Below are 102,500 nucleotides of genomic sequence, written 5' to 3'. Positions count from 1 at the left end.
ATTGACTGGACCACGATATCATATCAATAATTGAACATAATAACAACAACAATAATAATGGTAACAGTAGTTAATAATAATAATATTATTATTATTACTGTAATAACATAAACAAAAATGTTAAATGGAAAAGTTGCCTAATTTATGACCATTACCTTGTGTAATAACAGAAGAGCTGAGGAACAGCAGTGTCAGCCACACGCCACATCCCCGAAAAGTCATTATACACCCTTCAAGATACAAACACTTTATCAAAACTCCGAGCGTAAATGCATTCATTCGCAGAGTAATGACCTATTGAATATCAAAAAGCGCTATGTTCACAAGCGTTCCCTGCGCACTCCATCTCCACCTTTCACACTCTTTGGAGAGTATAGGCAATGGCAGATGTAGCTCCGAGTACATCAATACAACTTTGTTAGTGTACGAGTGCTTTTTAAGTGCATGAGGATATTATTAGATGGGCTAAAAGTGTGCACTCTGATTTACTCATTACAATTTGCGAAGCGACACTGGTAGTTTGGATTAACTAGATTATTACTGACACAAACGTCCGTGGAAACACTTGGAGACACAACGCAAGATCCGCTCATTATACTCACCTGAGTGAGAGCTGTAGTCCTTTGAAAGTCAAAAATCAGGAATGGCTGAGAATGACTATCTTATTGGGTAGTCGCTCTCCTCATTAATGTATTTTTAATGAGCTACACACAATGCGTAAAAGGCTCGAGCAGTGCGTAAAACAGAAGATAGCCCGGCAGAAAGCAGAGCTGCTTTTTGTGTCCAGAATACACTGGCCTGTTCGCTATATAATGCCGTCAGCAAGGTGAAATGTTAGGTTAGGTCCACATTTGTTGCAAATTGGACCTGTATGCTACGAGCTCCTTGTGGTCCAGGAATGTTCCTAAGATGCGCCGTGTCTGACACTGACATCTAACCCATTCGTCCCCTTTAGAGGAACCCAGCCTTCTTTATCATTACAGTCAGTGCAGCGTATCTGGTTTCAAGGAGGAGTTAGAGAGGGAGAGAGTATTTTTGTGAGTGGATACCGCTGTTTCTTTGTATCATTTCAGTTGTCAGTGCACTTGCAAACAATTGTTTGCCTGAGGCGCTGAGCGGAGGTCGAGATCACGTCACAAAGAAAATGTATGGCTGTCGGTGCCATTTCACAAGTTTAGACCATGTTCACGTTCAGTCTCAAGAACCATTTCACATTCGAGGAGAGTTCCACAGACATTAGGATGTCTGGGAACCTAAAGCAAAACGTCTGCTATACAAGTTTGACATATTTGATGACCGCAGTCCTATCGTTTCGGTCTAACGATTACCCAAACACTATAATTTCAGCATAGCATGCTTAGAATAATGAGATTGATGTGGTTAATGGAACCCAGATTTATGCGCCCCCTGCAGTATCAAAGACGGACGAGTTGACTCTAGACTTTCCTTCACCAAATGGTGTATCTGTGGCACTACAAAGAAATACACTGTATACAAACTCCATTTTGTAACAAATGATCCACACTTTTGGACAACGTTTGTGTATGATATAATGTCGAAGAGAGACATGACATAGGACATTGGGGCATACAGGGTATAATGGAAGGATCTTATCTTATTTTACGAGAACGTAAAATAGGCTATAACAGACTGGGTGGCACATGCAGTGGGCTGCCTAGCATGCATTACTCTGAAGAATTTAGCCTATGGTTGCTGAGTTGCTGGAAACATGCAGAAAAAATCACACAAAACTCCATTTTTTTAATTTAGCAATTCAGAAAATATTCTCACATTAGGTGCTTTCTTTATTTAGATTTGTTTCCAGCCAATTGACTTATCTGGCAGGTGAGACATGTTCTGATCTCTGTATTTCAGGCTTCACATGGTCGAAGCAGGGGATGGGAAGAGTTTTTAAGGAACATACATATTCATTTGTGCTCTCAGGAATCACAACCATTGGCATCAGTCCAGATGGTTGAGTGATGGACATGTGTTAGAGGACCAGTTGATATAATGAAGGCAGTGACTATGCTTTCTCTATGGGGTAACTATCCCAACACCAGGACCTTAATCTACTTGGAGAGCCTCCTGAAATGCCACAAGGATTTGCTCAGGAAAGCGGGTTCCAAGAACCTTCATGGTCTTGCCCATCTTGGATTTATATAATTGTTCTTCATCTGCATGTGCCAGCGTAAGAATCAGTCATGAAACAGTTTGGCTTGTCTGTTAGCGTCGTTCTTCTTCTTCGCTCTCATCTTTTCCTATTCATCCTCCACTTCTTCCTCGTCTTTGTTGTGTTTTGTTCTTGGATAATATCCACTACATGGTAATAAATGAGTAGGATTCCTGGAAGGATTTCAGCTTCTTGGAAAAAATTCTTCAGATTGAATCCCAAGCTACTGGAAATAAAGAAGGAGTATTGCACTGATGGATCAAACAGACCCTCTTATCTGTGGGGGTTTAACAGCAGAGCGCTGAGATACAGGGAGCCCTTGACTTCTGCCTCAACAGACTCGGTATAAAAATGGATACTTTGTCACATTATTTATTTAAAAGTGAACCTTAGGTCAACTAATGGATGATATGATGAAATGGATGTCGGAGATAAGCTTTCCTTGAAAGTAACATTTCAAGCAGTGAAGAGAGAATGTAGCCTTCACATGGCATTGGACCATTTGGTCAGATTTATTTGGTCAGCTTATGTGAGAAAAAAGCAATACTTTGCAATACTGTTCCAAACATTTGATTAAAAGTAATATTCTGCACAGTGAAAACTACTGCTGTAATTATACTGACCTGGCCTTATAGCTCCCAGGTCAGCCATAGCTATCAAACAAATCATCATTCTGATAGGGCTGCATTATATGATGTGTTTTTGCCAAAGGATTTATGAAGGAGTTAGATGTACTGAACAAACGTAAGTTGCCCTTCTTTGATGAATAATTTAAAATGTGTTGAGTTACATAATAGGCTAATACAGCTTCTCTGGACTTTATCCCTTAGCATTCATATCTGCTGTTCAGTTAATGGCTTCCAGACTGGCTCAGAATCAGAGAGAGAGGGAGAGAGGGAGAGGAATAAAAAGAGAAAAATGAAGACTTTTTACCCTTTTCTTTATTAACGAACATTCAACGCCAATGTGTCATTGTCCTTTGATCAATGGTAGATCATTTTATTGTTATAATATCTTTTTGTTTCTCGCACTTTGTTACTAATTTACATTTTTATGTTCTTTCCCCTTGAACCATTTATGCAGTTTCCATTCTAGTAAAGTCACAGAAATTGAACCCAGCCCCGATGCAGTTTCTTTCCCAATGCATAGTGAAAGAAGCACAGCTAGTTTGAGCATTAAAACTCACATTTACTGGCCTGTATGAGTCAATAACAGTTCACAAATACTTATTTAATACTTCTGGCTAGCCCCAACTCCAGGTCCAGCTTTCTAAAAGTTGGCTGTAGAACTCCATATTGCCACTCTGTTTTCCACGTCCTTTGGAGCCAGTGATAAGGTCTTGCAATCAAAGTGATTTGATTTAAAAAACCCAAATGAGTTAAGTCATGATTGTAGAATCAAACAGCAGTCTTAAGGATGAGCACGAATAGCAACAGATATTTACTCTTTGGCCAGACACCTCTATGTCTTTTCCATAACTTTTGATTGTATACAATCTCACACATCGCTGCCAATCCAGCAGTGGTATACTTGTCATTGTGTTATTGCATTTAAATGGATGATCCAAAAGGAGATGGTTCTCAGAGATCAATTCTTTTGAATTTTCAGCTGGCCATCTGCTCGTCAGGTGTATCTATAAGGGAGGTAGAGATGACACTTCCCTGAAGAATGTATTTAGCTTTGCATGTATGTTTACACGCAGTCAAGTGTTTGTTGACAGTTGAAAGAGCATGTCAGTCTAGGAGGTCAGTAAGGAGGAGGGGAGGAGGGATGTGTGTTTCCCTAGTCTCCAGTTGTGGGTTTAAAGAGTTGTATTTGCATATAAGAGATTTTTTGAATATTTTCGATTTTCAAATGACACAGTGATTCCTATATCAATCCAAGATGGAGTTTCTGTGATCACTGTTCACTGTCCTTCCGAAACCAAGTCCCTCAAGACAATCACTTGATGTGTGCTTGCATTCCTGGGCCTGCCCTCGGGCATCTAAAATAGCTCCTTCAAACAGAATTACTCGCTCAAGATATAGCACACCAAAGTCCATATCACGGGCACCCTTGCTTTGCCTTCACTCTCTCTCTCTCTTTGTCTGACCCCTTCCCACCCCCTGGATTCACTAACGGAGGAGAGAAACGCTGTACGCTGACTGAGGAGAACGTTGTGTAAGCCCTTAGCAGACACTAGTGGAAAAGAGACCTCTGGTTGTCTTTACACTAAATCAACTGTCAATGTCAGAACATCACTGAGGGTTCCTCTTTTGGAAACCCTTCATCAGATTTCAAACACTGGGCTTCGTGTGGGTGGATGCCTTTGACTCTGATATCAGGTGTCGTTTTATGATCTCCATCTGTAAACCCAAGGCTTCCTCGTTTACAGGGCAGCCCCTGTGTTGTTGGGTGCACATGTGTTCACCGGAGAGAGCATTTATAGGGCGGGGAGGAATTTGTTTGAACTGTGAAGCCCTGTTCTTTCAGCCTTCGCGGACGCACGTGTGGGTTTCGGCGCCTTAATCCCCAGTTGTTATTACTCTGTATGGAGTCAGTCTGACCCCCCGAATATTTGTGCTTCTTTGTCATTTGTTATTGATTGAATGTCCATGCATCAGGGCACGCAACAACAACAACAAATCCAGATTGTGAACTTGGCCGCAGACGCTGAAGAGCCTGGTGCTCTCGAAGATGTGGCAGCGACTTGTTTGTGATGACCGAAGGCCATGTCAGAATCCCAAGGTCATAACTCTTAGTGACTTAACAACTGGAATGTAAACCTGATGACCTCTGAAGGTCACCTTTGACTCCAAGTGGACACACATGAGCTCACCTGAAACTCACAGACTACCGTTTGTTTGGTAGGATTGGGGGTGGGGGGTGTTTTCTGGAGGCTTCCAAAAAACCCCTCTTGGGCTGTAACTTAACACTTAACAGAGCATTTGTCTATTTGACTTAGTCAATCACTCGTTGAAGTCAGATGTACTGAAGGAACAGCTCTCGGGAATGGTCCTTAGGGGGAAGGTTCCCCCGAGGTACTTTTAGCGAGACGTTCACAAGAAAGGCGAACCTTTTATTGAAGCGACTTTATTCTCTCTCCTGGATGCACCAAACCGTCCACCAATGTCAGTTTCCAATGCTGGATGTTTGAAGAGTTGCTCAGGAGGAGGAGAGAGATGTTTCCCCCCCCCCCCCCGGGCCTTTTCCCCAGGGATCTCAATTTGGGTTAACTGAAACGGACCAAACCCAGATGTGGCTTCTTGCCTCTTAACTGGACTGCAGCATCAAGCACAGGCAAGTTCTCCCAGGCCCTTCATCTCCCCCCCCCTTAGATCTCGTGCCTCCAGGAGTATATCAGATTGGGCCTATGTGTGTCCAGAGTTCACATGCTCGTGCCTCCAGGAGTATATCAGATTGGGCCTATGTGTGTCGAGAGTTCACATGCTCGTGCTTCCAGGAGTTCCCCCCTTCATCCAAACAAACTAGCCATTTATGCTCTACTACCTGGTTCCCATTTGTGGGTGATCTTCATGGCGGTCAGCGGTATGATATGATATATCCTTCATGGCTTTTACAGTCTGCCAAAGAGAGTTGGGGAGGGGAGTGAGAAGATGAGGAAGATGGCATGGAGATGGTCCTGGGCTGGCGGTGGTGTGTGTTGTGGGAAGACAGGCATGCAGCTCTAATCAAGGGGCGAAGCACGCGTTCGTTTTCACTCTATTCCGCTGAGGCCCGTTCGCTCCACGTGCTAGGCGGAGAGAAAACAAGGTGAAAAGTGGCTTCAATTTCCCTGTGAATTAGAGGCGACGTGTGCTAAACGTGTCGCGCGGCAAAATGGTTGAGTGCCGGGATTGGAGCGCCGCCCTGCCGATCCCACGGCCAGATGTGGAGGCTGATTTACAGAGAGCGGCGGAGGGAACATTCCGGCAGCGAGAGTGCTGGAGATGGTGAGTCATAGTCTGACTCGCAAAACACACACACACACTCGCACATATCCATGCACACACAGATACACATACATGCATGCACACACACACCCACGCACGCACGCACGCACGCACGCACGCACGCACGCACGCACGCACGCACGCATGCACACAAACACACACCTACACCCACACACACACACACACCTACACACACGCTAAGAAGAATGATTGATGGACGTAGATCAATGTAGTCAAGGTGAAAAAAATGATTAAAATGTTTATAATGCTTCTCAACTATACATGCATCTCCACTCTTCGCATAACGTTGTGGACAGGACAAAAAAAGCAGTCAGAGAGAAAATATAGACTCTACTTGAGACAAAAGGAGCCAAAAGCACATACACAAACACATAATCACATTCCCTCAAATACCTTAGTAAGAGAGACATGTAGTTAATGTAGCCATTAACTCGGTAATAGCAGCTTTTTAGAGTTACCCAGCTCTATTTGAGTGACAGTTCTCCCTTAACATCTCACAGAAAATCTGTCTCTCATTACTTCAACATTCCCCAATGACCTTCCAGAAGGCTCTTTCCAGCATTCCTCCCTTTGCTCCTCATTTTTAAGAGAAAACAAATATGTCTTAAGTGGTAGATGTATGATGTGAACAAATATTAGTGGCTCCTCTATAACCAGTTCTTTTGTCAGATATAATCATACTTTAAATGTTTCCTAATAGGTCCCATGCCTTGCCTAAAGAGAGAGAGAGATAGAGAGGGAGAGAAAGAGAGAAAGAGAGAGAGAGAGAGAGAGGGGAGAGAGAGAGAGGGAGAGAGAGAGAGGCAACCCATGACAACTAATACCCATAAGTGCCAGGTGCTGATTCTGGTGAAATGGGTCCAAACTAGAAGAAGGGAGGGGTAGAGTGGAGAGGAAGAAGTGGGGAGAAAAGAGGTGAAGAGAGGAGAGGAGAGGAGAGGAGAGGGGAGGGGAGGAGAAAGAGGAGAATAAAGCCAGAGCCAACTATGTGAGGTGAGGAGAGCAGGACTAGGATCAGGTTTTGTGCAGCTGGGCTTTCGTAGCCATCGCCTTAGAGACTCCCCCCAGAGACTGTGGAGAACGGACAGGGGTTTGCGCCTCTCTTCTCACCAGATGTGCTGTCTAGACTCTTCCCTCCAGGATCCTAATTAAAAACAGTGGCAAACTGCGCTGTCATGAGCGTGCACTCTCCACTCTCCGCTCGCCACGGAGAGGCAGCGTGTGTTCCCTCAGCGGCCTCCTGATCTCCTGATCTCCTGCTGTCGCTGGACCGCTGAGATGCTGAGGGTTTCTGTGAATCAGCAGATACCAACGCTGCCAAACGCTCCAACACACTGTTTCCACCAGTGATGAATTGACACACTTGATGATACCAGGATCACCAGTTTGTTTTAGTTTAGCTAGAAGCCCATTTTAGATTTCCTTTCCTGTAAGTGTGTGGACAAAAAATGGTTTGATTTACTGGATCCTGGTGTGTTGAATGCAAAAGAGCAAGTATTACACTTTCAGCAATGACAGGCGAGGACAAAGGGCACTTTATTAGAAATAGCATAGCACTACATTACATAGTGCCATTACTTAGTAAACATAGCATTACATTACATAGTGCCATTACTATTTTCAAACGATTTCCCCCCCAAGATATGCAGATAAAGTAACACCTAACCTAACACTAATCTGTGTTATGTTATTATTATATTCATGTTCAGTAAATGTTTGAATTGTATTTTAGCCTAGCTAACATCACCCTTATTGACTCTGGACAATATGGTGGTGGGAGGTTTTGTGGGGAAAGCTGTGCAATGTGCATGTTGGGGAATGAGTGCTGTGTGCCACGGCTGATGTGCACAACACAACCCAGGCCCTGGCAGAGGCTCTCCTAAATCAGGACTCAGAAGATGGGATCTAATGAGCAGGAGTCAACAGGCTCGTAAACAGAGAAGAGAGGCCATCATGCTGTTGAGGTGCGCTTTATGACTCCGGCGTCCCAGGTCAAGTTCACCGCCTTCTGTGCCTCCACAGGCCTCTCGTCCTGGAAACACAACCAGAGCCACCATGCTGGGAGATGAGGTGAGACAACCAGAGCCACCATGCTGGGAGATGAGGTGAGACAACCAGAGCCACCATGCTGTGAGATGAGGTGAGACAGCCAGAGCCACCATGCTGTGAGATGAGGTGAGACAGCCAGAGCCACCATGCTGTGAGATGAGGTGAGACAACCAGAGCCACCATGCTGGGAGATGAGGTGAGACGACCAGAGCCACCATGCTGTGAGATGAGGTGAGACAGCCAACGACAACTGCAGCAGAGGGAGCTGAAATCACTGCTCGCAGGTCAAGTCAGTCGGCATTCTAAGCCTCCCAAAGTTATAATCACTGACATCATGACCTACTTATCCAATCGAATGCTTTTTGTTCAGTTATTTCATCATTTTTCCGAACTCAGGAACTCAACAGAGATCCACACTTAATCAGAAAGGGCGAAACCCTCACAAAAAACAGCAGTCCTCCTCCACCAGATCTCTCTCTTACTAAACCCTGAAAGAATTTAGTTTTAAACGCACCCTAAACAGCTGGCCGGACACCGAATAGAATGGAAGAGTTTTGTTTTAAAAGCTTTCCAGAAATTCTTTATTTTATGCTCAGAACTCTGTCGTTATTGGGTAAAATTCCTCTTAACACCGTTAACAACGCCTGATAAAGAGGGATAATGAGAGATGATTATTTGATCACGCTCATAAAGCAGTTCAGCTGATTCAGACGGTGCCAAGAGGCACCCCCACGCTCCCTCTCTGTGTTAAAGGCCGGAAATGTCTGCGGGTGTTGGCCACGCATTGATCGATGTTATTGCTTTTAGAAGAAGGATAATATTGGCACAAGGAACTCTGAATCTTTCTACCACAACTCAATCTCCCGTGAAGGAGCAGAGGGCTTCCCCATGAACCATAATGGCTGAGAGAGAGAGAGAGAGAGGCCTGCATGAGCGAGCCACAGCCTCCACTGTCTGTGGAGAGGCGCTTCCCTTCCACAGGGAACCCCCTCCCTACCCCTCAGGCTCACACTCACACATCCCCAGTCTACATAGCTGGCAGCGGAGGGGTTGGTGTTGGAAATGACCCACGGGATGAGACCCAGGCGTGTAATCACCCACCAGCAGAGGAGAGGATCCACACCACTGCCTTATCCAGGCATCTCACACACAGCCTCGGTTTATCTTGGACAAGGAGAGGTTCCCGAGCCTCAGGGCTCCAGGACTCGCTGGCTGTTTTCCCAGCGTTAGGGGATCCGACTACGATACCCAGAACAGCAGCTGAAACCCTCTTCCTTCTCCTGATGACTTTTCAAGACCCTGCTCTTACCTTCGCTCAGCATGAGGTTTCTAACTTGGTGCTCTTTTTTTTTGGACAGACAGAATGGAACTTGTTTTAACTCCTCATCCCCCAGGCCATGCCAAGCACAGGCCAACTAGGCATTCAGTCCTTCCCGGAAACGTTGTTGAGACGAAACTTCAAACGAAATGCAAAGGCCTCAGGTCTGTCTCTTAGTAGGTAAGACCCAGAGGTCTATATTCAGTCAGACAAGTGTAGATTCTCCCTCCAGTATCTATTAAGCAGTGACTAAGACTGTCTCAATAAGCTTAGAGAGACCATCCATGAAACGCGTTCCTTAAATGATTAATCGTTTGTGCCAGTCACAACAACAACAACAACAACAACAACAACAACAACAACAACAGTCCTCTCTCAGTCGGTTGGGGGCTGCCGTGCGTGCAGCAGCAGGCTGGGGGACGGATGTGGAAGTGCATGTGTCCGTCTGTTTATATTTTTGGTCATGGATTCAGTGACTCAGGAGAAGTGGTCCATTGAGAACACCCTCCCCTCCCCTCCCCTCTCCTCTCCTCTCCTCCCCTCCTCCCCTCCCCTCCCCTCCCCTCCCCTCGCCTCCTCTCTCCCAGCTCTTGCAGGGCTGAGGGCTGAGGGCTGAGGTCTGGATGTCATAATGTAATGACTTTGACATTCAGCACAGTCTGCCACCATGACTCAGGAAGCAAGCTATGTGAACTGAGCCCCTTTCTCCCATTTTCCCATTTCTTTCCTAGCATGTGAAGAGTAAGTCATGGAAAACATTTACATTCCGAGAACCACGTAGAGGAGAACATATCCACATACAGAACATATCCACATACAGGTATAAATTTGACTGCAATCTGAAACCTTCCTGTTAAGACGATGCGACATCAATGTCGGTAAATGCATATAAACATGTTTGCTGGTTTGTGAACATCACACAGTTTTTGTGCAGTACTATAATTCCTTTATAATTAACACAAATCAAAATGAGTAAAAAGTGAAGAATGAATGAGTTTAAGTCGGTGTGAGCTGAGAACCAACTCTTTTCCGAGACGCCTGTTTTATGCTTTACAGATGCTCAAAGGACTTTCATCCCAGGAGAATTGCTGAACGCTAGCCCAAAACTGGTTAGAAACGTTTTTTTTTTTTAAATCGTCGTGGACTTTCAGGGAAAATGTCCGCTGTAGTAGTTATTTGGCATACTTCCACATTTGACATTCTCCATATTTCATGGTGATAACATAAATAATCATAAACTGACAACTCAGTTGTGTAACAAATGCTTAAATCATGTGCATCCAGAAGACCATCCATGGTGAATTTATAAGGGTGAACTAAGTGCATTCATGTGTCTGGCTTGATAATCATTTGATTTTGATTTCACTGTTTGGGTTATTTACAACTACACAGATGTCTTTCCTGAAGCTGATTCGTTTTGCAGCTTGATAGTACACACTCTCAGGTTATCAAACATTACAATGATAAGATCCAAGAATTTTAATGACAACTAACTTCCCTTTCAGTAATAAAGGGATGAGGATTGGCAGCTAACAACTGACAATAATGACAAGTAAGTTCCCTTTCAGTACTGGGGATTTTCAGATGGCATTCCATTCAAGTGCCTCCAGTTACTTGTGCTGCACACAAGCTTGCGTGTTGAATTGCTAAATAAATAGGATACGCAAATTAGTAATGACTAACAAATACAAACATTGTGCGTTTTAGGACTTTTACCTTGGATGCTAATGTCCGCGGTGTCGAGTGCCACACATCAGCCAAGGGGGTACCATAGATCTATTTGCCAAGAGAAGAAAGACAGCCGAGGGGGTACCATAGATCTATTTGCCTAGGGGGTACCATAGATCTATTTGCCAAGAGAAGCAAGACAGCCGAGGGGGTACCATAGATCTATTTGCCAAGAAAGCAAGACAGCCAAGGAGCTACCATAGATATATTTGCCAAGAGAAGCAAGACTGCCTAGAGCCACTGCAGCCATTACATTTTTGGGAGGAGGAAGAGGAAGAAGAAGAAGAAGCATGCTAACTTGACATTCCATTTCCTATAAGAATGCACACATCTCAATACTTAGATCCTGTGCTAGTCCTTCACCTTGGAGTGTTTAATACATTTTCTGTGTTTATTTATGGGTCAGGCTGTGGAACACAGGTGTGACGTTGAGCATGGGGAAACTTTTAGTTAGAGTTGACCTTTTTCCACCCTCTCCACTAATAGATACTGACTGGGACAGCACACATCCAGAGCACCAGGGGGGAGACAGAAAAGGAGATGGATTTGGACTTAAGGGACTTGGCCAGGAGGCTCGCTGTCAACTTCAGGAATGCTTGAATGAACAGGACACCGCACTTCAGTGCACTTCATCTCTATGGTGAGGATTAACACTCATGAGGTCACCGGCAAGAACCAGGTTAGTGCCAGAGGCTTTCAGCACCACTGAGGGTGAAACGCCAGGCTGAAGAGGGGACTATCATTACCACTGAGGCAGCAGACAGTAGAGAGAGGAGATGCACTGGGACTGAGGCGTTGGGACGTAGGGAGAGAAATAATCCGAGTGAGGCCTCAGGAGTGTGCAGGTGCTGACTTGGCCGGTCTGACCCCTGCCCTTTGACCTCCTGCTGTAACTTGTTAGTGGTGCTGTCAGAGAGAGTTAGGGTTGGTTCCGTTTACGATTGGGGGTTGATGGATATGTTGAAGTCTTGAGGTGAAAATGTGTAGGATGATGATGATGGCATTCCAAAACTGACCAAAACTGTTGGTCCATGTTGGATTGCTGGAAAATACTTCCTGGATCATATTGTGGCTATGCATGGGTATCTTTGTTGCTTTTGGATAAAGAATCTGGTGACATGCACACTATACATTCAGTTTTGAAAATGTAGGCAAACCTGCTTCAAGCTGAATCCATGGTTTTGGGGGAGAAGGGAAACTTCTGCAGCTTTTCCAGAGGCCACAGAAAACACAACCGAATCAGAGAGTCTGGAGAGAATCCACAGAGCGAGGACTGCAGCTTTGTTACCTTGTGTCTTGGCTCAGGACTGGGAGGAGGTGAAGTCACTGATGTTTTTTCCTGCTTTCTCTGCATCTTCACAGCCTTAGGGTTTGTCACCTGGATGAATTTGATATACCACTTCCAAAACTATTTAGCAAACATGGCTCGACAAAGTGTCAACAAAATCCGGAGCTTGATGTAACTTTAGGAGACCGCTGGGAAAACAGGAGGACCTCTTCCCCTGAGTTCCCATTTCCAGTCTATCCAAGGATGTTCGGGAATACATTTTTTCCAGACGGTTTCAGTCCCCCTCAAACCACATTTCTTCTCCACACAGGCACACACACACACACACACACACACACACCTCACAGGCACACACACACACACACACACACACACACACACACACACACACACACACACACACACACACACACACACACACACTCACACCACTGAGCCATTCCACACTAACCTGAGTGTCCTGAGTTCCAGACATGGTTATGACTCCTCTAAGACCTTTTCATGCATGCCTTTAAAAATATCCCAACCACTAAATAAGAACAGCAATAAGCTCAGGGCATTGTGTCCTCTCATCGGACAAGTCACCTCAGGTTCAATAAAAACTATGGCATGCATGCATACTTACATGTTCCCTCCATCTGCCAGTATGTCTGTGTGTGTGTGTGTGTGTGTGTGTGTGTGTGTGTGTGTGTGTATGTGTGACTGTGTGTGTGAGAGACACATTTTTAGCTTACTCTGGATTGGGTTGGGTGTCATGTGGTTTAACGGGAGTCTTTTCAGAGAGTACACCGTTGGCAGCGTGGTGAAGATCAGGCTGAGACTGAAGCTTCAGATTACACAGTCAACGGGCAATGGGACGCTGAACGACAAAAAATGTTTTTTAAAATGGAAGTAAAGTCTGCAGTCGGACCATAACACCTCAGCATAATTGTGTATTATTATATTATATATGATATTACTGGATGCTTTTTATGGCATCATGGGATTAAACAACCCCGCTCATGTTTAGCTAGCGGCCCACTGGGCTGTCTGAACTGTGGTCTCCGAGGCCTCCTGGGGGGAGAACTCAGCCTGTCATGTTAAGCCTTCTGCTTGTGTCAGCACCTCACACTAGGCTTCTCTTGGCTCCTCGCTGCAACTGAAGGTGGCATTAACGGAATGGTTACCATGAGATGTTGTTGGAGTTCTGCTGTGTGGCCCGCTTGCTCCGTAAGCTAGCAGGAAGATTCATGGATCTATTTGTTTTGTCCAAATTTTTTTGTGGATGAGTACGACTGCATCTCTATCAATCACCACGGCAGAGAGAAGGTCCAGACAAGCCGCACGGCTCATCTCTCACTCAGACAACAGCAAAAAGGAATTTTTTTCCATCTGAGATTGGAACAATTTGGGAGAAAAGAAGTCTAGGAGAGAAGAAGGAGAAGACAAGGGTGAGAGATCACGAGAAAAAGGAAGGGAGACAGCGAAGGCTCTGAAAATGATCTACCATCTGCACTCCAATTCAGATGAAACCAGATGTCCAGAGAGGATAAGCACACGCTGCAGGTGTTTTCCATCCCTGTCTTCTCTGGACGCTGAACATCAGAACATCCACAGTGCCACAACAGCAGATGAGAGCTGACAACTACCACAGTGCTAATAAAGAAGGTTATAAACCACCACCCGCCGAATGCATTTGTGAGCCTCGAAGAAAAAAATGTGATCCTGTTCCTCATTACTTTGCATCAGAAAATAAGTGTTGTCTAATTATTTCTTTTCTATATTCTATTTATTTATGAAGGGGGATCAGAGGGAATTGAAGTCCTGTAGTCAAGGCAGTGTCTCCTAATGAACTGCACAGATATAATCTATTTTCCTATAAAAAAAAATGTGTTTATTTTTTCACTTCCTTGCTTTTTGGTTGGTCATTGTCCCAAACATTTCAGGAGGGGTCCAGGCTGTTCTGGGAAAAATGATGTCAGGGAATGTGGCCGTATGGGGTCTGGCACCGAAAGTCTGCTTGGGCAATCCTGAAACATTTGCACTGGTTTGTAGAGGGGTGGTGGCATGTGTTGAATTCAGGTCATCTAGAAGGAGGATCTCCTGTTATTGTTGATGTTGATTCAGGAGGACTCCCGCTTGGACCCACCGCCGTGTTCCAACACACAGCCAACTCCTTTCCTCTGGCCAACACATGTTTATATTACATATTTCTGTGATACAAAACACAACTTTTATAGCATTTATGTAAAGTGTTTTCAAGTATAAAGCCCCCATGGGAATGGGGACCTCTAATTATATCAGCCCCCCTGTGGTGCAAAGACATAATTTCTTTAAAAATTAAGTTTAAACAGATGTACATAATTATGTGAAATCACAAACATCCTGCTGATCACCCCAGTGCTTTAGTGAGCCAGGGCAATTCAGCCATTATCTGTTGAAAAATGTGCCCTGGCTTCCATCAGTGAAGAACCTCACCCAGAACACATCTGTGGAATGACCAATGGGCCTGCTAGCTCAAAATAGCTTTAATGAACATATGTTTTCATTTTTCAAATTGCAGATCATTTTTACCAATCATGTCAATACAGTGGACTCCTCAGAAAGACGTAAACAATATGACAAGGGCAACTGAATGTGAATATTTGAATATTTTGTATTTTATTCATTATACTCACTAAAGCTAAAAGTGTTAAAGTAAGTGTTTGTCCACAATATTCAGAGCAATCAAGATGATCTATACAGCACATTTCATACACAGGGGCAATTAAATGTGGTTTACATAAATAAAAGCAAAAGACAAAGGGCTTAAGAGTGCAAAACAATAGAAGATAAAAATGTAAAAAAATACAATTACAGGAAAGTACAAAGAAAACTAGAAAATGCATTTCCTGAAGGAAATACCAGTGCATGAAATGCAAAAGTTAAGAAAGGAAGAAGAAAAGAAAGAAGAGTAAAAGAAGGAAAAAAGAGTGGAAGAAGGAAAGAAGAAAGGATCTTCTTTCCTTCTTCCACTCTTCTCTCCTTCTTCCACTCTTTTTTCCTGAAGAGTGAAGAAAGGAAAGAAGAATGGAAGAAGGAAAGAAGAGTGGAAGAAGGAAAGAAGAGTGAACAAGAGTGGCTATGGATAAAGAGATAGAGAGTGAAGAGGGAAAATATTGAAAGGAGAGAAAAATGGAGTGAAGCAGAGAGATGGAGTGTGAGAGAAAGTAGACTGAGAGAGATAAAGAGAAAGATGGAGATATGGAGAGAAAAAGAAGTAGAGTATGGAAGGTGTCTCTGAATATTCCTAGTTATGCAGTTGAATTGAGAGGGACAGAGAGAAGAGGAGCCTTGGAACCTTGGCGCAGGTGTCACTGAAGCACAGGTGCAAGCCAGTTTAATGACCCTATTATGATGTCATAATGGCCCAATGTAAGTCAATGGGAACATTTGTATGAGTTTTTCTTTAATATCTTAAAAAGTATGAAGTTTAGAAAAATGAAAAATACATAGCTGAAGTGTCCTTTACAAGACCTACAAGTTTCTACGTTAAGCGGTTTGAGCTGAATTAAGCGCAGAAAAAGGTAAAAAGAATAAGGAGAACAAGAAAATGCATTTCCGGAAGGAAATACCAGTGCATGAAATGCAAAAGTTAAGAAAGGAAGAAGAATAGAAAGAAGAGTGAAAGAAGGAAAGAAGAGAGGAAGAAGGAAAGAAGAGTGGAAGAAGGAAAGAAGAGTGAAAGAAGGAAAGAAGAAAGGAAAGAAGAGTGAAGAAAGGAAAGAAGAGTGGAAGAAGGAAAGAAGAAAAGAAAGAAGAGTGGAAGAAGGAAAGAAGAGTGAAAGAAGGAAAGAAGAAAGGAAAGAAGAGTGGAAAAAGGAAAGAAGAGTGGAAGAAGGAAAGAAGAGTGGAAGAAAGAAAGAAGAAAGGAACAAAGAGTGAACAAGAGTGCCTCTAGATAAAGAGATAAAGAGAGAGTGAAGAGGGAAAATATTGAAAGAAGGAGAGAAAAATGGAGTGAAGCAGAGAGATGGAGTGTGAGAGAAAGTAGACTTAGAGAGATAAAGAGAGTATGGAAGGTGTCTCTTAATATTCCTAGTTATACAGTTGAATAAAGAAGTACAGAGAGAAGAGGAGCCTTGGAACCTTGGCGCAGGTGTCAGTGAAGCACAGGTGCAAGCCAGTTTAATGACCCTATCATGATGTCATAATGGCCCAATGTAAGTCAATGGGAAAATTTGTATTAGTTTTTCTTTAATATCTTAAAAAGTATTAAGTTCAGACAAATGCATAGCACAAGTTTCCTTTACAAGACCTACGCGACAAAGTTTGAAAGAAGTTTCTACGTTAAGCGAGCAGTAATTAAAAGAGTTGAAAGATTGAAAATCATTAAAAGACGGTACACAGTACATACATAAAAGATAAGTAATGCAATTCAATTCAAAGTAAAGTGCAGTAAGAGTAGTGCAATTTGTACAGCTCAGCAGGGGCGGCTCGTCCATAAGGGTGATTGGGGCGACGCACTGCCTAGGAAAAAAAAAAAAAAAAAAAAAAAAAACCTCCTGATGTATAAACGCAATATCCTTGTAAGTCGCGTAAATGACATGTTCATTTAAATGTAATAATTTTTTTTCTGTCGGATTCTACCACTAGACCGTCTGATCTGCCTCTGTATGTCATTGTCGAATCAGGTAACAGTCGTTCAGTCAGCCTAAAGTCGTGCTTCAAATCAGAGCTCTCAATGCATTCTCTATGGCTTCCGGGAGGGCTCGCCCCTCCATGTCGTGTCATAAGTAGTGGACGTAAAAGCCTATACGAACGTCATACAGCTTCGACGGAGGCATATTCTGTCAAGATGGCTGCCCTGTCCAGTAACTCGATTCGCTCTTTGACAGAAACTCCTTTTTAGTCGGCGTACTAATGAAGATAAATTGACAACAAAACAATTAGGACTTCCTAGACCAAATTTATCCATTCAACAGGTTTCTACAAAGGGAGGGAAATCCTACATCCAATAATTGGAACGAAAGAAAAACGCGGTCTGTATTTCATATACCACTGTCACTTTTCATAGGTTTCACAGTGTGTTTCACAGTTCACTTCTTGCACTAACACTGAATAATTTTTTTATGTGATGACTTATTTTGCTTTTGTAAGCCAATACTTTCAAGATCAGTCAATAAATATTGTTGGTTTTGACTTATGTTACCCCTTCTTTATGATGTTACTGGACATATAATGTGTCCTGTTAAGCTATGTTACATCATACAACATTTGAGACACGTGGATAATGAAAAAGTGGGATCATTTAATGTGGAGCCACATCATGTTTGCTTATGAAGGCTCCTGGATGCAACTTTCTTCCATAGCTTTCCACCTGTAACTTGCTACTCTAGCTATGTAGCAAGAGGGGACATATTACTGTTGTGTGCTGCCAATAGTGGACAAAAAGGTATTGCTGTATGAGTTAATCAGCTAACTTAATGTACCTACTGAATGGGTCGCCTTAATCATTATCAAAAAAATTGCCCCCCCTGAGAATTTTTTCAGGAGCCGCCACTGCAGCTCAGTCATAGGCACATGAAAAGAGCAATGAGGATGTCTATGGCTTTATCCTTTTATGGTCCAAGCAATGGGAAGCGTGAGATAGATGGAACACATAGTCCTGGTGTCTCTCCTGGCTTGAAAAGGGACCAGTAGTCAGACATGCAGGTGTGTGGAATATGATCTTCATGAACGAACCCCTGTAGAGTTGAGCTGTTTTCACTGGCACATTTACGACCAAGGTAATTGATGATGACCTGCTTCTTGACATGCTCCAGTTTCCATTGGCACAATGTTATGACACATCATGTCCACACACACATGAAAGGCTTTTCCTGGATTTAATCTGGTTTCAGTGAACCATCTCGTATTGACCAAGTCTCTCTCTCTCTCTGTCTCTCCTTTTCGCTGTCTTCACTTCTCTTTCTCTCTCTGATAGACACAAATATGTATGAACGCAAGCACAGTCAAACATCGAAGTAAAATAGGTTACAAATGTCTCTGCTCACAGGAAATTAGGGATTTAGTTCAGGGTGTTGACTGTTGAGCCGCACAAGCTGTGCTCTAATTAAAAGTGCTACCACTGACTACCACTGACTCCCAATAGGAGGATCAAACTTCACAGCATTACGTCAATGATGCTTACACTAGAAATGTGTATATTTTTTATTTATACGTTGATTTTACAGGGACAATGCACAGTTTGGGGCCAAGCCCGATTATAGTCCAAGGGCTAATTTACATTGTTTTGATGTTGGTGTTGAGAAGCTATTAAAAAAAGGAAAAAAAAAACACACACACATTTATATTGAACAATGTAGGCTACATACAATAATGGCTAGGAGCCAGAAATGCTTAGAGAACTGATTTGCTTTCAACCACTTCTTAAGGCCTACTTTAAAACCAGTGAGTCTTGTGCTTTTTCTAGTTACATAGTATGGCGTCATTTTAGTGTCAAAACTCACACACGCGAGGAAGCGTGTATTCGAGCAACGTTCAGGTTCTCTCGAGCGTGAATTTCGTCTGCGCACTCAATTTTAGCAGCGGCGAGAGAAAATTGACTGACATACGCTCTCGCGAAAACTGAATCTGCTCGCTCGAATTTATCACACGCTCTCGCGAAAACTTTATCTGCTCGCTTGAATTATGACTTTTGACACTTGACACTGTGTGGGCGGGAACCAAAGCAGGACAGGCTCTTCTCTGATTGGTCCTGATTTGACAGCAGGAGAGTCTCATATTCACGACAACCATTTACCAAACTCTGTTATATGTCTTTGTATGGTGAAGACATATGTAATGATGAACCGAAGTAACGGTACCCATTAAACCTGTTTTGATTAAATACTAGTGGTAATTGTGGCATTTGACCCACGATCACTTTATTCATTCCTGGAAAAAGAGTCAGTTCTCATGACAGTCGCTGTTATCTGCCAGTAGGTAACATAGCTAGCTACTAGCTAGGTTTAAGCTTGCTGCTATTATGAAGTGTTGCGCACCACACAGTAAACAACAGTAATTTCAGTCACAAAGTTTATTTTATTGAATTTGTTCATCATTCTTACAGTTAGCCCTTGTACTTGCGAACGTGGCTTGTCCCCTCATGTTATTACATTTTATTGTTTAGCTGCTAGCTAGTCTACTGCTGATCTAAGATTCCTGCGCTAGCAAGAAGCATTTGCTTGCTCTGTTGTAGCTAGCAGTGTTGAAAGCAGTGAAAACACCCTGATCATGGAATAAATTACGTTAAAACATTGAAGTTAACTTTGAAAACTCAGCAGCAAGAGCTACTTACATCAGTTAGCAAGCAAAGGCTTCTTGCTAGCGCAGGAATCTAAAGCAAGCTAGTAGCTAGATATGTTACCTACTGGCAGATAACAGCGACTATGTCACGAGAACTGACTCTTTTTTATCCTGGAATTAATAAAGTGATCGTGGGTCAAATGCCACAATAGTACCACTAGTATTTAATCAAAACAGGTTTAATAGGTACCGTTACTTCGGTTCGTCATTAAATATCAGTCTTCACCATACAAAGACATATGTAGCTACTTAAAGGAGTTTGGTAAACGGCTGTCAAAACAGGACCAATCAGAGAAGAGCCCGTCCTGCTTTGGTTCCCGTCCACACAGTGTTAAAAGTCATAACTGAGCAGATAAAGTTTTCGCGAGAGATATGATAAATTTGAGCGAGCAGATTCAGTTTTCGCGAGAGCATATGTCAGTCTCTGCGCTCGCAGCTGTTGAATTTCCTCTCGCAGCTGCTAAAATTGAGTGCGCAGAAGAAATTCACGCTCGCGAAAACCTGAAAGTTGCTCGAATACACGCTTCCTCGCGTGTGTGAGTTTTGACACTAAAATGACGCCATAGTATGTTTCAGTCAAAATGCTAGTCCACAGGCTGGAGGTTTTAACTGAAAAGACAGTTTGAGCAAAAGTTGAGTGCTTAAATAAGCTCTGATTGATAGTCTTGTGGTTGTTATGTTGTTTTTATGTTCACTCACAAATAGTTTCAGAGGAGTTGGGGCACGATTGTTGATAGGTTTGAAAAATACGTTTAAAAGGAAAATAAAACTCAAAAGTGAATCATCAGTAAACCATATTTGTGTATAATATTACAGTGGTGATTGGTATATGTTTTGTATCCCTAACTTTCAGGGTTTGTTTATATATTTTATGGCTTACTGAAATTGTTGTTATGTTTGCTGAGACCAAATTGTCAAACAATATGAAAGGGGAGTTAAAATCATAGAAGGAAAATGCAATTTGGCTGCCTCTGCAGTCTGACTTCTAATAAACTGAACAAATCTTATCTGTGGAGAGTTTGCCATTGATTCTGGTACAGTGATTCCTGTTAGACAAATCTGATGCAATGCCTTTGACTGTGCCTGGTAAAAAAGTATGTGTAGATAATTTGGGAACTAAAACATTATGATAAGCTGTGCCAAATGCTTTATTCAAATCTGCGTCAAAACAGTTAGCAGTTTCAGTTGAGTGATCCATTCTGAACCATCTGATGAGGTGGCACAACTTAAGATATACTTCCATGTTGACAAACATGGCACATACACTAGTTACCTTTGTAGAAGCATTTAGTTTCGTCTTAACAGTTAATGTACTGTGTAGTACAATTCATTACTGTCAGCAAGACGCCAAGGTCAACGCTCAGTTCAGGACACTGTGTCCTCCTGTCATTAATGAATTAAACAGAGACCTTTATATCCATCTGTCATGCATAACACAGAGGACTCGTCTGGAGTCACGAGACGCGAGAGGCTGAAGCGCTTTTGATTGGGAAGCAGCTGTTCTTCTTCTTCTTCTTCTCCTCCTCTCCAAGAGAGTGTCATTTTAGACTCGTCACTTTGGCTGTTTCTCATTTCCTTTATTTATTTGTTCCATGTCTGTCTTCTTGTATCCTTGGAGTGAGTACAGACAAAATCGATCCAAGAGCTCGTGACTTATCTGGAAATCATCAGGCGCAGGAAAACAAGAGACTCGTAAAGAAATAACAACTTATAATCCTTAACGTCGCAAGGGACCAGAAGCTCTCTGTATGTGAATGTGTGTGTGTGTGTGTGTGTGTGTGTGTTTGTGCTATTTAAATTGGGAGAGATAGTTTTAACAGTATGTTGTGTTGATTGACCCATAGAGTGCTTTTCCACTGCAGAAACTCAGGGGCCAGCTCCTTTAGGCTTAAAATAAGTACCTACTCTGGGGTACTTCTGTGCGGCCTTGGAACTGCTGGGTGGAGCTTGCAGTGATGGTTGACACTAATTGGTTAAACGTGATTTGAGTGGAGGACAACAACAAGCACCAGCAAGATATACCAGAGGTTACGCTGTGAATGCAGATATACCAGAGGTTAGGCTGTGAACGCAGATATACCAGAGGTTAGGCTGTGAACGCAGATATACCAGAGGGTATGTGGTGAACGCAGATATACCAGAGGTTAGGCTGTGAACGCAGATGTACCAGAGGTTAGGCTGTGAACGCAGCAACATAAATGATAGCTTACATAGTTCGCTTCTTGAGCTTACAGTCACTGAATGAACACAAGCAAAACCCCAGCTGAAATATAGTCTTAAATTAATCATAGCGGTGCTGGTATATTAATTTATCAAGTCATTACTTCAGCTGCCCAGAAGCCATTTCATTGAGTGTTTATGCAACTTTATAGCAAATTTCAACTGTCGGCTTGACCATGACGTAATCCGAACGTTATCTGGAAAATCTCTAGTTTAATGTTGGTGCTGCCACTGCAGAAATATATCATTATTTTGTCATGACTGCGATCGAAAAGCAACATATTAGGCTAGGTCACTTGTCGGTCTATAGTTCCTGCGCCGTAATGGAAACTGTAAGGCTGAAAGGGCAGATCAGGGGGGCGTTCCTGTAAACGTTCTCTCCACCTGGGAGGTGCCCTGAGTTCCTGCAGTGGATAAGCAACCAGTGGCTAATCGCATCACATCTTTGTTTGAAAAACATGATCCATTCACTCTCTCAGAACTCTTTGTTTTGGAATCCCTATATTCTTCCGAGACCAGTCTGATGCCCTGTTTTTCTGTCAACCTCACAGGAAACCTTTTGCACCGATATAGCCTACTACTAATAATGTGAATAACAGTATACGTTTGCAAGAGACCTCTCATTTGGTTTAAACTCAAAACTGATGTGGATGTTGAGGTTGCTTGCCATGGGTGACTAATGCCTGGACTGGTAAGTTTATGGAAACTAGTAAACTTATGTCACCTAATTCAGTTACAAGAGACTAGTTACTATCATGCGGTCAGCGTAGAAAAGCTCATTGCTAAATAAGAGCATGGAGTAATTCTCCTGCATGATTTGTAAGCATCTCTGGAGGTCTTGGAGGGAGAGCAGGCTCATCCGCATCCAAACCCCAAACTGCTGGAGCCAGCACTGGGATGCGTCCACAGAACTGCTTCAGATAACACAAACCATCAAGCGGATTCCCATTTTCAAAACTTCTTCTCTTAAAAATAATATTTCAAGAAAAGCTGTCACTTTCATTTCTCAACATGTCTGTCCAGTAAAGTCTGATGCGTTTGGTGAAAGAGGCGATGATATGCTTTTAATTTTCTCTGTGTACTGCTGTGTCAACATATAAGACAGCTAACAGACCTAACTTTTCACCAAGATAATAAACATCCGAGAAGACAAAAACATCTTAGCCTTACATCTCTTGCCAGACATCCTCCTTTACGGGTCACAAGCGTTTTTTAATCACAATAATGAACTCATTCAATGCTCCACCTATCCTTGTATTTCCAGCACAGCACAATATTGTATTTCTTACAAAGCTATTGAGTGTTGTGTTCAAACCCATCTCTCCCATAAAACCAAATAATTCAGTCGTCAACTTTTTCTGAGACAGATAATCATCAGCAATAGACAACGGGTAATATGTTTCAGGGACAGACAAAAAAAAAGCAAGGATGGCTGGCAGCCCCGGGTTGGAACAGCACCTCACATCACACTCCCCTCACCCAGCCTCAGAGGAGAGGGCCACATTGGGTTCTGTTATTAGGGATCTGCCAGCACGCTGTCCTCTGTGTTTATTTTAGGGCTAAATATAGGTTTTAGCGAGCCTTTCCTTTGGTGGAGAGCGAGAGCAGGGGAGGCCTGACTCACGGGCCCCCACCAGCACAGCAGCTCCTTAACGGTGTACGGCTGGGCGTAATGGCAGGGTGATTCTGGGGTGCTGACCATAGCACCACCGCAGAGGTAGTCATCAGCCCATCCAGCAAAAGGGGAAAAAGCAGAATAACTTTTATTATCTGTAATAAAATACTTTTCATCCGCACTGCCAAGGAGCCCGTTTTTGGGCCAGGAGTACATCATCTGTGTTTCCATGAGCCTGGTGATGAAGCCAACTTCGCCCTCTGGGTAAAGCCCGGCTCCATCGATCAGGGGAGCGAAAACTTGCCTCGCTGATCTCACACGATTCCCAGTGCTCGGAGGAGATGAAAAGAAGAAGGAGGAGAGAAGGGGGAAGCCTCCGGAGGAGGAGGAGGTGAAGTGTGTGGAGCTGCGTTAGTGGAAACTGGAGGAGCTGGGATAGGAGTAGGAATCTGTCAGTGGTCACACGCTGGGGAGGCCATGGCTATGAGGAGACCAGGAAGGAAAAAGACTAAGTGAATTTACATAAAAATCGAAATGGGAGATAGAGAAACACAGCAAGTAAGAAAGAGGGAGTTGGGGAGAGAGAGGGAGAAGGAGAGAGAGTGAAAGGAGTTGATAGAAAGTGAGCGACTGTCATGATAAAGAGATGCATTTCCATAAGAAAATGCAAATGTGACTGCGCTGTGGCAGCAGTCAGACGTTTCTTACAGTAACTAAGGCAATTACATGGACGCTAACACTTGACCCTAAAAAAGAAAGGTTTCACTCTCCTAACACCAATGACCCACTGACATTATAGCACTTGTTGGCAGACAGCTCACGTCACGTCATATCGTCATAACGCAAGCAGCGCATTTGTATTAAACTTGGTAGCCTCGCATCTGGTCACAAGCCACTATTATGGGTAATGTATGGCGATATCCATGTCCCCTGTCAGTGTGACCTGTTAGAAGCCTCCTAATCCTCTGAGCTACACACAGACTGGAGCTAGAGAGCAAACCTTCAGTTTGAAAATGAGGCCTACAAAGAAATCTCGTAACACTGTGTCTGCCACTGTTATTGTCCTTTCCTTACTACCAGCGCACACAGGCTACTTCCCCAGAAGCACACAAAAACAAATATGACTACGAAACACAACCAATCAATTACAATTCAATCACCGACCACTGACACACAGCAGCACAACCCAAGATAGTGCCTTGCCCTACCCTTACACGATCACACAATAAAGATCTGATTTGCCAGTGTAAACAAAAATACATGTGCCTAACAAAAGCGCAATGTGGCCAGGAGGAGTCGACACAAGGGGCTTACCAGGGGAGTAACTATAGGGGGTGCAGCAGGTGGGGTCGCACCTGGGCCCGTGGGTCTTGGGGGCCCGTAGCCGGCGTGCATAGACATATTTATATTTATAATTACACTGCCAAGAATAGCTACATGACAGTTTGACAGTTTCAAGTGTTATAGGCTGAATATGTGCGCGGGGGGAGGGGGCGTGGCGGCGGCGGTAGCTGGAGATTGAATGCCTGAAGGGGTACGGGACTGTAAAATGTTTGGGAACCACTGCCTTACGCCACTGACTAGGGCCCGTTATAATAGCCTGCACCTGGGCCCGTCGTAACTACATCGTGCAAGTCCAAGATGGCTGGTGTGTCAGAACCATAAAGCTAGCTTGCAGCGCTAATGGCTGATGTAACTTTACATCTGTGTACTGTTGCCTGCAGCATGAAGAGGGCGTCTCGGCTATGTACTGTTTTCTCTAAAACTACAGTATGAATTAGTCATGACCGTGGCTTCTTCCTTGAACTTGCAATCATTCGATTGAGTTAAGAAACTCTGTTGTTTGATGGTACACACTCTGCCTACCAATAGGCCTAGTGCGGACTAATATTAATATTGACTACCGTTTAGTTGCCTTGGGCCCAGCATGACTATGATTATTGTTTATAATAACAATCATTATACTGCCCCACATGAAGGGAGCTATGTGCAAAGTGAACCTCATACGCATATATTTAAGCACCTGATTGTTTAACAACTTATAAACAAAACACTAAAGACAAAAATCTTCATCACTTTCAAAGATCTAGTTAAATACATTAACAAACAATATTTGATGAAACATTTATTTTAAGGATCTATGTTTTCAAGTAGGTGGATTTGGGGGGACTTCAAATCTTGCTTTGGGGAATTAGCTAATTATTGAATCCCTTAAGTGAATTTTGATATAAGTTAGTGTCTATAAAGTTTTACAGTTTTACAGCAGAAACTAACGTGCCTTAGGATGTTCACTGGCCTCATTTGTTAATATTAGCGGGAGCATATCTATCTTTACCATTGAATTGGGGAAGTTATGTCTCTAGTGGCACATTTAAGAATCGTTTGCCCAGTGGCAGATGGTTTTGCACAACCAGTAACGATAAATTGAGACTAGAGTTGGATTAAGTTGTTTCCCAGCTATTTGATAGGTTACTTGAAAAGACACAAGCAAAACCTTTAATGAATCCACATGCTGAGATATATATGAGTAGAAACGGAATATAGTGTGTATTCATTAGTGTATAATTAATTACCTGTAACTATGAATCATGTTTTCATGAGCTTAAAAAGAGCCTTTGTATCTACATAGCGAACGGGTCCTCCTCCACGGAGTTTATGTTTCTACAGTAGCCCAGCAAAGACAAACCAAAACACTGGCTCGAGAGAGAGGCCTTTTTGTGTTTTATGGCATTTGATGGCCAGGGTATGGAAGGGTATTCAGCTCATTGCAATTGAGCAGCCTTTCGACTAGAAGCCACTAAAAATTACACACTGGACCTTTCAGCCATTTTGTCGAGTGTCTGCAAATATAACTCGACTCTCCTTGCGAGCTTGGCTGCTGCTGGGAAACACTTGAATCCAACTCTAGTCTCGGGTTGGGATTTAACGTTACTGCTTGTGCTAAACCAGCTGCCACTGGGCAAACGATTCTTAAAATGTGCCACTAGAGACATAACTTCCGCAATTCAATGGCAAATTAAGCAATAAAAAAAAGCCAAAAAAAAAAAACAGTGGACCTATCTATTAGCTGCCTACAAGCACACTACAAAGCACTAGGATGGACCTGTTAGTGCTCCAGTGGAATGGATATCATGGCCTATGGGAAATCATGGCTCTGAAAAACAGAATAATAAAAAAAAGAACATAAGAACTAGCACACTGTGTGTTCCCTACAGCAGGACCAGGTGAGCAGTAGCCCCAGGCTGCTTGGTTCAGCTGAGGACACGACTGCAGTGGTGTGTCCATGTGTAGCAGCCATCCAGGCCATGACGTTGTGTTGGAATTGGCGATGGTTGGTGTTGTAGCAGGGGGATTTGACTAAAGCTAGGCATTTTCTCCCAAATCATTAATCATTGATGACATTACTCTCTCTCTCTCACGTAATCTTTCACTGTCTCTTTCTGTCTCTCTAAAATAGCAACTCATCCCTCAGGGTTAGTTCCGTTTGCATTTCAGCTCCCTTCTGTTTTAAACGGACCACAGCAAAATGGTTGACAATCATTTTGGAATACTGTTGTTTTTCCACCTTGGGTGATTTGCTCCAAGCAGTAAATGATTTCTACAGCTGTGCAGTGGAAATCCGACCAAGATAAGTTGAACTTGAACTTTTGTGTCATACGAAAAAAGAAAACTGTATGTCCTTTGGTATAATCCTACACTCAAATGCACAATAATTTACTTTTATCGACAGAATAAAAAAAAAATGTGCAGAGGAACAACTGTTTTGAATTGAACTGCTTCCGAATTGAAGCACTTTCCAGTCATAACGTCATAATACATAAAGTTTTACTATGAGGACGAAAGGATCAGTGTTTAAACTGAGCAGATTGCTTTGGTTACAGGTGCAATGCCGGGCTAGATGGAGAAAAGGCTTTCAATGAGTCTAGCTGCTGTGAGGTTACCATAGCTGCCATCACACTGCGGGCTGATGGGTTTAATAACTGACAAATGTATTGCTGTAATAACAAATGTTTTTCTTCAAATGAAAGGTCATTTTCATTATTCATGGCTGCAATTATAAGTCATGTGTTGTGTCAGGTCATGTGTTGTATCAATTTAATAATATGGTGCATAAACATTTCAGCTAAAACTATAGCTATAGCATATAATCCAAGGTTTAATTTAATGTGTGTCTACTACAAGCCAAAAGCCATGAAGAGCACACAACAATAAGGGTTATGTCTTCCTAACCAGCAATAGACAGCACTAGTTACACAACTATCTTCACAAAAGTCATATATGGCCGCCGTAATGGCCCCATATCCATACTCATTACACTACAGACCTCTGCGGTTTGAACGATTTTCAGGGCCCCCATACATCACACCGACCATCACCCTCTAATATTTCTTCTGCAAAACCATTGCAGTCATCATCACTCCAGGAAAGGTTTGAAGCCATACTGGATTTAGGGTTCTGTGGAGAGTTGCCCGCTGTTGCGTAACTTTTTCGACGCGGACCCCTGAAACATTGTGACGGCCATGGAAAAACTGAGCTGAACCTGATATGCGTTTTCCACAGCAGTTACAGCCAAAAGCTTCACATTAGCCCACGAGAGAGAACACCTCACCAAGCATCACTATAAACTATCTCCCCTGGCTGCGGTTGATTTATTAGAGCGCAATTTCAAGTTGGAACCTTTTTAAGATCAGACCAAGTGGAATGCCTATGAGAGGCCAGTTACTTATTTGTGTTTATTTGTCAGAAACGACCCCATCAGATGGCTTCACATTTGAAGAGGAGGATGGTAATGACTAACCTAAGGACTATATCAATATCAAGCACCAGGTACCAGGTTCATATGTGCACCATATGAAAGCCCCCTTTTTAGAAAGCTATTATTAGGGTGCTCCAGAAGAAGCCAATAAGGAGCCCCTTTTCAAAAAGCCCAATTGTTAACTCTTCTATTTAATCATTTCAGCCCTACTTCACTCATCTTAAAAGGCATCCATTTTCTTCATTCTAGACCTTACTTTCTCTGTCTTTCTCCACCAAGGTCTGTGCTTTTAAAAGTGTCTGTCTTCTGACTGCAGAGCCGAAGGCTCTCTGGCCAGGCCATGCTCATGGTGAAGTTTAAGTGAAAACAGACAGGCATCAAAATTAGCCCTAAATGTCATGCCGTGGAACCGAGATGCAGCCGGTTAACGCACTGAGTTCCTTTTAATGTGTTTGCATGATTAACAGCCATTATAAACGCTCTGGTCCAACTGAGGCAGTTCCAGTAAAAACTCAGTGGAGACAAGGGCCTGTGCTGCTGGGAAGCTAACCCTCTCCGCCTCTCCTCCGTCTCTCTCTTACTTCTAACACTTATGTCACCCTGCTCTGTGCTCTGTGTTTCATGGGCGTCTGACTCCTCGCAAGCTGAGTCTTAGTGGTTCCGGCCAGGCTTAGGATAGGGGTTAGTGGAGCAGCAAATTGTTATTTTTAATGGCTTGTTGCACATGGAATTATATGTCAGAATTAAAGTATGGTCAAAAGGTGGACATGAGAGTTTTGTGTGAAGTTGAGGTGAATGGGACGTCGAACAAATGACTGAGGTGGTGTAGTCCACTCATGTGGGAGGCGTTAGCGTTCGAGCACTATGGAGAAGCTGGTCTGCATAACCCCCTGAGGGGTTTAAAAGTGATACCCCCAGGTGGAAACAGACACATGACCTAATTCCCATAGGCCTTGCATGGAGGAGTATTTTTAGAGAAGATGAGAGAAGGAAAGCAAACTGAGAGTCAACCTTGTTTTTTTCCATCCAAGCCTAATTTTTGACAGTTTGCTTTGTGGCTCGGTGGACTCAGGAATGCACGGGTTTTTTTCCTAGTGGAAAAGGAGAGTAATGAAAGGCAATACTCTAGAGCAACACATCTCACAAGCCCTGCCACTCCTCTGCAGAGCCATGTGGCACTCTTTCAGATGTCATCGTGCAGAAAAGGGAAAGCACTGACCATCACGCCTTGCTCAAATCACATTGTCAGCGTGTGGACACTCACACTCACACACACACACACACACACACACACACACACACACACACACACACACACACACACACTGTGAGGAAAAGAGTTTATGCATTTGATTACCATCAAGGTTTGTTATGAGGAAGAGCAAGTGCTATTTCAACACAAGACTATATTTTCATCTATATAGTTTTTAGTTTTTATAGTTTTTTCCATTTAGATTAGATTAGATTCAACTTTATTGCAATGGCACAGAGTACAAGTACTGAGACAACAAAATGGAGTTTAGCATCTAACCAGAAGTGCAAAAAAGCAGTAAAAGTGCAGAGTATGTGCATATGTAAAGTGGTAATATGTAAATAAATAAGATATGTACAGTATGAAATACGATATGGAGTATGAACAGTATTGATAGAAGATTAGCAGCAATAGAAGTAGGTAGTGCAGATATGATAAGCATATATAAAGTGCAGGTGTAAGTACAAGTGATGGTAGTAAATTAAATGAAAATGAGAAAAATTAAATGAAATGGTAGTAGTAATGTAATATACAGAGTAAGTTAAGAGGTATGGTATAATATAAGTACGATGAATACACTTTGGACAAGATATGTATATAGATATAAATATGAATACACTATAAGTGGGATAAATACAGTAGTAAAAAAAATGTAAAACCAGTCTAGTTCAGGGTAAATTTTCTTTTCTTTAGGGAATTGATATTCTGGTTATTCATCTTAGGCTAACACATTTGGCAGGTTCATTTTTCAATGCCAATCATCATTATCAATGTCAATGTCAGCCCAACAGAATCCCACAATGAATACAGTGTGACTCCCTCCCAAGCACAGTCAGACAGCAATGGTTTCCTTTTACGGGTTTTAATGAAGTCTCCACATCAAACCGTGAAAACTAAATGATACACGGTATCAAACACATAAGACATAACGTTAGCTGGTTAGCAAACACAGCATCAAATATAACACAAAGTTAAAGTAAATAACAAACAGACAAAAATACCTCGTTGGCTGCATGCTCTGAAGGAAAGTCTTCTGATCTTCTTTTATATCACTTCAAAGTATTTCTTTTCACCTTTTAACGGCATTAATATTTCTCTTAAATTAACGAACTAATTAACGTTTGTGTGCAATGACATCAGTGTTCTTCTCTGGTCTCACGCTCTAACCAGCAGCTCAGCGGAGGCGTCAAAATAAAAGTCTTATCTATTATTATACATTATATAGTGGCAACAGTTACATACAGTATAAATGTATGGGCTGGAAAAGACAACCAGACACTAACTTGGACTCACAAATTTGAACGAATCACTGTCAAGCAAGTAGCAGACACAGACACAGTGGTTACACAATGGCCAAAAAAAGCTAATATTTATTAAAGCAACAATTTGCAATAAATATAATGTGCAGAATGCTGTGTGTGAGCATATACATGTACCGTAATTTCCGGACTACAAGCCGCTACTTTTTTACCATGCTCTGAACCTCGCGGCTTAGACAATGACGCGGCTAATTTATCGATTATGATACCTGTGACTGTTATACGGTTGCTTTGTGTTTACGGTGGCTTTGTGGAGCTAGGATGCTAGCATGGATGCAGCCGCATGGATGCTTAGCTCCACGCGATTTCTCAGTATCTCTCAATAACTTAACTAATGTCAAAATAACCACAGTCTACCGGCATAGACAGAACACAACTCAAAACACTTTAGAAAATAAAAGTTTACTACAATACAAATCCAGTCTTTAAGTTCTTTACAGTGGCGGCTGGTGATTTATTTTTTGGGGGGGGCGCAATCATAGACATATATAGACTATAGGCGCAGTTGGGCAGTGCAGTTTAAATAGCACTCCACAATGAGAAAACAAAAACACAAGAGAGGTTTTGAGTAGAATATATTAAAAAACAAAAGATTTATTTCATGAAAACACAGTGCTCAACACTGTCCACTAACAACTCTCAACAAACTGTAAAATTGGGCATGAGAGGTTTAGAGCAGAATGGTTTAAGAAACATTGGGTTGGGTTCCAGAGGTTTAAATATTGGGTAGTAGAGGTTTAGAGTAGACTAGATTCAGAAACATTGTGTACAAGTTTAAAACAGAGTAGATACATTTTTTTTTTTTTTTTTTTTAAACACAGGGTGTAGAGGTTTAGAGCAGAATAGAGTGAGAAAGACTGAATAAAACCAGTAGTTTAGAGCAGAATAGATTCAGAAATACTGGATTATACTAGAGGTTTAGAGCAGAATAGATTCAGAAACACTGGATGATACTACATGTTTTCGAATGCCAATTCGGTACCCTTCGTCCAACTGCTCTGCAATACTCAGTCTTCCAAAGAGGCTTAGCTTCAGGCTGTTAGTTAGATGGCTGCGGCAAGATTCGTGCTTCTTACTAGTGATGTTACAAATGAACCCGAGGCTTCGGAGCGTGTGTCACGAAAGTGAAGCACTTCCAGACGGAGCGCGTATCGAGGCTTGTATCGTTTTGCCGAAATGACGTCACTGGTGACGTCCGAAGCCTCATTTGAGTGAAGTGCTTCACGAAGTGGTTCGTTCGTTCACTTTTAGCGGGACGCTTCGACTTTATAAGATGTCCCAATTCCCATCTCGTATTCGTGGTTGTTGTCAGTGGTTGAAGACAGTGTGTGTTCCCGTGTGGGAACACTTTGATTTGATTTCTCCTAGGAAGGTCTGTTTGTAGCTTGTATGACTTCCCTGACATTAATAGCCTATTATTGTGTTATTTCATGTTGTCACGGACCTTTAGTTTAATGAGTATCTTTTGTATTCGTAGGTGAATTGTATGATCTGTGACAAGCAACTGAGTTACAATAATAACACCTTCTCCATGTTGAAGCACTCGTTTTACAAAAGTACTGACCAGTATTCCAAAAGCACTTTAACTAACCTCTGTTCCAACGGCATACAGAAGAGAGTAAAGATAATTAACAGGCGTTTATAATCAAACCATCGGATTAAAATACTCTATGACTGGGCATCAAACCTGAGTGTTCCGCGCTTGAGGCGCCGTCACTAGCCATTGTGCCACCATACAATCCATAAATCTTTAAGTCAAACAATCAGTAGAAGAAAGAATAGAATAATAAAGCCTTTGTCATTGTATTCGCATACAACGAAATTTGAACAAACTTTTTTTTCACCATAAGTTTGTGTACATGTTATTTTAGCAGGCCTTGCGCACCACAACAAATTGAACAAATTCACTGTCCCGAGAAAATCTTTCCTACACCTTATTTTTATTGACCAGCAGGTGTCACTAGAGAGCGAACGATGCTTCGAGTAGTGAACCTTTTTTCAACACGTTTGGCTGGAAAGCTTCGAAGGTTCATGAAGCTTCATTTCGCCATCACTACTTCTTACATTTATCGTTGAAGTGCTTTAGATCCCTCATCCCCGTTGCAGTCCAGATTGTTTCAGTCCCAGGACTTTGGAACAACAGGCAGGGGAAACAAAAAAACGCATCACTCACTGAACAACCAGCTAACCAGCTCCGGTTAGCATACAGGCTTGAGGAGAAGCTACGGGTGTACGTCCTCCCGCGGTCGATGCTCTGCTGCTGCATTTTTAAATCCGGACGTTCGGGTCCCATGTCTTTCAGTCTCTTCTTATCGACATCTGATCATCATTTCGAAAGTTTTCAGTCGGCATACTCACAGAATCAAAGTCTCTGCTAGCTATGTTGCTCTCGTAGATACGTGAGATTTATATGGGATGTGAGGGAATGATAAAGGTCTCTGATTCGACGAATAGTCCAGTCGCGTTGAAATAAGAAACGATGTCATTGGTCAGGGCGCAAAATTTTGCGCCCCAGGATCGAACTTTCATCCGCCTATGAGAAGCTGTCCTTGCTCAAATGTTGCAGAAAAGTATGAGCGCTCCCATTGACTTCCATTTGGCCGGCGCCCCTCCAGGGAGGAGGGGCTTATCTCAGTGATAACGAATGGCAATATATTATATTTGGTCACATTTAAGTGGTTGTTGGCAGGGGCTTACGGTCTCCCACACACATGTAACGCGTTAACACAGTACAGTTCCTATTTTAATTGTTTGGTATATAATGTTTTTTTTACTTTTTTTTTTTTTTTTTCATCTCAAAATTTTAGGAGGGGCGGCGCCCTTGCGCCCTGTATTGACGCACCGCCACTGGTTCTTTAGCTCACTGGTTTCAAACTAGCGTCTTTCTTCTATCTCTCTGTCTTCAATCTAACGTCCTAGCTTCTGATTGACTCTTGCAACTGTGCTCTCTTAAAGCAACAGTGCACTTATCGTAACTGGCATAACTAATAATATGCATCACTATTGTATTACTTTTGATATTCATTTTAGCCTGTGTAAAGTTCATTTCTTTCAATGTACCGGTAGGCACCTGCGGCTTATAGACATGTGCGGCTTATTTATGTTAAAAATAATTATTTTTAAAAAATTCAGTGGGTGAGGCTTATATTCAGGTGCGCTCAATAGTCCGGAAATTACGGTATCTGTGGAGGGGATGCATTGTACTAAGATCTCATCATGTTTTCGGCATTCCTATTATGCCCGTTCTGTAGTGTACAAGGACCGCTGCACATTCCTAGTTTAAGATCATAAACGTGTGCCTTGAAGTTGACCTTGACACAGACACAGAGGGAGAGGACTTTTGAAAGAGCTCAGAGTGTGTGCTGATGTGTGCTCAGTGTCACTCCCTACTGTTAGAAGAGCACTTACCACATGTATTATACAAGGACCAAAAACCGTCAAACACTCACTCACTCTGAGGGACGCTTGAGGATTCCTGTGATCGTGTGTTTTGTCACCCCATTTTACAGCACAATGAGAGAGCATGTGTGTGTGTTCTGCACTATATATCCCACTACGTGCAACTGTTGAACCTGAACTTTGTTTTATTCTGTTATGACTGACGTTTATAATGTTACAATGTTACAAGAAAGAACCACACACATTTATGTAGACACGCACAGTACATACTGATGACAAAAAGCCCAGCTGAGGGAAGCTATTTGCTTATCCCCTGACCTGGACAAACCAGTTAAAGGCATACATCACTGTGTACTTACACTGCCACCTTGTGTAGAGAAGAGGGAAAACCACCCTTTGATCATGGTATGTTTTCCCAGAAATCCACCGTGCCCTGTGGCTGAATATGTTCCATACTCTCCTGGCATTTTCCAGTAAAGTGGGGTGGTTCTCTCATTTCCAGTAGGTCAGACGTCTAACATTCCATTCACACACTATGCTGAAATAAATCAATGAGAACACCTTTCCGACCACAAACTGCCTTGTGGTTCCCTCTTTCAGCCCTTCACTCATGTTAAACGATCTTTGTCCTCCTCTTGTGCACCATCGAAGGCCTAGACACAACAGGAGGCCTTCAGGAGCCTTGGAGGGGTTCTGGATGTCTTTCCCATCATGCTCCAGGAAAAGATGACGGGGCACATTAGTGATGGGAAATTGACTAAACAGATTTCCCTAATTCTAAGTGGATCATGAATACAGTGTGTACAATGTACATTGTATATTAAGCACATACAACACTGCCTTAAAATGAAACAGAACATGATACTAAAGACTGTGTGGGACTAGCACTTAAAGCTCAGATCTGCCAAGCACTTGAGAAGATATGTCATATATCTACATTTATATCATGATATATCATACCTAGACATATCATATACTGTATGTATATACTGTCAGATTTTCTGGCAAATTGTTCAAAGTGTTGGTGAGAAGTACTTATTTTGTGTACAAAGCACAGGTAAAGAAATGAAGCCATCCACTAGATGGCAATCTAACGCTGATCCTGGCTGATATAACTGACGCGGCAGGGTCAAAAAAGATAAGCATGTCACATGACCCAGTCAAAGACGTGCTTAAGGTGTTGTGTAATTTGATTGAGATCTTCATGGTCTTTAGTGTCAGTGTGAGGGTGTGTCTCTTTCCTGTCCTTCTAGAAGGATTGAGGCTTCACACTTCATTTATGTCAGTTTAATAGTTTTAATGAACTGTAAATAATGGCAACAAAATAAAAAATGGCACCGAATAACTATTACAATTACATACAAGCTGTGGTTGGACACAGACCTTCTACAATTGTGGTACCAAATTATACATGTAAAAATACTACTGATTAGTCATATAAATCATAACAGAACAGGTGTGCACCCGAGTATGAGACATGGGGATAAGGTTTGTTTTGGAGGGAAATCTGTTCTTATGTCCCTCACACTTCTCCGGCACATTTGGGACCTCTGTCCCTCATCGGCAAGAAGGTGGTGAGTTTTACTCCGAAATGACGAGTCCTATTAAAAATACCTCTGATCCAGCGTTCTAAAGCTCCTTTACCTAGAAATACAAGTACTTCCCTTGTGTGAGTCTGACTGGCAGACATGAAACAGGTCAAACCTTTTCATTGGTTCACAGGCACACACCTGTCTATCTGGTTGGCCAGTAGGCAAACAGGATGTATGGTTGATCGGATGAGTGTATATGCCAGGAACTGTGGGGATGTGTGTTGATGCGTTCTCTGTCCCTGTGCTCTCTGATTAGCTTAAGTGTTGGCACTTGGCTGACACACTTGTTCCTCCTGCTCAGGATGTGTATTTACCAGGCTCCACCTGAAGGCTTCTGATAGTGAAACAGAGCTGATGGGGGTCTAAAAAAATCACAGCTCAAAATCATAGTGTGATAGACAGGCCACTGCTCTACCCTAACCTGAGGCTGAGGTCATCCAGCTTTAGAGAAGCCCTAAGAAAAGTTCAAGGGTAGTTGATCTGAGGACTCAATTCTATGGACAGGATCAAGCAGTCATGGAGAGTGCTTGTGTTTACTTTTTTTTTTTTTTCGCAAAAGTTCCTGTTAGGTTTATATGGTGCATATCTATACAAATGTCAAGGTTAAAGAGTCTGGAATAAAGAGCGAAGCCTATGTTATCAGTTTAGTCATATTTGTAACCAGGCAGGGTAGAACTGATGCCTTTCAGTCACACTAAAGGTTTCATGGGTCAAAGTTGGAGGATCAGATGTAGAGAATCAGAGGACGAAGTGGTTATTGGTACATTTTCTGACTTCCTTATCAAGAAAACTAAATGTATTACAAACAAAATAGGAAGCATGGCAAAGATTGACTTTATGTTTATCTACAGCCTGGAAGAAAGTTAGTTTTGAGCTTTGTTGCCAAGCCTAGAATCTTAGCCTACGAGCTACAAGGGGTATTTTCTCTCTTTCCATGTCCAGGATGCACTAGGTCTCAGAAAGCGTAGCGCACTAGGTCAGATCAGAGAAGGAACTAAAGCAGCTTTATGTTATCCAATTAGTATCATCACCAGTGACCATTTAAACAAAGTAAGGCAGCCCTATATGCAAACAAGACTTACGTCAGTTGTATGTCCCCTTGTTTTAAGAGTGAAGGGCATCTTAGACATTGCCCATTATATTGAGAAATGGCTCTAATTCTCTAATTCTAATTATTATGGAATGCATCACCCTAAAGGAAATTACAGATTAGTAAAAAAAAAAGATAACTATCCTTCATCATACTAATGCTAAACATAACATATATATTGTATGAAGGATGGTTAATGTCAATATATGTATGCCTATGAAAGTGATTTTACCCTCCTGGCCTCATATGAAGTTAATTCTACAGTTGCATTGTGGATTCTACTGGTTCGATTATGTCAGTTGTAAGAGGAAAGATCCACTGGGGGCGCATTGCATTCTAGCCCAGAAGTTGAAGGCTCAGTTTGTATCCGTATGACTACGTGTTAGGGTCATAGCTGGAGCTATGTTGGCAAATGAATTGGCATGTGTATGACACCGGATTTTAATTTAAAGAGAAAACGAGAAACGACGAAGGAAATAGCCGATTTACTGGGAACTACGTTAAACGTTGTCGTAGTGGAGTTGTCCACTGGAAACTGAAATTAGATTTGCCTGGAGAACTTCGAGGAAAGTATAAGTTACCGTTGACAGAAGAGAAGACTGTCGTTTTTTCTCAATAATAATAGAATGAAAAAAGAACAGATTGAGACATTGGGCTTTATTCCTCAAAAGGATATTGTCTACAATAAACTGCTGCCTTATGCTGACAAATTGGATAATGAATCCAAAGAAATCTTGGCGAAAATTAAAGCTAACTTGGGGCGAGCGGTCCAGCTCAGGGAGTTATGGCCTGGAGCACTGTTTTGGACGAGAAAACTCGCAAAGTAAGTATCGTGTGGTCAGGTGATGATATCCCCCTTCCCTATTGTTTAATGAGATTTTTATTTGACAACGTTTTATGCTAGCATATAACGTTAGTGTGGTTGAGGTCGAAGTAGCGTGAGTTAACTTAGACGTCCACAGTAGCGTCAGGGCCCGATGCTTATAGGTGCTTTAGCTTAACGTTATCTTGGCGCAGTGAAGACTTAGCTAGTGTAACTAGCTATGCTAGTTGATGTTTCATTGACAGACTAACCTAATATCGCAACAGCTACAAACTGCTCAGCAATGTGATTGGATTAGCTAGCTACTTAGATAGTTAACTGCCGTTCAAGCTACCGATTTAAAAACATTGTTTGTCAAGGGGTTTGATAAATTCACACAGGCCATATCCAGTGAGCTAGCGAGCAAAGCTAGCTTCATGCCCTGCAAAATAGTATGAGCCAGAGACAGTAAAAATGTATGAACTAACTATCCAGCTAAGTAACTAGCTATCTGGAGTTGTAAGGACAGTAACTTGTAAAAGGACAGGATAGTATTTGACTTATCTGACCAGGTAGCGGCACCTTGACAAGCTGCCCTGGTTAAAAGGGTCTTTTTTAAGTACTAGCTAGCTAATGAACATCATTCGTTGCTTTGTTGACTGGCTATCACATTGTTATTGTGGATGGGGATATCATGTTCTTGTTAGTTAACTAGGATCGCAAGCATAGACTTTAAGAAGCTGTGTGCAACTACTCAGCTTCTTACTGTATAGGGGATTTAACTATTAGTTAGTTAGTTAACTACTAAAGATGAATTTCCGCAAGAAAATGCTAAGTGTGATTTCTCAACAGTAGCAGAGGATCGCTAACCCTTGCCCAGCAAATTACAGATTATACAGCCCTAACTGATGTATAGCTGAATATTATATTTATAAAACAGTAGGCATTATGATTAATAAAACAAAATGAGTTGACAGTCCTCATTTGTTGTGTGCAATACGCTACATAACCTACCATGATCAAGGAAAAACATTTATCGTCATTAAGTATTTAGTTCAAGGTTTAAAGGCAAGACAAAGGATGTCACCATTGAAAAATCAGAAAATGTTAGCTGTAGGACATTTCCCCAATAATACACTGAGCAATCCAAGAAACCCACGTCTTTGAGATTGAGTCTGTTGGTTTATGGTGTAGCCTATACTTTATGGTATTGGTCCTAGCCTATGCTAAGTATGTTGTTTGTTTTGACATTAATCCCCCCCAAGAGGTATGATTGCCGAAGTTTGACTGTTTAGATCAAATCTTTCTAATATAAGAAATATGAGTATGTTGACTACTCTTTCAAATAAACCATTTAACCAATTTCCCTGGAAGAGAAAAGACATTTTATGAAATCCTCTTACGGATCTACTGGGGTTCCTTTTAACTGGGGATAAGTGTGGACACGTGACCACAATAAACTTACTTTTACCTTATTTGACATTAGATGTGACATTGATTCGACAAATGGAAAAATGTACAAGTATGTTATTATGTGATTCAACACCTCAGAAGGACATATTGGCTGTAATGTAATGCAGTGCTGTAAAGAGTTATACTCACAGTTCAAATGAACCCCAGTAGATCCTCCCTACCTCCAATTAGGTAGTAGTCGCCCAGTACCCTTGGCTAATACGCAGTGTAAACTTAATGCTGACATCCAACATGGTTTAGCATTATGCCAATTGGCATGTCCTGAGCAAGGCCACTGGTTATGCTAATTATCTTGGCAGATCTGTCACTTGCTATGTGACCCTTTATGGGCTGTCTGTTTATTACCAATCAAAATGATAGTGACAGATAAGTTTTAGTTGATAACTGACTTGTGCTGTAGTGTGTAAAAGGCACAAACTAAGGTTAGTACCCTGTCTTGGGTTCTTACCGGCTAAGTTAGGTAACTTTTTGCTGTTGCCTGACACGGCTTAGGCCTACTAGCTATGCTAGCTAGTTAGCAACGTACCCTATCACTTTGAATTTACACAAGCAAAACATCAGCTGGAATGTAGGCTGTAAAGTATCAACAGCGCATTGGTTGTTTCTTATGTTAAAAAATTAAGTCGGTTGAAATGTTAGATACAATGTTAGATGCAATGTAAGATGCGATGTAAGCTGTAAAAATGAACATTAGTGGCCAATGTCGCTAGCCATTGCATCCATTTGTACAAGAAGATGGACGTGTAGGAGTTGGAGCGGTGTTGATATCTCAAAAGTGCTATGAGCAGAAGTGCTGCCAAACAATGAGTGTAATAAAGAAAATAAATAAGTAAAACTTAAGAACAATTTTGGTAGATGCAGTACCCTACCTAGTTGATAAAGTTATTATACTTAGCACAAAGAGTTACAGCAGGTAAGTTTGTGCTGTATGATGGTTCAGTGACTTCATCGTTCTTGTATGTTGTTATGTTACATTAGACCTTAAGTCAGCTAAATTAAACTTGGGTAAATAGTTAAATGAAGTGTGACTTAAAGTTCAAGAATGGGATGGATAAATAATACTAGAAAAATTACGCTACACTATTATTGTTAAGCGTTGTTGTGAGGTTGACCTATATCTATAGCTAATTTTTAATGTTAGCCAATTTTACCCTGGGCAGCTTAATAACTGGCCAGGACTGTTGTGCAAGTATATGGACTAATGTGTGGGTAAGACACATTTCTATTATATCATTAGGTGTGCGCAACTGCTTGCCTGTTCTGTTCTGCCAATTGGCATGTCCTGAGCAAGGTCTAGTAGGGAGACACTTGGCCTACTTGTTAAGTCACAGTTTGTCTTTAGTGATTAAGCCTGTTGACTGCAGACTCACTTGTGTCTATTGCTTGTGTGTCAGTCATGAAGTGCCTGTTTCTTTTTGTGTGCACTCAAATGAATTCCATATATCTGCCTATTTGTGTAGCATATTACCTTCCACAAAAATATATCCTGCGTGCACTTCACTCAAACTGTGTACACTTCCTTTTTTAAGCTAAATCTGTTGTTTGTGTAATCTGTGCCTGACACATGAAACCAATTTAGCTGGGATCGACCTTTTATAATTCCCAAATTCATCATCACTGGTGCCTTCAGAACATTAGTTCCTCTTAGATCATTGACTGCTCCTCTTCTCTCTGTTGTAACCAACTCGATTATAACGCTGCTTGATTCATTGGCACCAGCCACATGATCTTTTATTTGTGTGTACCTCTGTAACATTGGCTAAAGCGCTGGACAGCTGACTGCACCTCTCCCACATGATCTTACACAGTTGCCTTGTTTCAGGAGAAAAACAACATGTGGAAGCGGATGAGGAAGTAGAACGAGCCGTTTGATCCAACTGTCAGCACAAACCCAATGACTGGTTATCTGTTCTGTTGTGTTATGACCGTTCTTCTTGCTCCTTCAGTTACTTGCGGCTTTATGGCCGGAGGTTCAGCAAGGAGGACCATGTGCTGTTCATCCAGCTACTTTACGAGCTGGTCAACCTGCCACACCTGGAGGTTAGCATGATGCTGAGCTTCGCCAGGCCTCTCATCAGCCTCCTGAAGTAAGCAAGCCATATCTCTTGCTGAACTTGGTACAGACACATTAAGATGCACATAGCCACACTTTAAACACAGATGCATATGCCAAATCCCTCATTGTTCTGAGTGACGTTTCTGTTTACAGGAAGAAAGAGCTGCTGTCTAGGGAAGACCTGGAGTTGCCCTGGCGACCCCTCTATGACCTTTACGAGAAGATTCTTTACTCCAAAACTGAGCACCTGGGTCTCAACTGGTTTCCCAAGTAAGTCCGTCCGTTCTAATCAATTCACCCCCTTCCACCCTGGACACTGTTGTCCTCCCACCCACCACCCTAGATACCCCCCTTCTGCCTCACAGGCCTGCCCTCAGGCCCCCTATTCCTTTCAGCGGAACAATAAATGCCTCTTTAGACCTAATTGCCACGGCACCTCATGACAACTCCCTCACTCTCTTGCATAGTTTAAGTAGGACGGAGGGTGCAGTCCAAGAGGGAGTCATGGAGTAAAGTCAACACCACATTGCATGTGTAGTGGAAAACAGTAGGTCTTCGTCCTCCAGTTTGAAAGTCTGCCGCTTCCTACTGCTCTGTGTAATCTCCTTTGTGAACAGAGGCGTCTCGTTCCTCACACATTGATGAAGTCTTCAGCGTCAAAGACTAATGTTTTGCGTAAAACTTGGCAGTGTGTGGACTGTTGTAGTGTTGGCTTATGCGTCTCTCCTTCTCCCACATTCAGTTCTCGCAGTGGGGGAGCCGGTAAACAAAAAGTGCTAAATTTTATTCGCAAGCGGTAAGCTCAGCAAGTGGTTTCTTCTCTTAATACATGTTGTGCTGTACCTCTCCATGGGCAACTTCTGGTGTTAATTGCATGCTACCAAAAAATGAAAGGAAAAATCACTTAAGAAATGCTCTCGTCAGTCCTCCTCATGGCTGACTTGTTCAACACAGAGCTTAGCCAAATAACCAGTCACGGCTTCCCTCTCACAGGAGAGATGGTGCTTTTCTTTATGCTGTTAAGTAGTTCCATCTTGTCCTTGTCTGTCAAACACGATTCCTGGTGGGTCAGTTGTATATTCCCTCACACTCTTCCCTTTACCAAAGCTCTTTCCTGCACGGCATAGCCAATCAAGTCTTGTACCTGGAATGCAATGAAGACGAAAAACAAACCATTTGATTTTTTTGAAACAACAACAACAACAACAACAACAGAAAAAGAATCAGGGGCAGGTTTCAATCTTTTAGATATCGGGCTGACGGCCTGACCTACAATACACCTCCGCCAGGAATGGGATTTTGACTCCTTCTGATCTGATCTCTTTTTGCTAATGTCTTTTCTCTCTTTCTCTTTATCTCTCTGCTGTGCTGTGGGAAAGGGTCAGGGCTCCTCGTGGCTCTGTCTCAGGGTCTTGCGTGACGGCAGACAGACAGTCAGTCAGTGGGAGTGGGAGTGGGGCGCGGGGCGCATCATGCCTGCTGTGCTGAGGTGGTCAGCGCAGCAGCCCGTGCTGTGTGCCTGCCTGCCTGCCTGCCTGCAGACACGTCGGCCGCCCTGGCCTGCCTCTGCCTCTGCCTCTGCCTCTGCCTCTCTAAACTAAAGGTCACGCGTCTGTGCCTGTTTTTCCCCCCTCGGGTGTCTGGTGTCGGGCAGACTATTTAAAAAACGACCTCCCCCCATCCTCCCTCCTTTTCAAAACATGCTGGCATTACTGTATACATACAGTGTGTGCTGGTGTGAGCAGCAGACGTGTGTGTGTATGTGTATGTGTATGTGTGTGTGTGTGTGTGTGTGTGTGTGTGTGTGTGTGTGTGTGTGTGTGTGTGTGTGTGTGGTGAGGGACGGGGGTTAGGGGTGGGGGTTAGGGTTGAAAATACAGCTGCTCCCTATTGGAGAGAAAGAAAAAGAGAAAGAAGGGATAACATAAGGGGGGTGGGGGAGGGGTATTTCCTTTATGAAATGTCATGCTTGCTGACTCATTCAGATCAGGAGCTCAGATCTCTGTCTGCTGGCAGAAGTTCCCACAATGCTCATTCACAAATACCTTGCCCTGACTGGCACTTTAAGCCCTAGGGGGGGGGGGGGATTCTGACGTTTAGCCCCAAAAGCAATTGGAACTATACTAAGTCTCGCACTGTGTGCTGCTGCCCTCTTTCAGTGTCCAAAGTCTGCTCCCTGTGAAGCAAAGCCGTATCGCTTTTCCAGCTCCGAGCGTCAATGAGAGTATTGGGCCTTTGGAAGTAAAGCACTGTTATTTGGATCCAGGGTCAGTGTTGATGATTCATCACATACTACATCATTATGGGGTTGGTGATTGGGTGAAGGGACTGATGTCAGGTCAGGGGTGGTTAGTGCAGGGTATGTGAGCTGGCATGCTGCGTCCCTCCCCATCCTGCCACGGTGCCACTGGATGCACCTCAGAGGGCTGTTTCATGCGGGGTGGGCCTTTTAATTTGGCTTTGCACGTGGTCTAATCGCATCCTTCGTCTCCCTCATCCCACTGACCACCTCAGCATTTCTCTCACTCTACAGACAAACACACAGGCACTATGCGCATAGTGCCACTGTTACCTCATCCCTTTCTCTCTCTCTACCTCCCTCCCTCTTCTCTCCGTCTCTCTCTCTCTCTCTCTCTCTCTCTCTCTTTCTCCCCTAGCTCGGTAGAGAATGTTTTGAAGACCCTGGTGAAGAGCTGTCGGCTGTAAGTATAGTCTTGTCTCCTTACACATGTAGACGTCAGATCAACCCAGAGCCAAAACCCTCATCCCCTTGATGCAGTTAAAGCACTGTATATATTTGACCCCTTTTAAAGAAAAGGTTCCCACACTGGCTAATCGTCTTGGCAACGTAATCAGGCCATTGTTGGGCAGCAGGGCCGCGGAGGCTTCCGCCGTGAGAGGATTAAGCTGCTCTAACTCTAAGACTGTCTTTTGTTGTGGAAAAGGAAAGACTATGGAGAGACTAGTAGTGTGATATGTTGTTTTAATGGGTCTTGTGGAAGAAAACTCCCCCCAGGTGGTTCTTACTTAACACAAATGAAGATAAAAGTCCAATGACCTTTTGGGTGAAAATGAAATGAACAAGTGAAAATAGAGGAAAGTGTAAGAGAGGATTTTTCACCGCTAGTTTGTTAGCTTCCCAAAATGTGTCAGCATTTGTATGTAGTAGAGTGACATTCATGTCTCAGAACATATTCAACAACATTTTTTTTTAAACACTGGCCCTGATTTAGCTTCTTTGTGAAAGCACACTGATCCGTATATATATATGTCTGGTCTATGAGTAAGTTCTATATTTCTCCCTCTAATGACTGGGGCGTGTGCGGCTGCTTCTGGCAGGTATTTCCCCGTGTCTGCCACCCAGGAGATGCTGGATGAGTGGCGCCCGCTGATGTGCCCGCTGGACGTGTCCATGCAGAAGGCCATCAGCTACTTTGAGCTCTTCCTGCCCACCATCATGGCCCCCGAGGAGCAGGACCAGGGCTTCAGGTGAGCTGCCGCCGCCCCGCCCCGCTCCGCTCCGCAGGTGGACTCCCACAGGCACCTCCATCTGAAACAGCCCTGTTCAAGCCGGGCTTGAGTTACAACAGTGCACACACTACAAAACAGACACTATTAGATGTGGGACAAAAGGTGTAATATTGCAATAGTAATATTATATCAATTAAGCTGCACCAAGTATTTTATGACAAAAATTTGACTTTGGGTATACACGTTTATTCTGACAACATTGCTTCTGAAGTCCACAATATGGCAAGCCAAGATGGCTCCAGATATACTCCCAGTATACGAAACGTAATATATGGGAGAAATGAATCGCAATGTAGCGCAGAATCAAAATAAAATCGAATAAAATAAAAAAAAAAATCACAATCGTGGCCCAGATATTGTGATCGTATTGTATCGTTGCCTATGTGGCAACTCCCACCCCTAGACACTACCCCTGTCATTATAAAATTAGGTGTGATCTTTATATATATTCCTGTCAAAAAATGACATCTAAGTGGCAATATAAGGATTACAACACACACACACACACACACACACACACACACACACACACACACACACACACACACACACACACACACACACACACACACTGTTCTAAGGCACTTGCGTGTGTTTTTGGTGCTTCAGGTTGTGGTTTGATGAGATGATGAGTCTGTGGGTGGCGGTGCAGAACCTGCCCTGCTGGGAGGGGGTGAGTATCTTACCCATCTCCATTCAGACCTCCTCCATTTCTCCTTCAAGCGTTCACTTATTCCATCCGCTGGGCATGTCTTTTCTCCCGCTCCTTGACTTGGATCCTGTAGTTATTTGTCTTTATTTAGGTCATTTGGTCTTTTTCTGTGAGCTAGTATATTTGATCTATGCATTCAATATGGATCTTTTGCATTCTTGATTATCCACATGCCGTGTTCAAAAATGCACCCTAGTGTGAGATATCCCCTAACCTCTAACTGTCCTCTGCTCTCTTTCAGAGCCTGATCAATCTGTTCGCCCGTCTGGGGAATGACAACATAGGCTATGTCAACTGGGATCCATATATTCCTAAGGTGAGTGTTGTGTCTGTTTGGGTGGACCAGAGTTAGTTGGTTTGGTGTTTGGGCCGCGCTCTCAGACCTTGGCGTGTCCTCTTTCTGCAGATCTTCACACGGATCCTGCGAAGCTTCAATCTGCCGGTGGGAACCAGTCAGATGGTGGTGCCGCGGTACCTGTCCAACTCTTATGACGTTGGACACGTGGTGCTCTGGATCTCCTCCCTGCTGGTAAACACCTGCTTCCCTCATTTTGAGCTGCTGGCTCTCTCTCTTGTGTGTGTGTGTGGTCCACGATGGCCAGCAGAGATGGTTTAGCTATGGAGATGATTTCCTTGTATTGTATTATATATCAGTATTATATTTCATTACTCATGCTAGCACATGTAGCAACACTTTCAGATCAGGGCTGTATTGTTTTTGCTCCTGTCAACTGTCAACACTACATTACACAGAAACTGGGAAGAATCTGACCGCTTACTCATACAGTACATATTTGGTGTTTGGCATTATATGGATCCACTAGTGAAAAAAACAGATTTTTACTGGAGTCCATGTTTTTCTCAGCAAACGCCATGGATCATATTTTGCACAGAAGTAGGAACTACTGGCTGGCGTCTTTTGACTCAGAGAATGCATTATGAACTGATGCTAAGCCCATAGACGGGTCCCAGTGCTCTGTTTGTGCGAGTCAGGCTGGCAGGATGTATTGTGCTACATTTGACTCTCCCATGTGTGCAGGGTGGACCCGGCAACCCGGCTCAGAAGCAGTTGAACGGACTGTTCAACAGCATTGCCTCCTTCTACCACCCCTCCAACAATGGCCGCTGGCTGGTAAGTGCTCCCCCAACATGTCCTCCATAATTGACACAGCTCTTCACAGCAAAGCAGTCATCTGGTCTCCAATGCTGAAGATTAGAGGGGGGCACTAAAAGAACAGGATTGAAATGAGGCCATAAGTGGCTTTTGAAGTGACCCTCCCTCCCCTCCCCTCCCCTCCCCTCCCCTCCCCTCCGGCAGGCTCTGTTTAGTCAGGGTCTGTTTGCTCTCTCCAAATGGTCACAGCTGCTGTGTGTGTTTTACAGAGCAGATGTTCCAGTGTCAGGGCCAACACTTACATAAAGCACATACCTACTCAGAATCCTTCCCCTAGGCACTCTTCTGCTTCTTTCTCTCTCTCTCTCTCTCTCTCTGTCTCACACTGTCACTGTCTCACACACACACACACACACACACACACACATGCACATGCACTCGTGAATGCTAACACACACACACACACACACGCACACACGCACCTGCACACATGCACTCGTGCATGCTCACACACACACACACGCACCTGCACACATGCACATGCACTCGTGCATGCACACACACACACACACACACACACACACACACACACACACACACACACACACACACACACTCGTGCATGCTAACCCACACACAATTGGCACCCATGCGTCTAGAACTAGTCAACAGTGAGCTATTGGGTAATCTTGCCAAAAGGGGTAGTTTCAGGGCAGTGAAGGTTAAGAATGCCTCTGTCAGTGTTAGCCATTGTGGATGATGGTGGATATCTATGTATGTATGTATATGTGTGTGTGTATGTATGTATGTATGTGTGTGTAATATATATATATAATAATATAATATTAATCAAAGTCAATATAATATATAATATAATAATGGGAGTTTTTATATATATATATATATATATATATATATATATATATATAAAAAAACTCCCATTATTATAACCCTAGAATAATGAAATTTGTGATCTAGGCTTTTGTGTTTGAACATAAAGGAGCGATTGAGTGTGTTGGCTCCTACTTGATGCGTGTGTTCTCCCCACTGCCCTCCCCCTGCACCCCTCCAGATGAAGCTCATGAAGCTGCTCCAGCGTCTGCCGGCCAGCGTGGTGCGGCGGCTCCACCGCGAGCGCTACAAGAAGCCCTGCTGGATCGCCGACGTGCCGCCCACGCACCGGCTCACCGAGGAGGACATCGGCGCCTTCGTGGAGAGCATGAAGCAGCCGGTGCTGCTGGCCATGTTCAGCAAGACGGGCAGCATGGACGCCGCGCAGGCCCTGCAGAACCTCGCCCTCATGAGGCCCGAGCTGGTCATCCCGCCGGTGCTGGAGAAGTGAGTGTGTGGTTGTCTGTGTGTGGTTGTCTGTGTGTACGGGTGCCACTGATGAACGCCTCTGTGTGTGGTTGTCTATGTGTGTGGTTGTCTATGTGTGTGGTTGTCTATGTGTGTGGGTGCCTCTGTGTGTGGTTGTCTATGTGTGTGGGTGCCACTGATGAACACCTCTGTGTGTGGTTGTGTGTGTGTATGGGTGCCTCTGTGTGTGGTTGTGTGTGTGTATGGGTGCCTCTGTGTGTGGTTGTCTGTGTGTACGGGTGCCACTGATCTATAATAGTGTTATTTGTAAGAGATCAGTGGTGTGAGCGCATGTTTGTATGGATGTGTGGAACTTTCATGTGAAACTGGAAGTGGAAGTGGAAGGGAAAGGTGGAAACGATGTCCTTTTTTTATATATATACCTGGACATGCACTAATTATCTTGAACTAGCTGGGAGAATTATGAATTATGTGTTATGATCTCTACCGAGGTCTTGTATGGTTTATTTCAGTACTTCCTCCTGGAGGTTTAGACAACCACAGAGATGATCCTACCCATTGGCTCTTCAGTAAATGTGGTGTGCCTTTTCACTTCCCCAGGACAAGCTGAGAACAGCCAGAAGTTGGTGTTAGTTAAGTGTAGACAAAGCCCAACTGTGAGTCAGGTGTTACAGCACCACCACCATCAGTGACACGGGGTGTTTATCGCTCTGGAAACCCCCAGCCGGCCGGCACTGCCATCACGAGCGTGAAACGCGTGAAACGCCACAAATATCTTTAGGCATATCACTCCCAGGTCGTTTGGTGCTAAGCCGCATCAGTGTAATGATTCACAACTGCATCTAATTGACCATGTGAATTGCTGGCCATCTTGTGATTTATGTTCCTGATCCCAAGTAAATGTGGCCCCCTTGTAGGACGTACCCAGCCATGGAGACGCTGACGGAACCTCACCAGCTGACCGCCACTCTCAGCTGCATGATCGGCATGGCGCGCAGCCTGCTCTGTGCCGGACGCCATTACCCAGAGGGCCCGGCACACGTGCTGCCCCTGCTCATGCGCGCACTGCCCGGGGTCGACCCCAATGACTTCAGCAAGTGCATGGTGGGTAAAATTCAGGATTCAGCCACTTATGTTTAACAAGCTTAATGTATTAACACCACACTTGTTTTTTTTGTTATCTGACACTGTAACAATCCTTTTTGAAGATTTTTTTTTTTTATATATATATAGTAATTTGTTCCTGTGGTACTAAATAAAGTTGAACTAGCTCGTCAGCATCAGATTGGGCATTACCAGGACTTCATCAAACACGGAGTAGCTTCTCCAGTACTTCCGTAGTATTTCTGAACATCTGTCAATCATGTAAATGAATGCTAATCAGTCACAGGAATAATTCAAATCTGCACCTCTAACCTCTCCTCTCTCTCTCTCTCTCTTCCTCCCTCCACTCCTCTCGTCTGTGCAGATCACTTTTCAGTTCATCGCTACCTTCACCACCCTGGTGCCTTTGGTGGACTGCTCGTCTGCTCTGCATGAGAAAAATGACCTAACAGAGGTGAGTTGGCTTCACACACACACACACACACACACACACACACACACACCGTACAGGTCCACACATGGCAGTCCTCTGCGTGAGTTAATTGAGGATGAATGGAGATGTCTGAGTACAGTCTCATATTTCTCCGTCTGCACCTTTAACACTCTTTGACAGAGGGAGAGAGAGTTGTGTTCTGCCTCTGCTGAGTTTGAAGACTTCGTGCTGCAGTTCATGGACCGGTACGTGCTAGCTGTGTGTGTGCTCTAAGATGTGTGTGTGTGTTTGTGTGTGTTTGTGTGTGTGTGTGTGTTATTATTGTAGGGTTTGTTCATTATCCAAATGGCCCGGTGAATATGTCACATCCATAAGTGATGGATGGATGGGATGAAGACAGTGATGGTGATAGATGCGCTCTCTTAGCTGATGGTGTGTGTGTGTGTGTGTGTGTGTGTGTGTGTGTGTGTGTGTGTGTGTGTGTGTGTGTGTGTGTGTGTGTGTGCGCAGGTGCTTTGCTCTGATTGAGAGCAGCACACTAGAGCAGACGAGAGAGGAGACGGAGACGGAGAAGATGACCCACCTGGAGAGTCTGGTGGAGCTGGGCCTCTCCTCCACCTTCAGCACCATCCTCACACAGTGCTCCATGGACATCTTCAAGGTCTCACACACACACACACACACACACACACACACGCACACACACACACACACACACACACACACACACCATCCTCACACAGTGCTCCATGGACATCTTCAAGGTCTCACACACACACACACACACACACACACACACACACACACACACACACCATCCTCACACAGTGCTCCATGGACATCTTCAAGGTCTCACACACACACACACACACACACACACACACACACACACCATCCTCACACAGTGCTCCATGGACATCTTCAAGGTCTCATACCTACAGTACACACACACACACACACACACACACACACACACACACACACACCATCCTCACACAGTGCTCCATGGACATCTTCAAGGTCTCACACCTACAGTTCACACACACACACACACACACACACACACACACACACACACCATCCTCACGCAGTGCTCCATGGACATCTTCAAGGTCTCACACACACACACACACACACCATCCTCACACAGTGCTCCATGGACATCTTCAAGGTCTCACACACACACACACACACACACACACACACACCATCCTCACACAGTGCTCCATGGACATCTTCAAGGTCTCATACCTACAGTTACACACACACACACACACACACACACACACACACACCATCCTCACACACACACACACACACACACACCATCCTCACACAGTGCTCCATGGACATCTTCAAGGTCTCATACCTACAGTTCACACACACTCACACACTCACACACACACACACACACACACACACACACACACACACACACACTCACACACACACACACACACACACACACCATCCTCACACACACACACACACACACACACACACACCATCCTCACACAATGCTCCATGGACATCTTCAAGGTCTCATACCTACAGTTCACACACACACACACACACACACACACACACACACACACACACACACACACACACACACACGTGTTATGCATGTTAAAAGCTCACTTAGATACACATAACGTAAACCACTCCAGTGTTCCGTTATCTAACTGTTGTTTGTGTGTGTGTGTGTGTGTGTGTGTGACAGGTGGCTCTACAGAAGGTGTTCAACTTTGCCATCTCTAACATCTTTGAGACGCGAGTGTCTGGCAGGATGGTGGCAGACATGTGCAGAGCCGCTTCCAAGGTACCCATCTCCCCCGTACTGATAGAGACACAGACTGTACCCATCTCCCCCGTAGACAGAGACTGTACCCATCTTCACCCGTAGACTGAGACTGAACCCATCTCCCCCGTAGACTGAGACTGAACCCATCTTCACCCGTAGACACAGACTGAACCCATCTCCCCCGTAGACAGAGACTGAACCCATCTTCACCCGTAGACAGACTGTACCCATCTTCCCCGTAGAGACAGAGACTGAACCCATCTCCCCCGTAGAGACAGAGACTGAACCCATCTCCCCCGTAGACAGAGACTGAACCCATCTCCCCCGTAGAGACAGAGACTGAACCCATCTCCCCCGTAGAGACAGAGACTGAACCCATCTCCCCCGTAGAGAGAGACTGAACCCATCTCCCCCGTAGAGACAGAGACTGAACCCATCTCCCCCGTAGAGACAGAGACTGAACCCATCTCCCCCGTAGAGACAGAGACTGAACCCATCTCCCCCGTAGAGACAGAGACTGAACCCATCTCCCCCGTAGAGACAGAGACTGAACCCATCTCCCCCGTAGAGACAGAGACTGAACCCATCTCCCCCGTAGACAGACTGAACCCATCTCCCCCGTAGACACAGACTGTACCCATCTCCCCCGTAGACACAGACTGTACCCATCTTCACCCGTAGAGACAGAGACTGAACCCATCTCCCCCGTAGAGACACAGACTGAACCCATCTCCCCCGTAGAGACAGAGACTGTACCCATCTCCCCCGTAGACACAGACTGAACCCATCTCCCCCGTAGAGACAGAGACTGAACCCATCTCCCCCGTAGACACAGAGACTGAACCCATCTCCCCCGTACTGACAGAGACAGAGACTGAACCCATCTCCCCCGTAGAGACAGAGACTGAACCCATCTCCCCCGTAGAGACAGAGACTGAACCCATCTCCCCCGTAGAGACAGAGACTGAACCCATCTCCCCCGTAGAGACAGAGACTGAACCCATCTCCCCCGTAGAGACAGAGACTGAACCCATCTCCCCCGTAGAGACAGAGACTGAACCCATCTCCCCCGTAGAGACAGAGACTGAGACTGAACCCATCTCCCCCGTAGACAGAGACTGAACCCATCTCCCCCGTAGAGACAGAGACTGAACCCATCTCCCCCGTAGAGACAGAGACTGAACCCATCTCCCCCGTAGAGACAGAGACTGAACCCATCTCCCCCGTAGAGACAGAGACTGAACCCATCTCCCCCGTAGAGACAGAGACTGAACCCATCTCCCCCGTAGAGACACAGACTGTACCCATCTCCCCCGTAGACAGAGACTGTACCCATCTCCCCCGTACTGACAGAGAGAGACTGAACCCATCTCCCCCGTAGAGACAGAGACTGAACCCATCTCCCCCGTAGAGACAGAGACTGTTTGTGTTTACTGAGAAATGTCCTCCATCTCCCCCCTTCATTCTGGTTCTTTTTCTTCTCATGCCCCCCTAACTTCTCCTTTCCTTCCACACTCTTGACTCTCTCCATTCTTCTTCTCCTCTCAGTGTCACCCTGCTGAGTCTCTCAAGCTCTTCGTGCCACACTGCTGCAACACCATCACCCACCTCACTGCCAGTACGTACCCAGCACCCAGCACAGAGAACACACCCAGCACACGGCAGCAGCAGTGACAACGCCATGAGTGAGTGAGTGAGTGAGTGAGTCTGGTGTCACGAGTCACTCATGGCCTTTGCCTCTGCCTCTCTGTTTTCACAGATGAGGATGTTCTGAAGGACGAGGAGCTGGACAAAGAGCTGCTGTGGAACCTGCAGATGTTGTCTGAGGTGAGGAAGTCAATCCCACACGTCAGCCGATCACTTCAGGACACAAGGTCACACATCACACCTCCCTAGCAGGCGGCCACTTCGCCTTTACACTTTACACACTCCTACCGTCTCATTCCTCGTCTTGGGACGCTCACTTCTGGCAAAACGTCTGGGATTCGAATCCAATTCTGTTTTTGTCAAATTCAGAAAATGACTCCTCCCCGGTTCTGTAGTTGTCCGTTTCTGTGTATGTGCTCAGACAAACTCTGGGGGTTCATAGACAGTCCTGGTTCTGTAAAATGGGGGAACAGACAAAATGGCCTCCGACTGCTATTTATACTATCGCAGCCAGTCAACACTTTGCCTCAGGAGCATGGGAGGGAGGGAGGGGTGTCATTTAAATGGCTGTCGAGCTCAAATGTCAACGATCTTTTGCCTCCATCACAGACTGTACCTTTTTAAACCCACACCTTGGAAGCGAATGCAATCCCTCTCTTTATCAGTAAAAAAAGCACCTGAAGTCAGTATTCTCTCTCTGTCTGTCTGTCTGTCTGTCTGTCTCTCTCTCTCTGTCTCTCTGTCTCTCTGTCTGTCTGTCTGTCTGTCTGTCTGTCTGTCTGTCTGTCTGTCTCTCTGTCTCTCCCCCAGGTGACGCGTGTGGACGGTGAGAAGCTGCTGGGCTACGGGCCGCAGCTGGTGCAGATCCTGCAGGTGACGCTGCGCCTGCGCAGTAAGCAGGGCTACAGCCTGGCCTGCAACCTGCTGCACCACCTGCTGCGCTCCACCGCCCTCATCTACCCCACGGACTACTGCAGCGTGCCGGGGGGGTTCTGCCGCCCGCTCGGCGAACACCTGCCCATCAAGGTGTGGTTCCACCCCCAACACTCACCCACCCATTAATCCACATTAACTCAACACTCACCCACCCATTAATCCGCATTCACCCAACACTCACCCACCCATTAATCCACATTCACCCAACACTCACCCACCCATTAATCCACATTAACTCAACACTCACCCACCCATTAATCCACATTCACCCAACACTCACCCACCCATTAATCCACATTAACCCAACACTCACCCACCCATTAATCCACATTCACCCAACACTCACCCACCCATTAATCCACATTCACCCAACACTCACCCACCCATTAATCCACATTCACTCAAGACCCTGGTCCACCTTTAATTCTCAAACACACCATCACAGATTCTCATTTACACAAAGACTTGCACCAGCATCTCCGGGCCCTGACATGCATATACTGTGTGATGATGATGATAGATAGATAGATAGATAGATAGATAGATGGATACTTTATTAATCCCGAAGGAAATTTAGGTCATCCAGTAGCTTATACACTTAACTTAACTCACAAACATACATACACAAATCACAGAAGAAAAACAATACACATAGGGAGAACATGTTCACAGGGAGTGGGGTGTATACAGATATTATACAGATATTACAGTGTGCATTGATTGTGTCAGTGTTGATGTCCACAAGGAAAGTAGTGCAAAGAGTGCAGAGAGATAGTGTTCATGTGCTTGTGTGGATAGTGCAAAGATAGAGTACTTGTGCTTGTGTGTGTGAGGATAGTGCAAAGTGATATAAATAGTAAAGACTGTGCAATGGGCTAGTATAGCCAGTAAAAGAGTAAAAAGATGGACAGTGGGATGGAAAAATAAAAAATTAAGAGCTGATGAGTGTGTGTGTGTGTAACCCTGAGCTGAACCTGTTGTTGTGTTGGCAGGACTGGGGTCGGGCCGGTGACCTGCGCGACCTGCAGATCGAGTGGCACGTGCCCAGCGCTGAGGAGACGGCCTTCGTCTTCTACGTGCTCGACCTCTTCCTCCAGCCGGAGCTGCAGCGCCTGCAGAAATGTGCACAGGGGGAGCTGGACATGAGCCGGTCAGTCTCATGACACACACACACTCACACACTCACACACAGAGACACACACTCACTCGCGCACACACACACACACACACACACACTCTCACTTACACACACACTCACACACTCACACACTCACACACTCACACACACACACACACACTCATTCACTCACTCACACACACTCTCACACACTCTCACACACACACACACACAGACACAGACACAGAGACACTCACACACTCACACACACACTCTCACAGTCACACACACTCTTGTTGAGATGCACACTGCCGGTCTCACAGATCCACACTTGAATCCTCAGGCACTGCCCAGGTGTATAACGAATGAGGTTCTGGCATTGGTTGTAACTTTCTCCCCCTCTTCCTCCAGAGATGAAGTCCTGCAAAGCCTCTCCATCGTTCAGAACTGTCTGCTGGGCGCAGGGAGCATGCTGCCCCCGCTGGACGGACCCCCTATTCCTCACATGTGAGTTCAACAAAACACACAATCACACAATCAAATGGAATCATATTCTGGAATAGATTCACTTCATACCTTGACCAGTAATACCAGCAACACACCTAACTACCGTAATTTCCGGACTATTGAGCGCACCTGAATATAAGCCGCACTGAATTAAAAAAAATATATTATTTTGAACATAAATAAGCCGCACATGTCTATAAGCCGCAGGTGCCTACCGGTACATTGAAACAAACTGAGCACCGTCACAGAATGTGTTTTTTTTGCTCAGTTTTTTGGCGGCATTAAGCTTGTGAAAGCGGGAAAAATCCATAAATTAGCCGCGTCATTGTTTTAAGCCGCGAGGTTCAAAACGTGGGGAAAAAGTAGCGGCGTATAGTCCGGAAATTACGGTAGTACACACAACCTTCCCTTAGGCTTAGACGTGTGTGTCATCTACAAACACAGGACAAATGTACAATGTACACATTTACAGTCACAGACCTGTGGATCCTGATCTATGACCAATCCGAATGCAAAAACAAGCAACACACTCTTATCACAGGCAGCCATCTTGCTCTCTCCTCAGGGTGCCCAGTCTGGTGAGTCTGGAGGAGTCGCAACTTCACATCGGGGTGGATTATGGTGAGCTCTTGTCCTCCTGTCCTTCATGCCTAATCACCGTCAGATCCTTCCCCAGACTACACTCATCCTCCTCTACCTCTCACGATCACACTACCCTTCATACGCACACACACTACCGCAATCACCACACTCATCCTCCTCTACCTCTCACGATCACACAACCCTTCATACGCACACACACTACCGCAATCACACACACTCTCTCAATCACACACACTATCTCAATCGCACACTATCTCAATCGCACACACACTCTCAATCACAACACTCATCCTCCTTTACCTCTCACGATCAGGCAACCCTTCATACGCACACACACACTCTCAATCACACACACTCTCTCAATCACAACACTCATCCTCCTTTACCTCTCACGATCAGGCAACCCTTCATACGCACACACACACTCTCAATCACACACACTCTCTCAATCACAACACTCATCCTCCTTTACCTCTCACGATCAGGCAACTCTTCATACGCACACACACTCTCTCAATCACACACACTATCTCAATCGCACACTATCTCAATCGCACACACACTCTCAATCACAACACTCATCCTCCTTTACCTCTCACGATCAGGCAACCCTTCATACGCACACACACACTCTCAATCACACACACTCTCTCAATCACACACTATCTCAATCACACACACTCTCTCAATCGCACACACTACCTCAATCACTACACTCATCCTCCTTCACCTCTCACTACCCTTCATACGCACACACACTACCTCAATCATACACACACTCTCTCAATCGCACACACTCTCTCAATCGCACACACTACCTCAATCACTACACTCATCCTCCTTCACCTCTCATGATCACACAACCCTTCATACGCACACACACTCTCTCAATCACACACACTATCTCAATCCTGCATACTATCTATCTATCCAAAGACCCTTCATACGCACGCACACCATATCAATCACACATGCTATCTATCTATCTATCCAAAGAATCATTACTAATGTCATCAGGTAACTCATGTTTGTTTGTTTGTTTGTTTGTTTGTTTCCAACAGACCGGTCCAGGGAGAACTACAGAGAGGCCATTTGTAAAGTCATGAGACTCTTGTTACGTGAGTATACTGTCATCTTCACATTAGCCTTTAACTAGCTACCACTTTGCACTATATATATATATATATATATAAATACTTTTAATTTAATTTAATTTAAATCTCTACTGGTGATATTAAGGGGTTAGATTAAATATATCTCTATAATTATAATTTTTAATTTTTTTGCACTATATCTGAGTTATGTTTCTTTGATGTCTATTTTTATGTGCATGGAATTTCTTTGTGCATATTATGTATTTGCTGTAAAGCACTTTGAGCTGCATTCTTTTGAATGAAAGGTGCTATATAAATAAAGTTTTATTATTATTATTATTATTGCAGTACAATACATCTCTCCTCTCATCATATCCCTTCTCACCACTCTACTTACAAATGCAGTCTGACTTCTCTGTTCATCTCCACACTTCTATGCCGACAGGTCACATTCTGGAGCAATCTGAGGATGACACCAAGTCTCTGTTTGCAATCATCAAGGTGTGTGTGTGTGTGTGTGTGTGTGTGTGTGTGTGTGTGTGTGTGTGTGTGTGTTCAGACAGCTAAACGGAGGTGACATTGCGCTTCAGAACTTCCTTGACTGATCATGAGTTTGTTTCTCAGATCATCAGTGACTTGATGCACTTCAGAGGCTCCCAGAAGCACGAGTTTGACTCCCGGTGGAAGAGCTTCACTCTGGTGAAGAAGTCCATGGAGAACAGAGTGAGTGACACTGTCACTGTCTAGAGTCACGTGTGTGTGTGTGTGTGTGTGTGTGTCTGCGTGAGATGGAGAGTACCACGGTGTCAACATGTCTTTCTCTGTGTGTGTGTGTGTGTGTGTGTCTGAGAGATGGAGAGTACCACTGTGTCACCACGGTGTCAACATGTCTTTGTGTGTGTGTCTGTGAGAGATGGAGAGTACCACTGTGTCACCACGGTGTCAACATGTCTTTGTGTGTGTGTGTGTGTGTGTGTGTGTGTGTGTGTGTGTGTGTCTGTGAGAGATGGAGAGTACCACTGTGTCACCACGGTGTCAACATGTCTGTGTGTGTGTGTGTGTGTGTGTGTGTGTCTGTGAGAGATGGAGAGTACCACTGTGTCACCACGGTGTCAACATGTCTTTCTGTCTCTCTCTGTGTGTGTGTGTGTGTGTGTGTGTGTGTGTGTGTGTGTGCCTGTGAGAGATGGAGAGTACCACTGTCACCACGGTGTCAACATGTCTTTGTGTGTGTGTGTGTGTGTCTGTGAGAGATGGAGAGTACCACTGTGTCACCACGGTGTCAACATGTCTTTGTGTGTGTGTGTGTGTGTGTGTGTGTGTGTGTGTGTGTGTGTGTGCGCCTGCCTGTGAGAGATGGAGAGTACCACTGTGTCACCACGGTGTCAACATGTCTTTCTGTCTCTCTCTGTGTGTGTGTGTGTGTGTGTGTGTGTGTGTGTGTGTGTGTGTGTGTGTGTGTGTGTGCCTGTGAGAGATGGAGAGTACCACGGTGTCACCACGGTGTCAACATGTCTTTGTGTGTGTGTGTGTGTGTGTGTGTGTGTGTGTGTGTGTGTGTGTGTGTGTGTGTCTGTGAGAGATGGAGAGTACCACTGTGTCACCACGGTGTCAACATGTCTCTCTGTGTGTGTGTGTGTGTGTGTGTGTGTGTGTGTGTGTCTGTGTGTCTGTGTGTCTGTGTGTCTGTGAGAGATGGAGAGTACCACTGTGTCACCACGGTGTCAACATGTCTCTCTGTGTGTGTGTGTGTGTGTGTGTGTGTGTGTGTGTGTGTGTCTGTGAGAGATGGAGAGTACCACTGTGTCACCACGGTGTCAACATGTCTCTCTGTGTGTGTGTGTGTGTGTGTGTGTCTGTGTGTCTGTGAGAGATGGAGAGTACCACTGTCACCACGGTGTCAACATGTCTCTCTGTGTGTGTGTGTGTGTCTGTGAGAGATGGAGAGTACCACTGTCACCACGGTGTCAACATGTCTCTGTGTGTGTGTGCAGCTCCATGGGAGGAAGCAGCATATCAGAGCCCTCCTCATCGACAGGGTTCTCCTCCAGCATGAGGTGAGTAGCCAGTGGGGTGTGTGCCATTGCTCATGTACGTCTTGTATGTCTGAGTTGTGTGTAAAACGTGTGTAATGGTGTCCTCTTATCTGAATTGTGTGTAAAATGTGTGTAATGGTGTCCTCTTATCTGTATTGTGTGTAAAATGTGTGTAAGGGTGTCCTCTTATCTGAATTGTGTGTAAAATGTGTGTAATGGTGTCCTCTTATCTGAATTGTGTGTAAAATGTGTGTAATGGTGTCCTCTTATCTGTATTGTGTGTAAAACGTGTGTAAGGGTGTCCTCTTATCTGTGATGTGTATAAAATGTTTCTCAGATGCGTAAACTGCTTGTTGAGGGAAGTGAATACAAGACCATCCACAAGGACCTGTTAATGGACCTGCTGTGCCTGTCCACAAGCGCGTACAGCCAGGTAACACACACACACGCACGCACGCACGCACACACACACACACACACACACACACACACACACACACACACACACACACACACACACACACACACACACACACACACACACACACACACACACACACACACACACACACACACACACACACACCCCCACCTAGAGCCCACTGCACTCTACTGGGATGTTCTTCTAACCGCATGCTCATTCTCATTGGGATCTGTCAACCTACCGTGAGCAGATGATGGTTCTGTGTCTTGAGTGTCCCTAATAAAGTGTCTGTGTGTGTGTGTGTGTGTGTGTGTGTGCAGGTGCGGACTAAGGCCCAGAGTGTGTTCTTCGCGTCGCTGGGCACGTATAACTTCTGCTGCAGAGACATCACCCCCCGTGTGCTGGAGCTTCTGGAGCCCAACCGCAGTGACATCACCCAGCAACAGTTCAAGGTCAGCTCCTCCCACTCCCCCTCAGTGTGTCTGTCTCAGTCAGCTCCTCCCTCTCCCCATCAGTGTGTCTGTCTCAGTCAGCTCCTCCCACTCCCCCTCAGTGTGTCTGTCTCAGTCAGCTCCTCCCACTCCCCCTCAGTGTGTCTGTCTCAGTCAGCTCCTCCCACTCCCCTCAGTGTGTCTGTCTCAGTCAGCTCCTCCCACTCCCCTCAGTGTGTCTGTCTCAGTCAGCTCCTCCCACTCCCATCAGTGTGTCTGTCTCAGTCAGCTCCTCCCACTCCCCATCAGTGTGTCTGTCTCAGTCAGCTCCTCCCACTCCCCTCAGTGTGTCTGTCTCGGTCAGCTCCTCCCACTCCCCTCAGTGTGTCTGTCTCAGTCAGCTCCTCCCACTCCCCCTCAGTGTGTCTGTCTCAGTCAGCTCCTCCCACTCCCCTCAGTGTGTCTGTCTAAGTGTGCTCCTCAGCCCCATCACTGCAGCAAGACACAAGACCAGGATGGACAACCACAACATCAGTTCACATGGATAAACTCTAGAGTTGATACCACTATGTGTTTATAGGACCTGGTAGTAATATGTGTGTGTGTGTGTGTGTGTGTGTGTGTGTGTGGTGTGTGTGCGCAGGGGGCACTGTACTGCCTGCTTGGGAACCACACCGGTGTGTGTCTGGCCAACCTGCATGACTGGGACTGTGTGGTGATGTCCTGGCCTGCGATGGTGCGCACGGGGCTCAGCCAGGCCATGTCCCTGGAGAAGCCCTCCATCGTGCGCCTCTTTGATGACCTCGCAGACAAGGTGCAGCGGCAGTACGAGACCATCGGCATCGACTTCACTGTAAGAGACACACACTCTTCTTTCTCTCTCTCTCTCTCTCTCTCTCCAAAATGCACTAGTGGACACAAGTTTTGTTTTCTTTCAGCTTTCCCTAGACATTCTAGCCTCGCCCTTCTCCATGTGTTTCAAAGTGATCTTAAGTCTCTTAGTAATTTACCTGTGATAAGTCCTTGGCAATAATGAAGTCAGAATCAGAATAATAATAATTTTTAATGCCAAGTAAGTTTACGCCTACCAGGAATTTGCTTTGGCATATTGATGCAGACAATACACATATAAACATAATAGGTACTACAGAACATAAGAAAGAAAACAAGATCTCACATTCATTTGAGACCCACAGTATAACTTCACATGAATATTATATGGTCATAAATTCTATTTTCTGAAAAAGGAAGCCTTATTGTCTTTGGTGACAAGGGTGTGTAGTGGTTAAAGTGCTGTACTAAAGTGACTTGAACACAGCATGTCACTGGAGTGATTGGTTGTGGAAGAGGTGCTCCTACTCAAACTGTTCTCCAGCTATCAGCAATCCAGCAGAACACTGCGCTCTGGGTTGAAGAGGTTTCCAGGCGTATCACTGCTGTATGGGAAAGATACTTGTGACCCAGGCTGATCCTGTGTTGACCTCTGATCCCACTGCAGGTGCCCGACAGCTTGGTGCTGATTGGTCGAAAACTGACAACCTCCCAGGGCCCCACCCCCAGTCTGCCCACGCCCACTGACACAGAGGTAGAACAGGGGCTGCTCATGCAGAAGAACAGGAACGCTGATGCTGTGGAGTGAGTAGATGGATCCTCTCCACACACACACACACACACACACACACACACACACACACACACACACACACACACACACACTTTTCTCACCCGGGGGTTACAGAAACATGCCCTTCCCAAACACACACACACACCAACACTCACACTTTCAGACATACTCAGTTAAGGTCACAGATGTTTAAGTGTTCTGTGTTCTGTCATTCTCAGGAAGTATGAAACCCTCGTGAACCACCTCCTGGAGTGTCTTGAAGAGCGGGACCTGTGAGTGCCTGTGTGTTATGAGTTGTCATAGGTCATCTGTTTGTGTGTCCATGCCCAATGTGTGTGTGCCTGTGTGTTATGAGTTGTCATATGTCATCTGTTTGTGTGTCCGTGCCCAATGTGAGTGCCTGTGTGTTATGAGTTGTCATATGTCATATGTTTGTGTGTCCGTGCCCAATGTGTGTGCATATGTGTGCGCCTGTGTGTTATGAGTTGTCATATGTCATATGTTTGTGTGTCCGTGCCCAATGTGTGTGCATATGTGTGTGTGCGCTTGTGTGTTACGAGTTGTCATATGTTTGTGTGTCCATGCCCAATGTGTGTGCATATGTGTGTGTGCGCCTGTGTGTTATGAGTTTTTGAGTGTGTGTGTGTGAGTATCTAAGGTGTTGGCTGGTTGTGTCCGCAGGCCTTGGAAGTTTGAGCACATGGCCATCGGCTTCCTGTCACTGCTGCTGAGAGACGACTACCCCCTCCCCCCCCGCGCTGTCCTCTTCTTCACCCAGTGCCTCAACCACGATGCCCTCATAGTGCGCAAGGTGTGTGTGTGTGTGTGTGTGTGTGTGTGTGTGTGTGTGTGTGTGTGTGTGTGTGTGTGTGTGTGTGTGTGTGTGGTGTGTGTGTGTGTGTGTGTGTGTGTGTGTGTCAAAGGACCTTGTTTAATACTTTATTCCCAGTATTGCTTGGCTTCAGATGATCTCAACACTGGGTCAAAATGATGGACCCCTACAGTGACAGCTCCCCTCTTCCCCCCCCCTCTGCACTAGGTGGCAATATCTGCGGTCGGTGGCATACTGAAGCAGCTCAAGAGACCACGCGTGAAAAAGGACATCATTCCAAGTGAAATCAGTAAGTGTTCTTAGCACTTCCCTCCACACACACACACACACACACACACACACACACACTTGATTAATTTATTTGGAATGACCGATACTGATTACAACACCACAGCATCCAAATATTAATAAAGAGTCTATTATGTCTCACACAACAACACAAACACCGTGCAAGTATTTACAGCCAAGTGAATCAGTAGATGAATACATAGTCATATCAGGGGTAGAGATGGCAGCGCCTTCTCCATATATGCAGACTGCCTATGATTGCTGACACAGAGCAGTATTTGGCTATTTGCTAGGAGTTCTTCTTATTAAGTCCAGCAATTTGCAATCCTCTAACACAGAGTCTATGAACATGTCCAAGGCTACCATAAATGAGTACAACTAGTTTTGTACTATAACCACCTACTGTCAGAGCATGAGTTAATGGCTAATATTTTAACATTTTTTCAGGGAAACACAGGTCCATAGACATGTCAAAGCAACATGTGCTTGCAGCCTAGCTTTGATGACAAATTTTAGAATGCCTGCGTTAACAGCTGGATTATGTAGCGCCGAATGGGACACTGCCGGGTCCGCGCACTGTAGGCATGCAAGTTTACCCTGGAGGCGCAGGTTTACCCAGTAATTGCACATTTTAAGTCCATAATTAGCTCCTCACTGACGTTTACCTGTACACACACACACACACACACACACACACACACACACACACACACACACGGACCTGTGCAAAGCCTCTTAAAACCTGCACATATGCTAAAATGTGGTCGCTCTCAATGTGACAGCGACCATCTGAATGTGTGGATGTGTATGTGTGAACAGCTGTATTCAGATCCTTGTGTGTGTGTGTCTGTGTGTGTCTGTGTGTGTCTGTGTGTGTGTGTGTGTGTGTGTGTGTGTGTGTGTGTGTGTGTGTCTGTGTGTCTGTGTGTGTGTGTGTGTGTGTCTGTGTGTGTGTGTGTGTGTGTGTGTGTGTGTGTGTGTGTGTGTGCAGGTGGTGTGGAGGACCCAGAGGGCCTGGTGGCTGGAGACAGGTCAGGGAACAGCTGGGTGCAGTACCAGTGCGACCATCTGCCGCGCTCAGAGGACCAGTGGAACCGCACGACCTTCGTGGAGAAGACCCACTGGGGCTACTACAGCTGGCCTAAGTGAGTGCTTACTGCTGGGGCTGATCACCTGTCTGTCTCTCTGTCTTACTGCTGGGGCTCATCACCTGTCTGTCTCTCTGTCTTACTGCTGGGGCTCATCACCTGTCTGTCTCTCTGTCTTACTGCTGGGGCTCATCACCTGTCTGTCTCTCTGTCTTACTGCTGGGGCTGATCACCTGTCTGTCTCTCCTACTGCTGTCTGTCTCTCTTACTGCTGTCTGTCTCTCTTACTGCTGGGGCTGATCACCTGTCTGTCTCTCCTACTGCTGCTGGGGCTGATCACCTGTCTGTCTCTCTTACTGCTGCTGGTGCTGATCACCTGTCTGTCTCTCCTACTGCTGTCTGTCTCTCTTACTGCTGCTGGGGCTGAACACCTGTCTGTCTCTCTTACTGCTGTCTGTCTCTCTTACTGCTGGGGCTGAACACCTGTCTGTCTCTCTTACTGCTGCTGGGGCTGATCGCCTGTCTGTCTCTCTCACTGCTGTCTCTCTCTCTTACTGCTGTCTGTCTCTCTTACTGCTGGGGCTGAACACCTGTCTGTCTCTCTTACTGCTGCTGGGGCTGATCGCCTGTCTGTCTCTCTCACTGCTGTCTCTCTCTCTTACTGCTGTCTGTCTCTCTTACTGCTGGGGCTGATCACCTGTCTGTCTCTCTCACTGCTGGGGCTGATCGCCTGTCTGTCTCTCTTACTGCTGCTGGGGCTGATCACCTGTCTGTCTCTTTTACTGCTGTCTGTCTCTCTTACTGCTGTCTGTCTCTCTTACTGCTGTCTGTCTCTCTTACTGCTGGGGCTGATCACCTGTCTGTCTCTCTTACTGCTGTCTGTCTCTCTTACTGCTGGGGCTGATCACCCGTCTGTCTCTCCTACTGCTGGGGCTGATCACCTGTCTGTCTCTCTTACTGCTGTCTGTCTCTCTTACTGCTGGGGCTGATCACCTGTCTGTCTCTCTTACTGCTGTCTGTCTCTCTTACTGCTGGGGCTGATCACCTGTCTGTCTCTCTTACTGCTGTCTGTCTCTCTCACTGCTGGGGCTGATCACCTGTCTGTCTCTCTTACTGCTGGGGCTGATCACCTGTCTGTCTCTCTTACTGCTGCTGGGGCTGATCACCTGTCTGTCTCTCTCTCTTACTGCTGCTGGGGCTGATCACCTGTCTGTCTCTCTTACTGCTGCCCTCTTCAACTGGGCTGCACTGACTGCCTGTCTGTCTTTTGTAGGAAGCTGGTGGTCTACGCCCCTGCGACGGAACAACCAGAGGACCTAACTCCAGATGACATGAATGAGGTAGGAGCTGACATCTATGGCGTGCAAGCCTCACAAGCGGACACAATAGAATAGAACGTTTGGAATTTCAACTTCACTTGAAAAAACATCTGTGCTCTGTGTGTGTGTGTGTGTGTGTGTGTGTGTGTGTGTGTGTGTGTGTGTGTGTGTGTGTGTGTGTGTGTGTGTGTGTGTTCGTATACTCATAGAGAGAACGCATCATCTATGATCACTTCTCCAACACGGAGTTTGTGGACCAGCTCGTCAAATTCCTGTCCTTGGAGGATCGCAAAGGCAAAGACAAGTTCAACCCCCGGCGCTTCTGCCTCTTCAAGGTGTGAAGGAGTGTGCGGCTCACAATATTATTGTACACATACACACACAGCTGATCTCTCAACTGTACACACACATTGCCCCAGAGCTTTACATTTCACACTCATCCTGTCACACCCAAGTCCTGTCAAGCACAGACTCCGCTCTGATGGTCTGGTGTGATGCTCTCCTCTCCTCTCCTCTCCTCTCCTCTCCTCTCCTCTCTTCTCTTCTCCCCTCCTCTCTTCTCCTCTCCTCTCCTCTCTTCTCTTCTCCCCTCCTCTCTTCTCCTCTCCTCTCCTCTCCTCTCTTCTCTTCTCTTCTCTTCTCTTCTCTTCTCTTCTCTTCTCTTCTCTTCTCTTCTCTTCTCTTCTCTTCTCTTCTCCTCTCCTCTCCTCTCCTCTCCTCTGCAGGGTCTGTTCCGTAACTTCAGTGATGCCTTTCTGCCGGTGCTGCAGCCACACATGGAGCGCCTGGCGGGCGACTCTCATGAGAGCACACAGCGCTGTGTGGCTGAGATCATCGCTGGCCTGGCGCGAGGCAGCAAGCACTGGAAATTCCAGAAGGTAATGCCTGCAAAAAAAACACCCACTCACACCTCTCTCACACACTCACACACTCACACACACACACACACTCACACACTCACTCACACACTCACTCACTCACTCACTCCTCTTGCACGACATTCCCCTCACACACACATGAATAATACACACTCGCTCACTCACTGTTCACATTCCCCTCACACACATAGACAAGTGGCATCTCTGTGGCGGGCGCCTGTGGATCTGATGTGGGGGTGGGGTATGTGTGTTCCAGGTGGAGGCCCTCTGGCAGTTCCTGATGCCTCTCATGCGCACAGCTCTGTCCCGCATCACAGTGGAAACCTATACGGACTGGGGCACCTGTGTGGCCACTGCTTGCGTAAGTTCACTCACTGTGTGTCTGTGTGTGTGTCTGTGTGTGTGTTTCTGTGTGTGTGTGTGTGTGTGCAGTATATTATGATTTAATACGATTGTTTGCGGGTCTGCTTGTGCATGTAACGGTCTGTGTTGTATTGCAGGAGAGCAGAGACCCCCGTAAGCTCCACTGGCTCCTTGAGATGCTGATGGAATCCCCCCTCAGTGGAGAAGGAGGCTCTTTCGTAGATGCCTGGTCGGTTTCTCTGCTTGTCTCTAATGGGATCTGTCGTTAAAGACTGTGCAGTCTGTTTAATAAATGTTAATAGATGTGCTGACTCTCCCTCTGTCTGTCTCTCTCTGTCTCTCTCTCTCTCTCTCTCTCTCTCTCTCTCTCTCTCTCTCTCTCTCTCTCTGTCTGTCTGTCTGTCTGTCTGTCTGTCTGTCTGTCTGTCTGTCTGTCTGTCTGTCTGTCTGTCTGTCTCTCTGTCTCTCTGTCTCTCTGTCTGTGTCTCTCTCTCCCTCTCTCTCTCTCTCTCTCTCTCTGTCTCTCTCTCTGTCCTTCAGTCATCTGTACGTGCTGCAGGGAGGTCTTGCCCAGCAGGAGTGGAGGGTCCCTGAGCTGCTGCACCGGCTGCTGGAGTATCTGGAGCCCAAGCTCACGCATGTGTACAAGAACGTGCGGGAACGCATCGGCAGGTGAGCCATACCATACAAAGAGAAAATGATGGAACCACGAGTAGGGTTATGAGAGGAGGTGATGATGATGATGATGATGATGAAGATGATGAAGTGTCTAACGTGTGTATGCGTCCGTGGCAGTGTGCTGACGTACATCTTCATGATCGACGTGAAGCTGCCGTACACGCAGCCCACCAAGTCCCCACACATCAACGACTTCACCGAGCGCGTGCTGCTGCGGCTCAAGCCCCTGCTGGAGGGCGACGAGGAGATCCAGAACCACGTGATGGAGGAGAACGGCGTGGGCGAGCAGGACGAGAGGACCCAGGCCATCAAGCTGCTGAAGACGGGTGAGGAGACACACACACACACACGCACACACACACACACACACACACACACACACACACACACACACAACGCATGGGTTAGAATCAAGATATTTGAAGATTTCTTTAGGGAATGTTGGGTTTCTGATCTGTTAAAGGTTAAAGTGTGTTTTCTGTACACAGAGTGTAATGTTTGGGACAGAAGGGTGTCTGCTCTGAAAGATATGGATAATGGTCATTGAATAGTTCAATACTGGTGTGTGTGTGTGTGTGTGTGTGTTGTGTTGCAGTGTTGAAGTGGCAGATGGCCAGTGCTGGACGCACCTTCTCCACACCAGTGCCTCAGCAGCTGCAGCTTCTACCTCTGCTCTTCAAGGTGCACATCCTCTCTTGAACAACGTGGAACTTCTTAATGTCTCCATGGTGTTTATCTCATGATTTTGGACTCCCTGAAGTTCTTAATGTCTCCATCGTGTAAATCTCATGATTTTGGACTCCCTGAAGTTCTTAAAGTCTCCATCGTGTTTATCTCTTGATTTTTTGACTCCCTGAAGTTTTTTATGATGTTATTATGTTTTCTGACTCTTCTCCATCGTTCTCTTTTGCCAGATCGCCCCTGTGGAAAATGACGAGAGCTATGACGAGCTGAAGAGGGACGCTAAGACCTGCCTGTCCCTGATGTCTCAAGGCCTGCTCTACCCTGAGCAGATCCCTCTGGTGTTGGCAGTGCTGAAAGAGGTGAGCTACACACCAGTGGCTCAAAACAGGGAAAGAAAAAGAATGTACTTCATTGCTCCAGCCATAAGATCTGAGTAGGCTATTCACCCTCTATACAGTACATACTTGGCTAACGGTACTGGGAAATTGCTTGAGATCTTATAAAATAGATACAGCCGATACCAAATCTCTCTGAGCTTCAATGTAGTTATATTTCCCGGCCCGGTGGTAACTGGGAGGCTTAATTCCACTTAAATAGTGGGCTGTTTATTGAGAAATTGAATGCAGGTGAATGTTATATCCATGAGGCAAAGAGAGACATTTTGGTTTGCTTTTGCTGACTTCGACTTCATCAAACAAAGAGGTAATCTGAACACTTTTTAGATTCTTAGGATCAAAGTCTTCCCAATGGTGTATGGTGTGGAAGACTTTTTTCCTTGCTTGAATGGATGTTGGTGGCATGACATTTGAGCTTCATAACATACAGTAAATAATGATAAATAGTGCACAGTTGAAGTGACTATCAAAATTGTGCAATAAAGGTTAAAGAGCACACAATATCGTTGACACATTGGCAGAAGCTGTTCAGCTCTCTGTTGTACCTCATAGGTCACTGCAGTCCCTGGGTCGTCATATGACAGTTGACAGTATTGGATTTAGTATCTACCCCATCTCTCCCAGTTAAGTCAATGTGTACACAATGAAGACAAAGTCCAGAAAAGTTGAAAGCATTTCTTTCTTCTATTGTGTGCCAGATGGATTTTAGAAGTCATAACACCATTCATTCTTACTCTAGGTGTTTGAAAGTAAGCCTCTAAATGTGTTTTTAGAAGAGAACCCTGATGACTGCGGTGACGGTGACAGTGTCGCCACCTACTGGTCAACATTATAGTTACATGTGCTGACTGCGTTCTATGCAGACAGTACTGTTATTTTGGATTGTGTGATCACTCATACCAGTCTCCAACACATAGTGCTCAGCGGTCTGATACATAACTGAAAAAAAAACTGCTAGCATGTTGTGCTAGAATTTATTCCGCCAGAGCAAGTTCATTCTGTCAAAGACCACAGCCAATCACATGGCGGAGATTCTGTTGTTCTGCGTATTTGTCTGATAAGCATTGGCCACATTTCTTTCCCCGCCCCTTCTCATTCCTTATCTCTCATAACATTCTCCAAAACGATTGCACTGTCAGCAGCATGCCATTACACGTGCAGCATTTTGACACATCACAGAATGTGGGATCAAAAACAGATAATCTCACAATCATGCAATTATGAGATTGAAAGGCAGAGGAAGCGTCTTTGTTGAGCGAAGACGAAGTTCAAAACAAACTTACCGGAGAAGGTCATTCAGAATTGAGAAGCACAGAATCCAAATGGTCATGCTGCTGAATTGTTTGACTACTCATTCTCCAGTATCGTTCTGACGTGTCATTTGTGTGTGTGTGTGTGTGTGTGTGTGTGTGTGTGTGTGTGTGTGTGTGTGTGTGTGTGTGTGTGTGTGTGTGTGTGTGTGTGTGTGTGTGTGTGTGTGTGTGTAGATTGCAGGCATCAGCTCGTGGCATGCACGCTTCTCAGTGCTGACCTATCTGCAGATCATGGTCTTCTACAACCTCTTCACCCTACTGGATAGCCCCGAGTCCATCAGGGATGTCAGAAGTCTGGTGGTTAGACTGCTGGAGGACGAGCAGCTCGAGGTACACACTCACATACACACTCACATGCACACTCACATGCACACTCACATACACACTCACATACCCAGAAAACAACACGTTACTGCCGATCCTTTTTTGCGTCTCTGTGTCTTGTCCCATCCTCCCGTCGACATGAGCGTTCCTCTCTGCCCCCCTCACCCCCCCCCGCTGTTCTCCACCTCTGCCTCGTCAGGTGAGGGAGATGGCCGCCACCACCCTGAGCGGGTTCCTGCAGTGTGGCTTCTTCTGTATGGATGGCAACATGCAGAGCCACTTTGAGGCCCTGTGTAAGACCCGCCTGCCCAAGAAGAGGAAGCGGGAGCGGGGCTCTGTGGTCGACACCATCCCCTCAGTCGGTGAGAATCCATGCGTCTTATACAAACAGACTAGCAAGTTACTATTATTTCACAACCTTCAGAACAAGTGCGCTTGGTCATCCATCCTGTTCCCACTCTTTATAACACTAGGGCATATGATGATTAAAAATACATCTATTCATACATACACCCGATACATCATGCACATTGAACAGGGAGAAGAAATTGATTGTTATAGCTTAGGCTATTCATTATGGAACTTGCCGTGCAGGGAATTTCAATCCTTTGATACTCTGTGTGTGTGTGTGTGTGTGTGTGTGTGTGTGTGTGTGTGTGTGTGTGTGTGTGTGCAGACCTGGTGCGGCGCCATGCAGGGGTGTTGGGGCTCAGCGCCTGCATCCTCTCCAGCCCCTACGACGTGCCCACCTGGATGCCACAGCTCCTCATGGATCTGAGTGCCCATCTCAATGACACACAGCCTATTGAGGTAACCTACTCACATATACACACTTACATGTAGACAGAAACACATCCAGGAGAGGACAGAGGCCAGTCCCACAAACAAATGGATATTAGGCCTATATGTTGGCATTTATTGTGTTGCTTTCAGTACAGGGACTTTCATTGTGAAGAATCATTTATTGTGTTGCTTTCCAGCACAGGGACTTTCATAGTGAAGAATCATTTGGGTTGGGTTTTGGTGTCAGGACATCCAGTGTATTTTGTATTTCTCCTATAAAACTGCCACGATCTGTAACCCAGCATTTGCTTTTGGGTATTAGTATTTGCATGGCTGTTGTTAATGGTTCAGCACCACTGCCAATAGGCCCTCCATCTGCCATTACTGTATGTATATGCCACATTTAGCAGCAAGGGCTCATCTGCCAAATTGTGTATTTAGCTGCTGTAAGTATGCATACAAATACTTTGTTTGTGTGGGAGTGCACTTGAGGGTAATGGAATACTGCAGTTAGAGATGCTGGAAATGAAGGCTCTGATCTAATCTCCCACGTCAAGACCGATTACTCCAACTGCCCCCAGAGAGGTATTGTAATGTACATCTGGCCCAATGAGGCTGTTGCCTCCACTGCTATAGTCAGGGTGAACCACTGGAGCTACAGGTTTACTCATGGCGTAGTCACAAACACACCTCAAATGAAAATGCAGTCCCACACACCTTAATCAAACCCACACCTTAACTGTACAGAGCTCACTGAGGTGGCAGACAAAAGGTCCCGCGGTGAAGATGTAGGTCTGGCTTAACTGGCTTAACTTGTAGCTGACAATGAGCATTTGAATACTTCCCTTCAAATGACCTGCGTTTGTGGGAATGAGCCTAGAATTAAAACATTCATACATTTTGTGAATGCAGTAATTGGTATGCAAGCAGCTGAGAGCTGTAGACGGTAGGCAAATCCGATTTCAAGGTTGTTTTATGTCTCGCACTCCCTCTAGATGACCGTAAAGAAGACACTGTCCAACTTTCGCCGCACTCACCATGACAACTGGCTGGAGCATAAACAACAGTTCACCGATGACCAGTTGGTGGTGCTCACCGACCTGTTGGTCTCACCTTGTTACTACGCCTAGACAGGTGAAGACCCCTGCTAGCACCCTAGCACACCTGATGCTGCTGCCGCCAGTCCAACATGGTCACTCATACAGCTTCTCATGTCTCTTCTCTCCTCTAGGGGGCGCAACAGGCTCTGTAATGCTGCAAGTTGTAGTGTTCTATTTTTATTTAAAATCAATTTTTTTATTTTCTATATGAAATGGTAATTAAAGCTATTATGCAGAAAAGTTAGAGGGAGTAAGAGGAGACCGTAGTTCTCCTGTGGTGACGCTCATCGCGCAGGGGTGGGGTCAGTCCCCAGCTCTGCACACACTACAGAAGCCACTCAGACCCTCTGAAACCAGCTAGATCCAGCGGGCACAAGCAGAGACGGGGCAGTGGAGAGGAGGAAGGGAGGAAGGGGGAAGAGGGAAGACTCACACCCTGTACGTACTGTGATGTATGTATATTTAAAGGTTTTTTTTTTGCCATTTTTACTATACTTAATATTTAAGGTTAACCAGCGCAGGCAATGAACAGCCTGCAGTCTGTAATATTACTGTACAGTTAGGTTTTTTTGATTTTAAGTTACTGTGTGTGAGTGACAGAGGAAAGAGGGAAAAAAAGCGTTTTGTGGATTTGATCTCCCTCCCTCCCTCGGCTGTCTCTGCCTCTCTTTCGCCCCGATCCGTCACTCAGGCAGAGAAGCGGTCCCGGTCCCTAGCGTGCTGCTCAGTCGTGTCTGTTGGAATGATGCACTCGTGGGCTCTCTGATTGGCTGGCTACGGGTGGGCGTTCACCCAGTCAGTGGTGGAGAATTGGAGCTCAGGTTCCCTCATACACAGGGACAAATGCTGGGCCTGCGCCTGCGTCTGCGTCTGCGTCTGTCAGCGTGTGTTTGTATGCGTATACGTGTGGATGTGTGAACATGTGTGGCTGGTTGGAGATGGAAGAAGGACGTCACCAGTTGTGTGGTATTAAAGTTGTTGAACCTCTCATGGTTCTCATGTCTTAGATTTGGAGTGTTGTGTTTTGTGTTATGTGTATGTATCTGTATGTATGGACTGTAGACTGTACATGCACTTTACTATGCATAAACATATTACACACATTCATGAAGGCTTTTTTAAATTATTTTTTTAAGAAGATTTGTTCTATGATTTCAAACTAGGCACTGTTCTGGTCAGTCAACCATGTGTAATGTGTGTGTGTGTGAATGATGTGCATGTGCATGATTCTCTGTGTGTGCACCTTTTGAAATGTAATCAAGTCGTGGACGAACGCTGCGCTGAGTTGTTCTGTCACACATACATACACACAAACCTCTCGTTGAAGTTTCCCATAGGCATTTTGTCCAGTCCTCTCTGGCTTAGCCTCAGCAGAGGGCAAAGAGCTGGCTAGTCATGTTCTGCACTGCAGAACCTCCTTCGCAGAACCACTGTGTAGCTTAGTGCCAAAACTGCAGTCATTTCATTTTTGTCTTCATTTTTTTTTAGATGGTCTGTCTGCTTGTTTTAAGCTGCAGCGAAATAAAGTCAATGAATCGTTTATACCAAACATACAGATTGACTTGTCCTTTTAAGAAATGTTGCTGTTTAATAGGTGGAGGACTATAAAAAGCTTTATGTGAATATTTATGAGTGCATTGTCCACACAAAGAACCACACTAGACACAAGGGGTATTCAGAGTGAAACTGGACGTGCTATTATTGAGGGGGATACAACAGTGTAACAATGAATGTAGTGACATGAATCATGGTATTGATGTTCAGGCTGAACATACACCAAGTGGTTGACAAGCAGAACATCTGTTAAAGCAGCTTGGTTGAGGAAAGGATGGCTTGTTCAATTTGGACGTGTTTTGGACATCAGAATGACCTGAGTAGAAGAGTACCTCACCCAACAGATGAAAACTTATACATTTTTATAGTTGGAAAAAAAAAAAAGGGTCACAAATAGAAATCACATGTATTAGGGGAAATTACACGAGACACATCCATGACAGAATCCATACAATTATAGAACTGATTTGCTGCATTGCACAGTGATATTTAGTAGTTTAAGATTTTTTTTTTTTAGATTTTAGAGTTACTCTAAAATGGCATCCAAAGTGCTGTATGTAAATCAACGGCATAAAATTATGCTCTTACAGAGGTCTCTGCAAGCTTGCGAAAATTGTGACACTAGATTTTGACCCCTGCTTACTCTTTTTACCATTCAGAAAATACAGTTTTTATAGATATTATATAGGTTCTTGAAGCCTAACTCAAAGGGGCAGAATTTGGACCTGTTTCTGCCGTCAATGATGGAGTCCTCCTGGAATATTCACAGCTGCTGTCTCCATCACCATCCAGGCGGTTGACTGGTAAGCAGTGCTGCTTGAATGGTGACCTTGTTCCAGAAGTCATATTCTTACAGTTCTGTCTGGTATTTATGACCAGTGCTAAATCAAATGCAAAACTTTGCATTTTGTCTTTTTCTGTGATGTCAAAACATCTCTCGACACTGCTTTGAGGTTGTAGCAGCGAGACCTCATATGCACCCTGTCTCCTGTAGACTGAAGATTTGTGTCTGGTTTCAAATAAACCTGTTTATAAATAGGGTATTAAGCTATTTTTTTATGATTAAATTCAGGATTCCATCCAAATGTCTACTTTGTCAAATTTCGGCACATGAGTCTGCATTCTCCCCATGGCACAATTTGATATTTATGTTCATTACACATAAATGTAATATGCCAATATATTCAAGTTATGAATGTCATAAACATAAATTGAACATTTTCTTGTAATTGCCAAAAGTTGATGCAGCTACTCAAGCCCTCCAGTCGCATCTGAAACAACCAGATGTGTGAGGTTTGTTGCTGATAAGATGGCTCTCCAGGAGAAGGGTTTGGCGTCATTGATACCGAATATGGAGTCAAAATATAACTTAAAACTTATTGAACGTACTACTCTAAGAAAAAACAAGTGACGCCGGCAGCTGTAGAACCTACAGCTTGTAGACATTCATTACTTTTGTGTCCTGAGGGTTCATATAATGAGACGGCTTTGCTTTCGGGTATCAATGTCACTTAATTGTCTCGTCCAGCAACTCTCGAACACGTCGCTCCAGGGAGAACAAGTGCTCGTCCGGGTCCTCCGGTACTAGTTGTCGAAGAGCGTCGGCCAGCTCGAACAGGTATTCGGTATTTCGACCGCTGGGCCCCACTGAGGTCGATATCTGCTTCGCGATCATTTCAAGAGGGGCAGGACCCAGGTAGTCCGGGTTGTCGCAGGAGCCGATGTACAGTAGGGTCTCCTGCATGGGCTCCTTACCCAGTTCTTTGGGATGGAACGTCACCGGTATCACTTGGTACCCTCCTTTCTCCCTGTAGTCTAGGTACTCCTTAACCTCCTGCTCCTTGCCTGAGGGAAGTTTGTAAGCAACACCCCAGACACAGCCCTGAGTCATATCAAAAGAAGAAACACAAGTACACATAACTTGCACTGGGAGGGAACGGTCAAGGCCCATACTGACAGCATTTCTTGAAATATGCCTTGTTTGGCTAGACTCACTCACCTCAGGGTCTTCTATTAGTGTCACCACCCGGCCTGGCTGAAAAACGACCAGACAAGTTAACACTTCAATCAATTCAATCTATATGCCATTTAATCCTGCTATTATACATTATATAATCAGTCTTTACCTTCCCTGGGACACCTCGATGATCGGTGCTCCCTTGCCAAAACCTGCGACTAAATCCTCTGATGAAACCAATACGTTTCTCTTCGAAAGGAAAGTCAACTTTCCAAATCAAAGACCCATATCCGAATACCCACATTTCGAGGTTACACTTACTTGCGATTAACTCTCAGTAACATTAGCTCTACGTCAATAGGCAACGATGACACATGCGTTTTATTACTGACATTCCATGCAATGGAATATACTAACCTGGCAGGTCAATGATAATAAATATTTTAGTATTTCAAGACAGTTACAGGACGGTTAGTAGTGTTAGTCCGATATCTCCGTACACCGACACGTTGCACATGCGCACGTTTTCATGTCCCTGCGCAGTCAAATGACTTGCGCTTACGACATGGCACAGGCCAATGAAAAGGCCAAAATCACCAACGGCCTATCACAACCTTATTGTATGATCACAACACATCCTTGAGGTAGAAGGTAACAAGCGCATTCCAACATCCTCACAAATGCCAACGTACTGTACCACCATGAAAGGAGGGAATGTAAAAAGCTATTGAGAGAATAATTGCGCTAGCCTTCAATTGTTTACCCAAATACAACACAGTTCTATTTTTGTGGTAAAGTCGGTCTGTAGTACTGATGAGTATACTAGGATGTGCTAACAAAGTTAGCTAGCTATCCAGCTAGCAAACAATCTTGACTGCAACACTCAAGGCTCCAGAATCAATTTCCCGTACAGAGCAAATTAATATAATATTACAATCAGAAGTTTAAAATAGTAATGTATCTACTCTTCACGTAGCTCTTACTGTAGAAGGCAAGTTCAATAAATCAACCTCCGACTGATTGACTGGACCGAAGCCTGGAATGGACTTCACAGAATGTTATCAGGACACTTGTTCCGCCGTGGGTCTTGCTGCTAGAGCCGGGGATGCTAGACGGGTTCAGCGGTTGCTGAAGAGGGGCTACAGCGCTGACGTAAAAGATAATAGAGGATGGAATCCGCTGCACGAAGCTGCTGCCTCTGGATCAACGGAATGCGTGCGTCTTCTCACTACATCCAGTAAGTTTGTTTGATGCCAGTTTAAGTGCTTGGTCGAAATATGTCTTTGCCCTGGAAATACATTTGCACTTTCAGATGACATGTATTTCAGTGAAGAATGCAAGTTGTGTGCTTCTATAGCTTAGCTGAGTAGAATGCACCCTTGTCATATAAGTAACCAACACCGATGAGCCAAAGCATTATTGCGAACATACCTGCCTAATATTCTGTTGACCCTCTATGTGCTGCCAAAACGAATATGAACTGCCCAGGCCTGGGCTCTACAAGACCTCTGAGGGTGCCCTGTGGGATCTGGCGCCTAGACATTAGCAACAGATCCTGGGAAACATGTCCTGTAAGTTGCAAGGTAGAGCCGCCAGGGTTGGTCCAGCCATTAGTTGTTCCAGCACATCCAGGGCAATATGTGGTGCTACTGACAGAGTCCACAGCCAATCGGCTTGCCTTCTTCCCACAGTGCACCCTGGTGCACTCATGACCCCTGGTAAATTGTGCATATGCACCTGGCTGTCCACATGATGTTAAAGAAAACGGTACTCATCGAACCAGGCAGCTCTCTTCCATTGCTTTGAGGTCTAAATCCGAAGCTTGCATGCTTCTATGGCAGCAGGCCAGCCCCATAGCCAGGCTGTTATGCACTGTGTGTTGGGACACATTACTCCAATAACCATCATTAACATTGTCTGAAACTTGTGCCACAGTAGCCCTCCTGTTGGTTTGGACCAGACAGGGTACCCCTTCGCTCACCTTCGCCCATCAAGTAGCTTTGGGTGCCCAACACCCTGTCTCTGTATCATGGGTTGTCTCTCCCTGGACCACTGTTGGTAGATTCTCATCACCACTGCTGGCCAGGATCATGGGCTGTCTCTCCTTGGACCACTGTTGGTAGATTCTCATCACCACTGCTGGCCAGGATCACCCACAGGCCTTGCTGGTTTGGAGATGCTTGTCGCTCAGGTCTTTTCAATTACCCATTTCTCTTGCATACAGCATGTCGACTTGTATGAGAACGGACTGCTCCCTTGTTGTCTAATATATCCCGGACCTTGATGCGTACCATTGTTACAAGATAATCAACGTGATTTGCTTCGTCTGTGAGTGTGTGTTGTGTTTAGGCTCATCGGTGTATTACGTTGAATGTCCTCTAGGGTTGGGCTCACTACAGGGTGCAGAAAGCTTGACACAGACAGATATTACTTGCCCACATGGTGCTTTTGACTTCAGCCATCATGTACTGTTGCACAGCTTTCTTGTCAGAAGATCCATACTGAATTTTTTATCATTTCATCTCACCAGCAGATTCCATGGATTCCTGTGACTACGTCAACTCGTTGACACACAACTCGGAAACGCCCCTTTATTTTGCTGCCAAAAATGGTCACGTTCGCTCAGTCAAGCTGCTCCTTAAAGTCGCCGCTGACGTCAACCTGAAAACCCATGACCTGTCCTGTCCCCTCTTTGCAGGTAGGTCCACATGTCTTTGACATCCATGCTATGATGAGACTCAGTCGCTTTGATGGTGAAGGGTGCTCTCTGTTTCTGTAGCAGTGGACGGGGGTCACCAGGAGACGGTGAAAGTACTGATCCGACACGGAGCTGAGGTGAACGGCCAGCGCTCGGTGTCCGGCTGGTCCTGCCTCCACCAGGCTGTATACAGGGTGAGCTTCCGTCATACACATTTAGGTGTACATGTACACAGCTCCCCTGACTTTAACCTATAGAAAGAACAGCCACACACACACACAACCTAGACAGACAAGAAAAACTGGGGCACGCATAACTTCATTTCTCAAAAGGTCACCCCCTGTCTTAAAAGAGAAGTGTCTTGTCTTTTTTCCTCGGCCCCGGAGATTACTTTGTAAAGTGTCTTTTTCTTTCTAGAACACTTCGTGACCACTTCTTTTGTATTTTGTTCTTGAGATCTTTTAACTCTAGGACATCCTACCACAGGAATACAAAGTTTCTCTTTTTATTTCATTTCTGTATTCTGTATTTACACTCAACACAGAACGCAACCTTTGGCACGGATATCTGTAAGTAAGCGTACCTTTCATTCTATTGAAGGCCCAAATAATGCTGTTGATAATGCGTGGTCCCTACAGATATATGAAGTTTGCCATGTTGTTTTCATAATAAGAAGAGCTGTTCTGTAAATTCCCCTTCATGTAGCACAAGGAATTCTTTTTTCTAAGATCATGTACACCCTGACCCAACCCAAGGTCAGCTCAAAGGAAGAGAGGACCTAATGAATGCAAAACAGACACACAAAGGCTATGAAGGAGATAATACAGAGGTGTTATGGTGACAGTCACAAGGCCTTCTACAGCCTTCAACCAATGGAAAGGCACCCAACACATTCTCTACTCAAGTATAAAAATCACTAATACGCATGCATTTAACAATCACAAACAACAGTCATTAGTTTCATTTCACATTAAGTAGAAAAACAACACATCCTTTTTTCACCATATTATCAATAAATACAAGTCTAATAATCCCAGGAATAAACTCAGCTTCAACACGGCACACACGCACACAAATGTTTCTCAGCCCCCCTGGCCACCCACAGCACTGTGGATATTAGGCTTCTCTGTGGCCCTGGTTAGATGTAGGAAACAGTGGCCTTTGTAGTTATGTACTGATTTAAAGTGTGCATCTGAACTGGAATAGGCGTGACATTGCTGTGTGCATTCCTGAGAGCCCACACCGTATCTCACAGACATGCTCCACGGGATTCATGGGAACAACTACACTGTGGCGCTGGAGATGACTGGCATTACTCTCTGCTCTTCACGTTCCCTTAAGTTCCTCCTTGTGTCTCCTCAGGGCCATGCCGATATTGTGCGGATGCTGGCCGGGGTGTCGAGCCTGGAGGCGGTGGATGACTACAGTATCACCCCTCTGTTCCTGGCCGCTCAGTATGGACACAGCCAGTGTGTGGAGATGCTCGCCGGGGCAGGTACTCGGTTTGGTCTCTACGGCAACACGCACAGATCACACAGAGCTCTAAGACTTTCAGGCTTTTACACTCATCCGTTCATCATTCATTTACATATACAGGACAGAAAAGTCGTCACATTATATGATGCTACAAATAAACTGAAGGAAATACCAGTGCATGAAATGCAAAAGTTAAGAAAGGAAGAAGAAAAGAAAGAAGAGTGAAAGAAGGAAAGAAGAAAAGAAAGAAGGGAAAGAAGAGTGAAAGAAGGAAAGAAGAGTGGAAGAAGGAAAGAAGAAAAGAAAGAAGAGTGGAAGAAGGAAAGAAGAAAGGAAAGAAGAGTGAAGAAACAAGAGAAGAGTGGAAGAAGGATAGATGAGTGGAAGAAGGAAAGAAGAGTGGAAGAAGGAAAGAAGAGAGAGTGAAGGAAGGTGTCTCTTAATCTATAACAGTTGAATGGAGAGGGACAGAGAGAAGAGGAGCCTTGGAACCTTGGCGCAGGTGTCAGTGAAGCACAGGTGCAAGCTAGTTTAATGACCCTATTATGATGTCACGCAGACAAGCACATCCAAGTTACACTAATAATGCCTTTTTTGTACAGTCCTTTTCAAACCTTCGAAAGGTGCTACATATAGACGCATCAAGTATGTGTACCTTTGTAGATATTAACCACAAACTGGAACTGACACCTGGGTTTGAAATGAGGGGTCCTTTGGGTAATGCAGGAGATGCTATGTGGATATGTCAAAGCACTGTTAAAATGGGAGTGTTCCAGTGGATATGTCAAAGCACTGTTAAAATGGGAGTTGTTCCAGTGGATATGTCAAAGCACTGTTAAAATGGGAGTGATCCAGTGGATATGTCAAAGCACTGTTAAAATGGGAGTGTTCCAGTGGACCTTTCTACCACCTGTGTAATTATTTATATCTGAGTAGGCATGAATGACCTGGTGTATGTCAATCAATACTGAACACCGACTCCCACCGATGTGGAAAGAAGAGTGGAAGAAGGAAAGAAGAAAGGAAAGAAGAGTGAAGAAAGGAGAGAAGAGTGGAAGAAGGAAAGAATAGTGGAAGAAGGGAAGAAGAGTGGAAGAAGGAAAGAAGAGAGAGTGAAGAGGGAGAGAAAATGGAGTGAAGCAGAGAGATGGAGTGTGAGAGAAAGTAGAGTGAGAGGGATAGAGAGAAAGATAGAGAGAAAAAAAGTAGAGTATGGAAGGTGTCTCTTAATATATAACAGTTGAATGGAGAGGGACAGAGAGAAGGAGCCTTGGAACCTTGGCGCAGGTGTCAGTGAAGCACAGGTGCAAGCCAGTTTAATGACCCTATTATGATGTCACGCAGACAAGCACATCCAAGTTACACTAATAATGCCTTTTTTTGTACAGTCCTTTTCAAACCTTCGAAAGGTGCTACATATAGACGCATCAAGTATGTGTACCTTTGTAGATATTAACCACAAACTGGAACTGACACCTGGGTTTGAAATGAGGGGTCCTTTGGGTAATGCAGGAGATGCTATGTGGATATGTCAAAGCACTGTTAAAATGGGAGTGTTCCAGTGGATATGTCAAAGCACTGTTAAAATGGGAGTTGTTCCAGTGGATATGTCAAAGCACTGTTAAAATGGGAGTTGTTCCAGTGGATATGTCAAAGCACTGTTAAAATGGGAGTGTTCCAGTGGACCTTTCTACCACCTGTGTAATTATTTATATCTGAGTAGGCATGAATGACCTGGTGTATGTCAATCAATACTGAACACCGACTCCCACCAATGTGGAAAGAAGAGTGGAAGAAGGAAAGAAGAAAGGAAAGGAGAGTGGAAGAAGGAAAGAAGAAAGGAAAGAAGAGAGAAGAGTGGAAGAAGGAAAGAAGAGTGGAAGAAGGGAAGAAGAGTGGAAGAAGGAAAGAAGAGAGAGTGAAGAGGGAAAATATTGAAAGGAGAGAAAATGGAGTGAAGCAGAGAGATGGAGTGTGAGAGAAAGTAGAGTGAGAGGGATAGAGAGAAAGATAGAGAGAAAAAAAGTAGAGTATGGAAGGTGTCTCTTAATATATAACAGTTGAATGGAGAGGGACAGAGAGAAGGAGCCTTGGAACCTTGGCGCAGGTGTCAGTGAAGCACAGGTGCAAGCCAGTTTAATGACCCTATTGTGATGTCACGCAGACGAGCACATCCAAGTTACACTAATAATGCCTTTTTTGTACAGTCCTTTTCAAACCTTCGAAAGGTGCTACATATAGACGCATCAAGTATGTGTACCTTTGTAGATATACTGTTAAAATGGGAGTTGTTCCAGTGGATATGTCAAAGCACTGTTACAATGGCATTTCTACCACCTGTGTAATTATTTATATCTGAGTAGGCATGAATGACCTGGTGTATGTCAATCAATACTGAACACCGACTCCCACCGATGTGTACGCATGTCATGTGTGTCTCCCCTGATCCATGTGTGTCTGACCGTGTCCAGGTGCCAATGTGAACTGCCAGGCCACAGACCTGGCCACGCCGCTGCTCATCGCGGCTCAGGAGGGCCACCTGGCCTGTGTGGAGGCGCTCCTGGCCCACGGTGCCAACCCCAACCTCTACTGCAACCGCGACCAGTGGCAGCTGCCCATCCACGCCGCTGCACAGTTCTCACATGTCAGGTGAGACCCACACAGTCCTCCGGTGTGGAGCTGATCCCTGCTGCTCAGAGTGAACAGATGAATCCCGCTCCTGGGTGGATTGGACAGATCAGGACAGATTCTAGAAGAGGGCAGTTCAGCCAGGAAAACACTCCAGTATGACACACACTCACGTACATTTACATGCAATTGCATTTAGTTTATTTCTTTGTTTGATTCATTACTGGCACCTGCTACGTTCTTCTTACGTGTGCAGCAGACGGTCCCTCAGTAGGGGTGGGGCTGTCCCTTTAACTGCTATGATTTGGAACCTGTGCTGAGCAATAACATGGCGATGGCGTAGAGACTGTGTGAGGTATGGTTAGAGTTGCTGCGGCAGGAGTTGTTGCTTTGTATGGACGGGTAAGTACGGTTGTTGGGGTGCTCCGCAAGGAAGGGGGTTTTTCTCCGACCTGATCAGCCTAGAGGGAGGTGGATTAGCTTGGCTTCACGGCTAGTGGGTTTTTGTGTTTCTTTTCTCTTTTGTTTTAAGCCAGCTAATCCCCCTGTAGCAACACCGGGAGAAGCGCCTCGCCATGCCATAGCATTTACACGAACCACACGGGGACACCGGGAGAAGCGCCTCGCCATGCCATAGCATTTACACGAACCACACGGGAATACCGGGAGATTCGGAAGCACCGGCCAGTATTTTATGAAAAAAGATGCAAATTCCAAAAAAGACTAAACTTAAGGTTCTAAGTTCTTGCCAAGACTGACAGGGGGCGCTGGAGAAGGCCATCCTTCGGTGGGGGGAAAGAAAAGCCTCATCTCTCTGGGGGTCAGTCAGGTGCCAGACCATCGTTTGTTTTGTTTTGTTACACACATACACACACACGTACACACACACACACACACACACACACACACAGAAACACAGACACACAGACACACTCACTCACACTCACTCACACTCACACACACACACACACACACACACACACACACACACACACACACACACATCTCTTAGTTACTGCCCTACTTTCTGTCCTTTTGAGAGCATCTTAGGTTTAATGAGCTGGGAGAGTAGCTTGGTACGTAACATTATCCAAACTACGGTAGCATCCCTCCAGTTGTCCTTAAAACATCAGTCTGATCAGGTTGATTCTTAAAGCAGCAATAAGGAGTTCTGTTCCAAAACTAGCAAGCTAACTACCTAAAAGGCATGCAAAAACCAGCCCGTTGGTCCTTCACTGTCCTTCGCATTACCATTTGCTATCAAAATGAATTTGAGGATGGTACCAAAACTAGTTGCCTATAAAACCATACCCTCAAAAAGTGTCAAATTGTTCCATAGTGTCACTTTAACAAATGTCTTGTGAATTCCTGCTCTTCTGTGGAGCTGATGGTCCGGTGGTCTGGTGTTCAGGGTCCTGGAGCGCCTCCTGGAGGTGACAGAGAGGGAGTGCGAGTGCAGCAAGGGGAAGGTGAGCCCATTGTACCAGGCGGTGCTGAGTGAGAGACCAGCCAGCCTGGCCCCCCTCCTCCGCGCAGGCTACAACCCAGACGCACAGCCCTGCTTCGGATACACATGTCCCCTGGAGCTGGCCATGGAGAGGTTCTGGAACACAGACACACACACACACACCTCCCTCATTACTGATTGGTTTTATCACTCATAGCCAAGATAAGGTTAGGGTGAGGTCAGGGAACAGCCACATGTTTACAGAGATAGCATGTACTGTATGTTTCTCTGGAAACAAACTAGCTTGTGAAATCCCCCTAGATACTCGCAGCCATCTGTACCTGCTGCCATTAAGGTTAGCCCAGTAGCTGCCCATCCCTATTTGTCGGAACAAAATGATCACTAAAAGCAGCATATGAGTTTGGGTGCATAAACAAAATGTTTACAACACCAGGGATATTTAGCTTCTAGCTGCTGATGTTGACTCAATGTGTCTGCTGTCACAAGTGATTCATTGTCACTGTCATTGGTTTCATATTAATATGACTTGGCATTGTTTAGCACAGGATACAATGCAGCTGCAATGTCAATTGTTTACAAAACTGACCCATGCTTTTATCTATCTTTCTATATATCTTACCAAAAGTACTTCTTGGCATTGTTGTCAAAGCCATTTATTGTAAGGGAACAGTAGTTATATTGTACGATAATAATCTCCACAGCATTTATCAGTTGTTTATTGTACACTTCAATGATATGATCCTCAAACAGTATATCTCTCTCTCTCTCTCTCTCTCTCTCTCTCTCTCTCTCAATCCCCTCTTCCTCAGTTCATATACTCAAAGTGATGAAGGAGTGGAGATAGTGCGGCTGTTCCTAGGCGCCGGGGCGAGCATCAGCGACCAGGCGCACTCGCTGGCCCTGAGGAGCTTTCAGCTGCTGCAGCTGGTGCTCTCCTGCCGCGGCCTCCCCCCCTCGGGCCCGGAGCGCGCGGCTCTCGCTGGGCTGGCCCTGGCCGAAGTGGACAGCGCCTCCTGCTGGCTCCCCCTGCTGCTCCGAGCGGGAATGGAGCCGGCCCTCCTCCTGCACCCCGGCCTGTAAGGGCAGCAGCACCGCCGACACGTGGCCGCGCTGAAAATGAGATCACCCACCAGCCCTCTGTGCCAGCATGCCTGTGTGCCAAGGGCTGAGCCGGGGAGCTCACACTCATTCAGAGAAGTCACTGAGGCGCTCACACTGACACGAGTGGAGGCTTTAACTGCGCTTCAGAAACTCAACAATGTGTAAAATAGACTCGGGGAGGCAGTGCTCAAAGGATTGCTTTGGGTGTTTTACATCAGCGTGTGATCCCAGTGTTTAGTCTCTCTCTCTCGGTTGTTTTCTTTCAGCTTTGAGGAAGCTGGGGAAGAAGTGCTTTCTTTCTTTCTGGAGTTCGTCAACTGGAGGGATCTGCCTCAGGAGATACAGAATATCCTGTCTCGTCGCCAGGCTGTTTCCTCTGTGACCACAATGAAACCTCTGGGTAAATAAGAGACACAGACAGAGACACACACACACACACACACACACACACACACACACACACACACACACACACACACACACACACAGACACACACACAGACATACCTTGACCTGCGCTAATTAAACTAAAGAACATTCTGTGTTACTTCAGTCATGCTGTCAACATGTTCAGGTACTGCATGATGTAATTCCTCAAAATGAGGAGAGTTGGCCAATTGTTCACCTCCCCGGGTCTTGAGCCCCTGGTGCATTCACTGACTTCTTCTTGCATCAGTGACCAGTGTCCAGCGGCCCTGCTAATCCAGCCTGATGATGATGATGTAACACTCTGTAAGCATGTTTGCTACCCACCTGCCAGCCATGGAGCCGGAGTAGCAAAATGTCAGGTGTGTAGGGTTGACTTGAGCAGTCGGAGAAAGTTGAGTCCACCCAGCCTGGCTCATGGAAATTGAGTTTTATAAGTGTCCACCCAGCCTGGCTCATGGAAGTTGAGTTTTATATGAGTCCACTCAGCCTGGCTCATGGAAGTTGAAAAAGTTGAGTTTTATATGTGTCCACCCAGCCTGGCTCATGGAAGTGGAGTTTTATATGAGTCCACCCAGCCTGGCTCATGGAAGTTGCCCAGCCAAGCGGGCAGTCCAAAATTGCTGTAATTGTTTAGTTTATTTTTTTTGCTCTTCCCAAGCCCACAGAGAGGCGTTGGAGATGAAAGAAGCCCTGTGTGGTCCGCACAAGCTGCGTCAGCTCTCTGGGATGAGCACTTGGGAGGGCGAACAACAGGGGTTCTCCCCCGCACACACACACACACACACACACACACACACACACACACTCACCTTCTGATCGCAAGGCAGGAAACCGGACGCCATCTGATGCACTTTGCTTGTGAAAGGAAGTGTGTAAAGTGAAATGATTGTTTCCGTCTGGGTGGGGGCGTGTTGTGAATAATCATGGACCCATCAGATGGTTCAGTAGTGGGCTTCGGCACAGCGGGTGGCACTTACTCACATCCTGCATTACACATTCAAGAAGAGAAGAAATTAAGATGCATGAGGCAGCGTTTACTATTAAATGAATAGTGTGGGTTGATGCAGCGTGCCCACAAGGCTTGTTTTGGCACATCCACAGCCATTGTCAACTATGGGACACGAAGACCTCATTTTTTTTTCCCCTCCTAGTTAGGAAAGGACATTAATGTCTAATAATGTGTTTGTCCAATACTACGCATTTAGCCTTAATGAGGTGTGCCAGTTGAGCTTGTTCAGATGATGAAAGTCTTGAGCAACTGTAATAGGTCCAGCATGGCTTCCTTGTGTGTACGTGTGTGTTCCTTCCGTTCACAGGCTCCTCTTGTAGGGTACACTTAGCACTGACTAGAAACCTGTGAGGTTTTCAACTTAAGATGGCGGATCAGTTGACAATAGTTGGTATTAAAGAGCTGAGATTGAAACCAGCCTGTAAGGAAATTCGTTTTTTTTGCTTGGTGGTGTCTTCAGACTCACCTTGGCTATATATTTACGCTTCATTTTGCATCCTCTGCCCTCACTAGTTTTTCATTATAAACATCCCTGCCAATGTTATTTATGAAAGAATGCAACGTAGGCTGTAACCTTAGCGGTGTCATCCCTGTCTTATGGAAATTTGCAGTTTTTCCAGATACGCAAAGTCATCGACCTCAGTCCCGTCTACTGGCTAGCATCCAAATAAATTCATGTCAGGCCAAAATCAGTCTTCGTCAGTCGCATACCAAATAAGCCTCAGCTGACTTGTATTATGCACAATATGTGCCATTGTCATGACGCCATCAACATTTAATTAGATAACACATACTTCACATTCAAACGTTTAGAAAACAATGTACATGGGCTAAACGCGAGCAGTATTCAGTACCAGTCATTCTTCTTTTGTTATTCTTTTGGTTATGACAGCGCTCATCTCCGATGTCACAATAAATAAATAAATATATTTGTGTAAAATCTTGTACTACTACTCTACCTTGTCAGTCCAAATGCTTCTTTGGCTTCTGCCGTTGTCTCTGTCGGGTTCCATATCCTTCAGCTTGTTAACAAATACACTCCGCCACTGGTAGTTGGAGGGTTTCAAAGCGTGATTTGTATTTACGACTGTCGTATAAAAGGGAACTACACTCTGGAACTTTAGGGGAGCTCAGTGGCAAAAAAAATACCAATTCTCGTATAAAGGGGCTTTAAATCACAGGGAAATGTAATGTGAATGTTAGTCCCATAGATGCTACCCCACCTCTTGTACATATTGCTGTCTGTTGGAGTCAGAGTTGCTGCTGTGAAACCTGCATCCAAATCCACCCCTTCGGTTCATTGTTCTCTTCAAAGACACATCTTTGCTTCACAACAAACATCTCATTCTGCACCTCTCTGGCAGATGGTTCAACAGGCACTTATCATTCCTGGGGGAAAAAAACCTTCACAAAGGGAACCCCTATGTGTGCTTAGTGCTTTGTTCCCCCACTTGAGTGTTTTGAGTCCAGGGCACTGACCTTTGTGCTGGCATCTTCTCTTGCAGAGGGGATCCCTCCGTTGGCACACCTGTGCCGGCTGCAGCTGCGGGCGTGCGTGGGTAGCCAGCGCTTGGCCGAGCGCTCCTACGTCCAGCGGCTTCCCCTACCCTCTCTCCTCCACGACTATGTGCAGTTCAGCGACGTCTTCAGAAAACACTGCAACTCGATCGGCATCCTGTCAGTGTCCTAGCGAGGGAACAACACACACACACACACACACACACACAATTGTAAATATGTTAAATAAAGTTCTTTTTTGAAAGCAGATGAATTATTATGATATTTTTCTACAATTAAGGGGTTAGAGATGGTGAGTGTGAGTGGTGATTGTTGGCTGAAGAGCTGCTGGACTCTCCTCAACCCTGATTCATGTGTTTTTCTTCCCTCCCCTTTCCTTCTGTCCTCCTCCGCCCCTGTCAATTAGAAACAAGGACAAATGGTCTTTCTGCAAAATCACTACCATCAGCTGTAAATGTAGAGGTCTGGATGTGTTTCTCACACAGTGCACATGTACTTCCATCGGTCACTCATGAGCAGTGGCATACGTGTGTGTGTCGTTCTTCACACCGGTCACCCGTGAGCAGTGGCATACGTGTGTGTGTCGTTCTTCACAAGTTCACAGGCAGAACCTTGAGCAGAGCTCTAGCCAGGTGAAAAGTTACTCTCTAGTGGCCATATGTATGTGGGCAATTTTTCACCGAAGCACTCACTGTTATTTTTCACAGAAGGCAGAGACTGTTTAGCGCAGCTGTCTTGCTGCCGTTTTCATTGCACCGCTGGTAAAGTATGTCCCCTGTGGGGAACTCAGATATCCAGGTATTTTTGGGTCTGGGCAAATTGAGGCTGGATTTATGTCAATAATATAAGGGAGACATTTTAGTTAGGTTTTGGTTTCCAGCGTGAGCTTGTGTCTCTGTCTCCTTGTTTTTTTATTTTGTCCTTGTCTTTCTCTCCCTGTCACCCATGTCTGTTATCCTCTGCCTTCCCCACCAGTGTCAAGGGCAGAAAGTCACTGACTCACCCCTGAATTAGAATTGCAAACGGGAGTCAATCGACTGATGTTCCGACATGACAGGCTGATGTGCTCCTAGTCTGAATAGTCTCTGGTTTCATCCTTCACGTCAGTCTCAGGGTCTCCTCTAAATCACTACATACACCACAGCTCAAAAGTTTGGTAAACTCTTATGTTTATTCATCAAATAAGGTGCAAAGTTAATCAAAAATATAGTCAAGACCTTGTCAAAGTTAGACGTAATGATTTCAGCTTAAAAATATAAAATGTAACAACAAACTTGTGCTTGAAAATGTACTTTCATCAAAGAATCCGCCATTTGCAGCAATTACAAACTTTGCAGCATTACAGATTGACTGCTGCTTCACTAAATAGGCCTCGCATCATTTGGAGCTGTGCTGTTGGTCTCTGTCTTGTTGTAGGGTTCAATAGGCTCTAGTCAAATGCCGTCTACAGGGTATGGCATGGCCACTGAGTTCTAGCCTTCCTTGAGAAAGATTCCGTTACTCTGTACATTAAATACTCAGCACATACGTACATGGCACCACCAGACCATCACAGTTCCACTGCCGTGCTTGAGACATGGAGTCAAGCACTTCTCCAGCAGCTTTTCAAATATGTGCTTCACAAAGTTTCTTCTCAGCGATCCAAACTCAACTCAACTCAACTTAGGCATGTCTGTCTATATCATATCTTCAATCATCTTCCACCCCATATCTGTTTCCTTTTGCCTATTTTAGTCTTTTCCTTTCAGTGGCCAGTCTCAGATATGGCTTTTTCTTTCCAGCTCTGCCTATGAGGATGGTGACTCGTCACCCCTTCACTGCTGACAATGGGTGTTTTAGGGGTACTATTGAATGAAGCTGCCAGCTGAGGACCTGTAAGCCATCTGTTGATCAAACTAGATTGTGATGTTGTTATCCACTCCCTCTTCTGTTTGTGTCCTGGTTAAAGCCGGTGTGCACTGGTCTGTGAAGGATGTGGTGCACACCTTTGTAAGATATCTTCAGGTTCTTGCCCATTTCTTTCATTGAATAGCCTTCATTTCTTAGAACAATAATGGACTGGTGTTTCTGAAGAAAGTTCTGATGCTCCAGATAAGGATATTGAAGCCCAAAGAAGGATGGTTTTATTGCTTCCTTAAATGGCACAACTGTCTCCATCCACACAAACACCACAAAAGGGTTTTCTAACGATGAATTATCCTTTTTAACGTAATAATGTAGGATTGATTATCCTTTTTAACATGATAATGTACGATTGATTATCCTTTTTCACATGATGATGTAGGATTGATTATCCTTTTTCACATGATAATGTAGGATTGATTATCCTTTTTAACATGATAAGGTAGGATTGGCTAACAGAATGTTCCACTGCAACACAGGAGTGATGGTGGCAGAAGATGGGCCTGTTGTGTGTTGGTATTCCATTCAAAATCAGCCATTTGCAGCTGCAATACTCATTTAGAACATTAACAAGGTCGACATTATATTTCTGACCAATGTTAGAATATTTGAATAGAAAAAAGTGTGCAATAGAAAAAAGTTTTGCACCTTATTCTTTTCGATACAAATATTAGTGTCCCGGAAAAAATGCCATTTTCTAGGTGTTTTTTTTTTTTTAATGGTAGTGTACTGTATAGAACTAAGACCTATTTTCAATCATGATTCCAGCAGTGTCCTGAATAAATCTGATAAGTAAAGTAAATGATGATAAGTAAATTCCTGCATATATATATATATATATATACAAAAAACATTCTTTGGACAATCAAATGTTTGAATCTATGAAATGGGGGATCTGGCTGCAATTCCACCTGTCACCAGCAGGGGGAGAAAGCACCCAAGCACTGACAGGCGAGGAGAGAGGTGCTGCTGCTGCGACTGCGAGGACGGCAGCCATTTCACACCGCTGCTGTGGGGAGTAAGGAGCCGTGTTTGTAGAAACAGGAGCCCTGAGTCATTCCCCCACCACCCCAAAGGGACCCAGCTCCAGCCAATCAGCCGCCCCCCCGTGGGGCCCCAAGGGGCTAGAGCTCACCGCAATCACGGGCATTAAGGTGCCCTTGTGTTTCCGGTGTATCCCCGGCCCACGGCTGTGTTTCTGATTGGCAATCAGGGCTTCAGAATCACCAGAGAGGTGGAATCTGCCAGTCGTCACAGCTGTCTCTCGCCCACCCCCTCGGTTCCAGACTCGCCTTCTCCTCATCACCTTCATATAGTTGTCCTTTGCCCTTCCTGTTTCTTAGACCCACTGAAACACAAGGCAACCGTCTTCCATGTGCAACTCCTCACTTCATTGTATTTTAATAATTGATTGGGTGCATCAGGTCAGTCCGAGTTGTTTTGAAAGCTCCATGTATCTTCAAACATCTCCTGAACTAAGCTGGTCTGAGATATTTACAAAGCCCTTCTGTTCTCTGTCAGAGTTTCGGTCCTGGTTCACCTGTTGTGTAGTGTGATTTTGGGATGCCTCCGGACAGGGCCGGAGTGGGGACACTTTTTAGCCCAGGAATTTCAGGCCCAAAACCGGCCCACTTTTTCCATGGTAGTGGAAATTGGATAAATGAAGCAACAGTTCAGCTCTTACTATCCTGTAGTTTTTTTTTTTTTATTAATACCATGGTTCAACACATAATGTAAAGATTAAATAATAATCCACTCAAGCTGAGAAGTTAACAAAAATGATTCCACTATTCCACAAGAATAGGTTGATAAATTAACAAAAGCAAGAATAAATAAAGCATTGGCTTTATTTATAAAGAGTGGCTTTAACAACTAATGTTTACAGTTCAACTCACAGTACAGTATACCGTTACATTGCGAATAGCACCAACAGCATCTACACAGCGTCAGTAACCGCCTAAGCAGTGCACTGGTTTCAGCCACTTTCTATCTATACGCAGATCAAGTTTCAGTTTTGTTATCAATATTTGCATAATATTTGCAAAGTCTATGGATCGCCATATATTGGGTGATATAAAAAGGCAAATTTTTTTTTATTCAATTTAATATTTTGCTTGCGAATAGGTTGACAACGCTACAACGATATTAACCAACGCTACAACGTTAGCCGAATAATTACGTTGCTAATCATTAGGCCTATGTCTCTATTTACCAGTTGCCACTTGTGTTTGTCCTTTTGAAAATAAATCGGTAAGCTTGGCACATTTGGCATCACCCTCCTCCAATGCCTTTCTTTTTTTCAACCTGGCTTTTTCAGCCCTTCCTGGCCTCTTCCTCCCATCCATCCTCCCTGAGGCGTATCGTTGCGGTAGGGCCGGCCCAGCTATCGGTAGCCTATCTGAGAAAACTTTTGGGAAAAGACGGGCTATGGACCCAACCAACTCTATTTGGGAGGGGAGAACTTTCTCGCATGGTACAACCCATGCAGAGGCTCCGGTGTCAGAATGCGGAATGTGTGTAGCCTACTTTAAGAGAAGATGGACTAACGTGACAAATGTCAAAAAATTTAATTCTCGACCGGCCCAGAAGTGAAGCGGCCCACCGGGAACTCTCCCGATTCTCCCGATTACCCACCCCGGGCCTGCCTCCGGAGCTTCCCTGATCTGTATGGGAAGTGTTTGAAGCTCACCTGGTGCTTCTGATGGCGTGGCTCCTCGCCTGGCAGATGGGCCATTTATAATACATCTCACGGCGAGCCAAATCAGGACAGAGTGCGACCACATCATTAATGCAGCACAATGCAAGATGGATCCTCCCTCAAATACCCTCCCTTTGTTGAATAACAAGAGGTGCCTTCAAACACACACGATGCTGCTGCTGCTGCTGCTGCTGCAAACCTGCTGTTTTCTTTAGCTGAGGCGATGTGAGCTTAGTGGGAACTGTGGACTTTGAACTGGGATCCAAATGGGAAATAGGATCAATAAGTGGGGGCATCTGTTGTGGTGCAGAGGGTCTAGAATGGTCTCCAGATCCTTGCACAATATGATAGAGAGCAGAATCAGTCATGATTTTTGAGTAATAATGCATATTTGAGAGCATTTTCCACTGATTGAGAGGTCCCTGGCAGACGTCTCAGAAGGCTTAGCTGTTCTACTTCCGGTTCATGATTATGTTTGACTAATATTGCTGTGAACACACCTGACCAACCGAGGATATGCAGTAGAAAGTGGAGTCACAGGTGGCGTGTTGTATCTGTGCATGTACTGTATGTATGCTGAATGTCCTGTGTTTCTTTGTGGTGTCTGTGGGTGTGGAGGCAGACTCCAAAGAGCCATTCTCATCTCAGTATCTGAGAAGTGGCTCTGCATGACTGTGAATGTATGTGCGGGCTTGTGTGTAAGAGTGTTTGTGCGTGTGTGTTTGTGCCTGTGTGCCTGTGTGCCTGTGTGCGTGAGTGCGTGTGTGCGTGCGTGTGTGCGTGTGTGCGTGTGCGCGTGTGTGTGTATGTGTGTGTGTGCGTGTGTGTGTGTGTGTGTGCGTGTGCGCGTGTGTGTGTGTGTGTGTGTGCGTGCGCGTGCGTGCCGATTTCATCACACTGTCAAACCCTCATCACTGTGACGGAGTGGGTTTGCTCTCATGTGGAGCGTGTGCCACACTCGCTGATGCTTGTCTGTGGTTATTGCTCAAAGCTCTCCTTGGGATTGGATCATTAAAACGTGGTTGCCAAGCGACCCTGTGATGGTAGCACTCTGTCAAAGGGAAACGGGAAGAGCGAGGTTGGGGGGGGAGCCAAGTGGACTTGAGAGCGTCAGGGGGTGATGGATAGAATTCCTAAAAATATATCCAGGAAATTGTTCCTTCTCAGCAGATAGATGAGACTTTGTTCTCCATGGTGATAATCTCTCATATTGCTGGGGCTGTAGAACAAGACCAGATTTAGACCCTGTCAACATGCCGACATTAGCCAGCAACCGTTATAAGAATTGCCAACTAACAAACTGGGTAATACTCTAACATTGTGCGATAATAATGTCTATGCAGGTTAGAGAGACCGTATGCATCAATTTGCCACGTTTTGAAGCATATTGTTACTGGCAACTTGCACTGGTATCAGGCGAAGGACCGATCCTACTGTTCCAACTACTGCTGCATTTCATTTTCATGGGGGTGCCTAGTTTGTGGAATGGGTTGGAGCGCATTTTAAAATTCACAAACCAGTGTGCAGTCATGTTATTCTTCATTATCATCTTTATTATCATCATAAAGACATGCATTGCATTGTGTGAATATGAATGAATGTTGGTGGTGGTCGGAGGGGCCGTTGGCGCTGATTGGCAGCCACGCTTCTGTCAGTCTGCCCCAGGGCAGCTGTGGCTACTGAGGTAGCTTACCACGACCGGTATGACTGTGTGTGTATGACTACTGGACTCTGGACTCTGTAAAGCGACTTCGGGTATATAGAGAAGCGCTATATAAAATTGAATTGATTGATTGATTGATTGATTATGAATGAATCCTGGATCATTTTGACCCGTGTTATTCATGGAGAAGGACGTGTTTCAGTTGTGCACTGGAGGTGCTTTCCAGTGGATTATGAAGTCCAAAGACATGTCAGCACCACGGACAGCACCTCCCATTTCCTGCTCTATGTAGAGTGGCTCATTTCCCTTCACACCAGGACCACATATATATATAAGGCCGCAGTATGAGGCAGAACTAGCCTTTCTTACCTCGGTGCAGACTGCCTGTGACTTGGCTAAACTGGGCTCAGGGCCAAACCCCAGCCAGCCAGTGCCACATGGCCTTGAGAGGAGACTACCTCGCTACATCAATTGAGGGTCTCTGGAGGAGCATGCGATTGGCCCTTGCCCATTACAAGGTGCAAGCTGTTTCTTTGCGAGCACACTTGAATGTTTATCTGTCACTCTGCCTCTACAGTAACCCTGACACATAAAACTATAAATGCAGGCAGCTGTGGGTTATTATACCCCCTGACTAGAATGGCAGAAGCCCAGAAGAACCCTGTATCAACCTGTTGTGTATGGCCTCCGGGGGGATTTAATTACAGCTGTTCATGTCATTTGACTGGCATGAACCATGCCATGCCTGTGCCACAATTTTTCCTTCCGTCTTTGGCACCTACACTTGTACTTTCCTGACAAAGAATACAGATGCAACTAGCAGTGGGGGCATTTGTACAGCATGGTTTTGTATTCTGCAGAATTGAACCAAACATTGAATATGGAAAATGAGGATGGAGGATGGCTGGATTTTGGAGGCAGCCCAGACCCCCAGCTGCCCCTCCTGTGCCTCAGTCATGGCTCCGAGGGCAGCTGCGTGGGGAGGCGTAGGATGTTCTGTCCCAGGTGCTTGGCTGTGGAGAGCTTGCCTCATCCGTCCAGCCAAAACCTCCTTGCCAAGGGAAACCACAAATGGAATGTCAGAGTTTTATCTTGGAAGTACTTGGAAATGGGGGGGGGGATTTTTTTTTTACAGCTGACTTACCAATGAACAGTTTCCCCTAAAAGAGAGAGACAGCAGGGGACTTCTTGTGCATCAGGATTTTGTGGTGTATGATGAATAAATTCTGCAAAACCAGGAAAGATTTCTCATTTATTTCTGCTTTAGTTAGCCAGGCTAGAACTTAGCCCTATCCCTGTGCTTACCCCACAATGCATGAAGCACAGTTGATGATCTGTAGTAATTGGATGTGGTAAGGGTTCACCTCCCCCTGGGCCTTCGCATCCAGACCTCTTGCTGAGTGGGAGGTGAATCTGCTGAGTGGGGAAGACTGAGCCACACCTGACTGTGAGCGCAGTAATCTCACCTCCGGCTAATGACAACAGTTCATCAGGGAGGAAGGAGATGGGGCAAGACCCAGCAGTCTGAAGCCGTGAGGAAGGAGGTGAGAGCAGCGGGGTACAGGGGCACGTGTGAGGTGGGGCCTCCTGCTCCTCCACGATGCCATACACAGCCATTGCAGTGAAGTTGTGGATCGTGTTTGGGTGTTCGCGTGTGTGTGTGTGTGTGTCATTTGTTTGAGAGTCACAGAAAGTCTCGTCCAGCGTTGTTACGCCGACTCTCCCATGAGGCCATAACAAAATTCCTAATTAACCTTTTATTAAAGCAAGGCCACTCTGACTAATGAGTTCTGTTACGGGCTTATCCTCTCCAAGGCCCATGCGAGAATTACAGCTGTCGCTGATCTAGAGAAACAACAACACTGTATAATAGGGAATTAAGCAGTACTAAGTTAAAGTAATAAAGAAGCTCCCCCCGCACCAGTGAAATGGCCATGTGAGGAACTCCCTTAATTGCTGAGAGATCACATTCACAGGGGAAGCATAAAAGAAGATGGCAATTTGACTAAAGTTCTGCGAGGTTTTTTGTGCGAGTTTGCCTTAGTGATGTACCAGAGAAACATGCTGTGACTATCAGTGCTGCTACTCAATTTGGGTTCTCTCGGTCTTACTTAAAGGATCAGAGGAGCCGAGAGGAACCTCAAGGCAAACTGTCTGCTCTCGTTCTCCCGTTGCCGTAGCTCTCGCCTGGAGGAGCACCTCCCCAGAGGAGACGCCCCCCCACAGGACTCACACAGCCGGTATCGGCGCTCACGGAGCCGGTATGGGAGTCTTCTACTGCTGTTCCTTCAGAGGACAACCAGGGATAAGGCACCACAGGGCCCAGCCTGACCCCATATCTGAAGCCCCTTTTCGCTTTTCAACCATTTCTGTCTGACATCAGAGTACCTGCGTGGCGATGGCTTGCTCTGAGGGACTCCACGAGACGTTTGAAGCTTCAGAACAGAGCGACCTGTTTGACACTGATGATCCGATGAAGGGGAAGGTGACTGCAACTGCAGGGGCAGCTCCGGTTTAAAAAAAAGGAATGTGTCAGGTCGTTTAAATGCTAATTATCCATTCTCAATCCCTCATAAACTTTAAGTGCGAGTCTCTGAGATAGGGGCAAAAATAACATCTTGAAGAGGAACGTTCCTTTGGGGAGTCTGTGTCCTTTCCTTAGTAACAAGGGGCGGAATCAGTGGCAGCCTTCCGTTTCACCGTGCCATTTCTGGCCGCACTCATCCACCCACCAGCAGATAAGGCTATTAGGTAATCATGAAATACTATATGGCATTCTCTACACGTTACATGTTTACTCTCGAGCACACACTTACCCTTGGCATTTTACATGACACAATTATAGTTTCTGAGGGAATGTAAGTGAAGGCTTCAAGGTTGAAGCTGAGTGTGAAAGTAATGCCTTTCTCACTCGAGTGCATTATTTCTCCTAGGTTTTCATGCAGGTGGTGGTGGCTGTGTTTAGTGCAGATACCTGTTGTTAGGTTATGTTGGGATGCCACTCTGGATATTACATGGAAATTCTAATACTACACAAAAAAATGTATTCGTTTTTTTTTTTTCCCTTTACAGGCATTCCAAAAGAGGGTTTTTTTTTCCCCTCCTGAAAGCCTCCAGCTGAATGTCCTCATGGTTTTCGACTCCGCGTCCTCTCGCATACATCTCTCTGCAGGGTAACAAGAAAACATCAATTGAAATGTGTCCCCTCAAGGAACATGCTGATGCATGTCCTTTCCTCGAGTCTTGGGCGAAAATAAGCCACCACAAATAACACTCGTAAATTCAGTGGGTGTGGAAGCGAAAGGCTTGACATTTACATTCATTCCGGAGTCACCTGTAAGGGTGAACTGGGTCTCCACATCAACGACAGGCCAGCGACAAACGCCTCCAGGATCCAACACTCCAGCAGGTGCATTTCATTACATCTCTATTTAAAATGTATAGATTAAAGCTATTCTATCAATATTTGCATTGATTAAACTTATATGGTGTCTTTATTATAATTGGTTGAAGGTCTTCCATCAATAGCAGCATTGTGATTCAGCTGTTATGCTTTTGATTGGCTTTGACAGCAGAACTGAGGTTGACCTGACTGATAATGAGGCATGTGGTGTGGTCCTTGTAAATCAGCAGATCCGTTCCACTGACGCAGGATTGACGGAAACTGACGTTCCTCACCCAAAATGGAAGGGTGTGTGACGCCTAGTGATTGGTGTCCATCCCATTCTAGAACACTCCCTCACCACACATACACAAGCGCACATACACACTAAAGAAACTCACTTTCTCAAACAAAACAAACACATCCATTCCAGTATGACAGGTCATCAATCATTCCACCAGCTCTAGATGCCACAGCATAATCACCTGTCCTTCATGGGGCCCTGCTCCCCACCCAACCAATGAAACTCGGAGGGGTTGCACACCCCACATTTCACCCTAGTAGAGGTTCACTCTACCCACTCTCTGTGTTCATCCACTGGAGTAAAGACCCACTCCACCCGCTCTTCCTATCACCCACACCTATCACTCTCCTTGCCCAGAGAAGTGGGCACAATGATGCTCTCTTCTTTTCCTCGTAGATCTTCCCAAGGTGGGTACATATTCACGTAGCTATTATGAGATCCAGCTCCCTGTTGTTTTTTAAGTTTGCTTATATATGTATGTCTCCCAATGTATCCAAACTAACGATTCATGTTTGCTATATTGAAAGTAAGATTATCTATTATGCATTAAATGGGCTTTGAATTGAATTGGTATACATGTTAAAATATTTATATTCTGATTATTCATGAAGCTATCTAAATATTCTATACATTTTTTGCAGAAGAGTGGTGTTTATAATACCTTATGAATTCATGATGAGCCAAAAATGTGATGCTTTGTATTTGTGCCACAGCTAAATGGATGACATTTCAGTGCGATGACCAAAAGCACTGAGTATGTGTGCATCCCTGGCTGATACACAGTGGGTTGGTCATGAGGGGGGGGACCATTGTTGCTCTCGAAATGGTGTGATTATTTGATGAAGCAAACCACCACTGAATATGCTCGTGACGAGAAAGATGAATGTATGAACGAGACGGCAGCCTGTTGGGACGGGGAGGAGAACGCTGGGATTGGATGTTTCTTATCCAGCTTTCACTCCATCTCGAAGCAGCTGGTGATTCCCACTGACATTCCAAGAGGATGCCAGCGAGCGCTTCCCCAGGAGGCCAGCTTCTTTTCAAGGTCCCCTAAAAGGCGAAGATGGAGGCGAACATCAGCTGCACTGCTGAAAAAAAGAGCCTCCTCCAAAACACCACATACCATCATCACCACAGCGTGTCTCAGTACACAGAATTGCCTTTCTGGGCTTTACTTGTGAACCATCTCCCTTTGCCATGTTCGCCATCACAATAATCACATGTGCTGTTTGTCTACTCAGTTTCATGTTTCAATTTCAAAATGTCATCATCTCTGGCTTGTTGCCATGGTGACGGTGTTATTTTTTTTTTCCCTTTTTTCCCCGCCTCCTCCAGAAGTCCGCTCAGTCTGCTGTGCTCTGGCTCCTTTGAAGCTCCCACTTTCATCCCGCACCAGCAGAGTGGGGCCGTGTTTAACTCTGACTCGATTCCCCCCCACCACCACCACCACCTTTGATGCTTGGCATTGTGGGAAATGTGGTCCGGCATGATCTCATTTCCTGATTTGGCCTGGACTTCCAAGCGCTATGATCTTGAAAAGTAAAGCTGCCTAAAGCCACCGCATAATCCCCCACAAGTCCAAAGGCAAGGTCCCTGGGCTAAGCTCAGGGTGTGGGTGAGCCTGAGGCAGGGGAACGAGGGCTGGAGGGAAGGCAGGGAGGGAGGGAGCAGCCTGGGGGGGCGTGAACCAGCCGCCGGAGCTTCTCCTCATGCAGACGAGCAGCGTGACGGAAGCTCAGGAGAGGAGAGGAGAGGAGAGGCAGGCTGGACCCTCTAATGAGGGCTTGTTAGAGTCCCCTCACCTGTCATCCAGTGGAGCATCATGCAATCACCTGTCTCTCCCTGCCCATGCCTTATGGTCTCCATCCTCACATCATGTCCACTGTTGGCTCGGGCGATTCTGCCCCTGACGACCCCGCCTCAGGGCACACACCCCACCCCCTCCGGACGGCAGGTAATGATGAGTGTCCATGTTTAGAACACGGGGGGAAAGTGTAGAGAAACAAATGCAACGCCTCTGTCAATTAGAATGGAAGATGAACACCTGTTGCTCAAAAATGTTAGCCACGTTTTTCTACTCAACCCACACTCCTCCTTTGGAAGAGAGTCAATTCTAAGGAAAAGATAATTGCACCGTGCACATGTGGGCTGGAGCAGCTCGCAGCTCTGCTGGACAGGTCTGGTCTGGCTGTGTGGTGTCTCTTGAGCCGTCCTAATGAGAGCGCTGGAGAAGGGGCAGAGCGGGGGGGAGAAGGTGACCTCACAGGAGGTGTCAAGGGCTCTGTCGCCTCAGTCCTGTAACATCAGCAGGCATATGGTCCAAACACAGCTTTCCAATGTTAACCAACGGCACTGGGGCGCGGCTGAGGTGGTTTGGGAGCATGGATCACTTCATTTGTGCCGTGTGAACATTTAGAATGGAGTGGGTTGGAAATGTATAACTGATTTAGTTGTTGTATTAGCATTGATTTGGGTTGACTAGAAAAGACTTAAATGCAGAGTCCCATGGAAAATCCCTCCATTTTATCTTGTGCTAGTATTTATTAAAGCTCTATGCAGTTATCTCTCTTCAAATCAATGCTGTTTTTAAAAAAGCTCAGTGACTGAACTCAGGAAAACCTTTTGAGAACACAATGCAAGAAAGAATGATGAACCTTGCATCACACCGTGCTATATTTGATTACTTCTTAAGCCCTCGTCATTCAATTATTCAGTTTTAGGCAGTGTTTTATGAGGAGTGACAGAGATCTTAACTACCGCTGAGCACTGTAGGGTTTTTCGAGAAATGTGTGAAGAGCAACGTCAGTCCGTGTGTGTGGAATGACTCAGTGAGAAATCGAAGCCAATCCACAGGATCTGATGTTGCGGGGTTGCTGTAGTGATAACTAGCATCCATGATAACACCCATCTGCAGAAATTCACACGTTAATTCGCACGCATACAGTTGGATACACCACAGTGGTATTGACAGTCTGAGATTTCAAGAGTAATTCTTTGAAGAAAAAAAAGAAAGCTTGACTCAAGAAATGTGGCCACACACATATGCTCTCTACTATGGCCAAAGAACTGAGACACCTTATACAAAGAGCAGTCACGAGAGCAAACAGTGAAAATACCGTTCAATTTGTCTAGGTCGAGGTTGTGATGTCGGCCTTTTGTGGAGTCCAATTACCGCAACAATTCTCACAATCGTACCCTTAGCTCTCCTGTGTCAATATGAACCACTGTTTACATATTTACCAGTTAAAAGTAATCATGGAAATATAATGTCTGATGCCATTACATAGCAGAAGTACAGCAACGAGCCATTGCAGCCTGTTATTCAGTGTCAAATAAATGATTTAACGTGTAAATATTTCATAGCGTTTTGACATTTATCTGACATTTGATATCTTCATGGCTCCTCTGAAAATATGCAAATGCACTGGGAGGTGGGTGGCGCAGGAGTCTCTGTGAAGCGGCTGAATCCGAGGGAGCTGCGGCTGATCCTCTCTGGGCAGCAGCGGCGGCGGCTGCAGCCCAACCTGTGGTGCCTGTCAGGGCTTCATCCGCTCTGGGCTCCCTCGGCGTCACCGCCGCGGCGGCAGGCGGAGCAGGACGCTCGCTCGGTCACGGCCAACTCCTTTCATGTGCCTCGTGAATCTCTCTGGTGTTAAGTCACTCAACACCATCCTGATTTCATATTTGCAGGAGTCAAGACACTGACAAAGAGGTACGGGAGGATGAGAGTGGGAGGGAGAAAGACAAAAGGATTCAAAAGAGAGGGAAAGGGAACAAGAGAGAAGAGAGAGAGAGAGAGAGAGAGAGAGAGAAAGAGATAGAAAGAGTGACGCTTACGGAAGCCAGCTCTGGTGGATACTAGGAGGCTGTTGCCATAGTAACAGCTCCTGTGGCACAGAGATGAAGGCAAGGTGTGCTCATCCCTCCTGTGAGGGTGTGTGTGTGTGTGTGTGTGTGTGTGTGTGTGTGTGTGTGTGTGTGCTGCCAGACACAGGATTGCAGGTTTAGCCAACTCATCAGCTGAGGAGGTGGCCTTAAAACAACTACAGAGAGCACGGAGCACTCATTCATCAACACACACATATTTCACCTGTGTGTTCCTACTCCAGACTGTCAGCATATGCCTCAGGCCTTGCTGAGTGGTAACATCTAAAGCCCTTTTCACGGGGGGAAGCCAACAGTCTACCCTTTTACTTGCTGTCAAATTACCGGTCCTGACCTCCTCCTACCAGCCCATTGCTTGCTCCAAGCGACCTACTCAACAGCCAACTCCCTCCTCTGTGGACAAGGTGCCTGCAGGATTTTTTTTCCCAGGTCGAAAATAAAGAGTGAATTTCCCAACGTTCCCTCTCTTACTACCTGCTGGTCAAAGGCAGCCATTTTAAAATGTCTCTCCAGATGAGAGGCTCCTTTGCAGGCACGTTTATAACTACCTGAATATATTGTCCATGTTTGTAGGCCTTAGAGGTTTATAACTACCTGAATATATGGTCCATGTTTTCCTCTGATAGAAGAAATGGTTGGCAGTTAAAAATTACAAGTGCTGGGTTTGGTCCATAACACTTTCTGCAGGCAATTTAAAAAAGTGCCAGAGTAGGGTATTTATGTGGTCGCTTTAGAGATGTGATTTATTTGGCCGGGCACAAAAAGAGCTGATAAAAATGACTGCTGCTTGAAACTCTCTTGTGTTAGTTATGATTAGTCCGCTGAGGTTTTTGGTACTAAATGTGTCTTGGGACACAAAAAGCACACGGACTGACAAGCTACTGTAGGTATGTCATTTCCAAGGCCCACACCAGACAACTGCAGGGATGACCATTTCATTGCTGATGAGATTTTG

General features: G+C 45.1%; 4 protein-coding genes across 7 annotated transcripts in view; 2 read left to right on the top strand and 2 right to left on the bottom strand.

The window, feature by feature from the left end:
• thbs2b (thrombospondin 2b) overlaps nt 1–1,018 on the bottom strand; it is a 20,604-nt gene extending 19,586 nt beyond the window's left edge. Inside the window, 2 exon segments of the mRNA XM_031582967.2 lie at nt 156–230; nt 603–1,018. Coding sequence (XP_031438827.1) covers nt 156–222 — 67 coding nt within the window. The 5' untranslated portion in view covers nt 223–230; nt 603–1,018.
• A 36,289-nt stretch (nt 1,019–37,307) lies between these two features.
• Nucleotides 37,308–72,879, top strand: psme4b (proteasome activator subunit 4b). Of its 3 annotated transcripts, XM_031583321.2 has the most exons (48): nt 37,308–37,883; nt 41,282–41,422; nt 41,545–41,661; nt 42,134–42,187; nt 44,049–44,093; nt 44,731–44,880; nt 45,532–45,595; nt 45,876–45,950; nt 46,041–46,163; nt 46,674–46,766; nt 47,821–48,086; nt 48,986–49,172; nt 49,537–49,626; nt 49,786–49,850; nt 50,116–50,266; nt 51,329–51,427; nt 52,958–53,027; nt 53,169–53,236; nt 53,867–54,082; nt 54,985–55,142; nt 55,521–55,616; nt 56,182–56,237; nt 57,281–57,337; nt 57,759–57,814; nt 57,938–58,036; nt 59,308–59,370; nt 59,687–59,782; nt 60,094–60,225; nt 60,848–61,057; nt 61,703–61,839; nt 62,047–62,100; nt 62,510–62,639; nt 62,868–62,949; nt 63,940–64,093; nt 65,310–65,376; nt 65,565–65,690; nt 66,081–66,233; nt 66,490–66,594; nt 66,734–66,825; nt 67,137–67,268; nt 67,392–67,600; nt 67,870–67,955; nt 68,189–68,317; nt 69,841–69,996; nt 70,190–70,352; nt 70,667–70,800; nt 71,769–71,907; nt 72,005–72,879. In XM_031583321.2, exons 1-47 carry the CDS (start codon nt 37,687–37,689, stop codon nt 71,901–71,903), a joined length of 5,538 nt encoding a protein of 1,845 aa, XP_031439181.1. In that variant the 5' UTR covers nt 37,308–37,686; the 3' UTR covers nt 71,904–71,907; nt 72,005–72,879. The 3 variants fall into 3 exon arrangements, with proteins under 3 accessions (XP_031439181.1, XP_031439180.1, XP_031439182.1); XM_031583320.2 differs by having other exon boundaries at nt 71,769–72,879; XM_031583322.2 differs by lacking the exon at nt 42,134–42,187 and having other exon boundaries at nt 71,769–72,879.
• Nucleotides 72,880–73,547: 668 nt separating this feature from the next.
• Nucleotides 73,548–76,018, bottom strand: chac2 (ChaC, cation transport regulator homolog 2 (E. coli)). The gene is made up of 3 exons (XM_012823760.3): nt 75,554–76,018; nt 75,427–75,462; nt 73,548–75,309 (listed from the first exon to the last, which is right to left on the bottom strand). Exons 1-3 carry the CDS (start codon nt 75,686–75,688, stop codon nt 74,935–74,937), a joined length of 546 nt encoding a protein of 181 aa, XP_012679214.1. The 5' UTR covers nt 75,689–76,018; the 3' UTR covers nt 73,548–74,934.
• A 19-nt stretch (nt 76,019–76,037) lies between these two features.
• Nucleotides 76,038–87,955, top strand: asb3 (ankyrin repeat and SOCS box containing 3). Of its 2 annotated transcripts, none has more exons than XM_031583324.2 (9): nt 76,038–76,621; nt 77,918–78,082; nt 78,164–78,276; nt 79,445–79,577; nt 82,030–82,207; nt 83,598–83,786; nt 84,464–84,730; nt 85,022–85,155; nt 87,699–87,955. In XM_031583324.2, exons 1-9 carry the CDS (start codon nt 76,426–76,428, stop codon nt 87,881–87,883), a joined length of 1,560 nt encoding a protein of 519 aa, XP_031439184.1. In that variant the 5' UTR covers nt 76,038–76,425; the 3' UTR covers nt 87,884–87,955. The 2 variants fall into 2 exon arrangements, with proteins under 2 accessions (XP_031439184.1, XP_031439183.1); XM_031583323.2 differs by having other exon boundaries at nt 77,915–78,082.
• Nucleotides 87,956–102,500: the final 14,545 nt, after the last annotated feature.

Source organism: Clupea harengus, chromosome 16 (genome assembly GCF_900700415.2).
Source record: "Clupea harengus chromosome 16, Ch_v2.0.2, whole genome shotgun sequence".
Classification (NCBI taxonomy): domain Eukaryota; kingdom Metazoa; phylum Chordata; class Actinopteri; order Clupeiformes; family Clupeidae; genus Clupea; species Clupea harengus.
Note: the sequence above shows the minus strand (reverse complement) of the source record. Positions and strands in the feature narration are given on the sequence as shown.

Coding starts and splice junctions, on each gene's coding strand:
- psme4b (XM_031583321.2), top strand. CDS start 37,687: ATGAAAAAAGAACAGATTGAGACATTGGGCTTTATTCCTCAAAAGGAT. Junction 46,164..46,673: donor TCTGGATCTCCTCCCTGCTG/GTAAACACCTGC, acceptor CCATGTGTGCAG/GGTGGACCCGGCAACCCGGC. Junction 48,087..48,985: donor ATCCCGCCGGTGCTGGAGAA/GTGAGTGTGTGG, acceptor GCCCCCTTGTAG/GACGTACCCAGCCATGGAGA.
- chac2 (XM_012823760.3), bottom strand. CDS start 75,688: ATGTGGGTATTCGGATATGGGTCTTTGATTTGGAAAGTTGACTTTCCT. Junction 75,463..75,553: donor ATCGAGGTGTCCCAGGGAAG/GTAAAGACTGAT, acceptor GTCGTTTTTCAG/CCAGGCCGGGTGGTGACACT. Junction 75,310..75,426: donor CACTAATAGAAGACCCTGAG/GTGAGTGAGTCT, acceptor GATATGACTCAG/GGCTGTGTCTGGGGTGTTGC.
- asb3 (XM_031583323.2), top strand. CDS start 76,426: ATGGACTTCACAGAATGTTATCAGGACACTTGTTCCGCCGTGGGTCTT. Junction 79,578..82,029: donor GGAGATGCTCGCCGGGGCAG/GTACTCGGTTTG, acceptor GACCGTGTCCAG/GTGCCAATGTGAACTGCCAG. Junction 85,156..87,698: donor GACCACAATGAAACCTCTGG/GTAAATAAGAGA, acceptor CTTCTCTTGCAG/AGGGGATCCCTCCGTTGGCA.